General features: G+C 63.7%; 19 protein-coding genes and 3 long non-coding RNA genes across 38 annotated transcripts in view; 11 read left to right on the forward strand and 11 right to left on the reverse strand.

Moving 5' to 3' along the window:
• Positions 1 to 2,547: 2,547 nt before the first annotated feature.
• On the reverse strand, positions 2,548 to 14,900 carry ETV3 (ETS variant transcription factor 3). Its single transcript, XM_032712894.1, has 5 exons — positions 14,750 to 14,900; positions 12,367 to 12,429; positions 10,316 to 10,553; positions 7,251 to 7,366; positions 2,548 to 4,568 (listed from the first exon to the last, which is right to left on the reverse strand). Exons 2-5 carry the CDS (start codon positions 12,410 to 12,412, stop codon positions 3,421 to 3,423), a joined length of 1,548 nt encoding a protein of 515 aa, XP_032568785.1. The 5' UTR covers positions 12,413 to 12,429; positions 14,750 to 14,900; the 3' UTR covers positions 2,548 to 3,420.
• Positions 14,901 to 16,992: 2,092 nt separating this feature from the next.
• LOC116799737 (CD48 antigen-like) lies at positions 16,993 to 21,496 on the reverse strand. Its single transcript, XM_032713087.1, has 7 exons — positions 21,140 to 21,496; positions 18,859 to 19,185; positions 18,342 to 18,626; positions 18,129 to 18,257; positions 17,608 to 17,699; positions 17,272 to 17,345; positions 16,993 to 17,173 (listed from the first exon to the last, which is right to left on the reverse strand). The coding sequence occupies exons 1-6, from the start codon at positions 21,207 to 21,209 to the stop codon at positions 17,298 to 17,300; spliced, it is 951 nt and encodes a 316-aa protein (XP_032568978.1). The 5' UTR covers positions 21,210 to 21,496; the 3' UTR covers positions 16,993 to 17,173; positions 17,272 to 17,297.
• Positions 21,497 to 23,422: 1,926 nt separating this feature from the next.
• On the reverse strand, positions 23,423 to 30,985 carry LOC116799801 (SLAM family member 9-like). 4 transcript variants are annotated; one of them, XR_004361121.1, is made up of 7 exons: positions 30,551 to 30,985; positions 26,542 to 26,883; positions 25,410 to 25,703; positions 24,976 to 25,095; positions 24,304 to 24,384; positions 23,898 to 24,014; positions 23,423 to 23,765 (listed from the first exon to the last, which is right to left on the reverse strand). XR_004361121.1 is itself a non-coding variant. In XM_032713181.1 (7 exons), the coding sequence occupies exons 1-7, from the start codon at positions 30,621 to 30,623 to the stop codon at positions 23,721 to 23,723; spliced, it is 1,083 nt and encodes a 360-aa protein (XP_032569072.1). In that variant the 5' UTR covers positions 30,624 to 30,983; the 3' UTR covers positions 23,423 to 23,720. The 4 variants fall into 4 exon arrangements, 3 of the variants coding, with proteins under 3 accessions (XP_032569072.1, XP_032569073.1, XP_032569074.1); XM_032713181.1 differs by having other exon boundaries at positions 24,293 to 24,384; positions 30,551 to 30,983; XM_032713182.1 differs by having other exon boundaries at positions 23,881 to 24,014; positions 24,293 to 24,384; positions 30,551 to 30,979.
• Positions 30,986 to 37,944: 6,959 nt separating this feature from the next.
• Positions 37,945 to 47,836, reverse strand: NDUFS2 (NADH:ubiquinone oxidoreductase core subunit S2). The gene is given in 16 exon segments (XM_032712862.1): positions 37,945 to 38,090; positions 38,426 to 38,483; positions 39,180 to 39,263; positions 40,109 to 40,204; positions 40,320 to 40,449; positions 41,336 to 41,455; positions 41,542 to 41,627; positions 41,912 to 41,989; positions 42,531 to 42,605; positions 43,337 to 43,449; positions 44,269 to 44,389; positions 45,042 to 45,232; positions 46,131 to 46,234; positions 46,386 to 46,519; positions 46,521 to 46,608; positions 47,805 to 47,836. Coding segments are annotated over 16 exon segments (1,548 nt in total). The 3' UTR covers positions 37,945 to 38,052.
• Positions 40,543 to 41,286, reverse strand: LOC116799656. Its single transcript, XR_004361106.1, has 3 exons — positions 41,237 to 41,286; positions 40,755 to 40,956; positions 40,543 to 40,724 (listed from the first exon to the last, which is right to left on the reverse strand). It is a non-coding gene; the product is annotated as an uncharacterized LOC116799656 (long non-coding RNA).
• CTSS (cathepsin S) lies at positions 47,030 to 54,924 on the reverse strand. 7 transcript variants are annotated; one of them, XR_004361107.1, is made up of 9 exons: positions 54,768 to 54,924; positions 54,187 to 54,402; positions 53,297 to 53,419; positions 52,495 to 52,644; positions 51,346 to 51,570; positions 50,232 to 50,397; positions 48,782 to 48,884; positions 47,869 to 48,028; positions 47,030 to 47,231 (listed from the first exon to the last, which is right to left on the reverse strand). XR_004361107.1 is itself a non-coding variant. In XM_032712942.1 (8 exons), the coding sequence occupies exons 2-8, from the start codon at positions 54,310 to 54,312 to the stop codon at positions 47,929 to 47,931; spliced, it is 993 nt and encodes a 330-aa protein (XP_032568833.1). In that variant the 5' UTR covers positions 54,313 to 54,349; positions 54,768 to 54,924; the 3' UTR covers positions 47,776 to 47,928. The 7 variants fall into 7 exon arrangements, 5 of the variants coding, with proteins under 5 accessions (XP_032568833.1, XP_032568830.1, XP_032568834.1 ...); XR_004361108.1 differs by lacking the exon at positions 47,030 to 47,231 and adding an exon at positions 47,692 to 47,708; XM_032712942.1 differs by lacking the exon at positions 47,030 to 47,231 and having other exon boundaries at positions 47,776 to 48,028; positions 54,187 to 54,349.
• Positions 54,925 to 55,654: 730 nt separating this feature from the next.
• Positions 55,655 to 57,618, reverse strand: LOC116799660 (40S ribosomal protein S27). The gene is made up of 4 exons (XM_032712949.1): positions 57,485 to 57,618; positions 57,135 to 57,243; positions 56,548 to 56,658; positions 55,655 to 55,777 (listed from the first exon to the last, which is right to left on the reverse strand). Exons 1-4 carry the CDS (start codon positions 57,542 to 57,544, stop codon positions 55,749 to 55,751), a joined length of 309 nt encoding a protein of 102 aa, XP_032568840.1. The 5' UTR covers positions 57,545 to 57,618; the 3' UTR covers positions 55,655 to 55,748.
• Positions 57,453 to 61,748, forward strand: RAB13 (RAB13, member RAS oncogene family). Of its 4 annotated transcripts, XM_032712945.1 has the most exons (10): positions 57,458 to 57,807; positions 58,039 to 58,133; positions 59,027 to 59,087; positions 59,206 to 59,266; positions 59,363 to 59,440; positions 59,534 to 59,623; positions 60,548 to 60,613; positions 60,773 to 60,823; positions 60,920 to 61,005; positions 61,584 to 61,623. In XM_032712945.1, the coding sequence occupies exons 1-10, from the start codon at positions 57,659 to 57,661 to the stop codon at positions 61,606 to 61,608; spliced, it is 762 nt and encodes a 253-aa protein (XP_032568836.1). In that variant the 5' UTR covers positions 57,458 to 57,658; the 3' UTR covers positions 61,609 to 61,623. The 4 variants fall into 4 exon arrangements, with proteins under 4 accessions (XP_032568837.1, XP_032568836.1, XP_032568835.1 ...); XM_032712946.1 differs by lacking the exon at positions 60,773 to 60,823 and having other exon boundaries at positions 57,453 to 57,807; XM_032712944.1 differs by having other exon boundaries at positions 57,695 to 58,133; positions 60,773 to 60,821; positions 61,584 to 61,748.
• Position 61,749: 1 nt separating this feature from the next.
• Positions 61,750 to 63,547, forward strand: JTB (jumping translocation breakpoint). The gene is made up of 5 exons (XM_032712948.1): positions 61,750 to 61,856; positions 61,942 to 61,982; positions 62,183 to 62,268; positions 62,463 to 62,542; positions 63,244 to 63,547. Exons 1-5 carry the CDS (start codon positions 61,804 to 61,806, stop codon positions 63,398 to 63,400), a joined length of 417 nt encoding a protein of 138 aa, XP_032568839.1. The 5' UTR covers positions 61,750 to 61,803; the 3' UTR covers positions 63,401 to 63,547.
• A 255-nt stretch (positions 63,548 to 63,802) lies between these two features.
• Positions 63,803 to 64,435, forward strand: LOC116799661. The gene is made up of 2 exons (XR_004361109.1): positions 63,803 to 64,036; positions 64,082 to 64,435. It is a non-coding gene; the product is annotated as an uncharacterized LOC116799661 (long non-coding RNA).
• A 206-nt stretch (positions 64,436 to 64,641) lies between these two features.
• Positions 64,642 to 67,128, reverse strand: CREB3L4 (cAMP responsive element binding protein 3 like 4). The gene is made up of 8 exons (XM_032713105.1): positions 67,016 to 67,128; positions 66,723 to 66,917; positions 66,498 to 66,575; positions 65,862 to 65,968; positions 65,674 to 65,742; positions 65,134 to 65,209; positions 64,970 to 65,060; positions 64,642 to 64,887 (listed from the first exon to the last, which is right to left on the reverse strand). Exons 1-8 carry the CDS (start codon positions 67,103 to 67,105, stop codon positions 64,682 to 64,684), a joined length of 912 nt encoding a protein of 303 aa, XP_032568996.1. The 5' UTR covers positions 67,106 to 67,128; the 3' UTR covers positions 64,642 to 64,681.
• A 443-nt stretch (positions 67,129 to 67,571) lies between these two features.
• Positions 67,572 to 72,702, forward strand: SLC39A1 (solute carrier family 39 member 1). The gene is made up of 4 exons (XM_032713026.1): positions 67,572 to 67,761; positions 68,737 to 68,925; positions 69,690 to 69,820; positions 70,829 to 72,702. Exons 2-4 carry the CDS (start codon positions 68,772 to 68,774, stop codon positions 71,471 to 71,473), a joined length of 930 nt encoding a protein of 309 aa, XP_032568917.1. The 5' UTR covers positions 67,572 to 67,761; positions 68,737 to 68,771; the 3' UTR covers positions 71,474 to 72,702.
• A 9,558-nt stretch (positions 72,703 to 82,260) lies between these two features.
• On the forward strand, positions 82,261 to 91,221 carry VSIG8 (V-set and immunoglobulin domain containing 8). The gene is made up of 7 exons (XM_032712863.1): positions 82,261 to 82,403; positions 84,401 to 84,650; positions 85,690 to 85,891; positions 86,663 to 86,827; positions 88,687 to 88,809; positions 89,726 to 89,861; positions 91,044 to 91,221. Exons 1-7 carry the CDS (start codon positions 82,261 to 82,263, stop codon positions 91,219 to 91,221), a joined length of 1,197 nt encoding a protein of 398 aa, XP_032568754.1.
• Positions 91,222 to 93,285: 2,064 nt separating this feature from the next.
• CFAP126 (cilia and flagella associated protein 126) lies at positions 93,286 to 95,684 on the forward strand. The gene is made up of 5 exons (XM_032713045.1): positions 93,286 to 93,360; positions 93,624 to 93,686; positions 94,159 to 94,236; positions 94,339 to 94,509; positions 95,409 to 95,684. Exons 1-5 carry the CDS (start codon positions 93,349 to 93,351, stop codon positions 95,520 to 95,522), a joined length of 438 nt encoding a protein of 145 aa, XP_032568936.1. The 5' UTR covers positions 93,286 to 93,348; the 3' UTR covers positions 95,523 to 95,684.
• Positions 95,685 to 96,215: 531 nt separating this feature from the next.
• SDHC (succinate dehydrogenase complex subunit C) lies at positions 96,216 to 100,506 on the reverse strand. Of its 2 annotated transcripts, XM_032713044.1 has the most exons (6): positions 100,427 to 100,504; positions 100,087 to 100,143; positions 99,652 to 99,753; positions 99,108 to 99,169; positions 98,042 to 98,205; positions 96,216 to 97,031 (listed from the first exon to the last, which is right to left on the reverse strand). In XM_032713044.1, exons 1-6 carry the CDS (start codon positions 100,444 to 100,446, stop codon positions 96,927 to 96,929), a joined length of 510 nt encoding a protein of 169 aa, XP_032568935.1. In that variant the 5' UTR covers positions 100,447 to 100,504; the 3' UTR covers positions 96,216 to 96,926. The 2 variants fall into 2 exon arrangements, with proteins under 2 accessions (XP_032568935.1, XP_032568934.1); XM_032713043.1 differs by lacking the exons at positions 96,216 to 97,031; positions 98,042 to 98,205 and adding an exon at positions 98,249 to 98,929 and having other exon boundaries at positions 99,087 to 99,169; positions 100,427 to 100,506.
• Positions 100,507 to 102,464: 1,958 nt separating this feature from the next.
• MPZ (myelin protein zero) lies at positions 102,465 to 105,478 on the forward strand. Its single transcript, XM_032713042.1, has 6 exons — positions 102,465 to 102,522; positions 103,632 to 103,798; positions 104,520 to 104,733; positions 104,971 to 105,106; positions 105,219 to 105,279; positions 105,367 to 105,478. Exons 1-6 carry the CDS (start codon positions 102,465 to 102,467, stop codon positions 105,454 to 105,456), a joined length of 726 nt encoding a protein of 241 aa, XP_032568933.1. The 3' UTR covers positions 105,457 to 105,478.
• A 2,315-nt stretch (positions 105,479 to 107,793) lies between these two features.
• LOC116799719 lies at positions 107,794 to 109,109 on the reverse strand. The gene is made up of 3 exons (XR_004361114.1): positions 109,078 to 109,109; positions 108,306 to 108,360; positions 107,794 to 107,847 (listed from the first exon to the last, which is right to left on the reverse strand). It is a non-coding gene; the product is annotated as an uncharacterized LOC116799719 (long non-coding RNA).
• An 82-nt stretch (positions 109,110 to 109,191) lies between these two features.
• On the forward strand, positions 109,192 to 113,406 carry NR1I3 (nuclear receptor subfamily 1 group I member 3). 3 transcript variants are annotated; one of them, XM_032713037.1, is made up of 9 exons: positions 109,192 to 109,308; positions 109,894 to 110,107; positions 110,806 to 110,936; positions 111,544 to 111,716; positions 112,286 to 112,476; positions 112,560 to 112,705; positions 112,805 to 112,921; positions 113,005 to 113,104; positions 113,197 to 113,406. In XM_032713037.1, exons 2-9 carry the CDS (start codon positions 109,896 to 109,898, stop codon positions 113,324 to 113,326), a joined length of 1,200 nt encoding a protein of 399 aa, XP_032568928.1. In that variant the 5' UTR covers positions 109,192 to 109,308; positions 109,894 to 109,895; the 3' UTR covers positions 113,327 to 113,406. The 3 variants fall into 3 exon arrangements, with proteins under 3 accessions (XP_032568928.1, XP_032568930.1, XP_032568931.1); XM_032713039.1 differs by having other exon boundaries at positions 109,248 to 109,268; XM_032713040.1 differs by lacking the exon at positions 109,192 to 109,308 and adding an exon at positions 109,423 to 109,441 and having other exon boundaries at positions 109,890 to 110,107.
• On the reverse strand, positions 113,375 to 116,509 carry TOMM40L (translocase of outer mitochondrial membrane 40 like). Its single transcript, XM_032713041.1, has 9 exons — positions 116,157 to 116,509; positions 115,562 to 115,629; positions 115,387 to 115,479; positions 114,686 to 114,787; positions 114,484 to 114,589; positions 114,252 to 114,374; positions 114,074 to 114,150; positions 113,900 to 114,002; positions 113,375 to 113,812 (listed from the first exon to the last, which is right to left on the reverse strand). Exons 1-9 carry the CDS (start codon positions 116,242 to 116,244, stop codon positions 113,673 to 113,675), a joined length of 900 nt encoding a protein of 299 aa, XP_032568932.1. The 5' UTR covers positions 116,245 to 116,509; the 3' UTR covers positions 113,375 to 113,672.
• A 677-nt stretch (positions 116,510 to 117,186) lies between these two features.
• LOC116799718 (apolipoprotein A-II-like) lies at positions 117,187 to 119,148 on the forward strand. The gene is made up of 3 exons (XM_032713047.1): positions 117,187 to 117,311; positions 117,945 to 118,155; positions 118,824 to 119,148. Exons 2-3 carry the CDS (start codon positions 117,947 to 117,949, stop codon positions 118,939 to 118,941), a joined length of 327 nt encoding a protein of 108 aa, XP_032568938.1. The 5' UTR covers positions 117,187 to 117,311; positions 117,945 to 117,946; the 3' UTR covers positions 118,942 to 119,148.
• Positions 119,149 to 119,967: 819 nt separating this feature from the next.
• UFC1 (ubiquitin-fold modifier conjugating enzyme 1) lies at positions 119,968 to 122,548 on the forward strand. The gene is made up of 6 exons (XM_032713031.1): positions 119,968 to 120,092; positions 120,425 to 120,492; positions 121,363 to 121,426; positions 121,505 to 121,581; positions 121,963 to 122,053; positions 122,375 to 122,548. The coding sequence occupies exons 1-6, from the start codon at positions 119,970 to 119,972 to the stop codon at positions 122,444 to 122,446; spliced, it is 495 nt and encodes a 164-aa protein (XP_032568922.1). The 5' UTR covers positions 119,968 to 119,969; the 3' UTR covers positions 122,447 to 122,548.
• A 202-nt stretch (positions 122,549 to 122,750) lies between these two features.
• USP21 (ubiquitin specific peptidase 21) overlaps positions 122,751 to 126,355 on the forward strand; it is a 6,493-nt gene continuing 2,888 nt past the window's right edge. Inside the window, exons 1-4 of one of the 2 annotated variants that reach the window (XM_032713014.1) lie at positions 122,751 to 122,840; positions 123,782 to 123,837; positions 123,929 to 124,216; positions 124,248 to 124,750. In XM_032713014.1, coding sequence (XP_032568905.1) covers positions 123,937 to 124,216; positions 124,248 to 124,750 — 783 coding nt within the window. In that variant the 5' untranslated portion in view covers positions 122,751 to 122,840; positions 123,782 to 123,837; positions 123,929 to 123,936. Of the gene's footprint in view, positions 122,841 to 123,781; positions 123,842 to 123,928; positions 124,751 to 126,355 lie in introns of both variants that reach the window. The other variant, XR_004361110.1, reaches the window with a different exon arrangement.

Here is a 126,355-nt window from a genome sequence, read left to right on the forward strand (position 1 = left end):
TATATATAATATATATATGCAACCTTTTTTTTCTTTTTTTTTTTTTTTTTTAATCTTGAAGACTTTATAGAAAGTGGAACGTCTAAAGGCACTGCACAATGGAGTATTTGAACTACTTTACATGGTATGTACATGGACACACACGTTCAATCCCAGGCTCTGGGTTATGCATCCTCACTAATCCCTGCGGAATCAACTCCAGGAAAAGTCAAAAGAACATGCCTCAGGAAAAGTGATTTTTGGAAAAAAAAAATAAAACAACTCAAAAAAACCCCCTTTTCTAACTATTTTAATAAAGTCGCCTTAAAAGCACTAAAGAAATCAACGTTTTTTTTCTCCTCGTTAAACTGATTACGATTATTTCAGCAAACCAAAAGAAATTTTCCTTGTTGTGGTTTTTCTTTTTTTTTTTCTTTTTTTTTTTTTTTTAAAACCCCACCAGGATCCAAAAGACAAAAAAAAAGAAGAGAGAGAGAGAGAGAGCGAAAGAGAGAGAGAAAAAAAAACCCAACGGAAAAAAAAAAAATAGCTTTAACAAACAAAAACATAATTATGGAATAAATAAAAAAAACCCGAGGGACAACCGAGCGAGGGGCCCGTTAATGCTCCTGGAAAGGGGCTCTTCTTCCTCCTCCTCTTCCTCCTCCTCTTCCCACATGGATTTGGGAAGGGGACAGGGCTCTTTGCATCCTCCCTGTCCCAACCTGGATGGTTTGAATTCCCAAAAAAAAAAAAAAATAAAATAATAAAAAACCAACCTTGGCCTTTTGCTGCCGATTGTCCCGTTCAAAAAGTCTCTTTTTTCTCCCTAAGGATTTTCTCTACCAACTAAAGAAAGCTCGAGAAAAAAAACCCAAAAACCCCAACAAACGAACAAAAAAAAAAAAAAAAAATGGTTTTTAAAACAATTAACATGCTCTTGATTAATTCATTACAGGTGGACGTGGAGATCTCAAAACCACTCAAAACGTTTTTGTTTTTTTTTTTACAAGTTCAAAAAGATTTTGGCACATTGGAATATATATATTTTTATTTTTTTTTTGTGTGTTTTTTTTTTTTTTCTCTTTTAAATCGATTATTTTTTTAAATGTATTTATAAGCGCCTCTTCCTCCTCCTCTTCTTCCTCCTCCTCCTCTTCTTCCTCCTCCTCCTCCTCTTCCCAGGCTTTTCCAGGCAACGGGAAGTCCGGTTGGGATCCCGAGGGGGGGGTTCTGAGGACTCCCCCCCCTTGATCCGGTGGCTGATCCGCTGTTCCTGAGAACGGGAATCCTTTATCCCTGAACGTGGAGCTCCCGCTTTTTTTTTTATTTATTTTTTTGCAGTGCAATGGCTATGGAAAAACAACTCCCGCCCCTTTCCCACCCTCCTTCCCAACCCCTCCCATCATTCCAAACTTTTTAAAGCCAAACGAGTTCCAACTTTTTTTTATGTTTGTTTTTTTGTTGTTGTTGTTGTTGTTGTTTGTTTTTTTGTTTCGGGTTTTTTTTTTTTTTTTTTTGCCTCGAACGAAAGGGGCGGGGCCAATCCCAGCCCCCAGAATTCCCAAATTCCCGCCGGGCTCCGGCACTTGGAGGATATGGATCAAAGCCGGGAAATCGGGAAAGGCCTCGTGTTTTCTAATTCCTGAGTTCACTCCTGGACACTCTCGGCGGGGTTGGGGATGATCCAAAGGCTCCTCGTATCCCGTTTTCCTCCACGCTCCGGGAAAATCCAGAGCCCATCCAGGTCTCACGGGATCGGCTCCCGACTCCCGGCGTCTCATCCCAGCAGCCCCCGAATCCCTGCCCGAATTCCACTTCCAAACTGTGCTCCTGACGCTCCCGGGGCAGCTCCCTCGGGAATCCTCCCCTCGGGAATCCTCCCCTCGGGAATCCTCCCCTCGGGAATCCTCCTCTCGGGACGCGGCTCCGTCCCCGTAGAGACCGGCGGGTTTCCCCAGAGCTCCTTTCCGAGGAATCATCGAGGGTTCATCCCGGTGCCGGGATGGGAGCGCATTCCCAAGGGAATCAGTCCCAAGGGGAATGTGGCCAGGTAGGGAAATAAGGAGGATTGTAGCAAAAATACAGCGGGATTTACACCGGGAGACGCGGCCGCCGCTCCGGCATCGGGGCAACATCCACGAAAATCCACGAAAATCCACGAAAATCCATGAAAATCCATGAAATCCAAGCGCTCCCGCGGCCAGATCCCGCCGGGAATCAAGTCCACACGTAGTTTTAAGGCATGAGTCAAGGTGATAGGGGGATCCAAACACAGGGAATGGAGTCACCGAGGCTCCCGGCGTTCCCGGGGCAGTTCCGGCGTTCCCGCTCCACCACAATCATTTCCGACGTTCAAGCTTCCCGTCGCTCCCAAATTCCACCCGCACGATTTGGGAGAAGGGGGGGGGTGAGGGTGGGGTTTTGTTTTTTTTTTTTTGGGAAAAACCCCTCCCCACACACCCACCCCCCGGGTACATTTTAATGCGTCTGTTAAAGGCATTGGGTTAAGTTTTTGACATCCCGTTCCCGGTTCCCGATTTCCCTGAAGGATTTCGAAGAGTTTTGCTCATGGCTTCTGCAGGAGAAAAACGAAAACAAACAAAAAAAAAAAAAAAGAAGGATCTCCCGGGAGAGCTGGGAATGCGGATCCCGGAGAGCCGGGAATGCGGATCCCGGAGAGCCGGGAATGCGGATCCCTCTCCGGGGGAGAGAGAGAGAGGGAGAGAGAGAGAGAGCGGCTCTCCCGCTCCGGCAGCATCCTGATTTTCTCAGTCGTGTCTTCCTGAATCCTTCCCCTGCTCCAAGGACAGTGCAATATTCCCTCATCCCAGTCCCCCCCCCAACTCCTGAGGCGGATGCAAAGCTGGGAATTCTCCTCTCCCGCCATCGCACGCTCCGTGGAAATATATATATATATATATATATAAAAAAAAAACCCCAGGGAAATACATGGATTTGGAGATTCCTGCTGCTATAAACACCAAAATGGACCACGCCTGGAATTCCTCCATCCCCGGGGGAAAAAAAGGCCTCAACCCCCTTGGGAGTCCGTGCCAGGCCCGAAGCTCAGCCGGGAAAGCCCGGGAACGACGGAGGAGCAGCGGGAACAACCCGGAGTAGTGGGAACGACCCTGGAGCAGCGGGAACGACCCCGGAGCAGCGGGAATGACCCCGGAGCAGCGGGAACAACCCGGAGCGGGAACAACCCGGAGCGGGAACAACCCGGCATCTCACCTGCAAGTCAACAACGAAAACAAAGAGAACACAACCCCCCCCCTCCCTCCTCCCACCCGCCCCAAGAATTCCTAGAATTCCCAAAACCAGGCTCTAAACCCCCCCCCCCGAGGTCCCACCCCCTCCCGCCACCTCCCCGCTCCCCTCCCCGCGCTCTGCAACCTTTGCTACATAAATCCCTGGATGCTCTCCCAGCCCCCGGGATTAGGTGTCGGAGGCGGCGGCGGCCGCCACGGCCTTGGGGACGACGACGTTGGGGACGTTCCAGAGGCCGCCGTTCTCCTCGGGCGGCTCCGCCTGCCTGTCCCCGTTCCAGCGGCGCTTCAGGCGCAGCTTGGGGGGCATCAGGGCGTCCTCCCTCTTCTCCTGAGCTCCCGCCTCTCCGCAGGGATCCCGGGGGGGTTTCTCCACGCCGCTCTCCCCTTGCTGCTGCTCCGGCGGGGGCTCTTCCGAGGAGGACGAGCCGGGCTGGGCGGGCGCCGGGAGCCAGGACGGGGCGGCCGGGCGGGCGAACACCGGGCCCCCCTTGCCTTCCTCCGCTCCGGAACCTTCTTCCCTCCTCTCTCCTCCGTCCTTGCCCTTGGCCTCCTCGGGCTCCTTGTCCACGGCGGGCTCCACCTTCACCCTGAGCTGAGCCGCTTCCTCGGCGCTTTCCAGCCTCTCCCGGTTTTTCCGGCCGGCGGGAGGCGGCTGGAGCTTGATGGGGAACTGGGGCTGCTCCTCCAGGGGCACCTGGCACTGCAGCGGCGGCACCACCAGCGGGTAGCGGGGGAAAGTCCGCGGGCTCAGGTGGTAGTTGAACACGGAGCAGGCCTGGGAATGCAGGTAGTGTTTCATCTCCTCGGGGTTGAAGGAGAAGCAGCTGCTGCCGGTGAAGGGGCTGAGCCCCGGCGAGGGGCTGTAGGAGAACAGGGTGGGCGTCAGCGACAGCGCCGGCGAGATGGGCACGTTGAGGACCCCCCCGCGGCCCGGCAGCGGCGACACGGCGAAGGGGCTGTGAGGGTCCGGGAACATCCCGGGCCGGGGGAACAGCGGCAGGACGATGTCGGGCTTGCGCTTGGGGTGGGCGACGCTCCCGCCGCCGGGGCCGCCGTGGGGGGCCAGCAGATCCACGCCCCCCCGGCGCCAATCCGAGGAGGAATCTTCCAGCAGCTCCGGCAGCTCCGGCTTCCTGTCGCCGCCGCCGCCGCCGCCGTCAGCCAGAGCCTCCGGGGTGGATCCCGGACCGAGGGAACCGCCGGGGAAGCGGCCCCCGGGCTGGGAATCCTCGGTGGGGGAGTGGGCGTCCAGCGGAGGGAAGTGGAAGCGGGACGAGGCCGTGGGGACGGGGGGAGCGCTCTGGGGGACCACACCTGGGGTAGGGAATGACACAGTCAGGGAACAGGCCCGGCCGGCAGGGACACGCTGGGATCATCCGGCCCCGCTCCCGGCCCTGCACGGCCCCAGGAATTCCCTGGGAGCGTCGTCCCAACACTCCTGGAGCTCCCGGGACCGTGGGGAGCCTCTTCCGGTGCCCAAACACCCTCTGGATGAATGATCATTCCCTAATTTCCACCCCTGGATGGACAACCATTCCCTAATTTCCACCCCAAACACCCTCTGGATGGACGACTATTCCCTAATTTCCACCCCAAACACCCTCTGGACGAACAACCATTCCCTAATTTCCACCCCAAATACCCCCTGGATGGATGACCATTCCCTAATTTCCACCCCAAACGCCCTCTGGATGAACGACCATTCCCTAATTTCCACCCCTGGATGAACGACCATTCCCTAATTTCCACCCCTGGATGGACGACCATTCCCTAATTTCCACCCACCCCTGACACATGTCCAAGAATTCCCTCAGGGAGACAGCTCCAGCTCCAGCTCCGAGGGAGTTAAATCCCAGGGAAGGAGCAGCTCCTGGAGCTGCACCCGCAGGCGTTTTGGAAGAGCAACCCAACAATCCCACGTGCTGGGAGAGGAGGGGAGGGGCCTTTTCCATCTGCTCCCTTTCCCTGCCCACCTCAAATCCTGCCACTGCTGGGGAGGAATCCTCTCCTCTCCCCAGGGTTTTCGGGAAGCTCCAGAGCCACTGGAAGAAGTTTGGGATGCCCCTCCCTGACCTCCTCGCTCCCGGTGGGGGCAGGAGGGGGAATGAACCCCCAGCTCTCCAGGCTGCCTGAAAAATCCCTGATTTCGTGCTCCAGGCTGCCTGAAAATCCCCGATTTGTGCTTTTTCTGGGAAGAAAATCCCCTCCCACGTCGCTGCCGAGCTCCCACTGGCTCCCTCTTCCTACGGAGCCGCCCGTCCCCGACTCGGAACCAGCCAAATTCTCACACACTTTCCTCCCTCACCTCCACAATGAAACCCTTGATTCCCACTTTTTCCCTTCCAAAAAAAAAAAAAAAAAAAAAAAACAAAAAAACAAAAAAAAAAAAAAAAAAAAAAAAAAAACAAAAAAAATAACCAAACAAAACACAGGGAGAAGAAGAAACCTGATCCAGGTTTGGAGAATCCCAACCCCCCCCCACCTTCCAGAGCCAGAGGAGGGGAAGAAAACAGGTTGTAATTAGACAAAAGTGCATTCCAGTTCTCTCTCCAAAGTTCTTTTTTTAAATGCCTGCCCCAGAGATAGGAGGGAGTGGCTGCAGGAGCAGGGAAAAGGGAACATGGAGCTGGAACTGCCCGGACTCGTCGCTGCAAGTAATTATAGATTTACAGAGCAGCTCCAGACACATCTCCCACCCCCGTTCCCTTGGCTCAGGACGCCTGGAGAAGACATTTCCTTCTCCCTACAAAAGGCACAACACCTGGAGGAATATTTTCCCCTCCTCCCAGCCCTGTTTTTTGGGATTCCTGGTGGCTTTGGGAGACAAAAAAGCCGCTCGATGGCACCTTCGTGTCGGGCCCCGGCTGCCAAAATCCCGGCTCCGGCCCCTGGGAATTCCTCTGGCTCCACATGGAACCTGTTTTTTTTTTTTTTCCCAGCCCTTGGGCTTTTCAGGCTCAACCTTCCAGCCCCTGCTTTCCTTCCCTGCTCTTTTCTTCCCTGCTTTTTTCCCCCATATTCCAGGGCTTTCCCAACCCGGGGCACCTCCGTGTCGGTGTTTTCTTGTGGAGGGGAGAGTTTGGGAGCTTTGGGTGTCAAGAATTCCAGAGGTTTCTTTCCCTTTTTGTGGACAACAACCTCCCTGTTTTTTCATGGACAACCACCCAGATGGAAGAATTCGGCTTTCAGGGGATTTAACTCCACCAAAAAAGCATCTTTGCAAACGGGACCCTCTTCCCAAAAAACCAACTCCGGGACAAATCCCTGCTGCTGGCAAGAGGCTCAAAGGCCTTGCAGGGCAAGAAAGGAACGATTATTCTCCATTCCCAACTTTTTTTTTCATTCTCCTGCTTCAGGGGGGGAACTGTGACTTTAGTCAAGCTCGAGGAGAGCTGGGAAATCCCTGGGATTTTAGTCCAGAGTTTTCCTCTGGAAGCTCTGCATTCCCTGGGGAGGTGCAGAGCTCGAGTCGAGACAGAAAGGGGTTAAAAAAAAAAGGTCTTTTGGGTTTCAAAGGAGCAGAACTGAGCCCAAAAAAAGGGGCTTTGGGAGGAGCAAAGCCCCTGAACTTTCAGGCCGGGCTCAGCCGGTCGGGAAGGGCCGCGTTTATCCGGCCCCATAAACTCCTGTTCAAACACAGGCAGGCTTGGAGCAGCCCCACTAAATCCTCTTATCCCAAGGACACCCTTCCAACCCCCCAGCCCGGCCAAAAAAACCCACCCAACCCCCCCAAAAACAACCCAACCCCCCCCCAAAAACAACCCGCCCCGAAAGCAAAGCGAACCCACCCGCGACGCCCCCGGGGGAGGACGAGCGCGAACAGGAGCCCGGATTCCTCGGCTCCCACAACAATCCCCAGGGAAAAGCAGCCCCAGATAAGGTTTTATCCCGGCCCAGACGTTCCCCCCCAGAGCAGCACAGCTCATCCCACGGGGCCTTTCCCCCCCTGGAATTCCGCAGTGGGAGCGCCGGGAATTCCGCGCGCGCCCGACTCACCGTTGGGCCGGATGTTGATGAAAGGGTAGTTGGGCATCACCAGCTTGTTGAAGTTGAACTTGTAGGTGAACCTCTTGCCCTTGGTCTTGTGGAGGATCCTCTTGTTGTAGTAATATCTGGGAAGGGATTGGGAAGACATGGATCCGAGGCCCTCCCGGGGGCCGCTCGAGGTCCCGTTTCTTGGGAGCGGCGCCGACGCCTCCGAGGTCTCGGAGAAAACTGGAGCTGCCCCGAACCTTTGGGATCTTTTTGGGCTCTTTTTGGGGATCTTTGGGATGCAGAGCCAGGAGCTGGGGCTCCGTGACCCCCCGTGGGTCCCTCCCTACTCAGGATATTCCACGATTTCTGTTGTCAACACCGGGAAATCTCAGTCCGCCGGGAATTTTCCCAACGACCCCCTTTTCCCATTCCTCAGCAGGAGGTTCCAAACCCCTTTTCCCAGGTTATGACGTCCCTTGGAACACGTGGAATTCCCTTCCAACCTGGGATATTCCGTTTCAGAGGTTGTCATGCCCCTTGGAACGGGCGGGAAAAGCTGGAACAACATCCCGTGTTCTCCTCAGCCCAGTCCAAACTGGGACCAGTGTCACGGGTTGGGAGCTCTCCTGGGCATTCCCTGGATATTCCCACCCATGGGAATGCTGAGAAATGCCATGGAAATGCCTCCAGGAGGAGAAAAATCCCGGTGGATATTCCCTGAGAGAGGGGAACGTGTCCCTGGGACAACACTCGGAGCGACCAGAGCTGGGAAAAACGGGGCCCAAATCCCCTGGATCGGCCTTGGATTGGTTTTGATTCCCGGGATTTTCCCAGCCCAGGGATTGGGAGAGCTGGTTCCTGCTGCTTCGTGCCTCGGAGCGAGTCCCTTCCCCTTCTGATCCCCCCTTTTTTGGGATTAAAACCACTCCCTGACCCTGCCCAGGGCTTGGATCCTCCTTTCCCAGGATACTGGGGGTTGGAAGGGACCTCTGGGGATCCTCCAAGGCAGGTGAGATATTTGGATGGATGGATGGATGGATGGGATCCACCCTCAGATCAGGGGTTTCCAGGGAGTATTTGAGAGATTTTTTTGGGGATACTGAGATATTCATGTGGATATTGGAGAGATTTGTAGGGATATCCGAGACATTTCCATGGATATCTGAGATATTTCCATGGATATTTGAGATATTCCCATGGATGAATGAGATCCCCTCTCACACAGGAGGTTTTTATGGATACTGGAGATATTTCCAGGGATATCTGAGGTACTGGGATGGATTGATGGGATATATCCATGGACTGATGGAATCTCCTCTCAGATGAGAGGTTTTTATGGATACTGGAGACATTTCCAGGGATATTTGAGAGATTTGTAGGAATCCATGAGATATATCCACAGACTGATGAGATTCCCTCTCATCTGAGAGGTTTTTATGGATATTGGAGATATTTCCAGGGATATTTGAGAGGTTTGTATGGATTGATGGGATATATCCATGGACTGATGGAATCTCCTCTCATCTGAGAGGTTTTTATGGATATTTGAGGTATTTCCAGGGATATCTGAGGTATTTGTATGGATTGATGGGATATATCCATGGACTGATGAGATTCCCTCTCAGCTGAGAGGTTTTTATGGATACTGGAGATATTTGGATGAGTCTCTCCTCACCAGAGATATTCCAAACCCCAAATCACCTCCATGGATCATTCCTTCCCCCATCCAACACTCCAATCCATCTCTCCCCAGCCTGGGATAGGAGGATCTTGTGTGGGAACAGCATCCAGGGGACACGGATCCCAAGGCAGGGGTGTTTTCCACCCGTTTTTCCTCCCCGTTCCCGGAGGAAACTCCCGTGTTTGCCTTTGGCAGCTCCACCCAGGAGGTATCAGAGGGTGTGGGGCAGCCAAGTCCACGCCAGGGACTGATAATTCCATGACTTCTCAGGGACTGGGACACTCCTGGAGCGTGGAAACACCTCCGAGGGCCCGGGCGGGTTCTCCGAGCTCCGATTCCCGGATGCGTGGAGAAAACTGGGATAAAACCCCCATGGAAGGGGCTGGAAGTGGAAGAGGGCTGGAGGTTTTGGAGTTGGGAAGGGCAAAGAGGGGAATGCTCAGCCCTGACAGTGGAATTTTGGGATGGTCTGGCTTGGAAGGGACCTTAAAGATCATCAAGGCCGTGACCACACTCCAGGTTGCTCCAAGCCCCATCCAGCCCGGCCTTTGGACACTTCCAGGGATGGGGAATCCATGGAATAACCTGTGCCACCACCTTCCCAGGGAAGGATTTACCCCCAATATCCCACCTAAACCAGCACAGGGAATATCCTGGAATGCTTTGGCTTGGAAAGAACCCTCAACACTCTCTTAGGGAAGGATTGACCCCTAATATCCCATCTAAACCAGCACAGGGAATCTTGGAATGCTTTGGAAGGGACCCTCAACACCCTCCCAGGGAAGGATTTACCTCCAATATCCCACCTAAGCCAGCACAGGGAATATCCTGGAATGCTTTGGCTTGGAAAGAACCCTCAACACTCTCTTAGGGAAGGATTGACCCCTAATATCCCATCTAAACCAGCACAGGGAATATCCTGGAATGCTTTGGCTTGGAAGGGACCCTCCCAGGGAAGGATTTACCCCCAATATCCCACCTAAACCAGCACAGGGAATATCCTGGAATGCTCTAGGTTGGAAGGGACCTTTTTGGACACTTCCAGGGATGGGAAATCCATGGAATAACCTGTGCCAGGGCCTCACCACCTTCCCAGGGAAGGATTTACCCCCAATATCCCACCTAAACCAGCACAGGGAATCTTGGAATGCTTTGGAAGGGACCCTCAACACCCTCCCAAGGAAGGATTTACCTCCAATATCCCACCTAAACCAGCACAGGGAATATCCTGGAATGCTTTGGAAGGGACCCTCCCACCAGACCAGGCTGCTCCAAACCCCGTCCAACCCCATCCTCGGCCACTTCCAAGGCCGGGCCGAGACGACCCGACCTAAATTCTCCCAAATTTCCCCCCCAGAAAAAGCTGGGAATGCTCCTTTCCAACCCCCCCCCCCTCCCTCCTCACCTGAGGGCCCTGCTGAGCTTGTCATAGTTCATCTGGGGTTTGCATTTCCTCCTCCCCCACAGCCGGGCCACCTCGTCGGGGTCCTTGATGACGAACTCGCCGTCCCCTCCCCGCTGCCAGGCGATGACGTGGCGGAATTCCTCCTGCCGCAGCAGCTCCAGGATGAAGTGCCACAGCTGGATCTGCCTGGAGCCCGGGCTGGACTCGGTTTTGTAAGCCCACTCCGGGAAATGATACCCTTTGGGAGGAGAGAGAGAGAGGGAAAAGTCGCTCGAGACGCGAAAACGCATCCGGGGTTGGCTCCGGGGTGACACCACTGGGGGCTGGAATTCCACCGGATATTCCAGGGTTAAGAGGGATTTCCACGGATTGATGGGATCCCCCCTCTCAGAGGAGAAAATTGTAGGGATATCTGAGAGATTTCTATGGATATCTGAGAGGTTTGAATGGATTGATGAGATGTTTCCATGGATCGACGAGATCCCCTTTTGGACAAGGAATTTGTAGGGATATCTGAGATGTTTATATGGATTGATGGTTCCATGGATTGATGAGATCTCCTTTTGGACAAGGAATTTGTAGGGATCTTTGAGAGATTTCTATGGATAGCTGAACTATTTCCATGGATTTAGGAGATCTCTCTCAGGTGAGAAATTTGAATGGGTATTTGAGAGATTTCCATGGATTGATGAGAGGTTTGTATGGATTGATGAGATGTTTCCATGGATTGACGAGATCCCCTTTTGGACAAGAAATTTGTAGGGATATTTGAGAGGTTTCTATGGATATCTGAGCTATTTCCATGGATTGATGAGATCTCAGACAAGAAATTTGTAGGGATATTTGAGAGATTTTTATGGATATCTGAGAGGTTTGTATGGATTGATGAGATGTTTCCATGGATTGATGAGATCTCTCTCAGATGAGAAATTTGTAGGGATATTTGAGAGATTTCTATGGATTGATGAGATTCCCCCCCCCTCCCCCAGATGAAAGATTTCCACGGATATTTAAGATATTTCCACAGACTGATGAGATTCCCTCCCAGATGACAGATTCGCAGGGATATTGGAGAGAGACTCCAGGTTTAATTCCATGTTTAATTCCAGGAGGAGAGACCCAGCTCTCCACCTCCAGCTTTCAGACCCCTCTTCTTGGAGAATCCCTTAAAAAAACCACCCCAAAAATGGGAAAATTGAGGGGGATGGAAGCGCCAGGAGCCCAAAACCTTTGGATAACGCTGCTGGTCGGAGCTGGAATGAACCAAATTTGCCTGGAATCATGGAATGGTTTGAGTTCCATAGTCCAGGTTGCTCCAAGCCCCATCCAACCCAGCTTACAGCACTTCCAAGGATTGGAAATAAGGCCAAAAAAATCCCAGTTTAAGGATTTAAGTTCGTGAGGATTTCAGGGTGGATCTTCCCGGCGGCTCCAGATCCCGACTCCGCCGTGCCAACAGATATTCCTGAGGGACTGCCAAGCTCCAGATCCCTCGGGATATTTCCCAGCACAACTCCCAGCACGAGCCTGGTTGGGGTTTTTTGGTTGGGTGGTTTTTTTTTTTTTTTTTTTTTTTTTTTGGTTGTTTTCTTTGGGGGTTTTTTTGTGGCCACAATTCCAAACCCCATCCAGGAGAACCCACATCCCACCCCGCGACTCCAAACAGACCTGAGCAGGATCCAGCCCTCAGAAATTCCCAAATCCCTCCAGGTAATCCATCTCCAAGGGGGAGTTTATTGGCATTTTCACATCCCAGCCCTCAGAAATTCCCAAATCCTTCCAGGTAATCCATCTCCAGGGAGGGTTTATTGGCATTTTCACATCCCAGCCCTCAGAAATTCCCAAATCCTTCCAGGTAATCCATCTCCAAGGGGGAGCTTATTGGCATTTTCACATCCCAGCCCTCACAACCCACCAAGGAAATCTCAACCCTCGCTCGCTCCAGCCACAGAGAGATTTCAGGAGAGGCGGAATTAGCCCTCCTCGAGCTCCTTTATCCCGGGAAAAAGGGTTGGGAATGGCTGAAAACTCGAGCCTTTCGACTTCCTTACCTCCTCCTCCTTCAGGTTTATCCACAATGCTGCAGCCTGCTTTCATTTTCTCCCTCCTGCCAACTGTGGAACACAAGGAAAGCGGCGTCAGCCGCAGGGATTTCTCCGGAGAGAGGATCCTGCCCATCCCCAGGGATGGTCCCCTTTTCCCATTTAATCCCAGTCCTGCCTGGGATCCCCGGGAAGGAGCTCGGCGGGGCCGTCAGACAGACAAAACAAGCCCAACACAGTTTGTCTCCTGTTACTAGACGGGCTCTGCTGCCAAAATACACAACTCCCAGCTCGCCCAGATGTCCCAGGGAGGGGAAAAAGGGGAGGGGAGAAAAATCCCGGCTCCCGATCCCCCGCCGGAGACGCCACCGGCAGCTCATTCCCGCTGCCGTGAGGTGAGGGATCCCAGGCCTGGAAATCCAGAGCTGGGTTCTCCCCCCAGAAAAAGGGGATATGAGGAGTGACAGCTCTGTGGGAGCCCCCTGGGAGGGAGTGGAGCCTCCCAGAAGGGGTTGGAGCACCCTGGGAAGGGGCTGGAATACCCTGGGAGGGACTGGAGCCCCTCAGGAGGGTCTGATCCCCCCCAGTACCAGCACCCAGACAACCCCCTGTTGAGTCCCACCATCCTCAGAGGAGCCCCCCTTGAGGCCTTCAGGAGGGTCCATCCCCCTCCAGCACCCAAATGACCCCCCCAGGTACAAACTGGAGCCCCCCTGGGAAGGATTGGAGCCCCTCAGAAGGGTCTGATCCCCCCCAGTACCAGCACCCAGACACCCCCCTCCTTGGGAGGGACCGGTCCCACCGTCCCCAGAGAAGCCCCCCAGGGCCTTCAGGAGGGTCCATCCCCCTCCAGCACCCAAATGAACCCCCCAGGGATGAACTGGAGCCCCCGGGGATGGACCAGAGCTCCCCCAGAGGGTCCCTTTCCCCCTGCCCAGCACCCCCCTGACCCCCCCGGGGCCGATCCGGAGCCCCCCGGGGAGGGTCCCAACCCCCTCTCCCAGCACCCACATCACCCCCCCGGCACGAACCGGAGCCCCCCGAGCCCGGCAGCCACAAACCCCCCCCCAGGGGTGACCAGAGCCTCCCCTGGGGAGGGTCCATTCCCCCTCACCCACCCACCCACCACTCACACGACCCTCCCCGGGACGAAACGGAGGCCCCCCCGGAACGCACCGAAGCCCCCCGGGGAGGGAGCGGAGCCCCTGGAGAGGGGCCGATCCCCCCCCCTCACCCCACCCGGGGCCCCCCCGGGGCTGTTCCATCCCCCCCCTCCCCGTGTTTCCCAGCCCCGGGAGAGGTTCAAAGCACGTAAATGGCCGCCGGGAGGGGCCGCGGCGCCGCGGCGGCGGCGGGGCCGGGGCTGCTCCGTTACAGCCCCGCCGGCCTGTCCCGGCCTGTCCCGGCACGGCCCCGCCCGGCCCCGCCCGGGCCCCGGGGCAGGGGGGGGGGAGCCGCCCCGACCGGGAAACCCACCGGCGATCGGCAACAAGGACCACCGGGGACCCTCCGGGAAAACCACCGGGGGGACACCCCCCACCCCCCGGGAACCATCGGGACCACCGGGAACACACACACACACCCCCCCTCCGGGAACGGGGAGCACCGGGGACCTTCTCGGGAACGGGGAGCACCGGGACCAACGGGGATCCACCCGGGAACCTTCCACAGCCCCCCCTCCCACCCGCGGGACCCCCCGGGAACGGGGGACCCTGCACGGCCTCCCACGCTCCGGGACCACCGGGCAGGTCGTTGCCGCAGCCCCGAGAGCCCCTCCGGTAACCAGGGGGGGTGGGTCTCTGTTTACCCTCAAATCAGGATAACCGGGGGCCGTCCCTGTTTAATGTTCCCCCGGTAACCGGGGGACCCCCATTTACCCTCCCGGTAACCGAGAGTGGGGGTTGTCCCTGTTTACCCCTTCCCCGGTAACGAGGGGGGGGGGGGCTCATTTATTCCTCGCCGGTAACCGGGGGGGGTCCCCGATTGCCCCTCTGCCGGTAACTCCGCGTTATTTATTCCTCCCCGGTAACGGGGGAGGCGGATGCCGGGGTGGGTCGGGGGGGGGGGTAAACGAGCCCCCCACACCCCCCCCCGGTACCTCCCCGTTCCCGCGCCCCCGCCTTTCACCGCCCCCCCCCCCGCGTCCCGGCGGGGGCTTCTCGTTCACCCCCCAACCCTTAACCCGCCAATCCTCCCACCCCCGGTACCTCCCCGTTTCCCCCCACTCCCGGTAATTCCCGGTTTCTCCCCCCGGTTTGCCCCCCCCCACACGCCCCATCGCCAAAAACGCCTACATTACCGCCCCCCCCCCCGCCACTTCCACCCACATCACCCCCCCCGTTGCCCCCCGTTAACCCCCCCCTCGGCGCCCCCCCCACGCCCCGGGCCGTACCTGCGGGGGCGGCGCGGGCGGATCACGGGGGGGGGGGCGGGTTGCGGGGCAGGCGGGGGGGGCGGGCGGGGATGTTGCCGGTGCGGGGTTGGCCGCGCTCGGAGCCGCTCCCGGTGCCGTTCCCGGGTTCCCGGAGCCTTCCCCCGGAGCCGCCGCCGCCGCCGCCGCCGGAACCGGAACCGCCGCCGCCACCGCCCACGCGCTTCCGGTCCGCGCGGCCCCCGCGCCACTTCCGCTTCCGGTGGGGAACCCACCCCACCCCCACCCAAAAAAATAAACAATAATATCACCGTCAAAAAATAAAAACACTGCGGGAAGGATCATCCCACCCCCCCACACACACACAAAGAAAATAAATAATCCGGGCTCGGAGTGGTTGGTGCCGACCCCCCACCCCAAAAAAGTACAAGTCCCCCCCAAAAATATCCCCCCACACACACCGGAAAACATCCCCCCTAAAAGACACACTCCCCCCAAAACACACTCGCCCCCAAAGAACACCCCAAAAAAGTCACGCCCCCCAAAAATATTCCCACACGAAGCGGCTGATTTCGGGCCCACCCCTCCCCGAAAAAACAACAACCAGCACCACCAAAAATATCTCCCCCCCCCCATCAAAACATCCCCCCCTCCGCCAAAAAATATCCCTGCCTGGAGTGGCTGGTTTCGGCTCAACCCCCACCCAAAAAATACCCACGCCTAAAAACACCCTCCCTCCAAAACACACTCCCCCCCCTAAAAAAAAGACACCCCAGAAAACATCCCCCCCAAAAAAACCCCAACCATCCCAGAAAGAACATCCTCTAGAAAAAATAATCACCCCAGAAAATACTCACCAAAAAATCACCATCCCTGAATACACCCCTCCCAAAAAAACACATCCCTCTTAAAAAAAAAAAAAGCCCCAGAAAAATAACCCCAAAAAACCACCATTCCCAATCCCCCCCCCAAAAAAATCACCCCAGAAAATATCCCCCCCCATAAAAACCCCTTCCCCAAAAAACACCACCCCCAACCTCCCTTTCTCCCCCCCAAAAACCAACGACCCCCCTGAGTGGTGTGGAAATGTCGGGGGAATAAAGGGGAAAGGGGAGGGGAAAGGGAAGGGGGGAAAGGGAAGGGGGGTCCTGGGTATGGGGAGGTTCTGGACTGTGGGGATCCAGCTGTGCTGGGATCGTGGGATTTGGGGATCCAGCTGTGCTGGGGGTGCTGGTATAGGGGGATCCTGGTCCGTGGGATCCTGGTATAGGGGGATCCAGGAGTGTGGGAGTCCAGCTGTGCAGGGATCTGGTTTATGGGGATCCAGTTGTGCAGGGATCCAGCTGTGCAGGGACCCCACTACATGGAGATCCAGCCGTGTGAGTATCCTGGTCTGTGGGGATCCAGTTGTGCAGGATCCAGCTGTGGAGGGATCCAGCTCTGAGGGGATCCTGGTTTAGGGGGATCCAGGTACACAGGGGGTCCAGCTGTGTGGGGGTCCTGGTGTGAGGGGATCAAGATATGCAGGGGGATCCAGGAGTGTGGGAGTCCAGCTGTGCAGGGATCTGGTTTATGGGGATCCAGCTGTGCAGGGATCCAGCTGTGCAGGGACCCTACTAGATGGGGATTCAGCTGTGTGAGTAGCCTGGTCTGTGGGGATCCAGTTGTGCAGGATCCAGCTATGTGGGAATCCTGGTCTCTGGGGATCCAACTGTGTGAGTATCCTGGTCTATGGAGATCCAGCTGTGGAGGGATCCAGCTGTGCGGGGACCCTACTAGATGGAGATCCAGCTGTGTGAGTATCCTGGTCTCTGGGGATCCAGCTGTGTGAGTATCCTGGTCTAAGGGGATCCAGCTGTGTGAGTATCCTGGTCTATGGAGATCCAGCTGTGCAGGGATCCTGGTCTATGGAGATCCAGCTGTGCAGGGATCCTGGTCTCTGGGGATCCAGCTGTGCAGGGATCCTGATCTATGGAGATCCAGCTGTGCAGGGATCCAGCCGTTCAGAATCCAACCCTTTGGGGCTGGGGCTATAGGGGGGACCCAGCTGTGCTGGATCTGGGGGCTGGGGCTGGACCCCCCACCCCTGATGTTCTTCTGCACAGCCCTGGGGGTTCTCCCCCCCCCCCCGAGTGTCCCCCCCACCCCGGTGCCAGCCCAGCCCTCGGTGTCACCCCGTGTCCCCTCCAGCTGTGACACACACACACGTGTCCACCTCCCACCACCCCATAAATCCACCCCCACCTCTCCTTCCTCCGCCTTTATTGGAGTCACTGGAGATCCAAAACATGGGGTGGGGGATGTGGGAGCCCCCCCAGGCCAGCCCTGCTCCCAGAGCACGGGGGGGGACATGAGGTGACACCGCGGGGGGAATGTGGGTGTCCGTCAGCCCTGGTGTCACACGGTGAGGGGGGTCGGTGGTCCCATCCTGCTCCGGGGGTCCTGCTGGGGGGGAAAGGAGGGTGAGGATGGAACCGTCTCCCTCTGGGGGTGGAGGGACAAGGACGGAGCCTCTCAGGGGCTGGGACACACCCAGGACACACCCGGGACTCACCTGGGACTCTCCAGGTCACACCTTCACCTGCACCTCGCAGTAGATGGTCCTGGGCCCGTCCTGCTGCTCGGGGGCAGAAAACAGGTCAGACCCTCAAGAAGGGGGGTGGGCAAGGTGGGACAACTCCCCCCAGGGACTTGGTGGCCCTGGGAAGTGTCCCCTCCCCGGGGAAGCCCCCCAGGAGTTCAGAGCCACTTCCAGGGGAGGAGGAAAGGGAGGCTCTGGGGGCACAGAGGGACCCCCCCAGCGCTGGAGGGAAGGGGTGGAAGGTGGGGTTGGACTCAGAATGAACTGGATTTGCCCCTGGATCACCCCCCAGACTCACCCACTCCCGAGGCTCCAGGGAGTTTCTCCTCTGGATCTCGGAGTACAAGAGCTCCAGTGGGGGATCCTCGCTGGAGAGGGGGGAGAGGGCACCTATGGAGAGGAGAAGAGCAAGAGGAGCGATCCCAGGGGTGCTGGAGGGAGCTGGGATGTGTGGAAGGGGGGCATGGAGCCATCCTGGCCCAGGCAGGGCAGGCAGAATCCCAGAATCCCAATTTAGGTTGGAAAAGACCTCTGAGGTCATCGAGTCCACCCTGTGCCGCGTCCCCAGCCCAGAGCACTGAGTGTCCGGCCCTTCCTTGGACACCTCCACCCTTTCCAGGAACAAATCCCTCCTCGTGTCCCACCTGAACCTCTCCTGGTGCAGCCTGAGGCCGTTTCCTCTTGTCCAGTCCCTCGTTCCCTTCCAGTGCCTGACAACCCTTTCCATAAAGAAAAGAACCGGGGTGAGGGGAAAAGCTCTCTCCCCCTTTCCCAGCTCTGTTGATCCCAGCTCTGAGCTCAAAGCCCAGCGGTGCCCACCTCCCTCAGACTTCTTCCTCCTCCTCCTCCTCCTCCTCCTCCTCCAGATCCAGGCGATGCCAAGCAGGGCCAAAATGCCCACGGCCACCAGCACCAGGCACACGTGTCTCCTCTGACAGGCCCCCGTGTCTGCAGGGACAAGCCGTGGTGGGTGCCAGGGGGGGTGAATTCACCTCCTGGGGGGGTGAAACTGGGTGCAGGAGGGGTTTTTACCCTGCTGCTGGCACAGGGTGCCCAGGTGGACGGAGACATTCCGCTCCTGGGCGGGACTCCGGGCCAGGCAGGTGTAGGTGGAGTTGAAGGCAGCGACGGGCAGGGCCAGGCACAGGGTCTGGTTGTCCCCGCAGAGCTGTGCCTGTGGCACCCCCAGAGAGCTCCCGAGCTGCCAGGTGACCGTGGCATTGCTGCCCGGGGGCGCCTGGCACCGCAGGGTGAGGTTGCATTCCCGGGGGGTGAGGGAGAGCCGCTGCCCCTGGATCTGCGGCTCCGGCACCGGATCTGTCGGAGGAGCAAACAAACCTGTCCCACGGCCCGGAGAGGGAGAGGTGGAAGGGCAGAGCGAGGAAAAGGGGAAGCGCCGGGGTCGCGGTTTGTCACGGAGCCGGGACAATCCCCGTGACGGGCGCGCGGCAGCCGGAGCGGTTTCCCTTCCCCTTTCCCAGCGCTCACACCTCCGGCTGCTGGGGGCTGGAAAGCCGCTTCCAGGAACTGCTGCTCTGCAAACACCCACCGTAGACAGAGAGGGTGAAGAGTTGTGTCTCCACGGTCGCTGGCTCCAGTTTAATCCGAGCCTCGTAGACGCCGCTGTCGCCCCTCTCCAGGGTCCCGATCCTCAGCGTCGTCTTGTTCATCTCCACCCGGCCCCTGAATCGATCCTGGGGGTCGGGGCGCTTGAATTTACCGTTGTCGAACTCGGCCACTGTGATCCTGTCACTGCTGACACCTAAAAATGTCCAGTCGATCGCCTTCACCTTCTTGTCGGGGGGCAGATCCAGGGAGAGCAGCGCGGACCCCCCCCGGACACCGTTGACCTGCTGGGTCCGAGTGGCCGCAGCACCTGGTGGGGACAGGGATAATCTGGAGGCTGGGACAGGGATAATTTTGGAGGCTGGAGACCCCCAGCACCCCCCCGGTCCCTTCCCTCGGCCCCCTCCCCTCCCGAGGGACCCGTGGGCAGCTGCCCACCGGGGCCTGAGTCACGAGAGCGCAGCGCCCGCCTGGGATGATTCATTTAATCCCACACCCATCCCCTCTCCTGGCGGCGTTCCCGGCACGCAGGGACCACCCGCGGGGCTGGGAACACCCCGGGGGCTCGTGTTGCCTCGTCCCGGTGTCCCGGCGTCACCCCGTGTCCCCCCATGTCCCCCCCACACGCGCACGGGTCACCCCCACAGCAGGGACGCCGCGGTCCCCGTCGTCTCTAAGCCCCAATTAAGGCTCAAACTGGGAAGGTTTAAAGTTAAACCTCCGGGAAATGTCCCCAGGGGTCAGGGACCAAGCGTGGGGCTGGATGTCCCCAGGGTCGGGGGTTGCTGGGGGCCCGCGGTGCCTTGTCCCGGTGTCACCCCCTGTCCCCCCCCCATGTCACCCTACACGTGCACAGGTCACCCCCCAAAAAATGGGCGAGACAGGGAGCGTTCTCCCCACCGGGTCTAAGCCCAAGGTGAGGCTCAAACCGGGCAGGTTTAAAGTTAAACCTCCGGGAAATGCCCCCATGGGTCGGGGACCAGCCAGGGACCACCCTCAGGGCTGGGACCCCCCTGGGGTCGGGGGGATGCTGGGGACTCACGATGCCTTGTCCCAGTGTCACCCCCGCGACAGAGGAAACGCTCCCCACCGTGTGGGGCTGAAACCGGGGCAGGTTTCGGGTTTAAACCTACGGGAAATTCCCCCGTGGTGGGGACAGGGACCCTCCACCCCAGCGCTCTGGGGCAGCTCAGCTACACAACCCCCCCCCCTCCCCACATTCCCGGGGAGGCACCGAGTGGCTCCACTCGGGCTCCGAGACCCCGAAGGCCCCCGGGAGCCCCCCGCAGCCTCCCCCGGGGGCAGCGACAGACGGTTCCCAGACCGCAGCCCCGTCCTGCCCGCGGGCGGCTCGCTCGGCGCCGGCCCCGCTCTCGCTCTCCCCGCAGCCACTCGGCTTTGCAGAGACGGAGGCGAGGCGAAAAAGGGGGGGCTGAGAAACCGCAGCCCCGCTGCTGCAGCCTCGGGGGGTTCATTGCCCACCTCCCCCTCCCTCTCCCCGGCTCACGGGATCCGCTGCCCCGGAGTGTGCGGGAGGAGGGGGGGGCTCGCTCGGGGACCCCCACACAGGGGGTGAGAGGGGCCGGGGAGCGCTCGGCGGGGTGAGGGGGGTTAAACACCCACCCCCTGCCCGCTCCCTGCGCTCGGAGTGTTTCCCGGGTACCCCCGAGGGCGGCAGGATGCGATTCCCACCGTCCCTCCCCCGAGGAAGCAGGTACGTGACGGGGATGCTGCAGTCGGGGCAGCCTTCGGCCTCCCTCTTCTTCCTCAAGGAAACACCCCGGGAAACCCGGAGAGGTCCCTCTTTGCCGAAATTAATTTCCCTTTTTTTTTTTTTTTTTTCCAGCGGGTTCACCCAGCCAAGGGGCCCCAACAGCCCCCCCAGGGGTGACCCAGCCCCGGGCGCTGGGATCCGGCCCCACCAGGCACCACAAAACCTCTCGGGGATGGATTTTTGGCAGCAGGAAATCGGGCAGGGGAGGCTGAGCAACAACACACACAAACACACACACACCCCCCCGGAGGAACCACCGGTGCCCTGGGGCATCATTCCTGCTCTTTCCCACAGGGAAAGGTTGTTCCCCCCCCGGACACCTCATGGATTTCCCCCCAAAGTTCATTTTGCGGCCGGGACCCAAAGTCGCGCTCTCGGTTCTCTCCCACCGCTCCCAAAAATCGGGGGGTTGCTAAAAATGGGGGTCACGAGCGCTGGAACGCCGGGATTCCCTCCCATCCCGGCTGTTTTCCCACCTTCCCAGACCCACCTGCCGCCGCCAGGAGCAGGACCAGCAGCCGGGGGACGCGGGGCCGGGCGGGGCCGGGCCACGTCCCCATCGCTCCGAAGCCACCCAGCTCAGCTCTGAGCGCTCGGAAAAAGGGAACGCGAATCGAAAACCACCTTGCAGGGGAGTGGCAAAGTGCAGGACACACCGCTGGGGACAATGCCGAGCCCCGGGGGGGGGCTGCCTCCAACCCCGGCGGGGGTCGGGGCGATCTGTCCCTCCCTGCCTCCCTCCTCCCGCTGCCCCCGGCGGTTTTGGAGCTGCTTCCCAAAGCGCTGCTGCCGCCCAGCCTTTGTTTTCCACCTGGAATCAGGTGCAATAAGAGCAAGGACGACCCGGACGCTGCTGGCGCTGGGCAAATAACGCCAGCTGGTGCCACAAATGCAGCACAGGCGGAGTCCTTGTTCCCGTGGCGGGCACGGGCTGGGGGGCACGAGGGGTTGGCCTGGCTGGAAATCCAGGGGAGGAGGTCCCTGTGGGCTTGGGAATGTCCCAGCTGGGGCTCCTGCACCTGGGATGCTCCTGACCCCAAACTTGGGGTGTCCCATCTGCCACTCCCAGGATGCTCCTGTCCCCTGCATCCTGAGTGTCCCCCATATCCAGAGTGTCCTGTCCCCCATATCCAGAGTGTCCTGTCCCCCATATCCAGGGGGTCCTGTCCCCCATATCCAAGGTGCCCTGTCCCCCATATCCAGGGGGTCCTGTCCCCCATATCCAGGGGGTCCTGTCCCCCATATCCGGGGTGTCCTGTCCCCCATATCCGGGGTGTCCTGTCCCCAATATATTCAGAGTGTCCTGTCCCCATATCCAGAGTGTCCCGTCCCCCATATCCAGGGGGTCCTGTCCCCCATATCCAGGGTATCCTGTCCCCATATCCAGGGTATCCTGTCCCCATATCCAGGGTATCCTGTCCCCCATATCCAGGGGGTCCTGTCCCCCATATCCGGGGTGTCCTTTCCCCATATCCAGAGTGTCCCGTCCCCCATATCCAGAGTGTCCTGTCCCCATATCCAGGGTATCCTGTCCCCATATCCAGGGTATCCTGTCCCCCATATCCAGGGTGTCCTGTCCCCCATATCCAGGGGGTCCTGTCCCCCATATCCAGAGTGTCCTGTCCCCCATATCCAGAGTGTCCTGTCCCCCATATCCAGGGTATCCTGTCCCCCATATCCAGAGTGTCCTGTCCCCCATATCCAGGGTGTCCTGTCCCCCATATCCAGGGGGTCCTGTCCCCCATATCCGGGGTATCCTGTCCCCCATATCCAGAGTGTCCTGTCCCCCATATGCAGGGTGTCCTGTCCCCCGTATCCAAGGTGCCCTGTCCCCCATATCCAGGGGGTCCTGTCCCCCATATCCGGGGTGTCCTGTCCCCCATATCCGGGGTGTCCTGTCCCCAATATATCCAGACTGTCCTGTCCCCCATATCCGGGGTGTCCTGTCCCCCATATCCAGAGTGTCCCGTCCCCCATATCCAGAGTGTCCTGTCCCCCATATCCAGAGTGTCCTGTCCCCATATCCAGAGTGTCCTGTCCCCCATATCCAGGGGGTCCTGTCCCCCATATCCAGGGGGTCCTGTCCCCCATATCCGGGGTATCCTGTCCCCCATATCCAGGGGGTCCTGTCCCCCATACCCAGGGGGCCCTGTCCCCATATCCGGGGTGTCCTGTACCCCATATCCAGGGGGTCCTGTCCCCCATACCCAGGGTGCACACACACACACACACACACACACACACACACACACACGCGCACACCCCCACACACACCCCCCCACGTGTCCCTGTGCCCACCCCTGCCCTCCCCTGCCCGCCCCTCCAGCTCCCCCCGTGACCTCACCAACATTTATTTGCTGTTTTTACAACGGGGGGGGTCTGGGCGGGGGGTCCCCGTGGCAGTGGGTGCTGGACACACAGGCGGTGAGACCCCCCCCTCCGTGCGCGGGCTACGCGGGAACAGCGAGGGGAGGGACGGGAGGGGAGGGGAGGGACGGGAGGGGAGGAGGCGCTTCCCGTGGCTCTGCACCGGCGACGGACGGTCCCTTCCTCATCCCCCCGGGGCTGCTCCAGTGGGGTCGGGGGGACACCGCCGTGTGCAGTGGGCACGACCCCCCCAGCGTGGGCATCTCCCCGCGGAGGGTCCCTGCGAGACCCCGGGAGGGGGGAGCTGGAGGTTGGGGGTCCACGTGCCCCGGGGTGGCTCGTTGTAGTCCCCCCGCGATGTCCCCCCCCCCCCGCCCTCCCCAGTGCCCACCCCCCCCTTCCCACCCCGGCCGAGTCCCAGGGGGCAAATCCCGGGGTTTTCCCCCATCCTGGAGCATCCCAGAGGGGGGGACACCACGGAGGGACCCCCCCAACTCCGCCGCCGCCACCACCTCGGTCCGGGATCGCGCTCCCCAAACAGTCTCGGAGGGCACCGGGGAAGGAGGTTGGGGATGAACCGGAGGAGGGGGTGGGTGGGGAAGGGGGTCCGTCCGGCTGAAGTCCCGCGGTGGAGCCTCCCGATCCCGGAGCCGAAACGGGGGGGGGGGCTGGATTTGGGTTGGGATTTGGCACACGACGCACTTTTACAGCCCTTCCAGGAGATCCCGGCGCTCCGGCCCTGCGGGTGCCTGCGGGACAGAGCAGAGCCCCTCTCAGCCCCCTCCCACGAGCAGGAGACCCCCCCCTGCACTGGCGTTGCCCGTTTTTGGGGGCAGCTCCCCCCCTCCCCGCCCCGCCCCGCACCTGAGGGTCTATGTCACCTCCTCGGCCGTGTCCCCTGGCGCTGCCTGGCCCTGCTGCTGCTCCTCGCCGGGGGCGGCCGCCGGTGCTTTCTGCGGCGAGCTCTGCTCCTGGTTATTCTCGGGGTGACTCGGGCCCTGCGGCAGAAATTTGGGGAGGGGGGGGGGAAGGGGGATTCTGCTGAGGGACCTGCTGGCCCCGGGAAACCCCCGTGGGATGCTCTGCCCTGGCGCAGAGCCCACCTTGCACCCACCCGTGGGGCCAGGACCCCGGGGTGACCCGGACACGGCTGCGACCCCAGTGACCCCACTGTGCCCCCCCCCATCGTGGCTGTGACCCCAGTTTGATGCAGACCCCCTCCCAGCACGGGGGGACCCCCCTCCCCCGGCCCCCGAGCCCCATCTGGGGGCCTCACCTGGTCATTACCTTCCGGGGGGCTCCTGCACACGATGTCGGTGTACTGGGGCTCCGAGGGGCTTTCCTCGGCGGCCACCGTGGGGGTGGCGGCTGCGGGGAGCCGGAGTGTTCCAGGGAAACAGCCCCTCCCTGCTCCTCCAGCCCCTCCCCACTCCCCCAGCCCCTTCCCCTCTCCCCCAGCCCCTTCCCCTCTCCCCCAGCCCCTTCCCCTCTCCCCCAGCCCCTTCCCCGCTCCCCCAGCCCCTTCCCCGCTCCCCCAGCCCCTTCCCTGCTCCCCCAGCCCCCTTCCTACTCCTTCATCCCCTTCCCCGTTTCCCCGACCCCCTCCCTGCTCTCCCAGCCCCTTTTTCACTCCCCCACCCCTCTCTCCACTCCCCCAGCCTCTTCCCTGCTTCTCCAAGCTCCCTCCCCAGTCTCTGTTCTCCCACTCCCCCTGCCCCTGCCCCGCTCCCCTTCCCGACCCTCTTCCCCACTCCCCCAAGCCCCCTCCCATTATTCCTCACTTCCCCGCTCCCCCAGACCCTTCCCCACACACCCCCAGCCCCCCCCCTGCTCCCTCCCACCTCCAGCCCCTTTCCCATTCCCTGCTTCCCCACTCCCCCAGCCCCTTCCCCGCTCCCCCAGCCCCTCCGAGACCCCCCGGGAAGGGGGATGATTGGAGGGGGGGGGGTCTCCCCTTGCCTGGATCCGACGCCTTCTCGCTGTTCATCCTCCAGCACCAGAAGGCCCCCCCCAGGCTCACGGCCAGCAGGATGAGGGTCAGCACGATGTACCCCGAGGTCGAGAAGGACGTTGTGCCCCCTGGGAGGGCACAGGGGGGGGGGACCCTGAGCTGTGCTCACCCCCGGAACGAGCCCCCCCCGGGCGCCGGGGGCGAGGGTTTCACCTCCGGGGAGGGGTCTCACCTCCGAGGAGGGGTCTCACTTCCCGGGAGGGGTCTCACTTCCCAGGAGGGGTCTCACTTCCCGGGAGGGGTCTCACCTCCGGGGAGGGTTTCACCTCCGGGGAAGGGGTCTCACCTCCTGGGAGGGGTCTCACCTCCGGGGAAGGGGTCTCACCTCCGGGGAGGGGTCTCACCTCCGAGGAGGGGTCTCACCTCCGGGGAGGGGTCTCACCTCCGCCCTGGCAGATGGTTTGCAGGTCGAACAGGGCGACTTTTTGGTCGGCGGGGTTGCTGACGGTGCAGGCGTAGGTGACGTTGGCGGCCGTGGGGGGCAGGTTGACCCTCAGGGTGGTCCCGTCCGGGGACAGCTGGTGGCGGTCGGGGATCAGGTCCCCGGTGAGGCTGTCGCGCTTCCAGGTGACGTTCACGGCGCCTTTCCCGGAGCCCTGGCACTGCAGGGTCAGGTTGCACCATTCCAAGGTGCTGGCCAGGAGCTGGCTGCGGGTCCGGGGGCTCGGCACCGACTCTGTGCCCGAGGAAGGGCTGGATCAGCGCTGGATGGAGGGACTTGGCCACCCTGCTGTCCCCTTTGGGTGACAGGATTCGGCCACCCTGCTGTCCCCACTGTCCCCCTTGGGGGACAAGATTTGACCACCCTGCTGTCCCCACTGTCCCCCTTGGGGAACAGGATTTGACCACCCTGCTGTCCCCTTTGGGTGACAGGATTTGACCACCCTTCTGTCCCCTTTGGGTGACAGGATTTGACCACCCTTCTGTCCCCTTTGGGTGACAGGATTTGACCACCCTGCTGTCCCCTTTGGGTGACAGGATTTGGCCCTTTGCAGAGTGTGAGGGGCTGCAGGGCCTGGTGTCCAAACCAACCCTGGGAAAACCCCACAGTGGCTCCATGCCTCAGTTTCCCCCACCTATAAAGGGGTCGCTGCTTGTGCTCAGGGCTTTATATCCCTCCTCAAATCCCATCCTTGTTCTGTGCCTCAGTTTTCCAACCTGGAAAGGGGTCACTTCTCACCCTCGGGGCTCTCTGTTCCCCCTCCAACCCCATCCCTGTTCCGTGCCTCATTTTCCCCGCCTGTAAAGGGATTTACACTTAGGGCTTCCCATTTCTCCCCCAAATCCCATCAGTGCCTCAGTTTCTCCACCTGTAAAGGGATTATTTCTCACCCTCGGGGCTCTCTATTCACCCTCAAAGCCCACCCGTGCCTCAGTTTCCCCACAAGTAAAGGGGTCGGTGCCCACACTCTCTATTCACCCCCATCGCTGCTCTGCGCTCAGCTTCCCCCACCTGTAAAGGGGTTTAGAGCTCACACTCGGGGCTTTCTTCCCCCCGCGTCTCCATCACCCACCGTAGACGGAGAGGTTGAAGGTTTGATCCTCCACCAGTGCCGGGTGCAGTTTAATCCTCGCCCCGTAGACGCCGCTGTCGCCCCTCTCCAGGGCGCGGATCCTCAGCGCCGTCTCGTTGTACCTCTCCAGCCGCTTCCCGAAGCGATCCCTGGGATCGGGGCGCTCGAACCCGCCGCGGCTGAACTCCGCCACCTGGATCATGGCCCCGGTGCCGGCGGAGAAGCTCCACTCGATCTCCTTCACCGTCTTGTTGGGGGGCAGAGCCGGGGAGAGCAGCACCGACCCCCCCAGGACGCCGTTGACCTGCTGGGGCTGCGCCCGGGCTTGGCCGAAGAGCAGCTCTGGGACAAGGAGAAAGTCAGCGAGAGGTGTTTGGGGACAGCGCGGGGACAGGGCGGGGACAAGGCAGGAACAGGAGGACATTCGGGGACGGGTCCGAGCAGCGTCTCCCGCCTCGGCGCGGCCACCTGGTCTCTCTCCGCTGCTCCCTATCCAAGCCGGGGACGGGGTGCGTCCCCAAAAAGAGAGGGAAAGACGCCGGGCCGGGGGGGGGCTGGAAGCCAAAACTATGAAAGATCTACAAGGTTCAGATGCGGGTGCCCCGTCGGGATGCCGGTCTCGGGGGACTGGAGGCCAAAAAAAGCGTGACGGATCTACGAGGTTCAGACGCGGGTGCCCCATCGGGATGCCAAGCTCGGGGGGAGCGGAAGCTAAAAAATACGAAGGAATCTGCCAGGTTCGGATGTGGGGGGCCCCATCTGAACCCCGAGGCTCTCACCAGAACAACGCTCCAAGAGAGTCTGGGAGGAATTCCCAGCCAACACCTCCAAAACCTCATTGTCCGCCTTAAACGGCGCCTCTGCCCAGAGCCCTGCGGAAGATCGACAAGGGTTAAGGGGGTGGGGGAGGCAGCAGGGGCGGCTCCGGGGGGTCCCTGTGGGCTGGGGGTGCCGGGCCAGCAGGGATGGAGCCCCCCCGGAGCCTGTGGGATGGGTGATTCCCGCAGGGATGGAGCCTTTTCCCTCCTGCCTTATCCCAGCCCCAGGGGCACGTTCCGAGCCTCCACCACGGGGGGGGGTTATTTTGCAGCATCTCCGCAAAAATCCTGATGCCAGGGGCCGGTTGGCATCAGCTCCCTCACTTCTGGCAGCTCCAAGGAGGGCTGGAGCCCCTGCTGACCTGTGGGATCAGGGTGATTCCCACAGGGATGGAGCCTTTTCCCTCCTGCCTTATCCCAGCCCGAGGGCAGGCTCTGAGTCCCCACTATGGGGGTTTTTTTGCAGAATATCTGCAAAAATCCTGATGCCAAGAGCTTCTTGACAGTTCCAGGCAGGGATGGAGCCCCCCGGGAGCCTGTGGGATGGGTGATTCCCACAGGAATGGAGCCTTTTCCCTCCTGTCTTACCAGCCCCAGGGGCAGGTTCTGAGCCTCCACCACGGGGTTTGGGTATTTTTTTGCAGCATCTCCGCAAAAATCCTGATGCCAGGGGCCAGTTGGCATCAGCTCCCTCACTTCTGGCAGCTCCAAGGAGGGCTGGAGTCCCTGCTGACCTGTGGGATCAAGGTGATTCCCACAGGGATGGAGCCTTTTCCCTCCTGTCTTATCCCAGCCCCAGGGGCACGTTCTGAGCCTCCACCACGGGGGGGGTTTATTTTGCAGCATCTCTGCAAAAATCCTGATGCCAAGAGCTGCTTGACAGTTCCAGGCAGGGATGGAGCCCCTGCCGACCTGTGGGATGCGTGATTCCCACAGGGATGGAGCCCTTTCCCTCCTGCCTTATCCCAGCCCGAGGAGCAGGCTCTGAGCCTCCACCACGGGTGGTTTGGTTTTATTTGGCAGCATCCTGAGCTCCCTGATCCAAGAATCCCGATGCCAAGAGCCGCTGAGCGTCACCTCCCTCACTCCTGGCACCTCCAGGGAGGAATGAAATCCCTTCCAACCTGTGGGATCGGGGCAATTCCCACAGGGATGGAGCTTCTCCCTCATCCCGGCAGCTCCCCCAGCCCGAGGGGCACGTTCTGGGCCTCCACCACGGGGTTGTTTTTTGTTTTTTTTTTTTTTGCAGCATCTCTGCTAAAAAATCCCGATGCCAAGAGCTGCTCAGGCAGAGATGGAGCCCCTGCCGACCTCTGGGATGGGTGATTCCCTCAAGGATGGAGCTTCTCCCTGATCCCAGCAGGCTCTGAGCCTCCATCACAGGTGGTTTTGGGTTTGTTCTTTTTTTTTTTGCGGCATCCTGAGCTCCCTGCAAAAATCCCAAAGCCAGGAGCCGCTCGGCACCACCTCCCTCGCTCCTGGCAGCTCCCGCCTACTTCCAAGCTGTCTCCTGTGCTGGCCCCGGCCCCCGCATCCCCCCACGCCCCTCTGCCTCGCAGAACACCCCCCCTTCCCTCTCTCCCTCTCCCCGACCCACGCAGCCGCCCAGGAACGGGGGAGGCGGGTTGGGATGAGCGGCGTCGGCTCCATCCTGCCTGGGACGGGTCGTGAATTCCCGGGATCGTCTCCCTGCTCCCCTCCCCGTAGGAGGCAGAAGCAGCTGAGCCCGTACATTAAAAAGCAGATTAAACACAAACAGCGGGGTTTTTACTCGATGTAAACCCCCCCCGGCAGCCCCCCAGGACGAGCCGCCTCTTTGCTCCGCTCTGTAAGACGCTTCCCCGCGGCGCTGGAGCTTTTTCGTTGCTCTGATCCCGCTTATCCCAGGCTCGATTCCTGCTCTTCCAGCCCCATCTTAAACCCGAATGAATTCCCGAACACCTTTCAGCGGGCGAACGCAAAGTTTTTGGGGGGCCCCCGTGAAGCCGCAGGAGCCCGGGGGGAGGACGCTGAGCCCGAGTAGCAAAATAGAACTGGGAGGGGGAGAAGGCTCCAAAATCCCGTCAGTCTCCTCATGGAGGAGCTCAGAGAGATTCTCTCTCCCCAATTTCCTCGCTGCCAAGGATGGAGCCGCTCCCGTGTCCGTCCATCCGCCGGCCGGACTCACCCGGGGCACCCTCCTCCTCCTCCTCCTCCTCCTCCCGGGAGGTTTCCCACCCTCCCGTGCAACATCAAGGCCCCGGGAGGGGGGTCCCCGCCGGCCGCCCCCGCGCTGTCGGAGGGGCGGCCGGAGGAAATGACGGCCGGGAAAAGCCTGGTTCGTGCCAGGCCTCCGCCGAGCGCCTCCCCGGCATCCTCCCGGCTCATCCTGTTTACCCCAGATTTTTTGGAACACGAGGCTCCGCAGCCCCGGCTCCGCTGCAGGATCCGGAGGGGGGAGGGAGGGAGGAGGATAAATGTGTTGATGCTCGATGCATTCGGCATCTGGATTAGCCCGACTCGAGCTTTCCTCAGAGCCCCAAAAAACAGATCTTTGGGGCCGATTTTAACCTGGGGTTTATTCACCCCGAGCCTGGGTTGCGCTTTTCCTCACCCTCCCCGCTCCCCACGTTCTGCCATAAAATAATTTCCATCCCAGAAAGCGGCCGGAGAACTCCAAAGCGTGGAAAACAGGCTTTTCCCACCGAGCCGGGGCAGATATTTGGCATCACCTTGTGCCACTTGCCCGGCGCTGGCGCCAGCCCCATCCCGCTCGTGAGGCCAATTAACCGCCAGGAAAATCCCCCCCCAATTAATCTGCCTGTACTATCAGATGCTTTCCGCAGGAATTGGGAGGTTTTACGGGAATTATTAAACGCGGGGGATTAGCACGCCGGGAATTAAGAGGGGATTCCTCGCTCCCGCTTTACGTAAGGAGCCGCTTCGCGGGCGGATCCGGAGCGGCCCCGGGGGGTTCGAGGGGCTTCGGGAAGGGGGGGGGCGAGCGACAAAAATGGGGTCGGACGGACCTGGGGGTCGTCCCCAAACCTCTCCTTCAGGCTGGATCCGGCGTTCCAGAGCCCACCTCGGGTGGGAAGGGGCGGGATGGGGGGTCCCGCAGCCCCGCGCCCACCCCCCCACCCCCTTTTTAACCACGAGCCTCCCGCGGGTCGCGGCTGGGAAGGGGGAGAAAGGGGGGTCCGCGCACTCACCTGGGCCGAGCCCCAGCAGCGCCAGGAGCAGCGAGGGCAGCCGGGCTTTGCTCCGGGGCAATTCCCGCTCCATTCCTGCTCCTCGGAGCGGCTCCGCGCTCGCGGAGGGGGGGGGGGAAAGAGACTCAGCGGAGGGAGAGACGGGGAGGAGCGGAGCCGCCTCCCGCCGCAGCCCGTGGGACGCGGAGCATCGCGGGGCACCCGCCGGCGTGTTAATTAGCTCTCTCTCTCTCCGGGGGATAATAATTGGGGGGGGGGGAGCGGGCAGGAGAAGCGGCGGCGAGGATGCTGAGCAGTTATGGCGGGGGCTGCCGGTGACCCCCGACCCTGCGGCATCAGGCGGGATCAGTGCCCGGATTAACGGGAGCGACGCCGGGCGCAGCCCTCGCCAAGGCTCCCGCCGGGCCCTTGGGGACGGGGAAAAGGCGCCTGGAAACGGGGCTTTCCCGGGATGCAGAGCGCTTCCCGAGGGAAGCGCGGCCGGCGGGAGCGTCCCGGGGGGCTCCCACCCACCGCCCCCTTCCCAGAACCCGGGTGGGAAACGGCGCCTTGAGGGGATTTGTCCCCGAGGTCCCGCAGGGAAGCACCTCGGGAATAGGTGCCCTGGGAGGGTCTGGGAGAGATTCCAGGGTTGTGGAGCTGCCAGACCACCTCCATAGGCTCCCTCTGATCCTTCACGCCCCTCTCTCCCCCCGCCCCTTCCGCCCCGAGGGGAGCTGCAGAAAAACCTCTCAGCCCTCCCAGCTGCGATTTTAGGAGCCCCCCGAGCCGCTGCGGGGGCTGCGCTGGGGAGGAGGAACCGCTTTCCACGAGCTGCACGAACAGCTGATATTTTATTTAATACCCCCAGCGATTCCAGGTGGAAAACAGGGAAGGGGGGGGAAAGCAGGGAAGGGGGGAAACAAGCTCTGCAGCAGGGCTGGTCTCTGCAGCGAGAAGGAGCTGTGGGGACGGTGGGAACCTGCGCCCAAGGGAGCGTTAAACCCATGGTTGCTCCCGGGGCGCCTTCCCATGGGATCCCAAAAACGCTGGAGGAGGACAGGAGGAGCTGGATGAGGTTTTTGGAACGGGATGTGGCTCCTGGCACGGGATGTCACAGGGGCAGCCAGGGAAAAGCACCCAACAAGGGGAGTGGGTGGAGGTGGACACAGACGTCTGAGCTGGATTTTGGGAGAGTCCAGAGCATCCCTGCGGCCTCCCTGGCCTGATATTCCCTGAAGGAGCACACTGAGGGACCACCCAGAGACACCAGGAGCCCCCTCAGGACCCCTCTGATCCCTCCCAGCCTCGGCAACTCCTTGGGAATGAGGATGTCCCTGGAATCGGAGCGTCCTTACGACAGATGAGGATTAATTAACACGTGTCCGGGGCAGCAAGAAAAAGCTGCAGAGGTGGAAATTCCGCTGACTGGGAGAAAGGGAAGAGTTTTAAGGAAGGGGAGCATTTCTCCAGCGCTTCCAGAGAGGAAAACCCACGGGGGAAACTCCAGGGAAAACACACAGACACCCCCAAGGCCATGTGAGAAACTTCTGGATGCCACGTTCTCCCTCACCTGAGGGATTTACTGTTCCCTCCTCCATCACCATCGAAATTCAGCCTGAAAAACAGAAGGGAAAAATATAATTATTAAGCCAGTGGTTTCTCCTTTGCTGCTTTTCTGGATGTAGATGATTCCTGGCAGGGAGGATGAGGTAATTAAGTGATCCTGATGTGGAACAACGCACGGAGTTGGGAAAGGGGCTCCTTTCAGGTGTCTGTCAGAAAACAGGGCCAGGGAAAACGGTTCCAAAGGAATTAAAAACACACTGGGAGCATCTGCCAGGGCTGATCAGCTCAAAAATGCCAGTCAGGAGGTCAGGGAACAGCACAGGGAGCCCGGAGCTGGAGCTGAGGGAGAGGACGGGGAGGAGAATGGGTTCCCAGGATGAGGGATTGCACTGGATCACAGCCAGGAAAACCAGGAATTGGCCAAAAACTCGGCTCAGCGTGATCAGAAAATCATCCTTTTGCAGGTGCAGAGGGAGGAGGGAGCAGGGATGAGTTTGTTCCCAGGGCCAGGAACATCCTGGCTGTGCTGGAGAGGGGCTTTGTGCCGACATTTCGGGGAATCTTGGAATGATTTGGGTTGGAAGGGACATTAAAGCTCATCCAGCTCCATGGGCAGGGACACCTTCCCCTATCCCAGGTTGCTCTTTTCCAGGTTGAACAATCCCAGCATTCCAGCCTTTCCTCCCGGTGGAGCTGCTCCATCCCTCCGATCAACCGAGTGATCCTTTCAGTGCCGGAATCAAAGAATTCTTGCCATTTCCAACCCCCTGGAGACGGGGAAGGGCTGATCCTCCACCAGCTCCGGGAGGTGCAGCATCGTCTCCCATGGGACAGATCCAGCCCTGCATCCCGGTCATCCCACAGCCCACACACGCTCCAGGCTCCCAGCCAGCCACATTCCAGCCGCCTGGAATCATCTCCAGCCGCCTGGAATCACCTCCACCCGCCTGGAATTATCTCCACTGGCTCCAGGCTCGGCCGGCAGGGAAGGAGCTCCAAAAACAGGGGTGAAGGACCCAAAGCCACACGGTTTTCCGTGAAGGGATTCAGGGGCTTGTTTTCCCCGCTGCTCCCAGTTATCCGAGCTCTCCTGGACGGAGCGGGATGTGCCCGTGTGGCCTTTCCAGCAGAGGGAAGGACCAGGAGACATCCAAGAGCTTCTCCATCACCGGTGGAGAGCGAAAACGGGTCATTCCAGAGGGAGGGATCCGGCAGCTCCCAAGGCACCAGGGCTCTGATTCCAGCCCCCATTCCATGGGATACCCCCTGCCCAGGGCTCTGATTCCAGCCCCCATTCCATGGGATACCCCCTGCCCAGGGCTCTGATTCCAGCCCCCATTCCATGGGATACCCCCTACCCAGGGCTCTGATTCCAGCCCCCATTCCATGGGATACCCCCTACCCAGGGCTCTGATTCCAGCCCCCATTCCATGGGATACTCCCTGCCCAGGGCTCTGATTCCAGCCCCATCCCAAAGGCTCCCCTCCCAACCCACCCAGGGCTCGTGTTTCTGGCAGCTCCTTCAGGTAACTGGAAGGCCGCAATTAGGTCACCCCAAAGAACATTCCCAATTCCCGCAGCCCTCCCTCAGCTCCATCCCTTTGATCACCTCCCCCCGAAACGGCAGCAGGGAGGAGCAAAACGGTGTTTTATTATTTATAACACACCCCCACCCCCCCCAATTCCCTCTCTCTCCCGGAGCTCGCTGGCTGGCGGCCGTGGCGCTGTTTCGCCCTTCGGAAGCGCCGCTTTTTTCTCAGCGCAGGCCGCAAACCGCCTCCCGAGATTCCCGGGCGCGCCTGAGGGCAGGGGACGCGCAGCGCGGTTATTTATAACCTCGGGAATCGCGCGGACTGTCGCGAGATTTGAGGGCGGCCCCGCGAGAAGGGGCGGGGCCTCTTCCTATGACGTCACGGTCCTGTCGGAGGGGGGGCACTGGCGGCACGTGGGGGAGCCCAAGGGGGTCCCCAGAGGGGTCTCGTAGGTGACAAACAGCCCCCCAAAAGCCCCTCATTTCCTTCCCTGGCCCCTCTACACGTGGCCCAACGAGTGCCAGGGCCAAGAGGAGCAGCCCTGGGAACAAGTGGGGGGCACCAGCGGCACGTGGGGGTGTCCAGGGGGGTCCCCAGAGGGGTCTCGTGGGTGACAAACAGCCCCCCCAAAAGCCCCTCATTTCCCTTTCTGGACCCTCTACGCGTGGCCCAACAAGCGGCCAAGAGGAGCAGCTCTGAGAACACGTTAGGGGGGGCACTGGGGTGGTCTCGGGGGATGTCTGGGGGGTCCCCAGAGGGGTCTCGTGGGTGACAAACAGCCCCCCCAAAAGCCCCTCATTTCCCTCCCTGGTCCCTCTACACGTGGCCCAACGAGCGCCAGGGCCAAGAGGAGCAGCCCTGGGAACGTGTGGGGGGCACTGGGGTGGTCTCGGGGGGCATCTGGGGGGTCCCCAGAGGGGCCTGGTGGGTGACAAACAGCCCCCCCAAAAGCCCCTCATTTCCTTCCCTGGTCCCTCTACACGTGGCCCAACGAGCGCCAGGGCCAAGAGGAGCAGCCCTGGGAACAAGTGGGGGGCACCAGCGGCACGTGGGGGTGTCCAGGGGGGTCCCCAGAGGGGTCTCGTGGGTGACAAACAGCCCCCCCAAAAGCCCCTCATTTCCCTCCCTGGTCCCTCTACACGTGGCCCAACGAGCGCCAGGGCCAAGAGGAGCAGCCCTGGGAACAAGTGGGGGGCACTGGGGAGGTCTCGGGGGGCATCCAGGGGGTCCCCAGAGGGGCCTGGTGGGTGACAAACAGCCCCCCAAAAGCCCCTCATTGACCTCCCTGGTCCCTCTACGCATGGCCCAGGTCCCAGGGGATGCTCGAGGTGTCCCCAGAGGGGGCTCCTCAGTGACAAACAGCCCCCCCAAGCCCCTCATTTCCCTCTGATCCCACCCACTATTCCATAGGGTCACCCCAGCCCAGCCCAGGACTTTGCTTCCAGCCCCCATTCCATGGTTTGTCCCTCCCCCAGACGTGGATCTCCCTCCATTCCAGACCCGTTTTCCATGAGGAACCAACGCGGGGCTTCGCTTCCAAATTCCGCCTCCCAAAACTGAACACGAAGGAAGATCCCTCACAGACAAAAAGGTGCCAGGACAAAAAAAAAAAAAAGCTCTTGCTGCCCATGGAAGGGCCTGGGAAGCCCACGGACTGCACCTGAGAGCCCGAGGCTATGGGCTTTCAATTCTGGGAGACTTTTGGTGCTGGAATCACAAAATTCACAAAAGCAAACACTTGATATTTGTAAAACCGTGCCTGTTCCAAGAAATACTTCACGTACCCCAAAGATTACGGGCACTGGCTTCCAGAATCAGTAGTTTTAGGGGAGGGAGGCTCAGGGGCTCCTCCCAGTGCTCCCAGTACCCCCAGGGAATCCCCGTTCCCCCTCCCAGTACCGAGGGGGGGGGGTGTCCAGAACTGCTTTCCCTGCTCTTGGCTCCAAAATGCAGCTTTTTGGTTAAACTGGGAGAAATGGTGTTTATTTGTTCAGCTCTCACCCCCCCCCCACCCCAGGTGAGAGCTTGGGGGGGGGGGGGGGCGGCCCCCCAACAGCTTCAGCCCCCCCCCCCCAGATTTACAGGGTTGCAAATTGAGGCCAAATCTGCCATTTCCAAGGGGGAAAAAGTGCCAGTTTTTCGTCGCAGTCGAGGGGAGGGGGGGTCCCGAGGGGGTCCTGGGTGTTGGGGACAGAGGGACAGGTGAGGGGGGAGAAGGGGAGGGAGCTGAGGGGGGGTCACGAGCGTTTCATCTGGAGGGTCTCGTAGGTCTCCTGGTTCCCAGAGCTGAGACCCTGAGGGGTTTTGGGGGGAGGGGGGTTATGGAGGTTTTTTTTGGGGGGTCTGTGCCCCCTCTCACTGACACCCACCCTCTGTCACCCCCCCACGTGGGGCTTTCCCACCCAGGGAAGGGGCTTTGGAGGTTTTGAGGGGGGGGGAGGTTCCAAAGTGGGGCAGGGGGGGTGTTGGAGGGGACATGGAGGGGACACAGAGGGGTCACAGAGGGGACACAGTGCCCCACCGGGGGCAGCAGGGGTGGGCAGGGTCCCCCCCCGGGACAGGGGGGGGTTCCCAGGATGTGCCACCTCTGTGACAGGGACCCCCCCCCCAGAGAGCCACCATCTGCCCTCCCCACCAGGATGTGTCACCCTATGGACAGGGACCCCCTGGATGTGCCACCCTATGGACAGGGACCCCCTGGATGTGCCACCCTATGGACAGGGACCCCCTGGATGTGTCACCCTGTGGACAGGGACCCTCTGGATGTGCCCCCCTGGCTGGGATGTGTCACCCTATGGACAGGGACCCTCTGGATGTGTCACCCTGTGGACAGGGACCCTCTGGATGTGCCCCCCTGGCTGGGATGTGTCACCCTATGGACAGGGACCCCCCAGGACAGACAGACAGACACCCCCCTCCCCATCTGACTCACAGCATAAACGGCCTCTTCCTTTTTCTGGAAAGAGAAAGTGAAACTGTTGGGAAGGAAGGGGGGGGGGCCCAGCTGGACACCCACCGACCCCCCCCAGCCCCCTGCACCCCTCCCTGCACCCCCCTTTCCCCTCCCCTCCCCCAAATTGGGGAGAGACCCCCCCCCAACCCCGTTACCTGCTCCGGTGCTCGCCGTGCTCGCCGAGCCTGGAACTGGGGGAGCAAAAGTGAGGAAAATAAGGAAAAAAAATAGAGGGAAAAGCCCCCCCAGCTGGGAGGGGACCCCGGAAAAAGGGGGGGATCCCAACCTCACCTTGAGGCGGCAGTAGAGGCCAGTGAGGACGAGGCTGTAGAGGAAGAGGACGGCGTCCAACACGTAGCAGATTTCGGGCTCCACCAGAACCCCTGGGGGGGATTTTGGGGGGGAAGGGGGTAGGCAGGGGGGTCCCCGGGTCAGCAGGGAGGTGACACCCCCCCTCCTGCACCCATAACCCTCGTGTGGCCCCAGATGGTGACAGCAGAGGGGCCAGGGGAGTCACAGGTGGCACCAATGTCCCCTGGGGTGGCACCGGAGCCCTCCTGTGCCACAAGACCCTTGAGCCCCCCGGGACCCCCTTAGGGGTCACCCCAAAAATCTGAGGCCAGCAGCAAGGGGGCCACGTGCCCAGCCAGCTGGTCCCCATCCCGGGGACCCTCATCCCTCTCCCCCCCAGAACCCCCATTCCTCAGCCCCCCCATCTCCCTGGGCCCCCTCCATCCATGAGACTCCCCAGCACCCCCATCCCCAATTCCCATGGGACCCCCATCCCCTTAATTCCATCCCTTGAGCCCCCCATTCCCTGCAACCCCCCTCCCCGGGACCCTTGTTCTCTGGACACCCCATTCCCGTGGAACCCACCCTTTGAGCCCCCCCCATCCTCTGGGCCCCCCTCCATCCCTATGACCCCCCCCCATTCCCACATTCCCCCAGTTCCCCAGGCCTTCTCCCAATCCCTGGAACCCCAAATCTCAAAGTACCCACCCACCCACCCCAGCACCCCCCTCCCTGGGACCCCCACCCATCCCCTTGGCCCCCCCTTCCCTGAGACCCCCATCCCTGTAACCCCAACTCCCACAGCACCCCTCACCCCACCACCCCCATTCCCATGTGCCCCCAATTCCCTGGACCCCCCCCAATCCCCGGGACCCCCCAATCCCTGGAATCCCAGCCCCCCAGGAGCCATTAGGAGCCCCCCATACCCATGTCCCCCCCGTGCCCCCCCCAGGCCAGGCCGGTCAGGAGTGGAGTGACCGCGGCAGCTTCTTCCTCCCTCTGACCCTCCTCCCACTTCCCCCCTTCCCTCCCTCCCCCTCCGACAGAGGGAGGGACAAGGACACTCAGGACCCAGTTTAGCCTTTATTTGACCCAAAACAGGGAGGGGGGGGGGCGCCGAGGGGGGGACCCCCAAAGCAGAGCAGCACACGGAGCAGGAGGGGGACGGGGACACCCCCTCATCGATCCACCTCCCCAAACACGATGTCCTGGGTGCCTGGGGAGGGGGGGGGGAAAAGGGTGGAGTCAGGGCACCCCAAAAATGGGGGAGGAGCCCCCCCAAAATGGGGAGAGACCCCCCCCCCAAAATGGGAAAGGACCCCCCCCTTCAAACTGGAAGCAGCCCCCCTGAAAAGGGAAGGAACTCCCCAAAGCAACCCCCCTGCCCTAAATGGGAAAGGATCCCCCTCAAAGTGTGGAAGAACCCCCCCCCAATAATAAGGAGGCCCCCCTCAACATGGAAGGGGCTCCCAAACTGGAAGGAGCCCCCCTGGAATGTGGAAGGAGCCCCCCAAAAGGGGAAGGAGCCCCCCCAAAAGAGGAAGGACGTACCGATGATGGCCACCACGTCTGCCAGCATGTGGCCCTGGGACATCCGGTCCAGCCCGGCCTGGCACACAGGGACCCCCCAGTTAACCCACAGCCCCCCACAGGGACCCCCAATTAATCCACAGCCCCCCACAGAGACCCCCAATTAACCCACAGGGACCCCCCAGTTAACCCACAGCCCCCCACAGGGACCCCCAATTAACCCCCAGCCCTCCACAGGGACCCCCAATTAACCCACAGGGACCCCCCAGTTAACCCACAGACCCCCCACAAGGACCCCCAGTTAACCCACAGCCCCCCACAGGGACCCCCCAATTAACCCACAGAGACCCCCCAGTTAACCCACAGCTCCCCACAGGGACCCCCAATTAACCCACAGCGCTCCACAGGAACCCCTCAATTAACCCACAGGGACCCCCCAATTAACCCACAGCCTCCCACAGGGACCCCCCAATTAATCCACAGGGACACCCAATTAACCCACAGCCCCCCACAGGCACCCCCCAGTTAACCCACAGACCCCCCCACAGAGAACCCTCCATTAACCCACAGCCCCCCCACAAGGACCCCAATAAACCCTTTGTCCCCTTTGTCCCGCAGTGTCCCTTGTTTCCCCAGGTGTCCCCTGTCCCCCCCAGGTGTCCCCCACATGTCCCCTGTCCCCCCAGGTGCCCCCCAGGTGTCCCCTGTCCCCCCCAGGTGATCCCTGTCCCCCCCAGGTGTCCCCTGTCCCCCCCAGGTGTCCCCTGTCCCTCACCAGGTGAGCGAACCCGGGGGCCTTGATCTTGCAGCGATAGGGGCGACTGCTGCCATCGGACACCAGGTACACCCCAAACTCCCCCTGGGGACACGGGGACAGCGTTGGGGACACGGGGACAGGGATGGGGACACGGGGACATGGGGATAGGGAGGAGGACACAGGGACACGGGGACAGCGTTGGGGACACGGGGACAGGGATGGGGACACAGGGACATGGGGACATGGGGACACGGGAACAGGGAGGGGACATGAGGACACAGGGACAGGGAGGGGGACGTGGGGATGGGGACATGGGGATACCAGGACAGGGATGGGGACACGAGGACAGAGTGACAGGCTTAGGGACATGGGGACACAGCTGGGGACATGGGGACAGGGATGAGGACGTGGGGATGGGGACATGGAGACAGAGATGGGGACACAGGGACATGGGGATACCGGAACAGGGATGGGGACATGAGGACACAGGGACAGGGTGACAGGCTTAGGGACACGGGGACACAGTTGGGGACATGGGGATGGGGTTGGGGACAGGGGTGGGGACATGGGGAGAGCCTCAGAGACACGTTTGGGAATATAAGGACACGGTGACAGGGTTGGAGACACAGGGACAGGGTTGGGGACCCAAGGACATGGTGACAGGCTTAGGGACACAGGGACACAGTTGGGGACATGAGGACACAGTTGGGGATATGGGGACACATGAGGATGGGGTTGGGGACAGGGTGGGGACATGGGGAGAGGCTCGGAGACACGTTTGGGAATATAAGGACACGGTGACAGGGTTGGAGACACAGGGACAGGGTTGGGGACACAGACGGGCACGGGGACACACTGGGAGCCCCCAGTCACGCCCAGTGCAAGGGGACACACACGTGGCACAGGAGGACGGACCCCTGTCCCCGTCACACAGCCAGAAGTGTCACCTTGGGAGCCTCAATGGCCGTGTAGGTGGCCCCGGGTGGCACCTGGTAGCCCTCGGTGTAGAGCTTGAAGTGGTGGATCAGGGACTCCATGGAGGTCTGGGGAGACAAGGGGGGGCTCCTGCAGTGGGTGGCACCTGTCCCTGGTGTCATCTGCCCCAGGTGTCACCTACCCCAGGTCCCCCCTGCCCGGGTGTGGCAGTGCCACCTTTACCTTCATCTCCGCCCGTTTCGGGGGCGAGATTTTGGCGTCGTCCACCTTGATCTCGCCGGGCGGCATCTTGTTGAGGCACTGCAGGATGATCCGCAGGGACTGGCGCATCTCCTCCACCCGGCACAGGTACCTGGGCACCCCAAAAACGGGGCAGGGGGTTGGCTGACCCCCAGGGGCACCATCACCTGTCCCTCACCTGTCTCTGGCACTATCACCTGTCCTTTGCACTATCACCTCTCCTTTACACCATCACCTGTCCTTTGCACCATCACCTGTCTCTGGCACCATCACCTGTCCTTTGCACCATCCCCTGTCCTTTGCACCATCACCTGTCCCTGGCACCATCACCTGTCCTTTGCACCATCACTTGTCCCTGGCACCATCCCCTGTCCTTTGCACCATCACCTGTTGCTGGCACCATCACCTGTCTCTCACCTGTCCCTCACCTGTCTCTGGCACTATCACCTGTCCTTTGCACCATCATCTGTCCCTGGCACCATCACCTGTCCCTGGCACCATCACCTGTCCTTTGCACCATCCCCTGTCCTTTGCACCATCCCCTGTCCTTTGCACCATTACCTGTCCCTGGCACCATCCCCTGTCCCTGGCACCATCACCTTGTCCTTTGCACCATCACCTGTCCTTTGTACCATCACCTGTTGCTGGCACCATCACCTGTCTCTCACCTGTCCCTCACATGTCCTTTACACCATCCCCTGTCCCTGGCACCATCCCCTGTCCTTTGCACCATCACCTGTCCTTTGCACCATCACCTGTCCTTTGCACCATCACCTGTCTCTCACCTGTCCCTGACACCATCACATGTCCTTTACACCATCACCTGTCCCTGACACCATCACCTGTTGCTGGCATCATCACCTGTCCCTGGCATATCACCTGTTCCTTTGCACCATCACCTCCTCCTCACCTGTCCCTGGCACCATCACCTGTCCTTTGCACCATCACCTGTCCCTCACACCCCTCCCGTGTCCCTGTGCCCTGCCCTGTCCCCTCACCTGTCGTAGCAGTCGCCCCGGGAGCCGATGGGGACGTCGAACTCCACCTGGTCGTAGACGTCGTAGGGCTGCGTCTTCCTCAGGTCCCAGTGGATCCCGGAGCCCCGGAGCATCACCCCGCTGGGAACCCCCCAAAAACACACCTGAGGGCTGTGCCACGCCCCGCCCCGGGCACGGGGGCACACCTGGGGTGGGGGTGGGCTCACCTGAAGCCGTAGTTCAGGGCCTCCTCGGCCGTGATCACCCCGATGTCCACGGTGCGGTTCTTCCAGATGCGGTTGTTGGTGAGCATCTGGGGGGGCAGGGGACACCTGGCACACCTGGCACCTGCCCAGGGCACCTGGCACATGCCCCTGGCACCCCTCCTCTGTCCCTTGTACCTAAAACCTGTCCCTGTCATCAATCCCTCCCACCTCTCACCTGTCCTTGGCAGCATCACCTCCCCCTGGCAGCGTTACCTGTCCCTGGCACCCCTCACCTCTCCCACCTGGCACCACCTCCCCCTGGCATCATTACCTGTCCCTGGCACCATCACCTGTCCCCCCTCCTTCCCAGATTCCTGAACTCCCCCCTCACCTCCTCCACCTCGTCGATCCGGATGGAAAAGTTCTTCACGAACTCGTAGATGTCGTCCATGAGTCCCAGGGGCAGGTCCTGGCACGGGGGGACACGTGGCATTGGGGGGACAGGTGGGAGCTCAGGTGGCATTGGGGGGACAGGTGGGACTGAGGGGACAGGTGGGAGCTCAGGTGGCACCAGGGATGTGGGCAGGGGGGGCCCAATGGAGGACCCAGGGGTGGAGGACTCGGGGGAATGGGGGTCCCTGGAAATGGGGGTTCCAGGAAGAATGGGAGGTCCCAGGGGAATGGGGATGACCCCAGGAGGGGGTTACCAGGGATGGGTGGGGGTCCCAGGGCATGGGGGGGATCCTGGGGCTGGGGGGGGTGGTCCCAGGGGAATGGGGGGGGTGACCCCAGGAGGGGGTTACCAGGGATGTGGGTCCCAGAGAGAGATATCCCAGGTATGGGGGACCCAGGGAACTGGGGGCTCCCAGGGGAATGGGGGGTGACCCCAGGAGAGGGTTACCAGGGATGGGAGTCCCAGGGAATGGAGGTCCCAAGGCATGGGGGGATCCTGGGACTGGGGTTTCCCAAGGATGGGGGTCCCAGAGGAAGCCCAGGGAGCCCCCCCTTACCTGGTGCACCCCCCCGGGGCGGATATAGGCCGCGTGCATCCGTGCCCCCGACACCCGCTCGTAGAACTCAAACATCTGGGGGTCACAGGAGGAGACCCCCCGGTCTGCACAGACCCCCTGGCACCCCCAAGGGCACTGGGGGGCACTGGGAGTCCTGGGGAGTGCTGAGAGCCCTGGGGGGCACTGGGAGCACTGGGGGAGTGATGAGAGCACTGGGGGGCACTGGGGGGCCCTTGGGGGCACTGGGAGTGCTGGGGGGCACTGGGAGCACTGGGGGAGTGCTGGGGGGCACTGGGAGCACTGGGGGAGTGCTGAGAGCACCAGGGGGCACTGGGAGCACTGGGGGAGTGCTGAGAGCACCAGGGGACACTGGGAGTACCAGGGGGCACTGGGAGCACTGGGGGAGTGCTGAGAGCTCCGGGGGGCACTGGGAGTACCAGGGGGCACTGGGAGCACTGGGGGAGTGCTGAGAGCACTGGGGGGCACTAGGAACACTGGGTGGCACTGGGAATGCTGGGGGGCACTGGGAACACTGGGCGGCACTGGGAACACTGGGTGGCACTGGGAATGCTGGAGGGCACTGGGAGCACTGGGGGGCACTGGGAGCACTGGGGGAGTGCTGAGAGCACTGGGGGACACTCAGAGTGCTGTGGGGGCACTGAGAGCACCGGTGGAGTACTGGGAGAGACTGAGGGTCACTGGGAGCACTGGGAGAGACTGTGGATCACCAGGAACGCAGGGGGGTCACTGGGAACTCTGGGGAGCACTGGGAGGGCACCGGGGGCAGCGCTGCCCCCCAGGCCCACCTTCTCCCTCTCCTCAAACATCCAGAAGAAGGGGGTCATGGCCCCGATGTCCAGCGCGTGCGTCGTCACCGCCATGATGTGGTTGAGCAGCCGCGTGATCTCCGCGAACAGAACTGGGGAGGGAGGGGGGGAAAAGGGGAGGGATTCATGGAATCATGGAATCCACCGGGTTGGAAAAGCCCTCTGAGATCATCCAGTCCAACCCTTGCTCCAACCCCGCCGTGGTTCCCAGCCCGTGGCACTGATGCCACGTCCAGTCTGGGCTTAAACACCTCCAGGGATGGAGAATCCACCCCCTCCCTGGGCAGCCCATCCCAAGGGCTGAGCACCCTCTCTGCAAAGAAATTCTTCCTGATGTCCCACCCAACCCTGCCCTGGCACAGCTTCAGCCCCAGCCCTCTTGTCTTGCCTGGGAGAAGAGACCAACCCCCCCCGGCTCCCCCCTCCTGTCAGGGAGTTGTGCAGAGTGGGGAGGTCTCCCCTGAGCCTCCTCCTCTCCAGGCTGAGCCCCCCCAGCTCCCTCAGCCTCTCCTCACGGGAATTGTGCTCCAGACCCTTCCCCAGCCTCGCTGCTCTTCCCTGGCCCTGCTCCAGCCCCTCCATGTCCTTCCTGAGCTGAGGGCCCAGAGCTGGACACGGCACTCGGGGTGAGGCCTCCCAGGGGCACAATCCCTGCCCTGCTCCTGATCCCGAGCCAGGCCAGGATCCATCGGCCCTCTTGGCCACCTGGGCACACTCTGGCTCCTGTTCACCTTCCTGTCCATCCCAAATCCCAGCTCCCTTCCTCTCCTCACAGCACTTGTGCCCCAGTCCCTTCCCCAGCCTTGTTGCTCTTCTCTGGCCCTGCTCCAGCCCGAACTGAAGGCCCAATTCCCTAAGTCCTGGGGGTCCACAGAAACCGGGAATGCCAAAGGGGACACCCTCCCACCCACCTCGGATCCACTGGGCCCGCAGAGGGGGGCGGATGTTGAGCAGCTTCTCCACGGCCAGGGAATAGCACTGCTCGTTGCACATCATGGACACGTAGTCCAGGCGGTCGAAGTAAGGAAGGGCCTGTGGGAAAACAGGGAATACTGGGAGCACCGGGAGGCAGGGCTGGCAGCAGCACCTGCCCCATTTCCGTGGGAACTGGGAATGGGGTTTAGAAGCTCCGGGAAAAACGGACAACCCTGAGATGGGGTCAGGGCCGGAGGGACATGTGGGTACACCCCCTGTGAGATGGGATGAGAGCCGTGGAAGACAAATTATATCCCTCTTCCAGGATTTTCCAGCTCCTTGGAGGGGCTGCAGGCCCCAAATCTGGGACCTTCAGCGTGTTCCAGGTGAGCCTGGAATCAGGGGGCAGGGACGGGGGTCCCAGGGGGCTTGGGATGGGTCTCCCAGGGATTGGGGTCACAGGGGTTGGGGATCCCAGGGCTGCGTCTCCCAGGGAACTGGGGGGGTCCCAGGGCACTGGGGGCTGCAGGGATGGGGTCCCAGGGGATCAGAGGGTCCCAGGGGTGGGGTCCCAGTGGCTGCTTATCCGCTGGGAATGTGGGACTGCACCTGGAGGTGGGTTTTGTGCTTGAGGAGTTTCTTGGTGCCCCTGTGCAGCAGAACCCACGTGGGGTTCCCAGGGGGACTGGGGGGGCTGCACGGCTGTGTCTCCGAGGGCATTGGGGGTTCCCAGGGGATTCTGGGGGTCCCTGGGGCTGTGGGGTCCCACCTGCAGGTACGTTTTGTACTCGATGAGCTTCTCAGTGCCCCTGTGCAGCAGCCCCACGTGGGGGTCGCAGCGTTTCACCGTCTCCCCGCTCAGCTCCATCACCAGCCGCAGGACCCCGTGAGCCGCCGGGTGCTGGGGCCCGAAGTTGATGGTCAGGCTGGAGACCTTCTTGTGGGCCACGGGGTCTTTGTCTGGGGCAGGACACAGAGGGAGAGTCACGGGAGACAGAGGAGACCAAGACAAACCCTCCTCCACCTCCTTAGATATGGCTCAGTGGCACAGAATGATTCCCCCCCCATCCAAACCCCTCAAATCCAGGGGCTCAGGGTGCACCCCCAAACCTCTCACAACTGCCCCAAGTGCCCCCCCCCAAATGCCAGGTTGGCACCCACTGGGTCACCACCGGGCCATGAGTGCCCCAAAACTGTCCCTAGTGCCCCCCTGACAGCACCGAGTGCCCCCCCCCCCAAGGATTTTAGGGCACCCTTAGTTCACCTGACACCCCCTCAAGGCCTTGACCTCCCCCCCAGTGCCTCCATGTCCCCCCTCAAAGGTCTGGGGACCCCTCCAGGGCCTCCCCAAAAGCCTTGACTCCCCCCCAGGGCATCTGACACCCCCCTAAAACCTCGACCTTCCTCCTCAGGGCACCCCCTCACGAAGCCTCAGGACCCTTCCATGTCCCTCTCACCCACCCAAGGACCTCAGAACCACTCCAATGCCTCAAATGCCTCAGTTCACCCTTAGTTCACCTGATACCCCCTCAAGGCCTTGATCTCCCCTCCAATGACTCCGTGTCCCCCCTCAAAGGTCCGGGGACCCCTCCAGGGCCTCCCCAAGAGCCTTGACTCCCCCCCAGGGCCTTGACCTTCCTCCTCAGGCCCCCCCTCACAAAGCCTCAGGACCCTTCCATGTCCCACCCACCCACCCAAGGACCTCAGAACCCCTCCAGGAGTCCCCCCAAAAGCCTCAGGGCACCCTTAGTTCACCCGATACCCCCTCAAGGCCTTGACCTCCCTCCCCAACGCCCCCCCCCTCCAAAGGCCTGGGGACCCCCTCAGGCTCCCCCTTCCCTCACCGCTCTCCCCTCACCGTTCCAGGGCGGCGGGACCCACTTCTCGGTCTCCTTGCTCGGGTACATGACGGCGCCGGCGAATTGCTGCGCCCACTCCACGTCGGGCTGCCATTGCCGCGACCTACGTGGGGGAGACACACGGGGGCCGTGAGGGGGGGGGACAAGGACTGTCATGAGGGGAGTGGGGACACCCAGTGACCACCACCGCCGATCCCCCCCAGCCCCTTCGCAGCCCCCCGCTCTGCCCTCCCCGGTGTCCCCCCGGGTCTCACCGGGCAGGGGCCGGGCCCAGGCGGGGCCCCACCGCCCTCAGCCCCGCGGGGCCGCGGAGCCGCCACAGCGCCCGCAGCGCCGCCATCGTGCCCTTGGCGCTGCGCATGCGCGGCGGGGAAGGGCAGAAGCCGCGGGAGACGCCATGTTGGGTGTGGGCAGGGGAAGCCATGTTGGGAGACGCCATGTTGGGTGTGGGCAGGGGAAAACCCAGAATCGCAGAATCTCCAAATATTCACATCCAAATATTGGATTTTTTTGGGATATCTCCAAATATTCACATCCACTTATTGGATTTTTGGGGGATATCTCCAAATACTGGATTTTTGGGGGGTTATCTCCAAATATTCACATCCAAATATTGGATTTTTTTGGGATATCTCCAAATATTCACATCCAATTATTAGATTTTTTGGGGGTATCTCCAAATATTCACATCCAAATACTGGATTTTTTGGGGGTATCTCCAAATATTCACATCCACTTATTGGATTTTTTTGGGATATCTCCAAATATTCACATCCAAATATTGCATTTTTTGGGGGGGATACCTGCAAATACTGACATCCACTGATTGGATTTTTATATCCAAATGTTGGAATTTTTGGGGGATTATATCCAAATATTCACACCCAAACGTTGGATATTTCCAGACAGCGAATGCAACCTTTTATTTTCCCAGGAATATCCGCAATTCCAGCAGCATCACATGGGGAGGAGTCAACTCCCCCAGCATCGCAGCAGCTCCGTGGACTCATCCAGAGGGATGATCCCACGATCCCTGAGATCCCTGTGATCCCTGAACCTGGTCCCTGTGGTCCCTGTGTCCAATCCCTGTTTCCAATCCCTATTATTCCTGTTTCCAATCCATGTTATCCCTGTTTCCAATTCCTGTTATCCCTGTTTCCAGTCCCTATTATCCCTGTGTCCAACCCCTGCTATCCCTGTTTTCAATCCCTGTATCCAATCCCTGTGTCCAATCCCTGTTATCCCTGTTTCCAATCCCTGTTATCCCTGTTTCCAATCCCTGTGTGCAATTCCTGTTATCCCTGTGTCCAATCCTGTTATCCCCATGTCCAATCCCTGTTATCCCTGTTTCCAATCCCTATTTCCAATCCCTATTATTCCTATGTCCAATCCCTGCTATCCTTGTTTCCAGTCACCATTATCCCTGTTTCCAATCCCTGTTTCCAATCCCTATTATTCCTGTGTCCAATTCCTGTTATCCCTGTTTCCAATCCCTGTGTCCCATCCTTGTTATCCCTGTTTCCAGTCCCTGTTCCCAATCCCTGCATCCCATCCCTGTTATCCCTGTTTCCAATCCCTGCATCCCATCCCTGTTATCCCTGTACCAACCCCCCCTTCACCCCCCCAAACTCCCATTCTTCCCCCCCAAAACCAATTCCCTGGATGCCTCTCACCGACATTCCCACTCTTCCCTCCCATCCCACATCTCCGACGGACCCAACCAACAGACGTCGCCCACAGAGGCGGAAAACGCCGCCGGAAGCGGAAGAATTCCCTGGAAGGAGCGTTGGGATCCGGCTAAATGACGGGATAGGAGGCGTAGCTGGCGATGCCGCAGCGGTTGGAAGCGTTCCGGGCCATCCGGATGTATCCCGAGTCTCCAAACCAGACCCCCCAGCTCCGGGAACAGGGAAGAAACACACGGAAAAAAAAACTCAATTCCGGCTTTTGCCGGGTGGATTCAACGACATCCGGATACCGGAGGGGGAGCGGAGTAGATGGATCCGTGGGGTTCCCGCTCCCGGGAATCGTGGAAGGGGGTAATGGAATCGTGGGACGAGTCAATGGAATCGTGGAATGAGTCAATGGAATCGTGGGACGAGTCAATGGAATCGTGGAATGAGTCAATGGAATCGTGGAATGGGTTATGGAATCGTGGAATGGGGTTATGGAATCGTAGAATGGGGTTATGGAATCGTGGAATGAGTCAATGGAATCATGGAATGGGGTTATGGAATCATGGAATGGGTTATGGAATCATGGAATGAGTCAATGGAATCGTGGAATGGGGTTATGGAATCGTGGAATGGGGTTATGGAATCGTGGAATGAGTCAATGGAATTGTGGAATGGGGTTATGGAATCGTGGAATGGGTTATGGAATCGTAGAATAGGGTTATGGAATCGTGGAATGAGTCAATGGAATCACGGATCTGGGCAATTCCAAGCACAAAATCATGGAATTCCGGAACAGCTCGGGTTGGGAGGGACATTATGGATCAACATTCCAACCCCCTTCCGTGTTCCAAGAACTCAAGGAGCACCTGAGGGACAGGGCAGGGGAGGGGAGGGAGGGGATTTCGGGGGGACTCTGATCCCTGTGGGTCCCTTCCAGCTGGGAATATTCCGGGATATCCCCCTTGGATATTCACCTGTTCTTCACCAGCCAGTATTCCTTGTTTTCCAGGGATCCGTATCCCACCACCAGCACCGCGTGGTTCACCTCCTGCGTGCACTGGGGGTCGTCGTACACCCCTGGGCAGGAAAACCGGGAATTCCAGGCCTCCCACCGGGAATTCACCCCCCCCAGCTTCCCAAATCCCACCCGATTCCCGAAGGTTTCTTCACACCAGGGAAGCTCCTGAGGTGAAAGGATGGAAGAAGGTTCTGATGGAAGAGACCTCGATCCCGGAATCCCATCCCATTCCAACCTCCCTCTGGGAATTAACCCCCCAAATTTCCCAAATTCCCCTGATTTCCAATTTCCCATAAGATCTCGGGGTGGAATGTCAGAAGAAGGTGGGTTTGTCCCACCATGGGATCACAGGTTGAGTTGGAAGAGTCCCAAAGCCCCAAAGCCCTTCCCATTCCAACCTCCCTCCAGGAATTCACCCCAAATTTCCCAAAATTCCCCCTGATTCCCAATTTCCTGGAAGGTCTCCAGGGTTGGAAAGTCAGAAGAAGGTGGGTTTGTCCCACCAGGGGATCACGAGCCAGCCTGGAAAAATCCCAAAGCCCCAAAGCCTCATCCCAGGTTCCAACCCCTCTCCACGAACCCAGACCCTCTCATTCCAACCTCTCTCCAGGAATTCTCCCCCAGCTTCCCAGAATTCCCCCAATTCCCAATTTCTCAGAAGGTCTCCAGGGTTGGAAAGTCAGAAGAAGTGGGTTTTGTCCCACCATGGGATCACGGGTTGAGTTGGAAAAGTCCCAAAGCCCCAAAGACCCTCCCATTCCAACCTCCCTCCAGGAATTAACCCCCAAATTTCCCAAACCTCTCCTCAGTTCCCAATTTCCTGGGAAATTCCCAGGAAAATTTCCCAATTTCCAGGGTTGGAAAGTCAGAACAAGGTGGGTTTTGTCCCACCAGGGGATCATAAGCCAGGCTGGAAAAATCCCAAAGCCCCAAAGCCCAGGTTCCAACTCCCCTCCACAACCTGGAGTTAATCCCTTCCCTTCCCTTCCCTTCCCAAACCTTCCCTTCCCTTCCCTTCCCAAACCTTCCCTTCCCAAACCTTCCCAAACCTTCCCTTCCCAAACCTTCCCTTCCCAAACCTTCCCTTCCCAAACCTTCCCAAACCTTCCCTTCCCAAACCTTCCCTTCCCAAACCTTCCCTTCCCAAACCTTCCCTTCCCAAACCTTCCCAACCTTCCCTTCCCAAACCTTCCCTTCCCAAACCTTCCCTTCCCAAACCTTCCCAAACCTTCCCTTCCCAAACCTTCCCAAACCTTCCCAAACCTTCCCAAACCTTCCCTTCCCAAACCTTCCCTTCTCAAACCTTCCCAAACCTTCCCAAACCTTCCCAAACCTTCCCTCCCCTCCCCAACCTCCCCTTCCCTCCCCTTCCCTTCCCAAGCCATCCCCATTCCCGGTTCCCTCACCGGAGCGGTACAGGAAGAAGGTGGGCCGGGTGGCGTCGATGGCCACCGCCACGGGCCCCACGGTGGCCACGGCGTCCCGGAGCGCGGCCTCGTCCCCCTCCGGCAGCTCCACGTAGCGGGAGCAGGAGGCGGCGCTGGCCGAGGCGTTGTAGTGGCACGTCCCGTTCTGCCGGAGGAGCCGGGAATGAGGGAGAGCCGGGAATGAGGGAGAGCCGGAGGGACCCCCCCGGGAACGGCCCCTCACCCCCTCGGGGCTCTGGGTTTGACCCCCTCCGTGATTTCCTCCCCGTCCCCGTGGAATTTTTGGGATTGGTGTGTTTTCTAGATGGGGGTTGGGGGGGAGATTCCTGGGAGGAGCTGGAGGGTTGCCTGGGAAGTTGTGCCCTTTTTTTCCCAAAAAAACAACGTTCCAGGGCCTTCCCTGGGGTAGGGTTTCCCTTCCCGGTCCCAAGAAAAACCCAGCACGAGTCTCCACCATTATCCAAACCCTTCCTTGGAACTCCATCCTCATCCTCCCCTTCCCTGGAGCTCCATCCTCATCCTCTCCTTTCCTGGAGCTCCATCCTCATCCTCTTTTTCCCTGGAGCTCCATCCTCATCCTCTTTTTCCCTGGAGCTCCATCCTCATCCTCTCCTTCCTTGGAGCTCCATCCTCATCCAAACCTTTCCCTGGAGCTCCATCCTCATCCTCCCCATCCACAGCCTCTTCCCATTCCCTCCGGACACCGGGAAGAGCAGCTTTTCCGTCCGTGTCTCCACATCCAGGGAGTTAAATCCCACTTTTTTCCTAGGGCCGAGTCGTTGTTTTGACCCACATTCCCCGGATCGTGTTTTCCGGAGGCTCCTGACCCACTTTTCCATCCCCTCTGGCTCATTGCCCAAGAAATGGCGAAACAACCAGGCAGGAATTCCAGCTCCTGGCCCAGTCATTCCCTTCAAAACACTCCCAAGCTTCCTGGGAAGGGTTTGGATCCGGAGCTGAGGGTGGGAGAAGCCACCAGGAATCCCGGGCAGGGGGGATTCAGCGGGAGAGGAGGAGGAGGAAGGAAAGCAGGGACCACACCCGCGACGCCACGGGGAAATTCCCGGGAAAGCCACGCTTCCCGAGCTCCCACCTGGGCCGTGTAGGGATAGGATTCCTCGGATTCGATGCCGTGGTTGTCGATGATGTACTGGAAGGCCTCGGTCATGTAGCCGCCGGCACAGCCCTTGTTCCCGTACATCCCGGAGCAATCCACCAGGTTCTGCGTGCTCAGGGACACCAGATTCCCGGTTTTCAGCTTCACCTGCGCTTCCAGAGCTCCCACGGCGCTGAAGGCCCAGCAGGATCCGCAGGCGCCCTGGGAAAGGCACGGAGAGGGCTCGGGAGGCGCTCCCCGGGAACTCCGGGAGAAGGGTCAGGAGCTGGGAGAAGGTTCAGGATCTGGGAACTCCTGGAAAAAGTTCAGGATCTGGGAACGGAGAAGGTTCAGGATCTGGGAACTCCTGGAGAAGGCTCAGGATCTGGGAATGGAGAAGGCTCAGGATCTGGGATAATCTGGGGGAAGGTTCAGGATCTGGGAACTCTTGGAGAAGGTTCAGGATCTGGGAACACTGGGAAAAAGTTCAGGATCTGGGAACTCCTGAGAAGGATCAGGATTTGGGAATGGAGAAGGCTCAGGATCTGGGATAATCTGGGGGAAGGTTCAGGATCTGGGAACTTGTGGAGAAGGCTTAGGATCCAGGATAATCAGGAGAAGGTTCAGGATCTGGGAACAGGAGAAGGTTCGGGATCTGGGAACACCTGGAGAAAGTTCAGGATTTGGGAACTCCTGGAGAAGGGCAGGATCTGGGAATGGAGAAGGCTCAGGATCCGGGATAATCTGGGGGAGGGTTCAGGATCTGGGGGAAGGTTCAGTATCTGGGAACTCCTGGAGAAGGCTCAGGATCCGGGGTAATCTGGAGAAGGTTCAGGATCTGGGAACTCCTGAGAAGGGCCAGGATCTGGGAATGGAGAAGGCTCAGGATCTGGGATAATCTGGAGAAGGTTCAGGATCTGGGAACTCCTGAGAAGGGCCAGGATCTGGGAACGAAGAAGGCTCAGGATCTGGGAACGGAGAAGGCTCAGGATTTGGGAACCCCTGGTGAAGGCTCAGGATCTGGGAATGGAGAAGGCTCAGGATTTGGGAACCCCTGGAGAAGGCTCAGGATCTGGGAGAAGGCTCAGGATCTGGGAGAAGGCTCAGGATCTGGGAACTCCCGGAGGCTCCCAGGGAGGGGCTCACCTGGTTCTTCACCTCGGTGACACATCCCTTCTCCCGCCAATCCATCTCCTCCGGGACGTTCCCGACCGGCCAGGCTCGGAATGCCGAGTTCCCACGTGGACGAGGAGCCACCCGGAGCCCCGTCAGCGCCGCCGCCACCTCCTCACTGGTCTGGGAACGGGACAAAATTCCAGTGGGTGATTCCCGCTCTCCACAAATCCCACCCGAGGCTGGGAATCCCGGGCTGGAAGAGGCGGGTTCGGGGAATCCTCAAGTCCTTGTTTTTTACGGGAAAAGGGAAAACAGGGCTCGAATCCAGCCCCCCAAAATCCTTGGAAGTCGGGTTGGGTCGTCAAATCCCTCCTTTGCTCTTTCAGTTTTCCGTTTAAATTCCAAACGTTGGTTGGAAAAGGCAAGGGGGGAAAAAAAAGTCCTGCCCCCCCCCCCCCAAATCCCTGGAAGTTGGGTTGAGTTTCAAATTAAATCCCTTCTTAACTCTTCCATTTCATGTCCAGATTTTCATTGGAAAAGGAAAGACAGAGGCCAGCTCCGGCCTCCAAAATCCCTGGAATTTGGGTGGTGCGTCATTAAACCCCGGGACAGGGAGGAGGGATGATCCATAAACATCCCTAAGGACCGGGATGGCCCCGTGCGCCCCAAATCCCACCTCGAGGAGTTCTTCCCTCACGGAATTCCGGCCGGAATGTCAGAGCAGCCTGTCCCTGGCTGCTGGATCTCCACAGGGATCCACCCCCAGACCCGCCGATATCCCGGATAAATCCCCCTCCGTGGTGGGAATTCCGGAGGCGCTTCCCGCACCCACCATGTCCCCCAGGTGGTTCATTCCCAGGGTGTAGGAGCGGATTCCCAGGGAATGCTCCAGGTTGTGGAGCGTCACCAGCCACAGGTTCTTCTCCCACGTCGCCCGACGGAGCGAATCCTCCTTCTGGAATTCCAGAGGGACTCCGTGAGGCCCGGGACAGCCCCTCTCCCCCCCCAGCCCAGTTCAGCCCAATAAAGGCTGCTGGGAGTCCCAACGGGATCATCCCTGGGGACTGGGAGCGCCTGGAAAGCCCTTGGATCTTCTCCTGGAGGTGGTCACCCCCCCCGGGGACACCACCAGGAAAAGCTGGGATGCTCCCTGGAAACCCCAGGACATCCCTGGAAATCCTGGGACACCCCCAAGACACACCCAGGACACCCTCGGGAATCCTGGGACACCCTTGGAACCCCCCCAGGACACCCCCCGAACATTCCCAGGCCACCCCAGTTCATCCCAGGATCCCTTGGATACCCCTGGGACACCTCTGGAAACCCCCCACCACCCTCCCCAAACATTCCCAGGACCCCCCAGTTCATCCCAGGATCCCTTGGATACCCCTGGGACACTCCTGGAACCACCCCCCCCCATCCTGAACATTCCCAGGACCTCCCAGTTCATCCCAGGATCCCTTGGATACCCCTGGGACACTCCTGGATCACCCCCAACATTCCCAGGACACCCCTGGAACCCCCCGAGGTCCCCCCGAGGACATTCCCAGGACCCCTTGGATACCCCTGGGACACCCCTGGACCCCTCAGAACATTCCTAGGACACCTCAGGACCCCTGGGTATCCCTGGAACCCCCCGAGGACATTCCCAGGACCCCTTGGACACCCTCAGGGCGCTTCCAGACCCCCACCTCGGGGCCGTTCCCTGGACATTATTCCCACCTGGTGCCGATATTCCTTCCCGTAGGTTTTTTTCCAGAGCTCCCAGTGCCGATCCAGGGCGGGGTCGGGGTGTCCCAGGGCCACCCCCAGCAGGGCCAGGAAGGCGACGGGAGCCAAGGGCTCCATCCCGGGATGCGGAGCGGGAACGGCGGGATCGGGAGGGCCGGGAGCCGGGAATGACCCCTGGGTGACGGAGCCGGGAGCCGGGAATGACCCCTGGGTGACGGAGCCGGTCTGGACAGGGAGGTGACAACATCCCGACCCGCCCGGACACGCATCCCGAAATTCCCTGAATGCCCTGGAGGGGACAATCCCGGAGCCAACGCCGGGTCGGAGCCGCCCTGCCCTGGGGACCCTCCCGGGACAAACCTTGTCCCTAAAAACCCCCGAATTCCCTGTTTTTCTCCGGGTACACCAGAAAAAAAAAAAATCCCACGATCCAGGCGGAGATTCGGGATAAGACGGACCCAAACCCGGCACAAAGTCACTTTTCCCGGAGTTTTACTTCCTCAAAGTGCTCCGGGGATGGGGGGCGGGGGGAGGAGCGAGGGGTGAAAACACCGAAAAAACCCTCAAATTACCTCAAAAAGCTGCTCCGGGGGGCGGGGGGAGCGGGGAGGGGGGGGGAGGAGCCGAATTCCAGCTCCCGGAGAGGGGGATGCGGCGCTGGGATCGTCGGGATCGTCGGGAATCTCCGGCCGAGGCACCACGGGAGGGAGAAATCACGAGCCAGGAAATGCGGGAATGAGGAACCGAAAGCCCCGATTTCGGTTTCGCTGGCGGGCCCCAAAAACTCTCGGGGGGATGGGGAGGGTGGGTGTCTCCCTTCCAGGAGCCCAGAAATCCGGGATGAGGCTCCCAAGGAAGTCGGGATGAACCCCCAGTCCCGATCCAACCTCCCCCGGAGTCAGAACCTGGGAAAATATCCCGGGTTTATTCCCTTTTCGGTGGGAAAACAGGGATGGGAAGAGGGGGTTTGGATCCACAGCGGGATGGGGCCGGGCTTGGAGCGGAGTGGGAAGTGGGGGATGTGGATATTCCCAGTTATTCCCATTAAACCGGGGTCAGGAGGGGCTTTTCCACCCAGAATTCCCACTCTGGAGTCCAAGCGTTTGTCCCACCTCAGGGTGGTCATGGCATCACCTGAACTGGAATTCCTTGGGAATCATGGAATGGTTTGGGAAGGGAGAGATTCCTCGGGAATCATGGTTTGGGAAAGATTCCTCAGGAATCATGCAACAGTTTGGGAAGGGAAAAATTCCTCAGGGAATCATGGAATGCTTTGGGAAGGGAGTGACCTGATGGATCATCCCCCAGGGCGGCTCCAACCTGGCCTTGGACACTTCCAGGGATGTCCAGCCACAAAATCCCTGGATAACCCACACCAGCTGCTCCCAGGGAAGGAATTCCTTCCCCAGCCCCCCCAAATCCCATCGTCCCTGTGGAGCCAAGAACCAGCACGGGCCCGTTTTTGGGTGTTTTATCCAAAATTTATTGGTGGGAGGCAGGAGGGGCTGCAGGGACCGGGCGGAATTCCCGTCTCCGTCGGCATCCTGGGACCCTCAGTGCTGCTTCCTCCGGAACGAGCAGCCTGGGAGGGGGGACAAAATCCAGTTGGGAATGGCAATTCCAGGTCTCCCAGCCCCAAAAAGCCACAGTTCCAACCCCATCCCAAAAGGATTCTGAGCGCCCCCCCCCGGGGGGGTCCCATAAAGCCCCCCCCCAGGATTCCAAGCCCCCTTTGGGATTCCAACCCCCCCCCTCCAGGATCCCAAGCCCCCCCCCCACCTCCCTAAGGATTCTGAGCCCACCCTGGGGTCCCACAACCCCCCCACAAGGGGGGAATGGACCCCCCCCTGGATTCCACAAAGATTCCAAGCCCCCCCCCACACCTCCAGGAGATTCCCAGTCCCCCCCAGCCCCCTCCCCACCTTGCACAGCACCGTGGAACAGCCCTGGATCCCCAGATCCCACCGGGATTCCCAGATCCCCCCCCCTGGTTTCCAGACCCCCCCAGGGGTGCCACCCACCCTTGGTGAGCCGAGCCTTGCCCCCCATGGGCTGGAGTGTCCCCCATCCCCCTGGATCCCCCATCCCCCTGGATCCCCCTGAGCCCCCCCGATGTCCCTGAAGCCCCCCACCCCCTTAGGATGTCCCTGTGCCCCCCCCAGTCCCTTGGGGGGGTCCCTGAGCCCCCCCAGCCATGCCACCCACCCTCAGTGAGCCAGGCCTTGCCCCCCATGGGCTGGAGTGTCCCCCATCCCCCTGGATCCCCCTGAGCCCCCCCGATGTCCCTGAAGCCCCCCAGCCCCTTGGGGGGTCCCTGATTCCCCCCAGACCCCTCCCAGAGGGGTCACCCACCCTCGGTGAGCCGGGCTTTGCCCCCCGTGGGCTGGCACAGCACCGTGGAACAGCCCACGCAGAGCACCACGGTCTGAGCGTGGCTGAACACGGTGGTGATCTTATAACAGCCTGGGGGGGAAAAAAACCGGGAGTTACGGAGAGTCAGGGAATACCGGGAGCATCGAGGGAGCAGGACACGGGACAGCAGAAGGGACATGGAGGAGGACAAAGGGACACGGGGGGAGACGCGTGGGGGGACACGGAGGGACCCCCGAGAGGGACGTGGAGGGTCCCCAGGAGGGACACGGAGGGACCCCGGGGCACAGCGGGGACACGGGGAGGGGGCCCAGGACACCGGGAGGGACAGGGACAGGGAAGGACAGGTCATAGGACAGGGAAGGACACGGAGGGATGGCCGGGGCACACGGGGGAACACGTGGAGAGGGACGGGCCGGGACAGCGGGGGAGGCTCCTGGGACACGGGGGAGAAACGGGAAAATACACCAGGACACCGGGAGAGATACGGAGGGACAGCGAGGAGAACACCGGGACACATGAGGGGGCAGGGATACGAGGAAGGACCCCGCAGGGTCCGCAGTGCCCACCGGGGCACTTGACGTCCATGAAGTAGGAGTTGGGGCTCTGCACCAGCCGCTTCTTCTTGTGCTTGCGCTTCTCCTCCTCGGGGGACGGGTGCAGCAGGTCCTTGGCGAGCTGCGGGGACACGGTGGGGGCAGGACCTCGCTCAGTCCGGCACGTCCACCCCCCCGGCCCTTCAGGCCGCCATCTTGGCGCCCCCCCCTTCACCCCTCGGCCCGCTCGCCCCGCGTCCCCCCGGCCCCGCCGCCCGCCCCAGACGCTTCCCCACAGCCTCCCGCTCCCGGGGGGCACGGCGGGCGCGGCCCCGCGTTGGCGGCGAACACGAGAGAACGCGGCGGGCGCGGGCCGCACTCACAGGCATGGCGGCGTCGGCGTGAGAGGCCGGAAAGGGACGGGCCCAGCCCCGCGTCGCCATTTCCGCTGCGGGGCGGTCTCAGGGGCGGAAGCGGCGCCATCTTGGGATGGGGTTGTGGTTTTATCACCATATTGGGGAGGTCGTTTATAACACCACCCTTTGGGCCGGCCGCTAATGTTTCCATCACCTCTGCAAGGTCCTTTCCTTTGCCGCCATTACCGGTGGTCGTTTAAATTGCCAGAATTCGGGAAGTCGCGGAGTTCTGGGGATGGTCGCTTGGGGTTTACGCCATGTAGAGAAGGTCGTTGCGTTGCCGCCATCTTCGGAAGGCTGAGAAGGCGACGCCATGTTGGGTGGGTCGTTTGTGTCGCCGCCATCTTGAGAAGGTCGCATCGGTCTCGTGACGTCATGCGATTCCCGCTGTGACATCACTGGCCCGTGACGTCACGGGGTAGGCTGGGCCCAGCCAAGCCCCGCCCGGGGGGGCCGGGCCGGTCCCGGTGGCGGCGGGCGGCGGCGGGGGCCATGGCCAAGGCCTACGACCACCTCTTCAAACTGCTGCTGATCGGGGACAGCGGCGTGGGGAAGACCTGCCTCGTCATCCGCTTCGCCGAGAACGACTTCAGCAGCACCTACATCTCCACCATCGGTCAGTGCCGACCCCCGGCGGGACCCCCCAAGTGGGACCCACCGGAATTTACCGGGACCCCCCCACCCCAGCACCCCCCCCGGGACCCTCCAGTGGGACCCCCCCTCTGGGATCCACCGGGAACCCCCATCCCGGGACCCTCCAGTGGGACCCCCCCGACTGGGATCCCCCGACTTGGACCCACCACCCTGGGACCCCCCCCGGGACCCCCCAACTGGGATCCCCCCTCTGGGATCCACGGGGACTCCTCACCCCGGGACCCCCCGACTTGGACCCACAACCCTGGGACACCCCCCGGGACCCCCCAGTGGGACCCCCCGGGATTCCCCAGGACCCCTCACTCCGAGACCCCCTGGGATTTGCCGAGACCCCACCCCGGGACCCCCTGGAATCCCCCGGGACCCCCACAGACTGGGACCCCCTGGAATCTCCCGGGTCCCCCCACTCTGAGACCCCCCCAGGGACCCCCCAGTGGGACTCCCCGGGATTCCCCAGGACCCCCCCACCCCGGGACCCCCCGGGATTTGCCAAGACCGCACCCTGAGACCCCCGGAATCCCTCCGGACCCCCTACCTTGGGACCCCCCCGGGACACCCTGATGGGATCCCCTCAGCCAGGATCCCCTCACTGGGATTGACTGGGACCCCCCACACCAGGTGCCCCCAACGGGACCCCCCCAGTGAGACCCCCCCATGGGGACTGACCGGAATCCCCTGGGACCCTCCACCCTGGGCCCCTCCACAGGGATTTACCGGGACCCCCTCCCAGAACCCTCCCCCCTCCTGGACTTCGCCCCCCCTTTCCCGGGTGCCAGATGGTTACTGGGAGCACTGGGAGGGGTCCGGTTCCACCCCACCCCACTCTCCCATTCCCCCCCCTCCTTTTTTCCCCAGGGATCGACTTCAAGATCCGGACTGTGGACATCGATGGGAAGAAGATCAAACTGCAGATCTGGTGAGTCGGGGGCGGGAGGGTCTGGGGGGATTGCTGGGTGAGGGGGTGGGGGGGTGAAGGGGTGTTGGGGACCCCCTAAATTTCCCCAAATCCTCCCAAATCCCTCCTTTTTCCGCAGGGACACGGCGGGGCAGGAGCGCTTCAAAACCATCACCACAGCCTATTACCGCGGAGCCGTGGTACGGGGGGGCTCGGGGGGGCTCGGGGGGGGGGCCTGGGGGCTTGGACCCCCCCCCTAAACCCGCGGGACCCCCCCCGACCCCCCGTTCCCGCAGGGAATCATCCTGGTCTACGACATCACGGACGAGAAATCCTTCGAGAACATCCAGAACTGGATGAAGAGCATCAAGGAGGTGGGTTTTTGGGGAGGGTTTGGGGGGGGTTTGGGGGTCGGGAAGGGGTGTCCGGGGGGGTCCTGCCCGTGTGTGTGTCCCCTCCTCCCCCAGAACGCCTCGGCGGGGGTCGAGCGGCTCCTCCTCGGCAACAAGTGCGACATGGAGGGGAGGAGGAAAGTGCGGCAGGAGGCGGCCGAGAAGGTGGGGAGGGGGCCGGGAGGGGGGCTTGGGGGGGGCTCACGAGGCTGGGGGGGGCTGGAGGGGTCCATGGGGCTGGGGGGGGGGGGCTGGGTGAGGCTGGGGGGGTGCTGTGGGACTGAGGGTGGTCCATGGGGCTGGGGGGGGTCCATGGGGCTGAAGGGGTCTGTGGGTGGTCCGTGGGGCTGGGGGGGGTCTGGGGGCATCTGTGGGGGGTCCATGGGGCTGGAGGGGTCTGGGGGGGGGGCGTGGGGCTGGGGGGGTCTGGGGGCATCTATGGGGGGTCCTGTAGGGCTTGGGCTGGGGGAAGTCCTGGGGGGTCTATAGGTTTTGAGGGGGGCTCCATAGGGGGGGGTCCATGGGGCTGAAGGGGTCTGTGGGTGGTCCGTGGGGCTGGGGGGGGTCTGGGGGCATCTGTGGGGGGTCCATGGGGCTGGAGGGGTCTGGGGGGGGGGCGTGGGGCTGGGGGGGTCTGGGGGCATCTATGGGGGGTCCTGTAGGGCTTGGGCTGGGGGAAGTCCTGGGGGGTCTATAGGTTTTGAGGGGGGCTCCATAGGGGGGGGTCCTTGGGAGCTGGGGGGGCCCTATGAGGCTGGAGGGGTCTGGGGGTGTCTGTGGGGCTGAAGGGGTTTTGAGGGAGTCCCTGGGGCTGGGGGGGTCTGGGGACGTCTGTGGGGGCTCTGTGGGGCTGGGACTGGGGGGGCTCTGTGGGGCTGGAGGGGGTCCCATGGGGTTGGGGGTGCTGGGGGGTCCTGTGGGGCTGGAGGGGAAGCTGTGGGGCTGGAGGGTGGTACTGGGGGGGATTGAGGGGGCTCCACGGGACTGAAGGAAGCTGAGGGAGATCCATGGGGTTGGAGGGATCACAGGGAGGGTTTTGGGGGGGGCTTTGTGGGTCTGAGGGTTCACAGGGGGGTCCCGGTCCCTCAGTTGGCCAAGGAACACGGGATTCGCTTCTTCGAGACCAGCGCCAAGTCCAGCAAGAACGTGGAGGAGGTGAGGGGAGTCCGGGGGGAGATGAGGGGTCCCAGGGGTGAGGGGGGGTCCAGGAGGTGAGAGAGGAGTCTTGGAGGTGAGGGAGGGTCCCGGGAGGGGGGGAACTGCACCCCCAAAGGCACTGCCCTTCCTCCATTGACCACTCCGTGCCCCCCCCAGGCGTTCCGGACGCTGGCCCGGGATATCCTGCACAAATCCTTCCGGAAAGGCGTGAGTGGGGCCGGGATTGGGGTGGGGGGGGGTGGGGGGGCAGGAAAGGGACACCCCCTGTGTCCCCCCCATCCTGACTCCCCCCTACCTTCGCAGCCCCCCGGCAGCAGCAGCAGCAGCAGCACCAAGGCCCTGCTGGAGCCCGGACCCCCCAAAAAGGCTGGCGGGAGATGTTTCCTGGGGTAGGGGCTTGGGACCCCCTTGGGACCCCCCCCCGGGACCCCCCCGGGGCAGCGCGGGCGCCTCTCTGGGGAGGCCTGGGGGGGTTTTTTGGGGGGTTTGGGGCTCCCCCCCCCACCTCCTCGTGCCATAAAGCCCCGCTGTGCCTTGTCCCGGCTCCGGAGTGTCTTTGGGGTTGGGAATTCGGGGGGGGATCGGGAACTGGGGGCTTTGGGGTCGGGAATGGGAAGGGGGGGTGGGCGTAAGGCCACGCCCGCAGAGGAAACCACGCCCCTGCACTCCAAATTTGGTGGGAGGCCACGCCCATCGCTCGAAAACCACGCCCTGCGCTAAATTATCTGATTAAACCACGCCCCCTCCACAAACCACGCCCCTTATAGTAAATCCACCAACACCACGCCCACTCCGTTCAAAAGGACACGCCCAGGCGGAAGTCACGCCCACCAACCCAAAACTTGGCGAGAGGCCACGCCCCCTCTCATGCACATCGAGTGCTCGCGCGAAACCACGCCCCTTATTCATATGCAGAAGAGGCCACGCCCCACACGCGCATCACATCTCGGAGTCCCCGCCCCCTCAGGTTGAACGCCACGCCTACTCGCTGAAACCGCGCCCCCACAGGCAAAGTCTCCGCTCCCATTGGCTCCGCCCGCACCAAGCCCCGCCCTCCCCTTCCCGGCAGCCCCCGCGGTCCAAGATGGCGGCGCCGGAGGCGCATCGGGGCCGGGACGGGTTGTCCCGGTGATTCCCGGGGGATCCCGGAGGATCCCGGGGCTTTCCAGGCAGTTCCCGGTGCCGCGATGGGCCCCGCGGTGCTGCTGGCGGTGCTGAGCGCGGTGCTGGGCGCGCTGCGGTGAGCGGGGCCGGGGGGGTCCGGGAGGGTCCCGGGGGGGGTCGGAGGGACCGGGGCCCTCACGGCGGCTCCTCTGTGCCCACAGCCCGGCAGCGGCGGCGGCGGCGGCCATCGAGGAGCGACCCGGTGAGCGCGGGGTCGGGCCGGGGTCTGGGGGTACTCTGTCCGGGTTCGGGGGTCTGGGGGGCCGGGCTGAGCTGGGCTCTGTTGGGTCCCGGGGGGCTCGAACCGAAGCCGGTCTGGGGGGCTCGATCCAGGGTCTGGGGTCTCGGTCCGGGGTTTGGGGGCTCTGTCCGTTCCCCCCTGACCTCTCCCCCTCTCCCCAGCGAGCCCCGCGGTGGCCACACCGTGCTGGCGGGAGGAGCAGTTCGTGGTGGCCCAGGAATGTGCCCGGTGCTCCGAATTCCAGATGGTGAGCGGGGCTGGGACCCCCCAACCGGGGGGCTGGGACCCCCAACACCGAGGGGGCTGGTGGGGCTGGGACCCCCCCCCTGCCTTGCCCTGAGGGCTCCAGTGGGGTTGGGGACCCCCAGAATTGGGGGGGCTTTGGGTCTGGGGTCCCCCCTCACTCGGGGGGTCCCGGGGGGGGTCTCTTCCTGCCCTCAGAAGACCATCCCAGACTGTGCCCCCACCGGGTTCATCGAGAGGATCAACTGCCCCACGTCCCAACGGGAGGAGTTCAAGAGGTGAGGGGGGGGCCGGGAATTCCCTGTGGGATCGGGAATTCCGGTGGGAATGGGGTCTGGAATTCTCACACAGGATCGGGGCTGGAAATTTTCTTGGGATTGGGACTGAGAATTTCCGTGGGATCAGGAATTCCCTGTGGGATTGGAATCTGAAATTCCTATGGGATCAGGGCTGGGATTCCCATGGGAATAGTGGTCAGAATTCCCATGGCATCGAGGCCAGGATTCCCATGAGATTGGGGCTGGGAATTCCCATGGGATCAGGGCCACAATTCCCACAGGATCCAGAATTCCCACGGGATCCAGCCCGGAATTCCCTTCGGATCCATCTTGGGATTCCCACAGGATCGCAGCTGGAATTCCAGTGGGATCCAGCCCGGAATTCCCACAGGATCAGGGCCGGAATTCCAGTGGGATCCAGGCCAGAATTCCCACAGGATCCAGCCTGGAATTCCCACGGGGTCCAGCCTGGAATTCCCATGTGATCAGGGCCGGAATTTCTGTGGGATCCATCCCGGAATTCCCATGAGATCCAGCCTGGAATTCCCGCGGGATCAGGACCCGAATTCCAGTGGGATCCAGACCAGAGTTCCCACAGGATCAGGGCCAGAATTCCCACGGGATCAGGGCCAGAATTCCCCTGGGATCGGGGCCGGAATTCCGGCGGGATGCATCCCGGAATTCCCGCTCTCTGCCCGCAGCTGCCGCTCGGCCGCGCTGGAGTCGCGGCGGTTCTGGCGCTTCGTGGGCTCCGCTCTGGCCGTGGCGGCGGCGGCGGCGGCGCTCGTGGTGCTCCGGCAGCGGGAGCTCGACCGCCGGGCCCGGGAGAAGGTCCGCAAGCAGATCGAGTCCATCTAGGCCCGGCCGGAGGGGCCGGGAATCCCGCCGGGAATCCTGCCGGGATCTGCACCGGGAACGTCCTCGGGGAGCGTCGCAGGGGGTTCCCCCAGTGATCCGGCACGGGGGTCCCTGGGAGCGGGGTTGGGAATAAATCCCGGTCCTCGTGCCCGGAGCGACGCCGTGTTTGTGCCCTGGGGGGTCCTCGTGACCTCTCCCACCGGGATCTGCCCCGGGAATAGCCTGGGGGTGCCAGGATTCCCACTTTAGGGGTCCCAGGATCCCATCCTTTGGGACCCAGGATCCCACCCTTGGGGTCCCAGGATCCCACCTTTGGGAGTTCCAGGATCCCACCACTGGGAGCTCCAGGATGCCATCCTTGGGGATCCAGGATCCCACTCTTGGGGTTTCCAGGATCCCACTCTTGGGGTTTCCAGGATCCCACTTTTGAGGACCCAGGAGCCCACCCTTAGGGGTCCCAGGATCCCACCCTTGGGGTCCCAGGATCCTACCCTTGGGAGTTCCAGGATCCTACCCTTGGGAGTTCCAGGATCCCACCACTGGGAGCTCCAGGATCCCACTCTTGGGGACCCAGGATCCCACTCTTGAGAGTTCCAGGATCCCACTCTTGAGAGTTCCAGGATCCCACTCTTGGGGGTCTCAGGATCCCACTCTTGGGAGTTCCAGGATCCCACTTTTGAGGACCCAGGATCCCACTCTTGGGGGTTCCAGGATCCCACCCTCAGGGGTCCCAGGATCCCACTCTTGGGGGTTCCAGGATCCCACCCTTAGGGGTCCCAGGATCCCACTGTTGGGGTCCCAGGATCCCACCCTTGGGAGTTCCAGGATCCCACCACTGGGAGCTCCAGGATGCCATCCTTGGGGACCCAGGATCCCACTCTTGGGGTTTCCAGGATCCCACCCTTAGGGGTCCCAGGATCCCACTTTTGAGGACCCAGGAGCCCACCCTTGAGAGTTCCAGGATCCCACTCTTGGGGGTCCCAGGATCCCACCCTGTGAGTGGGATGTGGAATAAATGCTGGTCCTTGTCACAAATCCTGGTTTTTGTCACCAATCCCAGTGTTTTATCCGTGGAGAATGGATCCTTTGAGGGTTCCCAGCACCAGGACCCACCTGAGGCGTCCCCAGGATCCCGCCCCGGGATGTGGGACAAACCCTGGGCGTTGTCACCGGAGTGTTTGTCCCTTGGGGTGTGTGGGTGTCCCCCATTCCCGATCCCCCAACATGTCTTGGGATGCAAACGGAGCGTGGGTTTATTCCAGGGGGTCTCCAGGTCATATCTCATCCCCGTGTCCCCCTGTCCCCGCATCCTGCCCGAAGGAATTTGTCCCTGGATCCCTTCCAGGGGGGGTGAACCCCTCCCCAGACCCCCCCCCCAGCTCCACCCTCCGCTCCCAATCCCGGCTGTGCCCCCCAGCCCCACCCCAGGATCGGGGGGTCTCCGTCCTCTCCCGGCTCCTGCCGTGTCAGGATGTTCCTGGAGATCACTGTGGGAACAGGGAAGAGCGGGATGGGCAGCACGGGGTGGGGGGCAAAGCTGTGCCCACCCCCATCCCGGAGCTCCCGTACCTCCGGTGGGTCCGAGACCATCCCAGTGCTCCTCCTGCTGGAAGGGGCTGCAGCTCGGGAGCAGGATCAGGCCCAGGGACAGGACCAGGATCTGCGGGAGGGACGGGAGCTGTGAGTCCCGGGGTGGGTTGGGGGGTCCCGGGGGGGTCCTGGGGGGGCCGTACCAGGACACAGGGGCCGGTCTGGGCAGCCTTGGTGGACGTTTCCTTGATCAGCGCCTGGAGCTGCTGCAGGAGGGACCTGTGGGAACAGGGCTGGCTCCTGCCCCTCCTGGAGACCCTCCCGGTGCCCCCCTCCCAGAGACCCCATCCCAGCTCCTGCCCCTCCTGGAGACCCCTTCCAGTGACCCCATCCCAGTGCCCCCACTGCCCCCATCCCAGCTCCTGCCCCTCCTGGAGACCTTCCCAGTGCCCCCATCCCAGAGACCTCATCCCAGAGACCCCCATCCCAGAGACCCCCATCCCAGCTCCTACCCCTCCTGGAGACCCCTCCCAGTGACCCCATCCCAGTGTCCCCATCCCAGAGACCCCCATCCCAGCTCCTGCCCCTCCTGGAGACCCCTCCCGGTGCCCCCTTTCCCAGGTCCGTGCCCCTCTCCCAGTGCCCCCATCCCAGTACCCCCCATCCCAGCTCCTTGCCCCTTCTGGTGCCCCCATCCCAATGCCCCCCGTCCCGGCGCCCCCCGTGCCCCCCCCGCCCCTCACCCGTTGATCTTCTCCAGCTCCCGGACCTTTTCCCGCAGCTCCCGGTTCAGGGCCGAGCACGCGGCTGCTCTGCAGGGACGGGGACAGGGATGGTGAGGGGGGGACACACCCGGCCGGGATGACGGGAATGCCGGGATGACGGGAATGCCGGGATAACGGGAATGCCGGGATGACAGCCCCGGCCCCACCTGCTCTCCAGCCCATCCAGGTATTCCTTCCTCCTCCTCCTGCTGTCCTGCGCCGACTGTTTGTTCCTGATCTTCCTCCGCACCTTCTTCAGGAGCCGCTCCTCGGCCTGGGGGCGCAGGGGTCACCCCTGTCCCCCCTCCCTTCGTGTTCCCCCCGTGTCCCCCCCACAGCTGGGTGAGGGGCAGGGTCACCTTCTGTGCCCCCCACCGTGTCCCCTGCCACGTGTTTGAGGGGCAGGGTCACCCCTGTCCCCTCCCTGTCTCCCCCCGTGCCCCCCACAGGTGGGTGAGGAGCAGGGTCACCCCTGTCCCCCCGACCCCCCGCCGTGTCCGAGGGGCAGGGTCACCCCTGTCGTGTCCCCCCCGTGTCCCCTGCCACGTGTTTGAGGGGCAGGGTCACCCCTCTGTCGTCCCACCCCCCTCCGTCCTGTGTCCCCCCGTGTCCCCTCCCCACCTGAGTGAGAGGCTGGGTCACCCCTGTCCCCCCTCCCCTCCCATGTCCCCCCGTGTCCCCTCCCCACCTGTGTAAGGATCAGGGTCACCTCTGTCCCCCCGACCCCTCCGTGTCCCCCCCACATCTGGTTGAGGGGCAGGGTCACCCTGTCCCCCCCCCGTGTCCCCCCCGTGTCCCCCCACCTGGGTGAGGGGCAGGTCCCCGGGCAGGGTCACCCCCTCCTGCTCCAGCAGCCGCTTCTCCTCCTCCGTGAGCCGGAGCTGTGGGACGGGGGGGACACACGGATGGACTGGGGGCACTGGGAATGGACTGGGAGGGGGGGGGTGGGATGAACTGGGGGTGTCCGGGGCCGGACTGGGGGGCTCTGGGGATGAACTGGGGGGCCGGGGGGGTGTGCAGGGACTCACCACGGGCAGGGGGACGTGGACAGGTCCGGGCAGGGGGGGCAGCGCGGGGTGCGGGGGGCACAGGGGGGGGCTGAGGTCACAGATCACCTCCAGCAGCACCGGGGGGGGGTCCGCGGGCCGGGGGGGCTCCGGGGCGGTGCCGCAGGCGAGGTCTGGGTTCACCGTCAGCCCCAGCAGCTCCTCGGCTCCGCTTCCCTGCGAGGGGGGAACGACACGCGGTGGGGACCCCCGGGACACTCCCGGGGACCCTCGAGGGGTCCCGCTCGCCCCACGCCCCCTCCCACCCCACTCACGTCCTCCCCGAGGAGTATCACGGTCTGGAATCCCGGTACCGGCAGCGTGGGGGGGTCCGGGAACAGCTCCAGGAGCTGCGGGGGCTCCATCGGGGCTCCCTGGGGACCCCCCCGCGGGACCCTCGCTCTGCTCCGAGCCCCGACGCCGCCGGGACGGGCCCCCCGTGCCCCTTCCACGGGGTCCCCCGGACCCCACCGCGGTCCCCGGCGGTGCCGCCGCCTCCGCCCCGTCCCGGGGCTGGGACCAGGATCTCCGGGATCCCGGGGACTCCCGCCAAGTCCCGCCCCGACCGGGAAGGGCCGGGAACATCCCGCCCCTGCCGGGACACCGGGAGGGCACCGGGGGGGAGCCGGGGGGGAGCCGAGGGGGTCGGGGCAGTCCCGGTGCCGCGTCTCGGAGGGTCCCGCGGGGGATCCGGGAAGCGGGGTCGGGACTGGGGCGGCTCCGGACCGGGACCGGTAACCCCCCCCCCGCGCCCTCCGGTAACGGGGTCGGTGGGGATGCGGGGGATGGACACAGGGGGGATACGGGGGTGACACGGGGGTAACACGGGGGGGACACGAGGGGGGACACGGGGAATCCCCCGCGTCCCGTGCCGGACCGGCGCCCGCGCCGCTCGCTTCCCATTGGCTACGCAGCCCGTCACTCAGTGACGTCAGGGGAAGTTTTGCGTCGCCATTGGCTGAGCCCGCGGCGCCGGCCCCGCCCCCCGGAGCGCCCGGGACTCGGGGGGATGTGACGGGACGTGAGTGCGGGAACGGGGACAAGGGGGGGTCTGGGGGGGGATGAGGGTCCAGGGGGGGCCGGTCCGTGATCTCTGTCCTGGGAAACCCGTCCCCGATCCCGGTTCCCAGTTCCCGATCCCACCCCTGAATTCCAGTTCCCGGTCCCCGATCCAGGTCCTGGTCCCCGATCCCGGTCCCGAGTTCCTCATTCCCTGTTTTGATCCCGGTCCCGTTCCTTGGTCTCGGTCCCCGATCGCGGTCCCGGTCCTTGATCCCGATCCTGGTCCCGGTGCTCCGTTCCCGATCCCGGCCCTCCATCCTGGTCCCGCTCCCTGATTCCCGGTTCCCAATCCCGGTCCTCGATCGCGGTCCGAGTCCTGGTCCCTGATTCTGGTCCCAATCCCCGTCCTTGATTCTGGTCCCAGCCCTTCATCCCAGTTTTGGAAAACCTGTTCCCGATCCCAGCCAGGGTCTCTATCGCGGTCCCGGTCCAGGTCCTTAAACTTGATCCCGGCCCCTGGTCCCCAATTCCCCATCCCGGTCCCGGACAACTGGTTCCCGGTCGCAGTTCCACTCCCGGTCTTAGATCCCAATCCCAGCTCTTGATCCCGGTCCCTAGTCCTCCATTCCCGATCCTTGATCCCGGTCCCGATTCCCGGTTCCCCATCCCTGTCCCGGAAAAGCCACTTCCGTTCTCGGAAAAACCCGATCTCTCTCTCTGTTCCCGCTCCCTGTTCCCATTCCCGCTCCCTGCTCCCTGTTCCCGATCCCGCTCCCCGTTCCCGATTCCAGTCTCTGTTCCCCATCCCGGTCGCTGATCCCTGTCCCTGATCCCATTCCCGGTCCCTCCCTCCGCGGTGTCCATTCCCGGAGGCCCCTCCGGGGGGGTCTGTCCCGGGTGAGTCACCGGGGCCGGGGGGCGGCTCCGGCCGCTCTGACCGGCCCGTTCCCGTTCCTACTCCCATTCCCGTTCCCGTTCCCATTCCCGTTCCCAGCCGCGGTCCCCGGTCGGAGTTTCTCCGGGATCGGGATGGACACGGGGGCCGTGCTGGCCTGGAGCCCCGGGGGGGACCAGTTGGAGCCCCCGCCCGGACTGGGGGTCAAACTGGGCTCGCTGGTGCCGCTGCTGCTGCTGCCCCTCGCCTGCGGCCTCGCCCCCCTCTGCTGCTTCCGACAGCCCCCCGGTACCGGGCTCGGGGGGCTCGGGGGGGCCGGGGGGGTCCAGGGGTCCGGGGGGGTCCAGGGAGTCCCAGGGAGGGGTTGGGATCAGGGGCTCGGAGGGTCTCAGGGAATCTGGGAGGGTCTCAAGGAGCCAGGGGGGGTCCTGGGGGATCCCTGAGGGGATTGGGGAGTCTGGAGGTTTCAGGGATCCAGGGGGTCTGGGGGGGTCGGGGAGGGTCTCAGGGATCTGGGGGGGTCCTGGGTGTCTGAGGGATCCCTGGGGGCTCATGGAATCCAGGGATCTCAAGGGGTCCTGGGAAGTCTGGCTGTGGGTCCTACGGGGGGTCTCAGGAGTTTTGGGGGGTCTGGAGGTGTCTTGGGGATCAGCAGGGGTCTCAGCCTCCCCAATCCCCCCAATGCCCCCCAGACCCATCCTCAGCCCCCCTGACCCTCCCAATCTCCCCCAGACCCATCCTCAGCCCCCCTAACCCCCCAATCCCCCCAAGACCCATCCTCAGCCCCCCTGACCCCCCCAATCCCCCCCAGACCCATCCTCAGCCCTCCTGATCCCCCCAATCCCTCCCAGACTCATCCTCAGCCCCCCTAGCCCCCTCAATCCCCCCCAGACCCATCCTCAGCCCCTCTAACCCCCTTAATCCCCCCCCGACCCATCCTCAGCCTCTCTAACCTCCCAATTGCCCCCGGACCCATCCTCAGCCCCCCTGATCCCCCCAATCCCTCCCAGACCCATCCTCAGCCCCCCTGACCCCCCCAATCTCCCCCCCAGACCCCCGCAGCCCCGTCCTGAGCCTCGTGAGCTGCTTTGCCGGGGGGGTTTTCCTGGGCACGTTCCTGCTCGACCTCCTGCCCGATTACCTGGGCAGCATCTCCGCCGCCCTCGAGGGGCTTCGTGTCACGGTGAGACCCCCCCCCGGGACCCCCTCGGTGGCCTGTCCCCAATGGGGACACTGCCCGGGGGGACCCCGGTGTCCCTGTGCCCGGGGAGGGGGTGGCAGGGAGGGGGACAGCGGGGACAAGAGGGTTGGGGTGGGACACAGAAGGGTGGGGACACGGCGGGAATGGGATGGTGGGAGGGGGGACAATGGGGACACCACAGTGGGGAGGGGGATGGGGGGGGCAGGGAGGGGACAGCGGCGAGGGGACAAGAGTGAGGGGGACAGTGGGGATGGGATGGTGGGAGGGGGACAGTGAGGGTGGGGACAGTGGGGGCAGGATGGTGGGGATGGGATGGCATTGGGGGGACAGTGGGGATGGGACAGTGGGGATGGGATGGTGGGAGGGGGACAGTGAGGGTGGGGACATTGGGGGCAGGATGGTGGGGATGGGGTGGCATTGGGGGCACAGTGGAGATGGGATGGTGGGGATGGGACAATGGGGATGGGATGGTGGGAGGGGGACAGTGGGGACAATGGGACAGGATGGTGGGGATGAGATGGCATTGGGGGGACAGTGGGGATGGGACAGTGGGGATGGGACAGTGGGGATGGGACAATGGGGATGGGATGGTGGGGATGGGACAGCGCTGGGGGGACAGTGGGGATGGGACAATGGGGATGGGACGGTGGGGATGGGATGGTGGGGATGGGACAGCGCTGGGGGGACAGTGGGGATGGGACAATGGGGATGGGACAATGGGGATGGGATGGTGGGGATGGGATGGTGGAGAGGGGATGGTGGGGATGGGACAGCGCTGGGGGGACAGTGGGGAGGGGATGGTGGGATGGGGACAGGGGAGTGGTGAGGGCCAGCGCCAGCAGGCAGGGACCTGCCAGTGCCACAGCGGCACCAGCGGCGGTCACAGCGTGACCCCCCCCCGAGGCCCTCCCTCCCCCCTCGTGACTCAGGGCACCTCCCTCCCCGCACCCCCAACTTCCCCTTCCCGTCCCCCCCCCCCCCTCCCCGCAGCTGCAGTTCCCTCTGCCCGAGTTCATCCTGGCCATGGGCTTCTTCCTGGTGCTGGTGCTGGAGCAGGTCACGCTGGCGCAGCAGGAGCTGGCCGAGCCCGCCGAGGAGTCGCGGGCGCTGCTGCCCGACGGCTCCATCCAGAGCCCCCCGGCGCCCTCCGCGGTGCCCCCCTCGGCGGCGGCGGCCCCCGGGGGGGGTGTCCGTGCGGCGGCGCTGGTGCTGGCGCTGGGGCTGCACGGGGCGCTGGAGGGGCTGGCGCTGGGGCTGCGCCCGGGCGGGGCGGCCGCGCTGCGGGTGCTGCTGGCGCTGCTGCTGCACAAGGGCGCCGTGGCCTTCGGCCTCGCCCTCGAACTGCTGCGCCTGCGGCTCCGCCCGCCCGCCGTGGCCGCGTGCCTGGCCCTGCTGGCCCTCGTGTGCCCGCTGGGCGTCGGGGCGGGCACGGCGCTGGCGGCGGCGGGCGCGGGGCCGAGGCAGCGCCTGTGCCGGGCGGTGCTGCAGGGCCTGGCCGGGGGCACCTTCCTCTACGTGACCACCCTGGAGGTGCTGCCCCACGAGCTGGGCGAGCCGGGGAACCGCGTGCCCAAGGTCATCCTCATCCTGGCGGGCTTCGCGCTGGTCAGCGCCATCCTCTTCGTCAGGGGGTGAGACCCAGCCCCCCCCCCACACACACCCGGGGATGGGAAGACGCTCCCCCCTGGCTTGGGAAAACCCCCCTTTGCCTTGGGGGACCCCTCAGGAATTCAGTCACCCCCCCTGAGGACCCTCTGAGAATTCAGTCAACCCCCCCCAGAGACCCTCTGGGAATTCATTCCCACTCCATCGCCTTGGGAGACACTCCCCAGGCTGGGAAGAGACCCCTGGTCTGGGAAAACCCTCTCCTCGCCTTGAGGGACCTCTCAGGAATTCAGTCACCCCCCCCCTTGGAGACCCTCTGGGAATTCAGTCACCCCCCCTTGACTTGGGAGACCCTCCCCAGAGTGGCAAGAGACCCCTGGGCTGGGAACCACCTCCCCTCACCTTGAGGGACCCCCTGGGAATTCTGTCACCCCCCCTCGCCTTGGGAGACCCCCCCCCCCCAGGCTGGGAAGAGACTCCCGGGCTGGGAAACCCTTCCCTTGCCTTGGGAGACCCCCTGGGAATTCAGTCACTCCCCCCCTCGACTTGGGAGACCCCCAGGCTGGGAAACCTCCTGTCGCCTTGGGAGACCCTCGGGAATTCAGTAACCCCCCCTTGACTTGAGAGACCCCCCAGGAATTCATTCTCACCCCTCGCCTCGGGAGACCCCCTGGGAATTCAGTCACCCCTTCTGGGGACCCCCCGGGAATTCAGTAACCCCCCCTCAACTTGGGAGACCCCCAGGAATTCAGTCACCCCCCCTGGGGACCCCCCAGGAATTCAGTCACCCCCCCATCGCCTTGAGAAACCCCCCTGGGAATTCATTCCCACCCCCTTTCCCAAAATGCCAAAGTGCCTCAGTGTCCCCCCCTGCTCCATCCTCTTCCTCAGCAGGTGAGACCCCACAGCAGGGGAGACCCCCCCGGGCTGGGAAACCCCCCCTCGCCTTGGGGGACCCCCCCAGGAATTCATTCCCCCCCCCCCTTTCCCCCCTTTTCCCAAGTGCCAAAAGTGCCTTTCCCAAATTTCCCCCTCTCTGCACAAGGGGGTCGGTGCTGTGCCCCCCCCCCCTCAGGACCCCGGTGGGGGGGTCAGTGTGTGTCCCCCCAAAACCACAAGTGCCCTTATGGTGGTGGGGGGGTCCCCAGGCCTCCCCCAGACCCCCCCGGATTTGGGGGGGGGTCCCCAGGCCTCCCCCAGACTCCCCCGGATTTGGCGGGGGGGGGTTTGTTGGATGAAGCAAATAAAGGATTGAACACGAAAGTGCTGCCTCTGCCTGGGGGGGGGGGGCGATTTGGGGGTGTCAGAGTGCCCCCCTCCCCAGGGATATGTGGGATATATGGGATATATGGGCTGGGGGGTCTCATCCCCCCTGATTTTGGGGGTGTCAGCTCTGTTCCCAGCCTTGGGTTGGTGGGGGGGCACCCCGATGTACCCCCCTAATGAACCATCCTTGCTGTGCCCCCCCCATTGGGTGCCACCCCCCCCCAATTCCTGTGCCTCCCCATCCCCTTTTCCCGCATTTCTGGGACCCCATTCCTATGCCCCCCCCCATTCCCTTATCCCCCCCATCCCCCTTTCCCCCATTTCTGTGCCCCCCTAATTCCTTTATTCCCACCCCATTCCCTTTCCCCCCATTCCTTTTCTCCCCCATTCCCTTTCTCTCCCATTCCCATTCCCCCCATTCCCTTTTCCCCCATTTCTGTGCCTCCCTAATTCCCTTATTCCCCCCCAATTCCCTTTTCCCCTCCATTCCCGAGCCCCCCCCCCCCCGCCCCGCATTCCCTGGGATTAATCCCAGAAATTCCTGACTCTGGGGACTAATTGAATTCCCTGGGATTAATCCCAGAAATTCCTGACTCTGGGGACTAACTGAATTCCCTGGGATTAAATCCCACGAGTTCCTGGCTCTGGGGACTAATTGAATTCCCTGGGATTAATCCCAGAAATTCCTGACTCTGGGGACTAATTGAATTCCCTGGGATTAATCCCAGAAATTCCTGGCTCTGGGGACTAATTGAATTCCCTGGGATTAATCCCAGAAATTCCCGGCTCTGGGGACTAATTGAATTCCTTGGGATTAATCCCAGAAATTCCCGGCTCTGGGGACTAGTTGAATTCCCTGGGATTCCCAGGAAGCAGCGACTCCCCAGGGAGCTGCTCCGGGCTGGGCTGCGGGAGAGCCCATGGATAGCGCCCAAAAACCGGGAATATCGCCGGGAGCGACTCTCCAGGGAGCTGCTCCGTGCCCGGTCAGCCACGGGAGCGGCTCCAGGATTTGGGAGCCGGACCAGGGAATGGAATTCCAAGGAAAGCAGCCGCCGCTTCAGCAGGTGGCAGCACAGGGACGGGCACCAGTCCGGCGGCACTGGGAGAACTGGGGGGGGGAAAGGGGTTTGGGGGCGTTTGGGGTCTCCCCGTGTCCTCCTTTCCCAGAGGCTCCAGCAGCTCCAGAGGGATCCTTCGGGATGGGGGTCTCCTTCAGCCTTTTGGGGCTGGTTCCACCTTTTGGGGCTGGTTTAGGTTTTGGGACCAATTCAGACTTTTGGAGCTGGTTCAGGTTTTGGGGCAGGTTCAGATTTTGGGACCAATTCAGACTTTTGGGGCTGGTTCAGGTTCTGGGGTTGGTTCAGGAATTTGGGGCTGATTCAGGAATTTGGGGCTGGTTCAGGTTTTGGGACCAATTCAGACTTTTAGGGCTGGTTCAGCTTTCGAGACTGGTTCAGGTTTTGGGGCTGGTTTACATTTTGGGACTGAGTCAGCCTTTTGAGGCTGGTACAAATTTTGGAGCAGGTTCAGCCTTTTGGGGCTGGTTCAGCTTTTGGGACCACCCCTGGAGCTCTGCCCTCCATCAGTAACAAACCCAGGAGCACCCAAACCACCCCCCAAAACCCCCTCCAGACCCTCACACGAACCTGTACCCGAGCTCTGGCAGGTTTTGGGGTCCCCGCAGGTGCCACTGCCCCACCCCAAAACCTCAGAGACCCCAAATCCCTCCCAAAACCCAGCAAAAAAACCCACCAGAAAACCTCCTCAGCAGCCAAAAAAAACCCTCCCTGTGGGCAGAGCCCCCCAACATGTTCCTCCTGCACCCCAAAAATCCCCGGCAGAGGCAGCAGGGCCGTGGTTTTCTCCACATGGGGATGGTTTAGGCTGAACTTTAGGAACCCCGGCCCTAATTAGGACACCTCGTTAGCTGCCAGACCAGAACAGGCCCATTAGCCCAACCAGCTCCAATTTGGCCTCATTTTGACCTCCCAAATTTTTTTCCCTCGGAGCCCTTTGGGGGGGGTGAGGTCCGGGCTTCGTTTCCTGTTTGGAAATTCTGGGGTGTCCCGACGTTCCCCGAAAACGTGACCCTGCTGGGTCAGGTTGGGGCTTTTTGGGGAGAGGGGAAATGGCCCGGAGGATTTGGGGCTCGGGTCGGGTTTTTGGGGGGGCTTTTTCAAGCTTTTTGGGGGCCGGTGCAGGTTTTGGGGCTGGTTCAGGGTTTGGGGCTTTTTTCAGCCTTTTGAGGAGGGTTCAGGTTTTGAGGCAGGTTCAGGTTTTTGGGGCTTTTCTAAGCTTTTGGGGTTGGTTCAGGGTTTGGGGCTTGTTCAGGTTTTGGGGTTGGTTCAGGGTTTGGGGCTTGTTCAGGTTTTGGGGCTTTTTCAGCCTTTGTGGGAGTTTCAGCTTTCGGGGCTGGTTCAGCTTTTGGGCCTTTTTCAGGCTTTTGAGGTTGGTTCAGGTTTTGAAACAGGTTCAGGTTTTGGGGCTGGTCCAGGCATTTGGGGCAGGTTCAGGTCTTGGGGCTGATTCAGAAATTTGGGGCTCGTTCAGCTTCTGGGACTGATTCAGCCTTTTGGGGATGGTTCAGAAATTTGGGGCAGGTTCAGCTTCTGGGACTGATTCAGCCTTTTGGGACTGGTTCAGCTTTTGGGGCAGGCTCAGGTTTTGGGACTGGTTCAGCTTTTGGGGCAGGCTCAGGTTTTGGGGCTGGTTTAGGTTTGGGACTGGTTCATGTTTTGGGACCAATTCAGCCTTTTGGGGCTGGTTCAGCTTTTGGGGTTAGTTCAGGTTTTGAAGCAGGTTCAGGTTTTGGGGCTGGTCCAGGAATTTGGGGCTGGTTCAGGTTTTGGGACCGACTCAGCCTTTTGGGGCTGGTTCCCCCTTCAATTCCCGACTCCCCCCTTCCCCCATCCCCATTTCCCTTTGGCTCCGGCCGAAGCTGCTGCTTTGGACTGTTTGTGCCGGCGGAATTCCTGAAAATCCAGCCCTGGCCATCCTCCCCCAAACACTGGCCACTGTCATTACCTTTATTAGGGCCGTTGTGGCCAGTTCTTCCCAGCGTCCTGGAATCCGATGCCGTGATGCTGCTCCCCAGGGATCATTAGGCAGGAATCTCTTCATATTCACCAGGGGTGGATGAAAAGGTGACACACAACAATAATAATGAGTAAATTCTTACTCCTGAGCACCTTCAAAGTGCTGCAGCCTCTGGTTAATGCCCTCTCCCAGCCCCTGCCAGCGTCACCATGGAACCTGAGTAATCCCGGGAGTCATTAAGTCCGCGGGAAAAACAGCTCCGCGTTAATTATCCACATTTTTACAACTGGGGAAATGGGGGCACCGGCAGCTTCTTCGGTGATTTCCTCCCAACCGCAGCCCTGACTCACCTCGGCGAGGGGGGAAGGAGGGGGGAGCCCCAGCCTCGGGGATTCCAGGCGTTTTCCAGGCGGATTCCAGGACACCGGAGCTGCGCCGGGAGCATCCAGAGCCCGGGCGGGCTGAGGGGCAGCAAACACGGGGAGGGGGAAAAAAACAGCTTCTGCTCCCCCAAAAATCCGCACAGGGCAGAGGTTTTGATCCCGAACTGGCTGGATGAAGGATTTCCAGTGGATCAGGGAAGCAGCCGGAGCCCTGAGCCGGGAGGAGTGTGGGGACAACCCTCAGAGCCAGATTTTGGGGGCATCTCCCCTCCTGGTCCCGCTGTTCCCGCTCCCCTGGCAGGGCTGGGGGGGCTCCTGGGGGGTCAGAGGACACCTCACCCCTCTTGGGGACACTTTTTGGGGTGCAGGGAGGCCTGGGGGGGTCTGGGGATCTTCCTATCCCTGGGCCAGGAGGGGTGGGCAGGATCCCTGGGATTGATGGGTCTGTGGGTGGGAAAGGAATCCCACACTGGTGGTACCCAGGAATTCCATACTGGTTGGATCCAGGAATTCCATACTGGTGGTACCCAGGAATCCCATACTGGCTGTACCCAGGAATTCCATACTGGTTGGATCCAGGAATCCCATACTGGTTGGATCCAAGAATTCCGTACTGATTGATCCAGGAATCCCATACTGGTCATGTCCAGGAATCCCATACTGGTGGTACCCAGGAATTCCATACTGGTTGATCCAGGAATCCCACACTGGTCGTGTCCAGGAATCCCACTTTGGTTCTCTCCAGCAATCCCAGTCTGGTCAGAGCCAGCAATCCCACACTGGTATCCACAAATCCCACACTGGTCACATCCAGGAATCCCACATTGGTTGTATCCAGGAATCCCACACTGGTTGTATCCAGGAATCCCACACTGGTTGTATCCAGCAATCCCACCCTGATTGTAGCCAGGAATCTCACCCTGGTTGGATCTGGGAATCCCATACTGGTTGTACCCAGCAATCCCACACTGGGATCCACTGGTCACGTCCAGGAATCCCACTCTGGCTGTATCCAGTAATCCCTGGTTGTACCCACCAATCCCACACTGGGATCCACAAATCCCACACTGGGGATGTCCAATAATCCCACACTGGTGTCCACAAATTCTACAGTGGTCATGTCCAGCAATCCCACACCGGGATCCACAAATCCCACACTGGTGATGTCCAGGAATCCTGCTCTGGCTCTATCCACCAATCCCACCCTTCCTGTCCGCCCCATCCCATTCCCAGGCCGGGGGGTCTCCGGGAGCTGTGGAAGCTCCATCCCTGCCCATCCAGGCCCGGAGGAGCCCGCGGTGTCCCCGCTCTGTGCCGGGAATGCGGCCCCTGGAGCGTGTTCCTGGAGCCCTGGGGAAGGTCCCTGGATTCCAGCAGATCCCCTGATCCCTTCCCACTCCATGATCTCAGCCCAGATCATGTGGCACTGAGGACCAGCCACCTCTTGTCCCCAAGTGCCACCGGACCCGGGACAGACAAGCCCTGGGGAAGCAGCTTATCTGCGGGGAACTGGCACAGGAGGAGCAACAACTGGCTCCCAGTGCCAGCATTCCCAGGTCCAGAATTCCAGTAAAATACCGTGCCCAGGCAGAGCTGAGTCAGCCCTGGCCCCGCCAGACCCAGCTCCGATTCCCTGTGGATTTGGGGCTTGTCTCTCCCTGGCTTTCCCAATAAAAAGATGTTTCTGGAGCAGGCGGTGTTTGTCATCCTTCCCTCAGTGTTTGCCATCCTTCCCTCGGTGTTTTCCATCCTTCCCTCACTGTTTTCCACCCTCCCCTCCCCTCGGGGGTGCAGGGAATGACCTGGAGGAGCCCAGAGGCTCCGTGTCCCACGTGCCCCACTCTGGGCACACAGGCTGCCCCTCGTCCTGTGCCCAAAACCCCCCAGGGATGGACCTGGCAGGGGGGACCCCCTGTCACCTCTGGGAGGGTCCCCAGGGGCTGGACAGGCTCTTCCTCACCCCCCAGCCCTGCCAGTGCCACCCTGTCGCCGCGGTGTCACCTCTGAGTGACACCTCCCTCGGGGGCAAAGCGAAGGCAGCGGATGATGCAAACAAGGTAAAATCCAGGGGGATGGGGACTGGCAGCTCTCCGGAGGGTTGGGAGCCTCGGGATCCCGCAGGAGTGGCTCTGATTAATTCCCGGAGCAGCTGGAAAACAAGGAGAGCTGGGAAAGGCTGGGTCGGGGCAGGGGACAGTGTGGGGACACTGCTGGGAGCCTGAGTGGCTCCAGGCTGGGGGAGGGGGAGGACAACACGCTGGGGCCTCCTCATCCCTCCCCCTCCTCATCCCTTCCTGTCCCCGGCCCCTGGGGGACCCTCTGGGGTGACAGAGCCAGGCACTGTGTGTCCCTGCTGGGGACAGAGCTGCCACCTCAGCCCCAGCCCTGAGGAAGCCCCCGGGGCCACCCAGCTCGTGGGACCCCCGGGCCATTGTCACCAGTGCCACCACCTCTGTGGTGACCCATGCCAGCCCTGGTGTCCATCCCGGTGTCCATTCCAGTGTCCATCCCCAGTGTCCATTCCCAGTATCCATCTGTCCATCCCAATGTCCTTTACCGGTGTCCATCCCTGGTGTCCATCCCCAATGTCCATCCCTGGTGTCCATGCCAGTGTCCATCCCCAACGTCCATCTCCAATGTCCATCCCAGTGTCCATCCCAGTTTCCATCCCCAACATCCATCCCTAATGTCCAGCCCAGTGTCCATCCCAGCATCCACCCCAGTGTCCGTCCCTAATGTCCATCTTCAATGTCCATCCCAGTGTCCACCCCAGTGTCCATCCCAGTGTCCATCCCAGTGTCCACCCCAGTGTCCATCACCAGTGTCCATCCCACTGTCCATCCAAGTGTCCATCCTCAGTGTCCATCCCAGTGTCCATCACCAGTGTCCATCTCCAGTGTCCATCGCCAGTGTCCATCCCAGTGTCCATCCAAGTGTCCATCCTCAGTGTCCATCCCAGTGTCCATCCCAGTGTCCATCCCAATGTCCATCCCAATGTCCATCCAAGTGTCCATCCCAGTGTCCATCACCAGTGTCCATCTCCAGTGTCCATCCCAATGTCCATCCAAGTGTCCATCCCCAGTGTCCATCCCTAATGTCCATCCCCAGCATCCACCCCAATGTCCATCCCCAATGTCCATCCCTGTGTCCATCCCGGTGTCCATCCCAGCATCCAACCCCACTGTCCATCCCAGTGTCCACCTCCAATGTCCACCCCAATGTCCATCCCGGTGTCCACCTCCAATGTCCATCCCAATGTCCACATCCAATGTCCATCCCGGTGTCCACCTCCAATGTCCACCCCAATGTCCATCCCAGTGTCCACCTCCAATGTCCACCCCAATGTCCACGTCCAATGTCCATCCTGGTGTCCACCCCAATGTCCACCCCTAATGTCCATCCCAGTGTCCATCCTGGTGTCCATCTCCAATGCTCACCCAGCGCCCACCCCAGTGTCCATCCCCAATGTCCATCCCCAGCGTCCATCCCGGCGTCCATCCCACTGTCCACCCCTCCCGGCCGCACTCCGGCCGTGTCCCTCGGGGTCACCACCCAGTTCTAGGCCGGGCTCAGCCCGAGGCTTCAAAGCCGCCGCTCCGGCCTTGCCAAGCCCGGATCTCCCGGACCCACCGGTCGGGACCGGGACCAGCACCGTGGGCCGAGCCCCGGCCCTGTCACGGCCCCGTCACGGCCCCGAGGGGCCCCCAAATCACAGACGCGGCCCCGCACGTGCCGGGCCCGGGCCCCGTTCCCAGCGGGAGCCGGGCAGGTTTAAGCCGAGCCCTGAGCTCAGCCCAGAACTGGAGCAGCTCGTGGCCCCGGGCGGGTTTGGCTGGGCCGGGCAGGGCGGCCGGGCCGGCTCGGGCAGTCCTGGAACCTTCCGGAAGGGCTGAGCGAGGCCGCGGGGCAGGGACAGGGACATGGCACCAGGGAGGGGGGCATGGACGGGAGGGGGGCACAGCACAGAGTGGGGGTCACAGCACGGAGGGGGGGGAGCACAGCCAGGTTTTGGGGGTCACAGCCCAGGGTGGGGGTCACAGTCAGATATGGGGGTCACAGCACAAAAAGGGGGGGTCACAGCACAAAAAGGGGGGTCACAGCACAGAGTGGGGGTCACAGCCAGGTTTGGGGGTCAGAGCACAGGATGGGGGTCACAGCCAGGTTTGGGGGTATCAACCCGGATTGGGGGCACAGCACAGAGAGAGGGGGGCACAGCCAGGTTTGGGGGGCACAACACGGAGTGGGAGGCATAACCAGAGGTGGGGGACACAGCCCAGAGAGGGGGACACAGCACAGGGGTGGGGGGGTACAGCCAGGTTTGGGGGTCACCGCACAAAAAGGGGGGGGTCATAGCCCAGGATGGGGGTCACAGCACGGAGAGGGGGGTCCCAGTCCAGAATGGGGGTCACAGCCCAGGGTGAAGGGTACAGTCAGATATAGAGGTCCCAGCCCAGGGGGGGTCCCAACCCAGTGAGGGGGTTCCAGCCCCTCAAGGCCCTGGGCAGGAACAGCCCTCCCAGGGTGGTGCTGTGACCCCGGGGGCACCTGGGGACTTGGGGGGATCTTGGGGGTCCCTGGCTGGGGGATCACGTGGAGATGGGGGCAGTTAGGGGGGGGGGTCATGGGTGGCCATGTCTGTGTGTTCCCGTGTCCCTGTGCTCCCACATCCGTGTGCTCCCATGTTCATGGGTGTCCATACCATTGTGTTCCCTTGTCCCCATGTCCCTGTGTCCCCACATCCATGTGCTCCCATGTTCATGGGTGTCCACATCCATGTGTTCCCATGTCCCTGTGCTCCCACATCCGTGTGCTCCTGTGTTCATGGGTGTCCATGTCCATGTGTCCCCGTGTCCCTGTGTCCCCACATCCCCATGTCCGTGGGTGCCCATGTCTCCTGTGTGACCTCAAGGGACACGAGCAGGGACAGTGTCCCTGACCAGGGCTTCCCACGGGGCTGAGCCCCCCTGGTGTGACCCCAACCCCTGCTGCTGAGGGTCCCTGTCCCAGCTCCTCCATCCATCCATCCCTGTCCCTGTCCCAGCTCCTCCATCCATCCCCGTGTCCTTGTCCCCAAAAGTTCCATCCCTGCCAGTGTCCCTGTCCCCAAAAGTTCCATCCACCCTCATGTCCCTGTCCCAACTCTTCATCCACTGCCCAGTGTCCCTGTCCCACCTCCTCCATCCATCCCTGTCCCAGCTCCTCCATCCTGCACCATGTCCTTGTCCTAACTCCTCCCTCCACCCATCCATCCATCCCTGTCCCAACTCTTCCATCCATCCATCCATCCATCCATCCATCCATCCATCCATCCATCCATCCATCCCTGTCCCAATTCCTCCATCCATCCATCCATCCATCCATCCATCCCTGTCCCAGCTCCTCCATCCTTTGCCATGTCCTTGTCCTAACTCCTCCATCCCTCCCTCCCTCCCTTGCTCCCTTCCTCCCTCCATCCATCCATCCATCCCTGTTCCAATTCCTCCATCCCTCCCTCCATCCCTCCCTCCCTCCCTCCCTCCCTCCCTCCATCCATCCATCCCTGTCCCAGTTCCTCCATCCCCTGCCATGTCCCCATCCCTGTCCCCACACCGTGCCCCGTGGGCTCGGTGGGTGCCACTCTCCGTGCCCGCCGCCCCAGGGGGCAGGCCCGGAGGAGGGATCTGCTCGGCTTTAAGGAGGGATCTGCTGGATTTAAGCCCGTGCTCCAACCACACCTTTAAGCTCTTCCCAGCGTGTCCAGCCCCAAGCCCTCAGAACCCTTTCGGGATCCGCGGGGCCGCCGTGTCATCTCCCCCCCTTGGGTGCCCACCCCGGCCCCGTGCCCACCCTTATCCCACCCGGGGGTGCCGAGGGGGGGGGTCCCGTGCCCGCCGTGCCCCGCCGGGGTCGGGCTGGCCGCGCTCCCGCAGCCCCGGCCGGGCCTAATTAGGGGGTAGGAGCGGAGCGGGGCGGCATCGACGCCCAGCTCGGAGCCACTCACTCATGCCAAAGGCATCCTCCCCACGGGGAGGAGCGCCCCGGCCCAGCGTGTAAAAGGGCCCCGCGCGGCCCCGCTGCCCCGGCGTTCGGAGCCTTTCTCCTCCTCCTCCTCTTCCTCCTCCTCCTCCTCCTCCGCACGGCTGCAGCGGCATGGCAGGGCACGGCGCCAGCCTGCTCCTGCTCCTCGGGATCCTGCCAGGTACGAGCCGTGCGTCCCGGCTGGATCCCGGCGCTCGGGACGGATCCCGGTGTCCAGGATGGATCCCGGCGCTCGGAGAGATCCTGGTGCTCGGGTTGGATCCCGGTGTTCGGATGAATCTCGGTGCTTGGATGAATCCCGGTGCTCGGAGGGATCCCGGTGCTCGGGATGGATCCCGGTGTCCAGGAGGGATCCCGGTGCTCGGGATGAATCCCGGTGTCCAGGAGGGATCCCGGTGCTCGGAGAGATCCCGGTGCTCGGGATGAATCCCGGTGCTCGGATGGATCCCGGCGTCCAGGACGGAGCGGGTCCTGCCCCCGCACACCTTGAGCCGGGCAGGGGGCACCGAGCCCGCCGTGCCCCCCTTGGCACCCACAGGGTGTTGAACGACACCCCACCCCACCCCGGGCACCCCCGCGGGGGTTTGGGGCTGGGAGAGGGGTCCCTGCACCCCGCGGGTGCGGAGGGGGCTGCGGGTGTGGGGTCGGGATGTGTCAGGGCACAGGTTTGGGGTGCCGTGGGTCCCTGCCCCATCCCTGTCCCCATCTCTGTTCCCCACAGTTTGGGGGCTGCAGGTTTGGGACCAGGGCACAAGTTTGGGGTGTGATGGGTCCCTACCCCATCCCTGCTCCCTTCAGGTGGAGGGTTGCAGGTTTGGGGTCAGGAAGTGCTGCAGGTTTTGGGGCTCCAGGTGTGTCAGGGCAGAGGTTTGGGGTGCAATGGGTCTCTCCCCACAGTTTGGATGCTACAGGTGTGGGATCAGGGCACAGATTTGGGGTGTGATGGGTCCCAGCCCCATCTCTGTCCCCATCCCTGTTCCCCACAGATTGGGGGCTGCAGGTTTGGGACCAGGGTACAGGTTTGGGGTGTGATGGGTCCCAACCCCATCTCTGTCCCCATCCCTGCTCCCCACAGTTTGGGGGCTGCAGGTTTGGGGTGCAAGATGTGTCAGGGCACAGGTTTGGGCACAGTTTGGGGTGTGATGTGTCCCTGCTCCCCACAGGTTGGATGCTGCAGGTTTGGGATTCGAGGTGTGTCATGTTACAGGTTTGGGGTGTGATGGGTTTCTACCCCATCCCTGTGTCTGCTCTCCAGAGTTTGGATGCTACAGGTGTGGGATCAGGGCACAGGTTTGGGGTGCGATGGGTCCCAGCCCCATCTCTGTCCCCATCCCTGCTCCCCACAGGTTGGGGGCTGCTGGTTTGGGGTTCAAGATGTGTCAAGGCACAGGTTTGGGGTGCGATGGGTCCCAGCCCCATCCCTACCCCATCCCAGCCCCCCCACGTGTTGGGTGCTGCAGGACACAGGGTTGGAGGGTGCTCTCTGTGGGGTCAGAGGTGCTGTCTGTGGGGTCAGGTCACACTGTCTGTGGGATCAGATCACGCTGTCTGTGGGGTCAGAGGTTCTGTCTGTGGGATCAGAGGTGCTGGGTATGGGATAGGGGCACACTGTCTGTGGGATCAGAGGTGCTGTCTGTGGGATCAGGGGGTGCTGTCTGTGGGATCAGGGCACGCTGTCTGTGGGATCAGGGCACACTGTTTGTGGGATCAGGGCACACTGTTTGTGGGATCAGAGCACACTGTCTGTGGGGTCAGAGTTGCTGACTGTGGGGTCAGAGGTTCTGTCTGTGGGATCAGAAGTGATGTTTGTGGGATCAGGGCACACTGTCTGTGGGATCACTGTTTGCAGGATCAGAGGTGCTGTTTGTGGGATCGAGGCACACCATCTGTGGTGTCAGAGGTGCTGTCTGTGTGATCAGGGCACACTGTCTGTAGGATCCCTGTTTGTGGGATCAAGGGTGCTGTCTGTGGGATCAAGGCACACTGTCTGTGGGATCACTGTTTGTGGGATCAGGGCACACTATCTGTGGGGTCAGAGGTGCTGTCTGTGGGATCAGGGCACACTGTCTGTGGGATCACTGTGTGATCACTGTCTGTGGGATCAGGGGTGCTGTTTGTGGGATCACTGTCTGTGGGATCAAGGCACACTGTCTGTGGGATCACTGTCTGCGGGATCAGAGGTGCTGTCTGTGGGATCAGGGCACACTGTCTGTGGGATCACTGTCTGCGTGATCACTGTCTGTGGGATCAGGGGTGCTGTCTGCGGGGCCGGGGTGCCCCGGGGCACGGATTCGTGGTGCCAGCTGTGCCGTGCCCCCTCCCCAGGTCTCGTGCGGGCCGTCCGGATCCACGGGCAGGGCCGGGAGGAGCTGTACCTGGCCCAGGGTGACTCGGTGAAGCTGGGCTGTCCCTACGTCCTGGAGCCCGAGGACCACGGCCCCCAGGGCGTGGGCATCGAGTGGATCCAGATCACCCCCGAGCAGCCCGGCCCCGAGAAAGTGGTGAGGGAGGGCGCCGGGCACGGGGGGAGGGACTGGGGGGTGTTGGAGGGGTGGGGAGGGGGGGATGGAGCCCATCTGAGCAGACAGGGACAGGCAGGGGAGGTCTGGAAGGGCAGGGAAGGAGCAGGGAGAGTCTGGGAGTGCTGGCCTGGGAAGGAGCAGACAGGACAGGCAGGGACAGGCAGGACAGGTAAGGTCTGGCAGGGTAGGGAAGGAGCAGGCAGGATCTGGAAGTTCTGGGAATGGCAGGTAAGGGCCAGGCAGGATCTGGCAGGACAGGCAGGGCTGGGCTGGGGCGGGATGGAGCCAAGCTGAGCAAGCAGGACAGGCAGGACAAGCAGGACAGGCAGGACAGGGAAGGACAGGCAGGACAGGCAGGGCTGGGATGGTTGGGATGGGATGGGATGGGATGGGATGGGATGGGATGGGATGGGATGGGATGGGATGGAGCCCAGCTGAGCAGGCAGGACAGGCAGCGTCTGGCAGGGCAGGCAAGGCAGGGAAGGTCTGGCAGGGCAGGGATGGGACAGGACCAGGTAGGGTCTGGAAATGCCAGGCTGGGGAGGACCAGGCAGGACAGGCAGGGACAGGCTGGACAGGGAGGGAGCAGAGACAGGCAGGGATAGGCAAGGCAGGGAAGGACCAGACAGGAAGAAACAAGGACAGGCAGGGATTGGAGGCACAGGGAGGGAGCAGGGACAGGCAGGGACAGGCTGGACAGGGAGGGAGCAGGGACAGACAGGGATAGGCAAGACAAGGAAGGACCAGCCAGGGACAGTCACAGCCAGGGACAACCAGGTAGAGGCAGGGACAGGCCGGGACAGACAGACACAGGTAGGGACAGGTAGCTACAGGCAAAGACAGGTAAAGACAGGCAGGGACAGGCAGGGACAGGCAGGGACAGGCAGGGACAGGCAGGGACAGGCAGGCACCGCATCACCCCCCTCCCCACCCGCCCCTCCGCGCGCGTCCTCCCCAGTTCCCCCACCCCCCTCCCAGTGTCCCCCTGTCCCCACCGTCCCCGTCTGTCCCCGCGCAGTTCCTGTCGTACCAGGACCACCACGTGAACTACGGCGGCGGGTCGGGGCTGCGGGACCGCGTGGCCTTCGTGCAGTCGGACCCGGGCCAGCAGGACGCGTCCATCCGCCTCGCCGACCTGCGCGTCTCCGACACCGGCACCTACCAGTGCCGCGTCAAGAAGAACACGGTGGCCGTGCACGAGGTCATTGTCACCGTGCAAGGTGAGAGGGGACACGGCCCGGCCGCTCCCGGCGCGGCTCGGAGTGTCCCCTGTCCCTCCCCAGCGCGGGTGACCGCTGGTGGCACCGGCAGCGGCCGCTGTCCCCCTCCCCGGTGTCCCCTGTCCCGCTCCGAGGTGGCCCCCGGTGGCCCTGAGAGTGTCCCCTGTCGCCCTCCTGGGCGGCCCTGACAGGGTCCCCTGTCCCGGGTGTCCCCTGTCCCCCTCCCGGGTGACCCCCTGGTGGCACTGTCAGCGTCCACTGTTCCCCTCAAGGGTGGCTCTGATGGTGTCCCCTGTCCCGAGTGTCCCCTGCCCCTCTCAGAGATGACCGCTGGTGGCCCTGACAGTGTCCTCTGTCCCCTTCGCGGGTGATCCCTGGTGGCACTGTCAGTGGCCGCTGTTCCCCTCACGGGTGGCACTGAGGGTGTCCTTAACCCCTCCCAGTGTCTCCTGTCCCCTGTCCCTGACAGTGTCCCCCGTCCCCCTGGGTGTCCCTGATGGTGTCCCTGACCCCTCCCACTCCCCCCTGTCCCTGTCCCCTACCCCTGACAGTGTCCCCCATCCCCCTGGGTGTCCCTGATGGTGTCCCTGACCCGTCCCACTGCCCCCGTCCCTGTCCCCTGTCCCTGACAGTGTCCCCTGTCCCCCTGGGTGTCCCTGATGGTGTCCCTGACCCCTCCCACTGCCCCCTGTCCCCATTCCTGTCCCCGACCCCGTCCCCTGTCCCCTGTCCCCGTCCCCGTCCCCATGCTGACCGTCTCTCTCCCAGCAGAGAAGCCGGCGGTCCCGCAGTGCTGGAGCGAGGGGGAGCTCATCGAGGGGGGGTCGGTGCTGCTGCGCTGCTACAGCCGGGGGGGCACCTCCCCCCTGTCGTATCAGTGGGCAAAGCTGGCCGAGGGCTACGGGGGGGGCCGCCTGCCCTCGGGCACCATCCAAGGTGGGTGCGAGACCCCCCGGGGGGATTTGGGGATGTTTTGGGGGGTTCCCTGCCCTCGGGCACCATCCAAGGTGGGTGCGGGACACCCCCAGGGGATCTGGGGGGGGGGGGTTGGGGGGGTGTCTGCCCTCGGGCACCGTCTCAGGTGGGTGAGGGACCCCTGGGGGATTGGGGGGGGTCCCTGCCCTCGGGCACCATCTCAGGTGGGTGCAGGACCCCCCCGGGGGGCTCAGGGGAGGTTTGGGGGGTCCCTGCCCTCAGACACCATCCAAGGTGGGTGCGGGACCCCCCGGGAGGGTTTGGGGGGGTTTGGGGGGTCCCTGCCCTCGGGCACCATCCAAGGTGGGTGAGGGGGCTCAGGGGGGGTTTGGGGGGGTCCCTGCCCTCGGGCACCATCCAAGATGGGTGAGGGACCCCCCCAGGGGGGTTTGGGGATCCCTCACTGGGGGTGCATGTGTGGGGGGTGCACACGGGTAGGTGGGGGCTGTGTGTTCCCTGTGCTCCCACATCCCTGTGCTCCCGTGTCCGTGTGTGTCCATGTCTGTGTGTTCCCACATCCATGTGTTCCCATGTCCTTGTGCTTCACATCCGTGTGTTTCCGTGTTCACGTGTGTTCCCACATCCGTGTGCTCCCATGTTCGTGTGTGTCCATATCTGTGTGTGTCCATGTTCCCACATCCATGTGTTCCCATGTCCCTGTGTTCCCACATCCGTGTGTTCCCACATCCGTGTGTTCCCATGTCCCTGTGCTCCCACGTCCCTGTGTCCATGTCTGTGTGTCCATGTTCCCACATCCCTGTTCTCCCATGTCCCTGTCACCCACATCCAAGTGTCCCCATGTCCCCATGTCCCCATGTCCCCATGTCCCTGTCACCCGTGTCCGTGGGTGACCCTGTCTCTGTCCCCATGTCCCCGTCGCCCGTGTGTGTGCCCGGGCATCCGTGTCCCTCTGCTCCAACATCCGTGTGCTCCCGTGTCCCAGTGCCTCCAGGTAGGTGGGTGTCCCGTGTCCCCCTGTCTCCATGTCCCCCTGTCCCTGTGTCCCCATGTCCCCATGTCCCCATGTCCCCATGTCCCCATATCTCCATGTCCCTGCGCTCCTGCGTCCTGTGTCCCGTGTCTGTGTCCCCATGTCCCCATGTTCTCACATCCAAGCACTCCCGTGTCCCTGTGTCCCCCTGTCCCTGTGTGTCCCCATGTCCCTGTCACCTGTGTCCCTGTCCCCATGTCCCCCTATCCCTGTGTGTCCACGTCCCTGTGTGTTCATGCCCCTGTGTCCCTATGTCCCCGTGTCCCTGTGTGTCCATGTCCCCCTGTTCCCATCTCCCTCTGTGTTCCCATGTGTCCCCTGTCCCTGTGTGTCCATGTCCCTGTGTCCCCTGTCCCTGTGTCCCCATGTCCCTGTGTCCCCTGTCCCTGTGTGTCCATGTCCCTGTGTCCCCATGTCCCTGTGTCCCCTGTCCCTGTGTGTCCATGTCCCTGTGTCCCCATGTCCCTGTGTCCCCGTGTCCCTGTGTCCATGTCCCCCGTCCCTGTGTCCCACTCTCCCTGTGTCCCTGTGTCCCTGTGTCCCCGTGTCCCTGTGTCCCCCTGTGTCCCCGTGTCCCCACGTGCCCCTGTCCCTATGTGTCCACGTCCCCATGTCCCCCGTCTCTGTGTCCCTGTGTCCCCATGTGTCCCCATGTGTCCCCTGTCCCTGTGTATCATGTCCCTGTGTGTCCCCGTCCCTGTGTGTCCCCATGTCCCCCCGTCCCCCTGTCCCCCTGTCCCCCTGTCCCTGTGTCTCCACACGCGGCGTGTCCTCGGGTGCCCCCGAGGTGACAGTGCCACCCGTGTGTGTGTGTGTGTCCCCCCCCCAGGCCGTGCCCCGGGTGACCTCCTGATCCGCAGCGTGACCCAGATCCACGCGGGCACCTACCAGTGCCGTGTCACCAACCGCGTGGGGTACTCGGTGTGCCAGCTCACCCTCAGCCCCAGGCCTCGTGAGTGCCACCAGGGGGGACAAAGGGCATGGGGGGACACGGGGGGGACACGGGGGGACATGGGGGGACACGGTGTGCCAGCTCACCCTCAGCCCCGTGAGTGCCACCAGGGGGGACAAGGGACACAGGGGAGGGACAAGGGACATGGAGGGACACGGTGTGCCAGCTCAGCCTCAGCCCCGTGCCCCATGAGTGCCACCAGGGGGGACAAGGGACACGGGAGGTACTCGGTGTGCCAGCTCACCCTCAGTCCCAGGCCCTGTGAGTGCCACCAAAGGGGACAAGGGACACGGGAGGGACACGGGAGGGGCAAGGGGGAGACACGGGAGGACACGGTGTGCCAGCTCACCCTCAGCTCCGTGCCCTGTGAGTGCCACCAGGGGGACAAGGGACACGGCGGGGGACACCAGGGCTGGCACAGGGTGGCACTGGGGGTGTTTCTGGGGCTGGGATGCCACTTGTCCTGTCTCTGGGTGCCACTGGGGTGTGTCTATGAGTGTCAAGTGGCACTTAGGATGTCCCCCGGTGCCACCAGGGCTGGCTCTGGGTGGCACCGGGGGTGTCCCTGGTGGTGGGGTGACACCAGGGGTGTCCCAGGGTGGCACTGGGGTGTTCCTGGTGCCGGGGTGACAGTAGGGGTGTCCCATGGTGCCCCAGGAGTGTCTCAGGGTGGCATTGGGGTGTCTCAGGGTGGCACTGAGGTGTCCTCGGTGCTCTGGGGGTGTCTCAGGGTGGCACTGGGGTGTCCCTGGTGCCCCGGGGGTGTCTCAGGGTGGCACTGGGGTATCTCAGGGTGGCACTGGGGTGCCCCTGGTGCCCCGGGGGTGTCCCTGGTGCTCCGGGGGTGCCCCGGGGTGCCCGGGTGGCCGTGGGCAGCCGGCGAGGCCGGCGGTGACAGGCTGTGGTGGCGTGGCAGGCGGACGCCAGGCTGGCATCATCGTGGGCTCCATCCTGGGCTCCCTCCTCCTCCTCAGCCTCCTGGGGCTGCTCATCTGGGCACTGATCGCCCGCTACCAGCGCAAGGAGTGCCAGCGGGCCTGCAGCGACTGCAGGTGGGCACGGGGGGGACATGGAGGGGACACAGGGGCAAATGGGGGGGACACGGGGCCAGTGGGCACCCCAGAGTGTCACTGGGCACCACTGGGCACCACCGGGCACTGCTGGGCACCAGTGAGTCTCACTGGGCACCTCTAGGCACTGCTGGGCAGTCAGAGGCACCACTGGTCACCACTGGGCACTGCTGGGCACTGCTGGGCACCAGTGAGGGTCTCTGTGCACCACTGGGCACTGCTGGGCAGTCAGAGGCACCACTGGGCACCACTGGGCACTACTGGGCTCTGCTGGGCACCAGTGAATCTCCCTGGGCACTGCTGGGCAGCCAGAGGCACCACTGGGCACCACTGGGCTCTGATGGGCACTGATGGGCACCACTGGTGTCCAGTGGGCACCAGCGGGTGGCACTGGGTACTGCCAGGTACCAAGAGTGTGTGTCACCAGGTACAGATGGGTGGCACGGGTCACCCACGGTCCCCAAGGGGTGCTGAGGGGTGGCACCAGCTCCAGATGGGTGCCACAGGTCATTGATGGTCCCCAAGGGGTGCTGAGGGATGCCACAGGTCCCCAGAGGGTGCTGAGGGGTGGCACAGGACACTGATGGTCCCCAAGGGGTGCTGAGGGGTGTCACCAGCTCCAGATGGGTGCCACAGGTCATTGATGGTCCCCAAGGGGTGCTGAGGGGTGGTACAGGTCACTGATTATCCCCAAGGGGTGCTGAGGGGTGGCACAGGTCACTGATTATCCCCAAGGGGTGCTGAGGGGTGGCACAGGTCACCCATGGTCCCCAAGGGGTGCTGAGGGGTGGCACAGGTCCCCAGAGGGTGCTGAGGGGTACCATAGGACACTGATGGTCCCCAAGGGGTGCTGAGGGGTGGCACAGATCCCCAAGGGGTGCTGAAGGGTGTCACAAGTCCCCAAGGGGTGCTGAGGGGTGGCACAGGTCACTGATTGTCCCCAAGGGGTGCTGAGGGGTGGCACAGGTCACCCATGGTCCCCAAGGGGTGCTGAGGGGTGCCACAGGACACTGATGGTCCCCAAGGGGTGCTGAGGGGTGGCACAGATCCCCAAGGGGTGCTGAAGGATGTCACAAGTCCCCAAGGGGTGCTGAGGGGTGGCACGGCTCACCCTGACAGCCCCTTTCCGGGGTGTCCCCCCCCCTCCCCATTCCCGTCCCGCAGGAGCACCTCGGGTGACACGGTGCCCACCCGCGCGTGCAACGTGTGTGCCCACCACGGGTACTCCCCGCACGGCATCAGCTACCTGCAGTGCCAGCACGGCGACGGCGACGAGCGCGCGGCAGCCGCGCTGCTGTGCCAGGAGGGCATTCGCCACCAGGTCGCCTGTCCCGGGATCTGACACCCCCCCGGTGCCGGTGCCAGCCCGGCCCCGCGGGCACGGCGGGATTGAGGGCGGGAGAGACCCACCCTCCTCCCAAAAAAACCCGCCCCTCCCGCTCCCGGAACGCGTCGGGTTCCGTTGTTGGTTCTTTATTTGGGGGTTTGGCCCCTTTTTTTACGTGCGTCCCCCCCCCCCCCCCCCCCCACTTCACACATCGGGATCCCGGAGACGCTCCCCGGAGTCAGCTCAGATCCAAGAGAACATTCCCGTTGGATCCCAGGGAACATCCCAGAGACACCCCCCGGATCCCAGAGAATCCCCCGGGACCCCAGAGAACATCCCAGAGCTCCACCCCCCCTCGATCCCAGAGAACATTCCAGAGACCCCTCCTCGCATCCCAGAGAACCCCCCGGGACCCCAGAGAACATCCCAGCCCCCCCCCCCCCCCCCCCCGGGATCCCAGGGAATATCCCAGAGAATCCCCCGGATCCCAGAGAACATCCCAGAGCCCCACCCCCGGATCCCAGGGAATATCCCAGAGACCCCCCGGATCCCAGAGACCCCCGGGACCCCAGAGAACATCCCAGAGACCCCCCCCGGATCCCCCGGAACATCCCAGAGACACACACACCCCCCCGGATCCCAGGGAACATCCCAGAGAACACCCCCGGATCCCAGAGACCCCCCCGGATCCCAGAGATCTCCTCCCCAGCTCCCAAAGACTCCACACAGATCCCAGAGACCCCCACAGAGATCCCAGAGCCCCCCTCATGATCAGAGACACCCCCGAGCTCCCAGAGCCTCCCCCCAAGGATCAGAAAGACCCCCACACAGCTCCTAGAGCCCCCTCAGATCCCAGAGACCCCACACAGCTCCCAGAGCCCCCTCAGATCCCAGAGACCCCACACAGCTCCCAGAGCCCCCCCAGATCCCAGAGACCCCACACAGCTCCCAGAGCCCCCCCCCCCCAGACCCCAGAGTTCCCCCTGGATCCCAGAGAACCTTCCTGGATCCCAGAGCCCCTCCCAGACCCCCCCCCTCTGGCTCCCGGAGCCCCCCGTGTGTCCCCTCCAGGGTATTTTTTTGTCACCGGGTCGGGCCAGTCCCGAAGGGTCCCAAGAAGCCCCCGCCTGGTGCCCCCCTCCCCTGTGCCCCCCCACATTTCAGAATTGGGGTTTTTCGGGGGGGGGGGACGAGGCGCCGCCGGCACCAGGAATTGCGGTTTGGAACAAGGAAAACCAGGAAAACAAAACAAAACAACAACAACAAAAAAAGAAAAAAACAAGGGAAAAAAAAAAGGAAAGAAAGGCAAAGAAAATAAAATTGAAGCGAATTGAGAGGGGGTGTCGTGATGTGGGGACGGAGGGGAGACAGGGAGGGGACAAAGAGGGGGACGGGCGGGGACAGAGGGAAGAGGGGTGGGGACAGGGATGGGGACAGGACGGGGGACAGGGATAGGGACAGACGGAACAGGGATAGGGACAGACGGAACAGGGATGGGGACAGAGGGAACAGAGATGGGGACAGAGGGAATAGGGATGGGGACACGGGAGGAGGTAGAGAGGATGGGGATGGGGACTGGGGGGACAGGGACAGAGGGGACGAGGACAGGAGGGAGAGGGACAGAGGGGACAGGGACAGAGGGACAGGGATGGGGGGACAGGGACAGGAGGGACAGGGACAGAGAGACAGGGATGGGGGGACAGGGACAGGAGGGACAGGGACAGAGAGACAGGGATGGGGGGAGAGGGACAGGAGGGACAGGGATAGAGGGACAGGGACAGGAGGGACAGGGACAGAGGGGACGGGGACAGGAGAGACAGGGATGGGGGGACAAGGACGGGGGGACAGGGACACAGGGGGGACAGAGACAGAGGGGACAGGGACACGGGGGGACAGACAGAAGGGACGGGGACAGAGGAGACGGGGACAGAGGGACGGGGATGGGGGACAGGGACAGAGGGGACAGGAGGGGGACAGGAGGGACACAGGAGGGACACAGGAGGGACACGGGGGGACGGGGCGGGGGGCGGGACTAGCGGGACGGGGCGGTGCTTGTGGCAATGACGTCATTGCCCCGCCCCACCGGCAGGGCCCGTAAGGGCCGCCAGGGGGCGCCAAAGGGGGTTGCCTTGGAAACGGAACATGGCGGGGCAGGTGGGGGGGCCCGGGGGGTTAAACGGGGACAAACTGGGACAAACTGGGACAAATGGGGGGAAAAGGGGGACGGGGGGGGATGGAGGACGTGCGGGATATGGGGGGACATTGGGGGGCAAAGGGGGGACGTGGGATATGAGGGGGGTATAGGGGAACACTGGGGGACATGGGGGGACATGGGGGACATTGGGGGACACTGGGGGACATGGGGGGAGCCCGGGGGGGGGTCCTGGCTCTCACTACCCACCCCTCCATCCCCCCAGTACGAGGACGCCTTCAGGCCCCCCCGCATGCAGTGCTGGACCGTGCCCCGCCCCCCCCCCAAGGTACCCCTGGGACCCCCCCGGGACCCCCCCGGCCCGGGACTGGACCCCCAGGATCCCCCCGGGACCCCCCTCACTGTGGCCCAGCCCCTCCTTGGACCCGCAGGACCCCCCCAGTTCGGACCTGGACCCCTCTGGGACCCCCCAAGTCCCAGCCTGGACCTCCCCTGAGACCCCCAAGTCCCAGCCTGGACCCCCTTGGGATCCCCTCAGTCCCAGCCCGGACCTCCAGACCCAGAGGACCCCCCTCGGCCCCATCCCAGACCCTCCCTGGGACCCCAGGACCCCTCCCAGCCCACCCCAGACCCCCCCCTAATCCCAACCCCCCCAGAACCCCCCTCACCCCATCCCAGCCCCTCGGGACCCCCCTCACTCTATCCCAACCCCCCCTTACCCCAATCTCAGCCCCCTGGGACCCTCCTAGCCCCCACCCCACCCTCCCGGGACCCCCATTCACCCCCTCACCCCCCCCCAGCTGCCCCGCCCGGACCCCCCCACCCAATTCATCGCCGACGACCGCGGGCACCTCCTGCCCGGCATTCCCAGATCCCAAGTGAGTCCCGCGGGATTTGGGGGGAGACAAAACCCCCCTGGGGGAAGAGGGTGGGGGCACCGGGACCCCCCACCCTCCCTGTGCTCCCCCCCCTCACCTCAGGTGTCGCCGTGGGGGACGTTTTTGGGCACGTGGGAGATGCCCCCCCGCATCCCCCCGCCCCGGCTGGACCTGACATCCCGCTCGGCCGGTCCCGCTTCCCGGATTATCCAGAGCCAGCCCCCGATCCTGAGCCGGGTGTGCAACGGGATCCGCATCCACGTCACCGGCAAGGTGGGAACACCGGGGACCACCCCCCAAAAACCGCGGGGGGGGGGGAGAGGGGGAAACAGGGAGGGGGGAAACAGGGAGGGGGGATTTGGGGATAAAGGGGGAACAGGAATGGGGGACACAGGGATGGGGGATTGGGGAATAAAGGGGGATATGGGGATGAGGGATTGGGGGATAAAGGGGAAACAGGGATGGGGGATTGGGGGATAAAGGGGAAACAGGGAGAGGGGATTTGTGGATAAAGGGGGACACGGGGATGGGGGATTCAGGGATAAAGGGGGATATAGGGATGAGACATTCAGGGATAAAGGGGAAACAGGGATGGGGGATTGGGGAATAAAGGGGGATATGGGGATGGGGGGATTTGGGGATAAAGGGGAAACAGGGATGGGGGATTGGGGAATAAAGGGGGATATGGGGATAGGGGGATTTGGGGATAAAGGGGAAACAGGGATGGGGGATTGGGGGATAAAGGGGGATATGGGGATGAGGGACAAAAATGGGGGATATGAGGATAAAGGGGGATTGGAGAATAAAGGGGGATTTGGGGATGAGGGGGGATTTGGGGATGGGAAACAGGGATGGGGGACTGGGGGATAAAGGGGGTTGGGGGATAAAGGGGGATTTGGGGATGGGGGAAACGGGTTGGGGGATTTGGGGATGGGAGACTTGGGGATAAAGGGGGACATGGGGATGGGGGCATTTGGGGATGGGAGACAGAGATGGGGGATTTGGGAATAAAAGGGGAGCAGGGCTGGGGGATTTGGGAATAAAAGGGCAACAGGGATGGGGATTTGGGGCAGAGCTCCCTGGATGTGGACCCCAGGGGCTCCCTGGCCCCATGTCCCCTCCCCAGGGACCCCCAGGTGACCCCCCTGACCCCCCCCCTTTCCATCCCACAGTTCCAGGAGCCTCGGCAGGCACAGCCTCCCAGGGAACCTTCTGGAAAGACCCAAGGGACGGACCCATCCCAAAATCCATCCCAAAATCCCCCCCCGAGCCCTCCCAGCTCCTGAGCTTTGCTGTCTCTGTGTCCCCCCCCCCAAAAAAAACCAACCCCCAGGCTCTTGGGGGAGGGCACAGGAGGGGCTGCAGCCTTTCCCTTTCCCAAAAAAGAAGGGGGAATAAAGCCTGGGAAGTGCAGGAAATCACGGGATTAAATGCAAATCCACTTGGGATTTGGGGCTGTGCTTCCTCCTCTTCCTCCTCCCTGATCCCCAATTAACAGCGGGGGTTTCATTGGGAAGGGAGGAGGAGGAGGGATGGGATGGGGTGGGATGGGATGGGATGGGATGGGATGGAGAGAATAGGGATGGGATGGGATGGGATGGAGGGAATGGGGTGGGGTGGGGTGGGGTGGGATGGGATGGGATGGGATGGGATGGGATGGGATGGGATGGGATGGGATGGGATGGGATGGGATGGGGTGGGATGGGATGGAGGGAATGGGGTGGGGTGGGATGGGAACAGGGATGGGATAGGGTGGGATGGGATGAAACTCCTGCCACCCCATGTCCCAACAGGAAAGTCAGAACTGCCCTTTCCCCAAAGGTTCCAAATCACCCCAATTTGCCCCCAGAACTGGCCTTGGCTCCTCCCAGACCTGCAAACTGTTGGATTTTCCATGTTTTTCCACACCAGGCCCCTCTGGGAAGCAGCAATTCCCCGAATCCCAAGGGAGAGGTGTGGGACACAGGACACGCTCGGGGTGGAGGGTCAGAGCTGCTTTATTCCAGAGGGGACAGGAAAAACCGCTTCCCAACAGGGAAAAACTGGGAATTTTCGCTCGCAGGGGGTTCCAAAAGTGGCCGAACTGTGGGATTTTCAGGGATGAGGGGCAGGAAAAAACCGCTTCCCAATGGAAAAACTGGGAATTTTCACTCGCAGGGGGTTCCAAAAGTGGCCGAACTGTGGGATTTTCAAGGATAAGGGGCAGGAAAAAACCGCTTCCCAATGGACAAACTGGGAATTTTCGCTCCCAAAGCGGCTGAACTGCGGGATTTTCAGGGCTGAGGGGCAGGAAAAAACCGCTTCCCAATGGAAAAACTGGGAATTTTCGCTCCCAAAGCGGCTGAACTGCGGGATTTTCAGGGCTGAGGGGCAGGGATGGAGGATCGGGGCGGTGTCACCTGTCCCCCACCCCCTCCCGGGTCCCCTCAATGGGGCTCCTTGTGCTGCTCCCACTCACGTTCCCAATCCCGTGGCCCTGGGGACACAGAGTCACCATTGTCCCCAAGGTGGGGACAGGCGGGGACAGCCCCTGGCGGGCGAGGGGGGGGGGAAGGGGGCAGGAAAAGCAGCTCCGGCCATTCCAGGGGATTTTACGGGGGAAGGAAGCGCCGCCTTCCCCGGCGCGCTCCGGGAGGGCGGGGCGGGGCCGGCGCGGCATTCCCGGCATTCCCAGGATTCCCGGCGGGCGCTCAGAGGGCGGCGAGGGCGGCGGAGGACGCCAGGGACAGCGCCAGCACCGCCACCCCCGACTGGGTGACCTGCGGCAGCCGCAGCCCCTTGCCCAGGTCCCAGGCCTGTGGAACACCGGGAAGACATTCCCTGGGATCGGGGGACACCAGGTGCCCCATTCCCACCCCAAAGGCACAGTCCCAGTCCCAGGACACTCATCAGGTGCTCCATTCCCATTCCAAGATGTCCCATTCCCGTCCCAAAGGCCCATTCCCACCCCAGGTTCCCCATTCTCCCCCCCAGCCCCTCACCAGGTGCCCCATTCCAATCCCAGTGTCTCCCATTCCCATCCCAATGTCTCCCATTTCCATCCCAAGTGTCCCATTCCCATCCCAATGTGCCCATTCCCACCCCAAGTGCCCCATTCCCATTCCAAGTGCCTCATTCCCACCCCAAAGACACATTCCCAGTCCCAGGCACTCACCAGGTGCCCCATTCCCTATCCAAGGTGTCCCATTCCCATCCCATTCCCAGTGCCAGAACACTCATCAGGTGCCCCATTCCCATCCCAATGTTTCCCATTCCCGTCCCAATGTGCCCATTCCCGTCCCAGGTACCCAGTTCCAGTCCCAGGCACTCACCAGGTGCTCCATTCCCATTTCAAGATGCCCCATTCCCATTCCAAGATGCCCCATTCCCATCCCAAAGGCCCATTCCCACCCCAGGTTCCCCATTCTCCCCCCAGCCCCTCACCAGGTGCCCCATTCCCATCCCAAGTGTCCCATTCCCATCCCAACGTGCCCATTCCCATCCCAAGTGTCCCATTCCCATCCCAATGTGCCCATTCCCATCCCAAGTGTCCCATTCCCATCCCAATGTGCCCATTCCCATCCCAAGTGTCCCATTCCCATCCCAATGTGCCCATTCCCATCCCAAGTGTCCCATTCCCATCCCAATGTGCCCATTCCTATCCCAAGTGCCCATTCCCACCCTAAAAGCACATTCCCAGTCCCAGGCACTCACTAGGTGCCCCATCCCCTATCCAAGGTGCTCATTCCCATCCCAAGTGCCCCATTCCCATTCCAAGGTGCCCCATTCCCATCCCAGGTGCCCCGTTCCCGTGCCAGCCCCTCACCAGGTGCCGGATGCCGTTCCAGGTGTGGTAGGAGAGCGGGAATGCCAGCAGGAACTTGGCAGAGCAGAGCAGGGCGGGGCCGAGGCTCAGGGCCCTCACCTGGGCCAGGTAATGGGGGAAGGACTCCGGGAGCAGGAGGGCAGCCAGGCCGAACAGGGACACACCTGGGGGACACCTCGGGGTCAACCCCTGCCCTGGTACCCCCTGGATACCCCCTGGGGTCCCACTGTGGTGACACAGCCCAGGCCACCCCCTGGATCTGCCAGGACCCAAACAGAGCTGGCCCCAGCCCTGACGCCCCTCTAAGGACCCCCAGACTTTAGATGTCCCAGGGATGTCCTGCTGTGTCCCATCATGTCCCAGGAGTGTCCCATCGTGACCCAGGGGTGTCCCAGCATGTCCCAGGAGTGTCCTAGGGGTGTCCCATCATGTCCCAGGGGTGTCCCAGCATGTCTCAGGGGTGTCCTGGGGTGTCCCATCATGTCCCAGGAGTGTCCTAGGGGTGTCCTGGGTTGTCCAGGGAGTATCCCACAGGTGTCCCACCATGTCCCAGGGGTGTCCATTCATGTCCCACCATGTCCCAGGGTGTCCCAGGGGTGTCCCACCATGTCCCAGGGGTGTCCAGTCACGTCCCATCACGTCCCAGGAGTGTCCTGGGGTGTCCCAGAATGTCCCAGGGGTGTCCCAGGGGTGTCCCAGGGGTGTCCTGGGAGCATCCCAAGGGAACCCCATCATGTCCCAAGGGTGTCCATTCATGTCCCATCGTGTCCCAGGGGTGTCCTGGGTTGTCCTGGGAGTATCCCAAGGGTATCCCACCATGTCCCGGGGGTGTCCCAGGGATGTCCTGGGGTGTCCCACCATGTCCCAAGGGATGTCCTGGGGTGTCCCACCATGTCCCAGGGGTGTCCTGGAAGTATCCTGGGTTGTCCTGGGAGTATCCCAAGGGTGTCCCACCATGTCCCAGGGGTGTCCTGGGTTGTCCTGGGAGTATCCCAAGGGTGTCCCACCGTGTCCCAGGGGTGTCCAGGGATGTCCCCTTGTGCCCCACCCCACCCCAAACACCCACCCAGGCTGAGGGCGATGCCGGTGCCGCGGTGGGTGATGGACATGGCCATGGGCAGGGACCACCTGGAACGGGAAACACACGGAGTTATCCCGGAAACACACGGAATTATCCTGGGAACATGCGGAGTTATCCCGGAAACACGTGGAGTTATCCCAGAAACACACAGAGTTACCCCGGGAACATATGTTGGGGTGCCCTGGGTGCCCAGGTGATTTAGGGGTGCCCAGAGGTGCCCCAGGATGATCTAGGGGTGCCCAGGTGATTTTGGGGTGCCCAGGGGATTTAGGGGCACTCAGAGGTGCCCCAGGATGATTTAGGGGTGCCCAGGTGAGGGGACCCAGGTGAGGGTGCCCAGGTGACATGGGGGTGCCCCAGGTGGATTTAGGGGTACCCAAGGGTGCCTCAGGATGATTTAGGGGTGCCCAGGTGGTGTTGGGGTGCCCAGGTGATTTAGGGGTGCCCAGGTAAGGTTGGGGTGCCCAGGTGAAGTACCCAGGTGATTTTGGGGTGCCCAGGTGATTTTGGGGTGCCAGGGGTGTCTCACTTGTAGATGGTGACATGAGGGGACAGGGGCCGGTTGGACTTGGTGTTCTTCTCCCAGAAGCGACTCATCTCCTCCCTGGCCGTGGTTCCCATCGGGATAACACTGGGAAAACAGGGATACAAGGCGTGGGGGGCTCTGAAATCCCACCTCACACACCCTGAGAAGGTGCCCCCTGCTCCAAGGAAAGCCTTGGAATCGACTCTTCCCACCATTACCCGGGAATTACCGACTCTGGGAGCCCCAGAGGAGCGAAAAAAACAAGGAATTCTCCCCAATCCCAGCAGTGGGAAGAGCAAAAAAATGGGACTGGAGGCGGGGGGGGGGATCCTGGAGACGCAAGAATTGAGGCAAAAAATATCCCTTGGATGGATCCTTCCAAGGAAGAACTTAAGCCCAGTTGCTCCCAGGCTCTCCCAGTTGTTCCCAGTAACTCACTGCTGCAGGGACAGGCCAGGTCCCAGCCGGGCCAGGAGGCAGCGCCGCCCCAACCCCCTGGAAAAGAAGAGAGAAAAGGGTTGGGAATGACCTAAAAAGGGGGACGCGGGGTGACACAGGGGGGGTGTGACACAGCCGGGGATGGATTGGGGTGACACGGGGGGGTGGAAGGGGGGACACGGGAGGGGTTTGGGTGGGGACACGGGGGGAAGTGCCGGTGGTGACAGCCCCTCCGACCGCCGCGTCCCCCTGTCACACGCCGTGACCCTCCATGTCCCACAAACCCCTCCAATGTCCCCACGAACCCCTCCAATGTCCCCCCGTCCCCCTCCGGTGTCACCTCAGCGCCAGCGCCGCCATCTTGCAGCCGCCGCGCCGGAAGCGGCCGTGACGCAACTTCCGGTCCACGGCGCGTGCGCGGAGGAGACGAATAAAAATCGGATAAAAACGGGATAAATCGGGATAAAAATGGGATTAAAGTGGGGTAAAAACTGGGGTAAAAATGGGATAAAAACGAAGTAATAATGTGATAAATCGGGGTAAAACCGGGGTACAGCTGGATAAAACCGGGGTAAATCGGGGTAAAAATGGGGTAAAATGGGATTAAAATGGGCTAAAAATGGGATTAAAGTGGGGTAAAAGCGGGGTAAATTGGGGTAAAAACGGGATAACACCGGAATAAAAACGCGATAAAACCTGGAGAAATCGGAACTAAATCTGAGATAACGCTGAGATAAACCTGGGATAACACCAGGATAACATCCAGGATAAAACCTGGGATAAAGCCCCGGGACTTTCTGGAATAAAACTGGGATAAATTCGGGAGAAACGCCCTCCAAACTCCCCCCCAAAAATCCCCGAAACACCTCTAAACCTCCCCACCCCCCACAAAACCCCACAAAACCGCCCCAAACCTCACTCAAAGTCCCCCCAAAGCCCCCAAACTCCCTAAAAAAATCCTCAAAACCTAGAAATCTACCCAAAACCACCTAACACCTCCCTAACCCCCCCAATCAAAAAAAAAAAAATCCCCCCCAAATCCCCCTAAAACCACCCCAACCCCCCCAAAAATACCGAAGACCCCGCAAATCCGCCCCAACGGCTCCAAAATCCCCCAAATCCCCCCCCAAAAAAACCCTAAAATCCCCCAAATCCCCCCCAAAACTCCCAAATCCCCCCCAAAATCCCCCCCTAAAACCACCCCATCCCCTCCCAAATGCCCCCTAAAATTCCCAAATATCCTCCAATGTCCCTCCCAAATCCGTAGTTTCCCGTCCCCCCCGAAATCCCATATTTTCCCTCCAAATCCCGAGTTTCCCCCCCCCCAAATTCCTGGTTTCCTCCCAACCCCAAATCCCGAGTTTTCCCCCTAAATCCCAGTTTTCCCTCTAAATCCCGAGTTTCCCCTCAAGTCCCTGTTTTCCCCCTCAAATCCCAAGTTTCTCCGAAATCTCTCTTTTCCCCCCAAATCTCTCTTTTCCCCCCAAGTCCCTCTTTTCCCCTCAAATCCCAGTTTCCCCCAAAATCCCTGTTTTCCCCTCAATCCCTCTTTTCCCCCCAAATCCCAAATATCCCCCAAAATCCCTCTTTCCCCCCCAAATTCTTTTTTTCCCCCCAAATCCCTCTTTTCCCCTCAAACCCCGTTTCCCCCCCAATCCCTCTTTTCCCCCCAAATCCCAGTTTCCTCCAAAATCCCTCTTTTCCCCTCAATCCCTCTTTTCCCCCCAAATCCCTCTTTTCCCCCCAAGTCCCTCTTTTCCCCTCAAATCCCCATTTCCCCCAAAATCCCTCTTTTCCCCTCAGTCCCTCTTTTCCCCCCAAATCCCAAATATCCCCCAAAATCCCTCTTTACCCCCCAAATCTCTCTTTTCCCCTCAAACCCCCTTTCCCCCCAAATCCCTCTTTTCCCCCCAAACCCCGTTTTCCCCCCAAATCCCAAATCCCAAATCCCCCCCCCCAATCCCAAATTTCCCCCCAAATCCGGGGGGGGTTCCCCCCACACTGGACGCCCGCGGGGACACCCCTGGGGACACCGCGGGGTGACCCAGGACGGGAGGGGACACGCGAACCCCCCCCCCCCGCTCAGGCGCCACCGGGTGCCCCCCGGGGACAAAGGGGGGGCCCCGGGGGTGGGACACGTCCCCCCTCGTGTCCCGGTGTCGCATTCCTGCCCCGCCGCCCCCGCCGCACCGGGAATGCGGCGGGACAAAGGCCACAGTGTCGCCGTCCCCCTCCCGGCCCTAAATGTCCCCTTTGAGCGCCCCCCCGGGTCCCCCCCCGCCGCCGGCGCCCATTGGCCGGGCTTTGGGGGTGCAGCCGCCGCGGGGCCACCCTAAAACCCCGCGCCCGTGCCCGTGTCCCCTCCGTGACGGGCCACCATGTCCCCGCGGGCCACCCGCCGCCTCCTGCTGCTCGCCGGGCTCGTCGCGGCGCTGGGTGAGGCGGGCACGGCGACAGGGACAGGGGACAGGGGACAGGGACAGGGGACAGGGTCCCCAAAGCGGGCTGGGGGGGTGTTGCCGGACCCTTTTTGGGGGTGGTCGTGGGGCTGGGGGCCACCCCCGCGGGGGTTGGGGACTGTCCCCCCAGCCGGGCATGGGGGGGCGGGCGTGTGGCACTGTCACCGCGCTGCGGGGAGCGCCTGTCACCTCCCTGGGGACAGACGAGAGGTGCCACACCCGGCCCTGCCGCTGTCACCGGCGGGCACAGAGGGTCCCAGTGCCTGTCACCTCCCTGGCGACACGGGGGGGGGGGGAATATTGGGGCACCTGTCACCTCCCTGGGGACAGGTGGGAGGTGCCACACCCGGCCCTGCCGCTGTCACCGCGCTGCCAGGAGGGTCTCGGCGGCTGTCCCCTCCCTGGGGACACCGAGGGGGGGGTGACACTGTCACCGCGCTGCGGGGAGCGCCTGTCACCTCCCTGGGGACACGGCGGGATAGTGACACTGTCACCGCAATGCCGGGTGGGTCCCAGGGCCTGTCACCTCCCTGGGGACAGAGGGGAGGTGCCACACCCAGCCCTGCCGCTGTCACCGCGCTGCCAGGAGGGTCCCAGCAACTGTCACCTCCCTGGGGACACGGAGGGGGGGTTGGTGTACCTGGTACCGCCCTGGGGACACCGAGGGAGTGGTGACACTGTCACCGTGCTGCCAGGAGGGTCCCGGCGCCTGTCACTTCCCTGGGGACAGACGGGAGGTGCCACACCCAGCCCTGCCGCTGTCACCGGCGGGCACAGAGGGTCCCGGTAACTGTCACCTCCCTGGGGACAGGGGAGGGGGGGACCTGGGGCACCTGGCACCACCCTGGGGACACCGAGGGGGAGGTGACACTGTCACCGCAGTGCCAGGAGCTCCCTGGGGACAGACACTGGGGGTGCTGGGTGCCAGCCCTGCCCGTGTCACCGGCCAGCGGGACACTGTCCCCTCCGAGCCAGCCGTGGGGACACCGCCGCTGTGTCCCCCCTGCCCGCGCTTTGGTGACACCTCCCGTGGCGCGGGGGGGGGTGGGTGTGTGACGGGGTGTGACGGGCGTGTGCCCCCCCCAGGAGTGTCGCCGGTGTCGCCGATCCACGTGTACACCCCGCGGGAGGTGTTCGGCACCGTGGGCTCGCGGGTCACCCTGTCCTGCAGCTTCTGGTCCAGCGAGTGGATCTCCGAGGACATTTCCATCACCTGGCACTTCCAGGCCGAGGGCTCCCGCGACAGCATCTCCGTGAGTGTCCCCAGCTGTCCCCAACTGTCCCCAGCTGTCCCCACCGCGTCCCCAGCGTGTTCCCGACGTGTCTCCAGTGCCCGCCGTGTCCCAGCCCCAGCTCCAGAGGACAGTCCCTTCCCTGCGGGTGGCACCGTGTCCCCTCACACCGTGGTGACACTGGGGTGTCCCCAACGTGTCCCCAGCCCCAGTACCCATCATGTCCCAGCCCCAGCCCCAGAGGACAGTCCCTTCCCTGCTGGTAACACCGTGTCCCTTTGTGCTTTGGTGACACTGGGGCGTCCCCAACGTGTCCCCACAGTGTCCCCAGCCCCAGTGCCCGCCGTGTCCCAGCTCCAGCCCCAGAGGACAGTCCTTTCCCTGCGGGTGACACCGTGTCCCCTCACACTCTGGTGACACCGGGGTGTCCCCATGATGTTCCCTTGTCCCAGTGCCCACCAGATCTCAGTGCCAGTTGTGTCCCCTCGCTCTTTGGTGACACTGGGGTGTCCCCATGGTGTCCCCACAGTGTCCCCAGCCCCATCAGGACGGCCCCTTCCCTGCGGGTGACGCCGTGTCCCCCACACCGCGGTGGCACCTTGGGGACATCTCCACGAGCATCCCCGGCGCTCCCGTGGCAGCCCCTTCGTGACGCCCCCTCTCCAGGGCGGGACGGGGGTGGGGTCACCCTGCCAACCCCCCCCCCAGCGCGATGTCACCTCTGTCCCTGTCCCCCGGGCAGATCTTCCACTACGCCAAGGGCCAGCCCTACATCGATGACGTCGGGAGCTTCAAGGAGCGCATGGAATGGGTCGGGAACCCCCGGCGCAAGGACGGATCCATCGCCATCCACAGCCTGGAGCCCACCGACAACGGCACCTTCACCTGCGACGTCAAGAACCCCCCGGACATCGTGGGCAAGTCCTCGCAGGTCACCCTCTACGTCCTCGAGAAAGGTACGGGGCCAACGGGGCGCCCTCCCTGCCCCACTGGCAGCGGGGGGACACGGTGCCACTGTCCCCTCAGTGCCCACCCTCTGCCGGGCTTGACACGGTGCCACTGTCCCCTGCCCGCTACCGAGGGGTGACACGGTGCCCCTGTCCCCGCAGTGCCCACCCTCTGCTAGAGGGTGACACGGTGCCACTGTCCCCGCCCCGCTACCGAGGGGTGACACGGTGCCCCTGTCCCCGCAGTGCCCACCCGTTACGGCGTCGTGCTGGGCTCGGTGATCGGCGGGGGGCTGCTCCTGGTGGCCGTGCTGGTGGCCCTGGGCTATGCCATCCGTTTCTGCTGGCTGCGGCGCCAGGCGGTCCTGCAGCGGCGCCTGAGGTGAGCCCCGACCCCCCCCCGCCCCCCCAAAACTTGGGGGCAAACCCGCCGCACACCCCCTGAACCGCTCTTTGCCCCCTTTTTTTTTTTTTCCTTCTCCCCCAAATTCCAGCGCCATGGAAAAGGGGAAGCTGCAGCGCTCGGCCAAGGACGGCTCCAAGCGCAGCCGCCAGGTGAGCGCCCAGGGGACGGGGGGCGGCCGGGGGGGACCCCCTGCTCCCTTTGGGGTGGGAGGTGAAGCCCCCCCCGTGTCCCCGCAGGCCCCCGTGCTCTATGCCATGCTGGACCACGGCCGCGGCGCCAAGAAATCCAAGGGCGCGCCGGGAGACTCCCGCAAGGATAAGAAATAGCGGTTGGAGAAGGGCACCGAGGGTCCCCCCGGGGCGGGCGCCGGGGACCCCCGGAGACCCCCCCCCAAAGTCATCATGACCATCGAGATGGAGCTGCGGGGGGAGGGGAAGGCCGAGGCCGCCGCCGCCGCCCCCCCGCCCCCCGCCCGCTCCCCCAGCAAGGGCAGCCTCGGCAGCGCCCTCAGGAACATCCTCAAGCCCAATTCGGGGGGGACATGACCCCCCCCTCCCCCCCAGACCCCTCCCCAGGCTCGGGACCCGGCGAGGAGCGGGGTGTGGTCCTCGCCGCGGGTCCCCCCTACCCCCCCGGCCTTGGGGACACGCCGGGGGTCCCCCCGCGCCGCCCCGCAGCCCCTCGGGCGGTGCCGTCCCTGCGCGGAGGGAATTCCTCTCTCTCTGGGAACACAAAGCCACCACCGGCTTTTGGGGGGCTGTCCCCCCTCCCCGGGGGACCGTGTCACCCCTGTCACCCGCCCGGGGGGTGGGTGTCTCTTTTTTCCCCCCCGTTTTCCTCCTTTTCTGGCCGTTTTCTCGTCTCTCCCCGCGACCGACCCCGAATGACGTCGCGGGGTGGCCCCCGCCCCGTCGCCTTTGTCCCTCTCCTGTCGCCCCCATTAACCCCCCCGGCCCATAACCCCCCCCCAGAGCCCATAACCCCCCCCCCCAAAGCCGGCCGGAGCCCCGTGGGGGGAGGCGAGGCTGCGGCCGGGCGGGGGGCTCTGCCCATGCCCACCCACCCACCCCGCGCTCAGGCACCGCTCCCCCCTCGACGTGTTTTTCTACGCCCTGTCCTTGTCCCCTCCGTGTCCCCGCGGTGCCATTAATAAAACTGACATCTCCGGGACCCCCCGTGTGTGTCCCCCCCGCCTGTCACTGTTTTTTGAGGGGGGGGGAGCTGGTCTGGAATGGGCTGAGCCCTCACGAACTCATCGCACGGAGCTCCCACGGGACGTCGCCGGGACCCTCAGGAGGGACGCGGTGGCTCGAGGGCGACCTGGTGGCACCGCAGGGACCCCCCCCCTCAGCCGGGGGAGCTACCCCGAGCCCCCCCCCCCGATTCCCCCATCAGCCGTTAATTAAAGCTCATTTCATTAACACCGAGGCCAAGGCTTAGGTGCCCGGGGGGGGGGTGGTGCGATTTGGACACGGGCTGCCCGTGCACTGGAGCAGACTGGGAATTCTGGTTCCCACATGGAAAACCGGGATGGAGGCTCCCCCCTTCCCCCGGGAATAATTGTCCTTTCCCTAATAAGTCTGTGCAGCCCGACCCCGCCGTGTCCCCTGGGCCCTGCCCACGGTCACTGTTTTTCTTTCCAAGGAGCTATTTCTGGGTCTCCCCGCCGGATCCCGCCATTCCCGAGCCCCCCTGCGGGCAAAACCCCCTGGAATTCGGGTGTAAAAACTCCCGACAGTCGCTTAATTTTACACCCCCCCCACACACCCACTTTTCTCTGGTCCCCGGCCGCTCTCGGCTCTCCCGGGGCGGGGGGGGCTGAGACCCGGCGGGTGATCAATTAACGGGAATCCCGTTGGAAAAGCCCCAAATCGGGGCGTGACGGGAGATTTGGGGGTGACGGAGCCGTTCCCAAACAAGGGGGGAATGGGGGAAAACCCCCCCTCAGCAGGGACAGCCCCGTCCCAGGGACCCCGGGGCTGATTTAATGGGGGGTCGACCCCCCCACCCCACCCCGGGCATAAGGGGGACCTCGAAGGGGCCTTCCTAGTGGGGTCCTCTATCCTAATCCCCCCCAAACCACACCCCACCCTCCTCTTCCTCACAGTTTATTCTCTGACGTGCTAAAAAAGCCTCCCGGGGGAAAGGGGGGGGAGGACAGTGACAGGAGGGTGGGGAGGGGATGGGGAACCCCGAATTTCTCACGGGGGGGCTGCGGCGAGACCCGTGTCCCCCCCTCTTCCCCCCGGCGGATCCCACCTCTGGGGTGGGACAGGGGCTCCCCTGGCTTGGGGACACCGATGTCCCCCCCCCCCCGCGCCATCACAGAAACGGGGCGATCCCCGGGGAACTGGGGGGCTCTTTCCACCCCCTCGCGCGAGGGCCACCTCCCCTCCGGGGGGACACCCGGCTGTGCCCCCCCACGGACCCCCCGTGTCACCCGTGGGGGGGGTCCCGGGAAGGCTCGAGCCCCCTCCCCGGCGCCGTAGCGTGGCGGGTTCAGGGCGGGACCCTCCCCACGGGGGGGTGGAGGGGGTCCCCGCGCGGGTTGGGGGTTCCCGAGACCCCCCCTCAGGGCCCGGACTCCTTCTTCCTTTTCTGGAATTTGCGGAATTTCCCCTGGATGGCGAGCGCCGCGCGCTCCGTCTCGGGCGCGCTCAGGTCGATGTCGATCTCCTCCTCCTCATCCTCCTCCTTCTTGGGGTCGCCGGTCTTGGCTGCCGGGGGCAAAGGGGGGGGGGGCACAGGAGGACAGGAGCTGCCCTGGGGACAACCTGACAACCCCAAGGGACAGCCTGGTACCCCCAGAGTCACCCCAGGGACCACCGGGTACATCCAGGGGGGACACTGCCATCCCCGCAGGGGACAGCCTGGCACCCCCAAGGGACAGCCTGGCACCCCCAGACTCACCCCACGGACCACCGGGTACATCCAGGAGGGACATCGCCACCCTCCAGGGGACAACCTGGCACCTCCCAGAGGGTCACCCCCCAGCCCGGGGACAAGGGAAGGACAGAGTAGGTCCTCAAATCCATCCCGGTGTCCCCCCCCTCACTGGCTGGACACAGACCATGGGGGCTCTGGGGACAGGGGGGGGTCCCGGGCGGGGACAGCGGTGACAGGGGTGACAGGACACCCCGCGGGGCGCTCCCCACGCGTGTCGGGGGGTCCTCACCTTCCTCCTGCCCGCCGGGGGCCTCCGCCGCCGAGGGGGGGTCATGGGGGCTGCGCTGCGGAGAGAAGGGGGGCCGGGGGGTGACACGGGGGCTCCGCTGTCCCCAAGGTCCCCCCACTGTCCCCCGCGGTCCCCCCCAACCTCCAGCCGGAGCGGGGCTCGTGGGGGTTGTGCTGCGGAGCGAGGGGGGCTCAGGGGGGGTGACCCACGAGCTCCGGGGTCCCCCCCCACCGTCCCCGGGTCCCCCCAACCTCCAGCCCCCCCCCTCCTCGGGGTGCAGCATCCTGCCCCCATTCCCATTCCCAGACGCTCAAAATAGTGGGAAAAGGGGGAAACCCCCTCGTTCTGGTTTGTTCTGACTTGGGCGGACCCCCCCGAGCCCCCCGAGCCCCCCCCACCTCGCTCATGTCCTCCGGGCCCGCGGCCGCTCTCGCTCTGCAGGACCCGCGCCCCCCACCCCGCTCCTTTTGTAGGGGCGGGGCTGATTGACAGCCGAGCGCAGCCAATGGGGAGCGAGGGCGGGGTCGGGGACCCGCCCTCCCCTTTTTGGGGGGTCCCCCCCCCCTTCCAGTCTCGACCCCTCGGGGGGGACACGGAGGGACATCGCGGGGCTTTGGGGGCTTGGGTTGACACGGGGGGGCCATGGGGGGCTTGGGGGGACACGAGAGATTTGGGGGGACACGGGGTGTCTGTCCCCTGCCTGTCCCTCGTCTGTCACCTCTATGTCAGTCTGTGCCATGTCCGTCTGTCCCCTTCCCGTCCCCTGCCGTACCTGTCCTCTCCTGTCCCCACTTGTCCCCCCCGTCCCGTGTGTCTGTCCCGTCCCTCTCCCCCCCCCCCCCCCGGTGCCATCTGTCCCCTCCCCGCCCCGCGCTCTGTCCCCGCCTGTCACAGCCTCGCTCAAGTTCAAGGTTCAAACTCCACGGGGCTCTGCCTGGGACCGGCGGGGACACTCAGGGACCGGTGAGAACACACAGGGACCGGAGGGGACACTCAGGGACCGGGGGGACACGCGGGGACCAGAGGGAACACTCAGGACTGGTGAGGACACACAGGGACCGGTGGGGACACTCAGGAACTGGAGGGGACACTCAGGGACAGAGGGGGACACTCAGGGACTGGAGGGGACACTCAGGGACAGAGGGGGACACTCAGGGACTGGGGGGGGACAAGTGGGGACCGGGTATCCCCTCACTGCTTGGGGACAATCCCCGGTCAATGGGGGGCACCGGGTCAGGTACCAGCACTGACGGGGACTGACAGGGACCGTAGGGGACACTCAGGGACTGACGGGGACTCACGGGGACCGGAGGGGACTCGCGGGGACAAGAGGAAACACTCAAGGACTGACGGGGACTCACAGGGACCGGGTGTCCCCTCACTTCGTGGGGACAATCCCCCGTCACCGGGGGGCACCGGGCACCCTCGGGGGCGTCACACGGGCTGTCCTGTGGTGACCAGGGACAGGGGACACACACGCACACACAAGGGTGACACAGCGCGGGGTGCGGGGACACCGCGGCTCCGAGGGGACGTGTCACATACACACACACCCCCCCCCGCTGTCCCCGTGTCCCTCTGTCCCCAGCCATGTCTCTGTCCAGCCACTCGGACGCCGAGTGCAGCCCCTGCCCCCCGCAGGGACCCCGCGATCCCCCAGGGGACACGGAGCGGGGAGGGGACACGGAGCAGGGAGGGGACACGGAGCCCGCCGAGGACAAGGTGTGCGCCGTGTGCGGGGACAGGGCCAACGGGTACCACTTCCACGTGCTGAGCTGCGAGGGCTGCAAGGGCTTCTTCAGGTGGGGGGCACTGGGGGGCACCTGGGATGGGGGGGGGGGAAAGGGGAGATGAGGCGGGAATGGGATGGGATGGGATGGGATGGGATGGGATGGGATGGGGTGGGATGGTGAAAGTGGGGTGGGGTGGGGTGGGATGGGGTGGGACAAAGGGACGGTGTGGGATGGGATGAGCAGGATTGGATGGGGAGAGTGGGATGGGATGGCACAAGGGGACAGGATGGGATGGGATGGCACAAGGGGACAGGGTGGGGTGGGGTGGGGACAAGGTGGGATGGGGTGGGACAAGATGGAATGAAATGGGATGGGACAAAGGGACAAGGCAGGATGGGACAAACAGGATGGGAAAGGACAAGATGGGATGGGATGGGATGGGATGGGATGGGATGGGATGGGATGGGATGGGATGGGATGGGATGGGAAAAAATGGGGTGGGACAAGGGGACATGGTGGGGGAAGTGGGGGGACAAGCTGGGCGGGGGTGACGGGATGGAAAAGGACACTATGGGGTGGGATGGGCTGGGATGAACTGGGATGGGATGAAAAGGGCTGGCACAGGACAGTCCCACGGACCAGGGGGGACTGGGTGGCACAAGCACGGAGTCACCCAGCGAGTCCAGGTGACAGCAGTGATGCCCCCAGCCCCTGCTGGCCCTGTGCCCCCCTGGGGACATGCAGTGACAGCACCGGTGTCCCCCCAGACGCTCCATCCTCAAGGGGGTCCGGTACAGCTGCCCCCTGGCCCGGCGCTGCCCCGTCACCAAGGCCAAGAGGAGGCAGTGCCAGGCCTGTCGCCTCCAGAAGTGCCTCGACGTGGGCATGAGGAGGGACAGTGAGTGACAAAAGGGGACACCCGGGGGGACAGAGGACGGGGGGACACAGTGGGAGAGAGGGGGGGCATGGGGGGATAAAGGGGACCTGGAGGGACAATGGGGGACCTGGGACAGAGGGAGGGATGGGGTGACACAGGGGACAGCTGGGACAAGGCACGGGGACAGCGGGGGGTGGCAGAGACAGAGGGACCCAGGGGAGACCCAGGAAGAAGAGGGGCAGCACCCGGGTAGGATAAAGGGGACGAGGAGGGGACAAGGGGGGTCATGGGACAGAGGGAGGGAGGGGGTGACACAGGGGACAGCTGGGAGGAGGGGGGGACACGGCACGGGGACAGCAAGGGGACATGGGGGATGCCCGGGGGGAAGAGGGAGGACGTGGGGGGGGGGGGGATAAAGGGGACCTGGAGGGGACAAGGGGGGACCCGGGACAGAGAGGAGCGGCCTGGGTGGGGTGGCAGGGGAGGGGACAGCAAGGGACGGGACACAGAGGGGACAGCGGGAGGGTGCGGCAGGGCGGGGACGGTGCGGGGCGGCGTCTCTGGTCGCTGTCGCCGCCGTCCCCGGTGCCCGTGGCGGGGGTGGCGGCGGTGACGGTGTCACGGGCAGTGATCATGTCGGAGGAGGCGCTGCGGCGGCGGCGGGCGCTGCGGGAACAGCGGGGACAGCCCGGGGGACAGCCCGGGGGGCTCACGGCCGAGCAGCAGGAGCTCATCGATCTCCTCATCGCCGCCCACCAGCGAACCTTTGACTCCAGCTTCTCCCAGTTCGCCCACTACTGGGTGAGGGGGGGGTGCCTGGGACCCCACTGCACCCATGGGTGACCCCACTGCGCCCACGGGTGGCCTGGCTGTCCCTGCAGGTGACCCTGCTGTCCCTGTGGGTGATGCCACTGTCCCTGTGGGTACCCCAGCTGTCCCTGTGGGTGTCCAGGGGTCCACAGGTGACCCCATTGTCCCCATGGGGGCCCTGCCCATCCCTGTGGGTGACCCAGCTGTGCCTGTGGGTGCCCAGGGGTCCCCGTGGGTGCCCTGGGGTCCCCGTGGGTGCCCTGACTGTCCCCATGTGCACCCCAACTGTCCCCATGGGTGCCCCAGCTGTCCCTGTGGGTGCCCCAACTGTCCCCACGTGCACCCCGACTGTCCCACGGGTGTCCCAACTGTCCCCACGTGCATCCTGACTGTCCCACGGGTGTCCCAACTGTCCCCACGTGCATCCTGACTGTCCCACGGGTGTCCCAACTGTCCCCACGTGCACCCTGACTGTCCCACGGGTGTCCCAACTGTCCCCACGTGCACCCCGACTGTCCCACGGGTGCCCCCCCACCCTGACTGTCCCCCTGTCCCCCCAGCCCGCCGTGCGTCTGTACATCCCCAGCCCCCCCAGGTCGGGGGTGGCTGCGGGGGGGTCCCCCCCTCCTCTGCCACCCCCCACGGAGGACGTGCTGCCCGACGTGTTCTCGATGCTGCCCCACTTCGCCGACCTGAGCACCTTCATGATCCAGCAGGTCATCAAGTTCGCCAAGGAGATCCCCATCTTCAGGTGGGTGCGTTTGGGGGGCACACACGGGGCTGGGGCCACCCCGTGCCACCCCGGTGACGTCCCCTCACGCCCCCCACCCCCAGGAGTTTGCCCGTAGACACCCAGATCTCGCTGCTGAAAGGGGCCACGCTGCAGATCTGCCAGATCCGCTTCAACACCGTCTTCAACGCCAACACCAAGGTGTGGGAGTGCGGCCAGCACTGCTACACCATCCGCGACGGGGCACTGGGTACGGACCTTGGGGATGCCTGGGGGGCGTGGGGATGGCCTTGTGCCCCTCCTGGGTCACCCTGTCACCCCCCTGTCACCCCCTGTCACCCCCCCAAAGCCGGGTTCCAGCAGGTCTACCTGGAGCCGCTGCTCAAGTTCCACGAGAGCCTGAGGCGGCTGCACCTGCACGAGGCCGAGTACGCCCTGCTCCAGGCCATGCTGCTCTTCTCCCCAGGTGGGTGCCACACTGGGGGGCACGGGGGGATGGTTGGATGTCCCCTGGGGCCCCACTGATGTCCCCTCACCCCCCCCCTCCAGGCCACGCCGACATCGCCCAGCGCGACCTCATCGACCAGTTCCAGGAGAAGGTGGCCCTGACCCTCAAGAGCTACATCGACCACCGGCACCCCAAGGGCAGGTGGGTGCCCAGAGGGGGGTGGCAGCGTCCCTGGGGCAGCAGGGACAGCAGGGACAGCCACCAGGCGTGTCCCTTACCCCCCCCTTCCCCAGGTTCCTGTACCCGAAGCTGCTGCTGCTGCTGACGGAGCTGCAGACGCTGAAGGTGGAGAACACGCGGCAGATCCTGCACATCCACGACCTGTCCTCCATGACCCCCCTGCTCTCCGAGATCATCAGCTGACCCCCCGCCGGGGTGGCACCCCCTCGGTCCCCAAGTGCCACCACGGGGGACAGAGTAAAGCTCCTTTATTCAGCCAGGCCCCCCCGGAGCCAGCCCGTGTGTCACCTGGGGGGGGGAACTGAGGCACGGCCGGGTGGCACCGTGGGGACAACGGGGACCCCCGACCCCCCCCCCAGGGACCTGTGGCAGCCACCCCCACGCGGTGGCACCGGGGACAACAGGCCCCCCCCCGTGCTGTCACACGGTGTCCCCAAGGCTGCGGTGTCCCTGTGGCCCCCCCAGGGCCAGGCCCGGCGGCTCCCTGAGCAGGACAGTGCCCCCCATACCCCCCGTGCCCCCCGTGCCCTCAGCCCACGGTGACGCTGAAGCCGCAGTGGAACCGGTTCCTCCAGTGGTTCAGGAAGGCGCCCAGGGCCAGCGTGACGGGCAAGGGGGGCAACTTCTTCTCCAGCACCCCCCCCACGCTCCAGTTGCTGTCCAGGAGCCCTGAGGGGGGGCACGGGGTGGGGAGGTGAGCGGCAGGAGGGGGGGCACAGGGTGGGTGCCATCCAGGACAGGGGGGGCCTCGCCCACCTCTGAAGACGACGTTGGCGCGGGGCAGGTTGAGCTGGTACCCGAAGGCGAAGGTCGTCTCCTGCAGCCGCGTGTTGGCCTCCAGCTCCACCCCGACCTGTACCTGGGTGAGGGGAGGGCACAGAGGTCAGGGGGGCACGGGGACACCGTGGGGACACCGTGGGGGGCACCCACCTGCTCGTTGGCCCGGTGGTAGTAGCTGGCGTGGGCCCCCCCGTAGCCCACGTTGAGCGTCGTCACCCACTTAGGGGCTGCAACAGAGAGACAGCACGAGATGGGGGGGACACACGAGTGCTGGGGCGTCCCCAAATTTGTGGGGGGGGGTGGCATCTCCCCCGGGGTGCCCCCTTACCCGTGTATTTGCCTGCCAGCGTGAGGATGGCCCCCTCCTCGCCGGGGCGCCGGTGGTACACGAGCTCCCCCCCCAGCACCAGGCGGGCGGTGACGCTCTGCAGGAAATGGGCCACCACGATCACTGCGGGGACAGCACGGGGGACGGCCCGGGCTCAGCGTGGCGGGGAGGGGGGGGCCACGGGGGGGTTATGGAGGAAGGTGAGGGGGGGGGGAAGCCCCTCCCAGCTCACCGGAGCCGCCCAGCACGTCGGGGTTGCCCAGCGTGAGCGTGGCCGTGCAGTCGTCACCGCGGTACTCGCCGTCGAACTGCCACGTCACGAACTTGGCCTGGTGGCTCTGCGGGGGCACAGGGGACACCGGGGGGGTGGGGGGCATCGCTAGAGACCCCCCCAGCTCGGGTGTGACACCCCCCCCCACCCCGCCCAGGCTCACCTGGAACACGGCCTTGACCCGCAGCCGCTCTCCGAGCAGGTGAAGGGCCTGCGCGTTGAGGCTCCCGGCGCTGTCCATGTCCCCAACCAGGGTGGGGAACACCTTGGGGACACCACGGGGGAAGGGGAGGGTCAGGGGGGACAGGGACACCCCCTCCCGGCCCTGGCTGGGAGCACTGGGATGGGAGGAAACGTCCCCATCCGGGCTGGTGGCACCTCGGTGTCACCCAAACGCTCCCGTTGCGGGGTGTAGTCGTCACCGCGAGGCCACCGATGACCCCGAGGCCACCAACCACCCTGGGGTCACCTGGGGCCACCCAGAGCCCCAGGGCCACCAATGATCTGAGGCCACCAACCCCCTTGGGGTCACCTGTGACTACCCACAACCCCAGGGCCACCAATGACTCCGAGGCCACCAATGATCCGAGGCCACCAACCACCCTGGGGTCACCTGCCACCCCAGGGCCACCCAGGACCACCCACAACTCTAGGGCCACCAATGACCCCAAGGCCACTGGCCACCCTGGGGTCACTCACCACTCTGAGACCACCCAGAGCCACCTTGAGACCACCCGTCACCCTAGGACCACCTGTCACCCAAGACCCCCAGGGTATGGGGTCACCAACCACCTCGGGGTCACCTGGGGCCACCCCAAGCCATCAAGGACCCCGGTACCACCCCAGTGCCACCCCCGTTGTCACCTCGGTGGGGCTGAGCTGCCGGTCCCCCACGAAGGTGGCATTGAAGCGGTACCCAGAGGGGCCCAGGGTGCTCATGTGCACTGTGTGTGTCACCTGTGGGGACAAGGGGGGTCAGGGGACAGCCCGGGGGGGGGTCACAGCCCCCCTCCACAGACCCTGCGTCCCCCACCCTGACCTGGAAGTGGCTGCTCAGGGTCTTGGCGATGATCAGCTTCACCCCCTCCATCTGCGGCGGGAACACCTCTGGGGGGACAGGGCTGTCACCTCCCTGGGGACACGGCTGTCACCCCCCCAAAGCACCGCTGTCACCCCCCAGGGCACCCACAGCCCCCCCTGAAAGGGCTGTCACCTCCTGGGGACACCCAGAGCCCCCCCTGGGGACACGACAGCCCTCCTTGGGAGACAGCTGCCACCCCCAGGTATCCTCCATGCCCTGGTGTCCCCCAGTACCCCCCTGTGTCCCTCAGTGTCCCCTCAGCCCCCGTGTCACCCTCCCTCCCTGGTGTCCCCATAGTTCTGATGCCCCCCGGTGTCCCCCGGTGCCCCCCAGTGTCGCCCCCCTCAATGCCCGCCACCCACGGTGCCCCCCCGTGTGTCCCCTCAACCCCGGTATCTCCCCCAACTCCGGTGACCTCTCAAATCCAGTGTGTCCCCCCAAATGCCCCCCAGTGTCCCCCTCCCTCAGTGCCCCCCAATGTCCCCCACCCCCGGTGCCCCCCTCACCCACGCCGTGCGTCCCCTCCCCGGTGGACGCGGTGCCCCGGACGCACCTTTGCAGAGGCGGTGGAGCTCGTCGAAGCTGCCGGGGTTCCCGCGGGGCTCCCCCCGCCGCGGGGCCCGACCCGCCGCGTTCCCCATGGCCCCTACGGGCCCCCCCCGCCCGCCGCCATCGCGGCCGCGGGCGGTGCCGCCCGGAGCGGCTTCACGGGGGGCACCGCCGCCATCTTGGCTGAGGGCAGAGCGCGCCGCCCCATTGGCCGAGCGGGGGAGCGGGGCTGCCGTGGAATGTGACCCCCCCCGGGGCCCCGCGGCCGCACGCAGAGACGTTCCGGGGCTGCCACGTTCCGCCCTCCCACACGTGTGTCACGCGTGTCCGCAATTCTTGCCTATCCCCCCTCCCCGCGCTCCCACCGCGTGTACTGCACCCGCCATGTCCCCCCCGTGACCCCTCCGCGCATCCCTGGATGGCCCGTGTCCCCCCCTGTCTCCTCCCTGCATATCTGGACCCCCCATTCCAAAATCCACTCCTGTCCCAAAACCCATTGCTATCACGTCCCCTCTGTCCCAAAACCCACTCCTGTCCCACGTCCCACCCCGTGTCCCCTCCCCACATCCCTGGTCCCCTCGTGTCCTCCTGTCCCCTCCCCACCTCCCCGTCCCCTCCTGGCCGTGTCCCACGTGTCCCTCACGTCCCCTCCCCGTGTCCCCTCTGCCCCCAACCCCATGCAGGACCTTCCCCGTGTCCCTATCCTTTGTCCCCATCCCTGTCCCCATCCCTATCCTTTGTCCCCATCCCTGTCCTCCTCCCTGTCCCCCCTGTCCCTGTCCCTTGTCCCCATCCCTGTCCTGGCAGGGCCCCTCGGTGCCCAGGGGGGACTCCGCCCTCTTGTCCCCGCTGCCACCACCACCCGCCCTTTGTCCCCAGCCCGGGGTGTCCCCGCTGTCCCCCCTACGGGGGGGTCGAGGGTCAGTGACACGGTGGGCGACGACCTTCGCCCCCCAGCCCAACCCCGCGGGGCCATCGCGTCCCCCCCGCCCCACCCTTGGGGACACGGGGACAGCCGGGGGGTGGGAGGGGGACAAGGGGCCCCCCCGCGATGTCCCCTCGGCCCCGCAGTGTTTGCCCAGCCGGAGGGGGCGGGGGCTGCGGGGGGATATAAACGGGGCCGAGGGGCGACCCTAAAACTGAACACGCACCTGAACAGGTGAACGGGGACTGGGGGGGGGGACGGGAGGGGAGTGTGGGGTCAGGAGTGGGGTGAGATGGGGGGTGTGGGGTCAGGAATGGGGTGAGATGGAGGTGAGAAGGGGTGGCAGGGGGGTGTAGGGTCTGGAATGGGGTGGGATGGGGTGAGAGAGGGGTGGGATGGGACTGGAGGGGAGTTTTGTGCAGGAAAGGGGGGGGAGAATGGGGCTGGAGGGGGCTGTGGGGCAGGACACGGGTGGGGCTGGAGAGGGGGATGTGGGCAGGATGGGGTGGGATGTGAGGTCGTGGGACAGCGATTGGGCAGGGAGGGGGAAACCACGCTGTGGGTCAGGGATGGGATGGGGCTGTGGGGCTGGGATGGGGTTGGATGGGGGGCTTGGAAGGCCCTGTGGGGCTGGGATGGGGTTGGAAGGTCCTGTAGGTCTGAGATGGGGGGTGGGAAGGTCCTGTGGGGCCAGGGTGGGGCTGGAAGGTCCTGTGGCTCAGGAATGGGGTGGGATCGGGGGGTTGGAAGCTCCTGTAGGGCCAGGATGGGGTGGGGGTCCCACCCCTGCCATGGGTGGGTCAGGACTGGGAGTTGGGGGTCCCTCCCCCACCACGTCCCAGCCCCGTGTCCCCCCCTGTCCCCCAGCGATGAGAGCCCCCCTGGTCGCCCTCCTGCTCCTGCTCTGTGTCCACCTCGGGGCCGCCCTGGTCCGACGGGAGGCCCCCGAGGGTGACACCCCCGAAGCTGCCCCCGAAACCACCGACTTCTTCAGCCGCCACTTCCAGTCCCTGAGCGACTTCATGACCCGGGAGCTGCCCCAGAAGCTGCAGGCGGAGCAGCTCCGCAGCCAGGCCGAGTACGGGGGCATGGGGGACATCCCAGGGGGGCCCATCCAGGGGGGTCAGCCCGAGTATCCATCCCTAGGAGTGTCCTGAACACACCAACCCAGGCACCGGGACCCTCCTGCACCCCCTTATCTGGCACCAGAAACACCCTGCACCCCCTTATCTGGCTCTGGGATCCCCCTGCACCTCCTTATCTGGCGCTGGGATCCCCCTGCACCCCCGTATCTGGCACTGGGACCCCTCTGGACCCCCTTATCTGGCACCAGGAACCCCCTGAGCCCCCTTATCTGGCACTGGGACTCCCCCGAACGCCCATTCCTGGGAATGGGAAACCCCCTGAATCCCCATTCCTGGGCACCAAGACTTCCCTGAACCAGCTTATCCGGCTCTGGGACCCCCTGAACCTCCATTGCCACACACAGGGACCCCCTTGCACTCCCCCCCCACCTCCAGGACCCTCCTGCACCCCCTTATCCTGCACCAACACCCCTCCCGTGCCCCCTTTCCAGGCCATCCCACCTCTCCCAGACCCCAGACCCCTCTTTTCTTGGACCCTGGGACCCCCTGGATCCCCATTCCTTCTTTCCCCAGCCCCCAGATTCCACTTCCCTGGGGGAGCTGGGGGGCTCGGGACCCCCCTCAGGCCCCCCAGCCCCACTCACAGCCCCCTGTCCCACAGGCAGTACCTGGACAGGGCCAACAAGCAGCTGGCACCGCTGGCACAGGAGCTGAAGAGCAACGTCCTCGGGCTCTTCTCGTCCCTGCTGGACCTGGGCAAGAGCGAGGGGCAGGCCTGAGGGCCAAGACCACCGGGCATGAACCCCCAAGGAGACGCTGAGCCCGTTGTGGGACCCCCAATAAAGCCCTGAGCCCGTAAATGGGACCCCCGAATACATCACTGAACCCTTTGGGCAACGGACCCCCAATAAAGCCCTGAGCCCACCACTGTGGCACTGTGCCCCCTAATAAAAGCCTGAGCCCCTCGTGGTGGGATTGGACCCCCCCCAATAAACCCCTGAGCTCATCATGGTGGGATTGGACCATCTAATAAAACCAGGGAGTCCCTGGTTCTGGGGTGAGGAGTCCCTGCTGCTGGGAGGAGGGGGGTTGTCCCTGATGCCATGGGGGTCTGTCAGTGGGACTGGGGGGGTCCCTGGGGCTTTTGGGGGGGGTCCCCAGGTCTACGGAATGGTCTCTGGGGCTGCGATGGGGTGGGGCCTCTGATGCTGGGGGGGGCTGTCAGTGGGACTGGAGGGGTCCCTGGGGCTGTTGGGGGGATCCCTGGGTCTATGGAATGGTCTCTGGGGCTGTGATGGGGCCAGGCCCCTGATGCTGGGGGGCTGTCAGTGGGGTTGACGGATGTCCCTGGTGCTGTGGGGGGGTCCCTGGGACGATGGGAGCCCCCGGGAGGGTGTTGTTGTTGGCGGGGGGGGGCACGAACGAAGCTGAGTCCCCGCAAACTCATTCCTGCCAGCACTAAACATGGCGGCGGCGGCGCCACGCCCCGAGCGTGCCCTTAGTCAACATGGCACCATCTCCCCACCCGCAGCGCCTGAAACTCGGAGGGGTTCCTGGGGCTGCAGGGCGATCCCTGCTTCTGGGGAGGGGGGAGATCTCTGCGGTGGTTGGGAGGGGGGGGCAGAAGGGCAGCGGAGCCCCCACAACCTCATCCCTGCCAGCACCAAACATGGCGGCGGCGGCCGAGCGTGCCCTTACGCAAGGTGGCGGCAACTCCACCCGGCCCTTCCCCAAGATGGCGGCGCGGGGCTCAGCGGAGGTCACGTCACTTCCGGTGGGGGGTGTGTGATGGCGGCGTGGCCCGGCCATGGCGGAGGCGGCGGCGCGTCGGGCGGTGGCGGAGCTGCCGCTGCTGCGGGCGCCGGCGGGGCCGCGGGACCGCGAGGGCTGGGTTGAGCGGCTGCGCGAGGAGTACCGGGCGCTCATACAGGTCAGCCGTGGCCCCCTCCTCCCCCCTCCCCAAGTGTCCGCTCCCCCTCCGGTGTCCCTCCGGTCCCCGGACCCGATCACTCGCGGTCCCCCCCCAGCCCCCCCGGTGTCGCTCCCAGGTTTTTCCCCCAGCCCAACTCCCCTGTACCCCACCCTGTTCCCCCCCAGTGCCCCCCCAGCTCATCGACGATGTCCCCCCCCGCTGTCCCCCCACCTCTGATGATCCCCAGTGTCCCCCTAGTGCCCCCTCCCCACCGTTCTCCGTGGGCCCCCCCCGCTGTCCCCCCCTCCCGGTGCCCTCCCCGCTGACCCCCCCCGTGTCCTCCCCGTCAGTACGTGGAGAACAACAAACGAGCCGACAACGACTGGTTCCGCCTGGAGTCCAACCCCGAGGGCACCAAGTGGGTCCAAGGGGAGCACTGGGACCCCCCCACACACCCCTGGGGGGCTCACGGGATCCCCAACGCCCGGGGTGACCGGGGGGGTGCTGGGGGATCACACTGGGGGTGTCCCCCCCACCCCAGACCACTCTGGGGGAGGGGGGTCCCAGCCCCGGGGGTGTCCCGTGGGGCTGCTCTGGTGACCTGGGGGGAGGGGATCCTCTGGTTTTAGGGGCTGGGGGGGGGCCCTGGGGGTGTTGCTGCAGTGACTCGGGGGGATTCCTGGGGACTGAGGGACATGGGGGGGTCCCGGGGGGGCTGTGATTGGGGGGTCCCTGAGACTGAGGGACATATGGGGAGCTGTTCTGGTGATTTGGGGGGTCCCTGGGACTGAAGGGGTCTCTGAGCCCCTGGGGGGGTTGTTCTGATGATTGTGGGGGTCCTGGGACTGAGAGATATGGGGGGGTCCTTGGGGGGGCTGCTCTGGTGATGGGGTGGTCCCTGGGACTGAGGGGGTCTCTAGGCCCCTGGGGCGCTTTTCTGATGAGGGGGGGTGGTCCCTGGGACTGAGAGACATGGGGGGACCCTGGGGGGGCTGCTCAGGTGATTGGGAGGGTCTCTGGGATTGAGGGGGCGCTGGGGGGGTTGTTCTGGTGATTGGGGGAGTCCCTGGGACTGAGGGACATGGGGGTCTGGAGGGGGCTGCTTTGGTGATTGACGGGGGTTCCTGGGGACTAAGGGGGTGTCTGGGCCCTTGGGGGGGCTGTTCAGGTGATTTGGGGGGATCCCTGGGGACTGAGGGGGTGTCTGGGCCCTTGGAGGGGCTGCTCTGGTGATTGGAGGGGTCCCTGGGGACTGAGGGGGTGTCTGGGCTCCCCCCCTGTGCCTCAGGTGGTTCGGTAGGTGCTGGTACGTCCATGAGCTGCTCAAGTACGAGTTTGCCATCGAGTTTGAGGTGAGGGGGGGTCGTGGAGGGGGGAGGGGTTGGGGAGGGGGTCTGAGGGTTGCTGAGACCCCCCCTGGACCCCCTCAGATCCCGGTGACCTACCCTGGAACCGCCCCTGAAATCGCTATCCCGGAGCTGGACGGGAAGACAGCCAAGATGTACAGGTGGGATTTGGGGAGAGGGGGGTCCTGAGGGGTGACCAGAATTCGGGGGGGGGGTGTCCTGAAGGGGTTCTTGAGGCCAAGGGGGTCCTGCATGGGGGCCCAGAATTCGAGGAGAGGGTCCTGGAGGGGATCCTGACACCAGGAGGTTTTGGGGGGGGGCAGGTCCTAGGGCTGGAAAGGGGTCCTGAGAGGGAGGGAGTCCTAGGGGGGGCCAGATTTTGAGAGGGGGGGTCCTGGAAGGGATCATGAGGCCAAGGGGGTCCTGGGGAGTTGGGTTCTGGGGCTGGGGGGGTCCTGGGGAGGGTCTCAGGGCTGGAGGGGTTCCTGGGGGGTGGAGGGACTTGGAGGGGGGGGTCTGACAGCTCCTTTTTACCCTCCTAGGGGTGGCAAGATCTGCCTGAGTGACCATTTCAAGCCCCTCTGGGCCAGGAACGTCCCCAAATTCGGGTTGGCCCATCTGATGGCCCTGGGGGTGAGCGGGGGTGGATATTGGGGGGTGTCACCCCTGGGGGGGCACTGGGAGGGGACATTGGGGGGTGTCATCCCTGGGGGGGGCACCGGGGGGGACACTGGGGGGGTGTCACCCCTGGGAGGGCACCAGGAGGGATACTGGGAGGTGTCACCCATGGAGATGGGTGGGGGGTGATACTGAGGGGAGAGGATCTGACTTTTTGAGGGGGCTGCCACTCGTTGGGTGGGGGGTGACACAGGGTGGGGGTGTCCCCCATGGTGGGGGGGGTGGTGACACAGAGCGGGGGTGTCCCCCCCCGGGGGGTCCCCCCTGTCCCCACAGCTGGGGCCCTGGCTGGCTGTGGAGATTCCCGACCTCATCGCCAAAGGCATGATCCAGCACAAGGACAAGTGACCAAGGAGAGGGGGGTTCAGGTGCCCCCCACCCCCTCCCCAGCTGCTCCCGCCACTCCCCTGCCGCTTCGCTGCTGCTCCCCAATAAACATTTCAGCCCTGACTTTGCCCCCGTTTATTGTCCTGGGGGTGTCGCGGGGTCCCCCACACCCGCGGTGTGGGTGTGGGGGGGGGTCCTCCCGCCGCGCGCGACCCTACAATAATAACCGTGCGGGCACGGCGCCTTTAAGACGCCGCGCGGTTTCCATGGTGACAACGGCGGTTGGAGGCGTGACCGCGGGGGGCGGCGCATGCGCAGAGCGGGCGGTGAGGCCGCGGGGGGCGGGGCCGGGCAAGGGAGGAACAAAGATGGCGGCGGGTGCGGCGGGAGTTGTTGCCATGGCGGCCCGCGGGAGGTGCGGGGGGACCCGGGGGGGCCCGGGAGGGGTCCTGGGGGGGCTGCGAGAGTGGTGGGAGCTCGAGGGTAACGGGCAACCCTCCTATGGGCATCTAGGGAACGGGTGGGGGGTGCGGGGCAGGGCCCCGGGGGGTGGGGGGGCACCGGGATGATGGAGGGGGGAGAAGGCCTGGGGCGCTCGAGGGGGTCCTGGGGGGGCTGCGGGGTGGGGGGGGCTCGGGGGAGGCGGACACCCTCCCTATGGGCACCCTGGGGCCTGGTGGAGGGTGCGGGGCAGGGCCCCGGGGGCTGTGGGGGGGACCGGGGTGATGGAGGGAGGACAAGGCCTGGGGGGCTCGGGGGGGTCCTGAGGGGGCTGCGGGGGTGGAGGGGGCTCGGGGGTAACGGACACCCCACCTATGGGCACCCTGGGCCCCGGTGGAGGGTGCGGGGCAGGGCCCAAAGGGGTGATGGAGGCGGGACAAGGCCTGGGGGGGTCTGGGGGCTACAGGGGCTCGAGGGCAGCGGGAATCCTAGGGGAGGGGATCCCCGGGCTGGGAGGGAGGTAGCGGGCAAGGCCCCGGGAGGAGGGGAGGGTGGGCCGTGGTGACGAGGTAGGGAATAGGGCCGGGGGTCTTCAGGGGGCACCAGACACCCCCCAGGAGGCACCTCGGAGGGTCCCCCCGAGTCTGGGAGGTCCCTGGGGCTCAGTGAGGGGGGTTGGAGGTTTCCCCGAGTCTGGGGGGTCCCAGGGCCTCAGTGAGGGAGGCTGGGGTTCCCCCTTTGTCCCCCTGTCCCACCCCTGGGGAGCAGCTCCTGGCTTGGGACGGGTGTAGCTCCCAATGATGTCAAACCTTTCCGTGACTCCCCAGGAGCCTGGCACCGGTCTAAGGGTGTCCCCCCAAACCTGGGGGACCCCCAACCCCCACATTGACCCCTTGTCCCCCCTCAATCCCGCAGGGCCCCCGCCGACGGGACGCTGTGTCCGGCCGCCGGGCGCGGGGGGCTGTGAGCAGGTCGGTGAGTGCCCCCCTCACACCTTTGCCCTCCCCGCTGCCCCCCTCCCATCCCGCTGCCCCCCGTGACCCCCTCCCCGTGTCCCCGCAGGCCCCGCCATGCCCCAGGCCTCGGAGCACCGCCTGGGCCGCGCCAGGGACGCCGCCGCGGGCACCACCGTGGTGACGGCGCAGCCCCGGGCGGGGGGTGCCCGCCTGCCCAGCGGTGGGCACCGGGCGCTGAGCCAGGAGCGCCATGCGGCCCCCAACGGGCTGTCCCCGGCCCCCAAACTGCGCCTGCTGCCCCCCCGGCCGCCCCCGCCGCCGCCCCCCGAAGAACCCCCTCCCCGCGGGCCCAAGAAGCTGGATCCGGAGCGGGGCCGGGCGGCCAAACGCGGGGACCCCCCCTCAGCCGCCCCCCCCCCGCGGGCCGGGGGGCCGCCGGGGCCCCGTGAAGGGCGACCACGGCGTGAGGGTGCCCGGGGGGGCCCCGGCGGTGCCCGGCAGCGCCTCCTTCTCGCTGCCCAGCGCGGCCGAGCGGCGCCGGAGCAACTTGGCCCGCTCCAAGTCCATCAGCATCGGCGACCTGAGCCAGGGCGGCGGCGGCGGTGGTGGCGTCACCGCCGTTGGTGGCACCGGTGGCACCCGCGCCGAGGACGTGGCGGTGGCGCTGAGCCGGCTGGTGCTGCGGGACTGCGGGCACCCCCTGGGCGCGCTGGCGCTGCGCAGGAGCTCCTCGCTCCGCAGGGTCGCCGTGGCTCCCCCCGGGCAGGACGGGAAGGCCGCGGGGGTCTCGTCCCCGGTGGCGCCGGTGCCGCCGCCGCTGCTGCTGTCGGTGCGGCCCCCCGAGGGCGGCCCCCGGCCCCGCCCGGACCCCGCCCCGTACGGCCCCGGCAGCCCCGGCGGCGGCAGGAGCGAGGACAAGGCGGCTGCTGTAAGAGATGGGGGGGTTCCGGGGGGCACGAGGGGCACCCCCGGGGTGTGCCCAGGGCAGGGAATGGGGCCGTGGGGTGATACCTTGGGTGGCCGGGCAGGGAGCACGTGGTGGGATCTCTTGGGTGTCCCTAAGGGGCCATGGGGGCATGGTGGGACCCCCAGGGTGTACCTAGTCAAGGGGATGTGGTGAGACCCCCCCCAGGGTATCCCTGATGAGGAGAATGTGATGGGACACTCTGAGGGTCACCAGGGGGTCATGGGGATGTGGCGAGACCCCCAGGTTGTCCCCAGTCAAGGGGATGTGATGGGACACCCTGGGGGTCACCAGGGTCACATGAGGATGTGTTGGGACCCCCAGGGTATCCCTAAGGGGCCATGGGGATGCGGTGGGACCCCAAGGGTGTCCCTGATCAGGAGAATGTGATGGCACACCCTGGGGGTCACCAGGGGGTCATGGGGATGTGGCGAGACCCCCAGGGTGTCCCCAGCCTTGAGACCCTCACAATGTCCCTGGCTGTGGGGTCAGTGGCCCCATAAGGGTGGGACAGTGCTGGTGGTCTCACCTTTCCCTACCCCAGTCCTGCTTTGGGGACCCCCACAGCTCCAGGGGGGTGGATGTGGCTGGTGCCATCCCTGTGGCTTTGGGGACACTGAGGGGTGGCCAGTGCTGTCCCCTGTGGCTCTGGTGGGACCGAGGGTGGCCAGTGCCATCCCTGTGGCTTTGAGGGGCTGGTGGTGACCAGTGCCACCCCTGTGGCTTTGGGGGGACTGAGAGGTGGCCAGTGCTGTCCCCCTCAGCTCCAGGGTGGCTAGTGCCATCCCTCTGGCTCTGGGGGGACCGAGGGTGGCCAGTGCCATCCCTGTGGCTCTGGGGGGACCGAGGGTGGCCAGTACCATCCCTGTGGCTCTGGGGAGACCAGAGGTGGCTGGTGCCATCCCTGTGGCTCTGGGGGGACCAGAGGTGGCCGGTGCCATCCCCGTTTCCGCATCCGCCCCCCCCCCATCCCCATCCGCCACCTGCCCGGCCACGTGTTGGGATCAGGATCGGGATCCCTGAAATCCCCCCGGGGGGGGGGGGACAGGTTGGACCCCCCGTGGCGTGTCCCCAGCAGTGCCACGGGGGGTCCCGCAGCCCCGCCGAGCCCCCCGCACCCTTCCCTGCCGGCGGGGTTTGTTTTTGGGGGGGGGGGGGGTTGGTGTTTACCTCCTCACCCCTTCTCCGAGCGGCTCCCGCTGTCCCCCGGGGGCGGTCCCGGGGCTAATTAATCCCCCCCGGGATGAGCCTCCCCAGAATAGCCCTGGGGAATCGGATCAGCTAATGAGCTGAGGGCGCTGGGGAGGAGGCGGGCGAGGGGAAGCAGCGGCCCCGGTGCCACATTCCCGAGGGGGACAGACCCTGGCAGTGCCATCCGGAGCCATGCCCGGGCTGCAGGGAGCGACTTTGGTGGAGCTGCCCAGGAAGCTGCAGCGCTCCCTCCTCCCCCGGCGGGACCTGCCGGGCCGGGGCAGCGCCGACATCGCCGAGTCCGTGGTGCACACGGCGGTCATGGGGCTGCTGCTGGTCACCGGCGAGGTCCGGGGGGCCAGGGGGGACCGGGGGGGT

The sequence above is a fragment of the Chiroxiphia lanceolata genome, chromosome 29, assembly GCF_009829145.1.
Source record: "Chiroxiphia lanceolata isolate bChiLan1 chromosome 29, bChiLan1.pri, whole genome shotgun sequence".
Classification (NCBI taxonomy): domain Eukaryota; kingdom Metazoa; phylum Chordata; class Aves; order Passeriformes; family Pipridae; genus Chiroxiphia; species Chiroxiphia lanceolata.

Coding starts and splice junctions, on each gene's coding strand:
- ETV3 (XM_032712894.1), bottom strand. CDS start 12,412: ATGAAAGCAGGCTGCAGCATTGTGGATAAACCTGAAGGAGGAGGAG. Junction 7,367..10,315: donor AAGCTCAGCAGGGCCCTCAG/GTGAGGAGGGAG, acceptor ATCCCTTCCCAG/ATATTACTACAACAAGAGGA. Junction 4,569..7,250: donor CATCAACATCCGGCCCAACG/GTGAGTCGGGCG, acceptor TCCCTACCCCAG/GTGTGGTCCCCCAGAGCGCT.
- LOC116799737 (XM_032713087.1), bottom strand. CDS start 21,209: ATGGGGACGTGGCCCGGCCCCGCCCGGCCCCGCGTCCCCCGGCTGCTG. Junction 17,700..18,128: donor GAGGAAGAAGTCTGAGGGAG/GTGGGCACCGCT, acceptor TCCTCTCCATAG/GTGCCCTCTCCCCCCTCTCC. Junction 17,346..17,607: donor CCCTGGAGCCTCGGGAGTGG/GTGAGTCTGGGG, acceptor GCCCCCGAGCAG/CAGGACGGGCCCAGGACCAT.
- LOC116799801 (XM_032713181.1), bottom strand. CDS start 30,623: ATGGAGCGGGAATTGCCCCGGAGCAAAGCCCGGCTGCCCTCGCTGCTC. Junction 26,884..30,550: donor GCTGCTGGGGCTCGGCCCAG/GTGAGTGCGCGG, acceptor TCCTTGTCCCAG/AGCTGCTCTTCGGCCAAGCC. Junction 23,766..23,897: donor CAGGGGACACGGCCGAGGAG/GTGACATAGACC, acceptor TCTGTCCCGCAG/GCACCCGCAGGGCCGGAGCG.
- CTSS (XM_032712942.1), bottom strand. CDS start 54,312: ATGGAGCCCTTGGCTCCCGTCGCCTTCCTGGCCCTGCTGGGGGTGGCC. Junction 48,885..50,231: donor CTTCTTCCTGTACCGCTCCG/GTGAGGGAACCG, acceptor TTTCCTGCCCAG/GGGTGTACGACGACCCCCAG. Junction 48,029..48,781: donor TACTGGCTGGTGAAGAACAG/GTGAATATCCAA, acceptor CTGTTCCCGGAG/CTGGGGGGTCTGGTTTGGAG.
- LOC116799660 (XM_032712949.1), bottom strand. CDS start 57,544: ATGGCGACGCGGGGCTGGGCCCGTCCCTTTCCGGCCTCTCACGCCGAC. Junction 57,244..57,484: donor ACGCCGACGCCGCCATGCCT/GTGAGTGCGGCC, acceptor GTGTCCCCGCAG/CTCGCCAAGGACCTGCTGCA. Junction 56,659..57,134: donor CATGGACGTCAAGTGCCCCG/GTGGGCACTGCG, acceptor TTTCCCCCCCAG/GCTGTTATAAGATCACCACC.
- RAB13 (XM_032712944.1), top strand. CDS start 58,010: ATGGCCAAGGCCTACGACCACCTCTTCAAACTGCTGCTGATCGGGGAC. Junction 58,134..59,026: donor CACCTACATCTCCACCATCG/GTCAGTGCCGAC, acceptor TTTTTTCCCCAG/GGATCGACTTCAAGATCCGG. Junction 61,006..61,583: donor GGCGGGAGATGTTTCCTGGG/GTAGGGGCTTGG, acceptor CCGCCCCCTCAG/GTTGAACGCCACGCCTACTC.
- JTB (XM_032712948.1), top strand. CDS start 61,804: ATGGGCCCCGCGGTGCTGCTGGCGGTGCTGAGCGCGGTGCTGGGCGCG. Junction 61,857..61,941: donor GCGGTGCTGGGCGCGCTGCG/GTGAGCGGGGCC, acceptor CTGTGCCCACAG/CCCGGCAGCGGCGGCGGCGG. Junction 61,983..62,182: donor GGCCATCGAGGAGCGACCCG/GTGAGCGCGGGG, acceptor CCCTCTCCCCAG/CGAGCCCCGCGGTGGCCACA.
- CREB3L4 (XM_032713105.1), bottom strand. CDS start 67,105: ATGGAGCCCCCGCAGCTCCTGGAGCTGTTCCCGGACCCCCCCACGCTG. Junction 65,210..65,673: donor GAGCTGGAGAAGATCAACGG/GTGAGGGGCGGG, acceptor CTGTTCCCACAG/GTCCCTCCTGCAGCAGCTCC. Junction 65,061..65,133: donor AGACCGGCCCCTGTGTCCTG/GTACGGCCCCCC, acceptor TCCCTCCCGCAG/ATCCTGGTCCTGTCCCTGGG.
- SLC39A1 (XM_032713026.1), top strand. CDS start 68,772: ATGGACACGGGGGCCGTGCTGGCCTGGAGCCCCGGGGGGGACCAGTTG. Junction 68,926..69,689: donor CTGCTTCCGACAGCCCCCCG/GTACCGGGCTCG, acceptor TCTCCCCCCCAG/ACCCCCGCAGCCCCGTCCTG. Junction 69,821..70,828: donor TCGAGGGGCTTCGTGTCACG/GTGAGACCCCCC, acceptor CCCTCCCCGCAG/CTGCAGTTCCCTCTGCCCGA.
- VSIG8 (XM_032712863.1), top strand. CDS start 82,261: ATGGCAGGGCACGGCGCCAGCCTGCTCCTGCTCCTCGGGATCCTGCCA. Junction 84,651..85,689: donor AGCCCGGCCCCGAGAAAGTG/GTGAGGGAGGGC, acceptor GTCCCCGCGCAG/TTCCTGTCGTACCAGGACCA. Junction 89,862..91,043: donor CGGGCCTGCAGCGACTGCAG/GTGGGCACGGGG, acceptor CCCGTCCCGCAG/GAGCACCTCGGGTGACACGG.
- CFAP126 (XM_032713045.1), top strand. Junction 94,237..94,338: donor CCGGCATTCCCAGATCCCAA/GTGAGTCCCGCG, acceptor CCCTCACCTCAG/GTGTCGCCGTGGGGGACGTT. Junction 94,510..95,408: donor GCATCCACGTCACCGGCAAG/GTGGGAACACCG, acceptor TCCATCCCACAG/TTCCAGGAGCCTCGGCAGGC.
- SDHC (XM_032713043.1), bottom strand. CDS start 100,446: ATGGCGGCGCTGGCGCTGAG. Junction 100,144..100,426: donor ATGGCGGCGCTGGCGCTGAG/GTGACACCGGAG, acceptor CTTCTTTTCCAG/GGGGTTGGGGCGGCGCTGCC. Junction 98,930..99,086: donor TGGGTGTTTGGGGTGGGGTG/GGGCACAAGGGG, acceptor CTGGGACATGGT/GGGACACCCCAGGACATCCC.
- MPZ (XM_032713042.1), top strand. CDS start 102,465: ATGTCCCCGCGGGCCACCCGCCGCCTCCTGCTGCTCGCCGGGCTCGTC. Junction 102,523..103,631: donor CGGGCTCGTCGCGGCGCTGG/GTGAGGCGGGCA, acceptor TGCCCCCCCCAG/GAGTGTCGCCGGTGTCGCCG. Junction 105,107..105,218: donor GTCCTGCAGCGGCGCCTGAG/GTGAGCCCCGAC, acceptor CCCAAATTCCAG/CGCCATGGAAAAGGGGAAGC.
- NR1I3 (XM_032713037.1), top strand. CDS start 109,896: ATGTCTCTGTCCAGCCACTCGGACGCCGAGTGCAGCCCCTGCCCCCCG. Junction 110,937..111,543: donor CGTGGGCATGAGGAGGGACA/GTGAGTGACAAA, acceptor TGTCACGGGCAG/TGATCATGTCGGAGGAGGCG. Junction 111,717..112,285: donor CCCAGTTCGCCCACTACTGG/GTGAGGGGGGGG, acceptor CTGTCCCCCCAG/CCCGCCGTGCGTCTGTACAT.
- TOMM40L (XM_032713041.1), bottom strand. CDS start 116,244: ATGGGGAACGCGGCGGGTCGGGCCCCGCGGCGGGGGGAGCCCCGCGGG. Junction 115,630..116,156: donor GCTCCACCGCCTCTGCAAAG/GTGCGTCCGGGG, acceptor CTGTCCCCCCAG/AGGTGTTCCCGCCGCAGATG. Junction 114,151..114,251: donor GCTGGCAGGCAAATACACGG/GTAAGGGGGCAC, acceptor TCTCTGTTGCAG/CCCCTAAGTGGGTGACGACG.
- LOC116799718 (XM_032713047.1), top strand. CDS start 117,947: ATGAGAGCCCCCCTGGTCGCCCTCCTGCTCCTGCTCTGTGTCCACCTC. Junction 118,156..118,823: donor CAGCTCCGCAGCCAGGCCGA/GTACGGGGGCAT, acceptor CCTGTCCCACAG/GCAGTACCTGGACAGGGCCA.
- UFC1 (XM_032713031.1), top strand. CDS start 119,970: ATGGCGGAGGCGGCGGCGCGTCGGGCGGTGGCGGAGCTGCCGCTGCTG. Junction 120,493..121,362: donor TCCAACCCCGAGGGCACCAA/GTGGGTCCAAGG, acceptor CCTGTGCCTCAG/GTGGTTCGGTAGGTGCTGGT. Junction 121,427..121,504: donor AGTTTGCCATCGAGTTTGAG/GTGAGGGGGGGT, acceptor GGACCCCCTCAG/ATCCCGGTGACCTACCCTGG.